The sequence below is a fragment of the Cibotium barometz genome, chromosome 62 (genome assembly GCF_041138505.1).
Source record: "Cibotium barometz isolate CiBa-2024 chromosome 62, ASM4113850v1, whole genome shotgun sequence".
Taxonomy (NCBI): Eukaryota; Viridiplantae; Streptophyta; class Polypodiopsida; order Cyatheales; family Cibotiaceae; genus Cibotium; species Cibotium barometz.
In genome coordinates this window covers 16,229,352-16,353,145 of record NC_141107.1, presented here as the reverse complement: position 1 = coordinate 16,353,145, position 123,794 = coordinate 16,229,352, and the positions used below count along the sequence as shown (strand labels likewise).

The window sequence follows — 123,794 nt, the reverse complement described above, 5'->3', positions numbered from 1 at the left end:
CATCGGCCAGGTTAGAGGACAGCCCACGACTTGTACGGCACTGGTTGTCCAATGGATGACTACCACATGGCACATGCACCTGTCAGAAATACGCTCGGCTGTCCTGTGCACTTGATCTGATCCTCGGGAGTCGGCTCCTACGCACCTGATTTGATGCATGGTTGTTGTCCACGTGTACCTACAGGTGAGATGTCTCACATGACATCTATTTTACTCATGGATCATATATAACATCTCTTCGGTTTCATAGACCTTTCAGGTCTTTTGCATACTCGAGAGTATCTGTTTAACATAAGTTTACAGGCACGATAGATCCCTTGCACATTGTAGAAGTTAGCCACAAAGGTGACTTCTGTAATCGGGCATCATATATTTTTGAGCCGATTACATACATTTTTGAGATATTATACCGATTTGTTAGATATTTGGTAGTAGTACACTGTGAGGTCTTTTGTCGACTTGGGAGTATCTGTTTAACGTAAGTCTACAAGCACGATAGAGCCCTTGCACATTGTAGAAGTTGGTCAGTGCTAACCACAAAGGCGACTTCTGTAATCGGGCATCATATATTATACCGGTTTGTTAGATATTTGGTACTGTGAGGTCATACACTTATGCCATAAGCATTTTTGGGCAATTATTTTCTATGGCAAGTACTTCACTAAATTTTGGCATTGCCCCTGGGCTGATATTGTGAAGAGTACTTTCTGGTCCCTTCTGCTATTTTGCTTCTTTTTGGCAGAACCTTGGTTTTCAGATGAAGAACTGTGTATGGTAGGCAGATCACAGGTAATGTGAGTCTTGTTGTTGTGAAAGCAGATGCCAAAACTAATCGTGGCAGTAAGCCCATTGCACTGCTGCGACCAGAATCTCCAATTGGTGGAAATACTGCAGTCACCCCCACCTTTTTTTTGCTGCTGCTAAACAACTGGAGAAGTTAGCAGAAGATAGGAACGCTTGACTAACGTGGGCAGAAAGCTGGTTTTGTTCAAGTAAGTACTTCAACCATTCTTGTTGTTTATGATACTTTTTCTTGAATGTTTCGTTTTTACAAACTCCCGTTTTGTACCAAAAGGATAGCAAAATTGAGAGCTCAAGAAATCATGTATCCACTGATACTTAAAGCGCTTTTGTTATTGAGAAACACATTAAAGCCCTTGTTATTAATATTTGGTCCTGCACTAAGTCTTACAAATCAAAATGTTCCATGCATAGCTCCTAAAATTGTAACAAATTCAGTTTGCTACAAATGCTCTTTCCTCAATTTTCATGCTACAAGCTAATTGAATCACATTTCAAACACATGGGTGATGATTGAGTGCGTAATTATGAGGATGATCACGTCTTTCATGTCATTCGTTATCATAAGAGAGGACTTTGGATTTTCAATATGGGGAGCACTTTGATGTCAGTTATTTCACAACGAATTTGATGATGTGAAATCAGTGATTTTCCACAAAATATTTAATAATTAAATTAATAACACACTTAATTCACAAAAAACTAGTCCCAAGTGTAGTGTCATGCTCATTACTTGCAACTGCTTTGTTATTTCACGTGACACTAAATAACCCATTTAAAATGTAGACGACGCCACTCATGCAGATTGCAAATTTCATATGTAAATACATTAATACTCAACCTCACTAACCTCAATGTCCTAGGTAAGCCATTGGGTGTATCCCATCCAATGCTATTTTTGGAGAAATTGCAAAAATCACTCCAGCTAAATGTGCTCATACCAGGACCTGCAAACAGGGTGCCAGATGCAAATCATGCTGAGAAGCATGCACCACCCCATACAGAAGCAGCAGTTCCGATGTGAGGTCTTCTGCTACATTGACATAGTTGACCTCCACAACACGCGCAATGGAAACAACCTCAATTTGATGTCACATCTGTTTAATGGTGTCTTCTGCCCCATTGTCAAAGGAAACCTTCATCCACTACATGGCACAACGCAACTAACCTCAATTTAATCACACCTGTTTTATGGTGCAATCTACTCATCTTTAGCAAGATGGCCAAAATTGAGTTGTTGGCAAACGGCTCAAGAGGGTGGTTGACCTCCCTTGCATGACACTCCAAGCATACGTTAAAGGATTGGGTGGGGCCTGTGGGCTAATTATATGGGGTTGTATAAGCTGTGTTATAGCACCTGGTCAGCACTGTAAGTGTACGAGTCACGACGGGTTGCAGGCTGGAAGGAAACTGTTGGCATGTTTGGATGGCAGTGTGCTGGTACCCAAGAGCCCCATCAGCACTGAGTTTGTGGGCTGTGCTTGGTTGTTGGCCTGTCTGGGGCCTCACACTCACGAACAGCTGAGAGCTCTCTGAGCTGCACCAGGGAGTGTCTAAACTCTTTCTACCACATGAACTAAACCCTCCTCACTCTCAACTTGCTCCCATGGCATGAAAAAAATAAAAGCCAGAAGCATCACTGAATCCTCAGACCTACAATAGACAGCGGGTTGACCTAAACAGATCTCTGAAATCTTCAAATACGTTATGGTCAACATGTATTGGAATTTTTTTTAAAAGATCAATGCAACATCACTGGAGAAATCTTTTCATGTACGAGAATGGCATCTCAAATCAGACCAATCAGAAGTTGGGACGATACCCCTCCTTTAATGATAAGAAAATACCCAAAACAAACCACCAAACATCTAAGGTGTTTCCACCTAATATTGACCAGTCTTCCATAACAAAAATCATGGATGCTTAATTGGTGAGTAAATTGGGTATCCATTCTGTCCAAGAGTAAATGGAGGGCAGTCTGCAATTGGTAGATGAGGGCTTTGCATGGGATAGCCAATGAAGACATCCATCTCACTTTGCAATCCATTGCTGCCCGTGGTCACTGGCATATCACCATGAGGACCTCTCCAGTGTTGACCAGGCATGGCCTCCATTAATCCACAATGGTGACTTAATGCACGCCGCAGAGGAGAGTGTGCATAAGGGTGTAGCTGGATGCTCTCGCCAAGGCCATTAAGCATGCCATCTGGAGGATTGGGAAATTGTGGGAGTCCACCATTATCACAAGGTACACATCTGTCACTTCTGTCAGCCCCATTGCCATGAACATGATTCATTTCCAAATGCATTTGACCAGTATACATTCTTTGAAGGTCATGCATGGTAACATGGGACTGGAAACCCTGATTGCCAGGCTGTTGTAGGAACGCATTAAGGGCTTTTGCACCTAACATCTTGTCATCATCTAACAGTTCATTGATGATATCAAGATGAGGGAACTCCTCTGACATCACTGCACCAGATGATGTTATTTCTGCCCCAGCCTGTCTAGCCTGCCGACTTCCCACATATTGCCCTACAACTCGCTGAGATGAGCCTTTTTGTAGTAATAGATTAGTTATCTGAGGTTCTTTAGAATGGCCAGTAGCATGAATTTGTTGCTGGACAAAATTTTGCAGTTCTTTTTCATTATGCCTGTCTTCAAAATGCTGTTCTACCAGTTTGCCTTGGAAATGATCTTGTTTCTGTGACGAGAAATCTGCTTCTGGTAGACTATCATCTACGCTCTCACCTTGCTGCTGCTGCTGCTGTAAATGTAGCATTTCAGGAGTGACTGTACCGAAAGTTAATGCCATGCTGCTTCGTCTTTGCTCAGACTGCTGACTGGAACGACTCTCCAGCACATCTAGTCTGTTAATTCCACCCACTTTATCACCTTCGCCTCCTGATAATTTTATGCCAAATCTCTGCAATATTACCTCATCTTTTGCACTGGTGGTTACTCCAGTTGCACCTCGCCCACAGATAGCAGGCACTTTTCTTTGATAGATGGAACCATCTGGTGCTGATTGATCTCCTATGCCTGGAGGGCTGGCTGACATGTCATAAGACACACCATGGGAGTCAACATTTGCGTATGGGAAACATACCTGACTTTTGATGCCAGCATCAGAGAGTGAGGCAAATGGACTAGAACTTGCTGTTGAGTTGCTGCTTCGAATTACACCAGCAGCAGCATTTCTGTAAGAAGGAATAACCGACGAACCAGGTTGTATGGCAGGATTGGATGATGATGTGGGCTCTGTGGTTGTCACTCCTATCCTGCTTGTGGCGCTGGCAGAACGGGCCAGTGGTGGAGGTGGATGCAACTGTTGCATCAAGGGAGGGCCTGCCCTTGAAACTGCTGGAAGGCCTGGAGCACTAGAAGGCCTAGACAATCGAACATCTGTGGTGAGACTAGCAGATAGAACAGATTGACTCATCAAGCAGGGGACCAAAGTCTCCGACAAGCCATCAACTGAAATACATGTAGTTGTTACACTTGATACAGAAGGTAGACCTGCAGGACTACATGAGCCAAGACTTAAAGAGAGGGATGTAGCAGAAAGCTTTTGTGAGCCTGATACTGGTAGGTTCTGCCCACAAGAATGTGTAGCCAAATGGGTTTCAGAGTAAAGAACCCCATTGGCCAGATTATTACTGTGTAGAGGAGCTGCAGATTCACTAGAAACCGTGGCATCCTTCCCAGCACCTATTCTATCATGCTGCAAATCCTCTTGAGGTCTTCCTTCATGCTTAGAAATTTTGCTATTTTCCCTGCCAGGGCTTGATGGCGCTAAATCAGGACCTGCCTGGCTTTTGTCACAATCAACAAACTCAACACTTTTTTGGTCATCGCTACAAGGTAAATCACTGCCAAATCGGTGCTGATACAGACTGAGCTGCTCATGCAACAAAACCACCTCCTCTTCCTGTCAATCCAAAATTCAGGTTAGTAAATACAAATAAGACATAGAACCCCATAATATTGACTCAGAACCAAGCTGCTACATGAGTGCAAAGATCATTTCCATTTACTTGCTACTCCAGTAAACAATTCGCACTTATTAAACATCATTCTACCTTTTCCACAAGGCGCTGCTGAAGCCATTGAACGCGCTGCTTCAAGGATGCAATGATTGTCTCTGCATCTACTGAACTGCAGCTGTTACTGGCTTCGGTACTGCCAAAAGTACCTGATCTGCCTCGTAGTGTCCCATCTGTTTCACCTAGCCTCAATTCCTTACCATTACCAACCCTTCCTCGTACTCTGCCATAGATAAGGAGTTAAATATTGAATTGAATTAGTGCAAATTAGTAAAAAATAATAATGATCAACCACACTCATTTCAACAGAGTAAACTCAACAGCCAGATCCAGTTTGCAAAGTGTTGGGCTACATCTACACTAGAGTCACACATACATTGATCAAGCTAGCCTCATCACAACAGCAACTCCAAGAGTGTTTTGCAGGCTTTACAAACATGTAAGCACAAACCTGTTCACCATGGTCTCATTTTGATCTGCAATGTTTGACCTCCTACCAGGCCCATTCAAAGCGGCATTGATTGATGGAATAGAATCCGACGAACAGGTAGACGAGCTGTCATCCAGGAGAGCCTGGTGTTTCCGGTTGGACCGTCCATTTTGAACAGAATCCATGCATGAACCTCCACTGAAGCTTGCCTCCATCACTTGATGTGTCTCTGATCCTTCCCGTTCCCAAAGTGTTTGGTCTGCATCTCCATCTTCTATGGCAGGCCTCAATGTACCTACTATACCATCAGTGTTGTCCAAAACACTTGAATCATCATCGTCATCTCCCATATCTATCGTTGTAATTGAGGTTCCTTTTGACAAGCAGCCTATAGTAGCTTTACTGCTAGTTGGGTCCTCCCGTTGCCGAGAACTTTGTTCGGCTACTAGGTGCTTTTCTTCCACATCTTTCTCTTTCTCTTTGCGACTGTTTCGCCTTTGTTTTGCCTAAACATTGAAGTAATGATCAACAATGAACATTCAGTATTGCTTGCAGAATGCTTCAAGAACTAACATATTGCTAAAAAACATAATTGATGGATTGTGTACTCTTGTTCCAAACCAAACCAAAAAAAAATTTTAAAAAAAGCCTTCAAATATTTAAATACAGATTGACGCCTTACAGAAATCATTCTGTTAGGTGTATTATACACAAGGCACGAGAGTCTTGGACCTTGCCCATCATCAGAAAGCAACCCGTCATCCTGTTACTCCTGAAAATGGCACACTTGTACCATCACTCACCCTCAAATACTTGGAGGCTTATAAAATACCTACAGAGGCTGTTCAGACTCAAGCAAGTAGAACAACTATGGGCAGAAGAGAACTGCTACAAAAACATGATATGATCAAGAAACCTGAAGGCCACCCTCTTGCATACCAGAACTAGTCTTTAGCTCCTCACTGTTGAGGACTTTGTGCATTCAGCTGTCACCAAAACATACAGAAAGACAGGTGATGTTTGCTTTTCTTACTGCCAAAGAATAGAGTCTCTTTATGCTAGTTCTGCAAAGAACAGTGGTCAGGGTTCTCCAATACCCATTAAACCTTTGTACAGCCGCCAGCAAGCTTTGCAAATCTTGGAATCAGGAAAAGGCTGTGTGGTTATCACCTATGGTGATAGTATGAAAAATTAAAAGGTCACTCATAGAGCAGAAGGATTTATTGACGTATATGGAGACCACCAACATCCTATGAGATCATAATGGTACAATATGTGGGAGATGCCAAGCAACATCGTAAAAAGAAAACCAAATGAAATCCATTACACACTATAAGAGTCTGTGTTGGGGTACTGCAGTGCAATGACTGAAGGCAAATACATTACAAAAGCATCATGTTCTAGATGGACAATCCCTGCATCTATTCACGCCAAGCAGATCTTTAACCCTTGTCTGCACTGATTGGCTTCTGCCTTCTGTAATCTGAAGATAATTCTCCAATCCATCTACACATTCTCTAGTAGACTTCACTAAACATAACAAATAGTGACACCTACTTATACTAGTCTAAAATTTACCACCTACCTTAGAATCTGGGCAACAGGCTACATCTGGAGTTAAACTTGTTAACCCTTGCTCAAAATGCATGCCCACCTAGTCATTTCATGGTGTATATGAGAAAGTTATATTTTAGCCTTGACTCTATACCTCATCCAAGATCACTAAGGTTATGCAACTGTGCAAGGCCACTAAAGTCACATTCATGATACAGCCTATTGCCCACTTTGTCTAACATAGTAGGCACACTTTCATAGAATATTGGATGTAGTAAATCACCAAAGTTGAATAGGATTTTGTGATCTCCAAGTCTTTAGACAAACTGATGATATACCCTCAGAATCCAAGATAGCAGGCACACAGTAAGGGTTTTGAGCGAGGGCTAAGGAACCCATTGCAGGATTCCCATAAGATTTTGCGATCTTGCAGTGTGATTCTTCTAGGGCCAAAATACCTTTGGGTGGACATAATTTGAGCTACATCAGGGCAATATACTTGGAAAGTAAACAAACCTGTTTTTTCTTATTGCGTTTCTCCTTTTCGGCAGCTTCACGCCTTGCTTTCAGTTCAATTTCTGCTTGCCCTGCAGCCTCTTCTTCACGGATCAGTTCTTCCTGTCGTTTCAAGGCAATTGCTTCAAGATAGGCCACCTCTACACGGTTGCTGCAGCATTTGAAGAGATACAGCATTATTATTTTAGCACATGAATGGATCTGAGCTGAAGAAATTGAAGACAAGTGAGAGGAGAACTAAGATATACAAATGGAAGTTCAGGTTATTTCCCAAACTTAACGAAAGCTAAGTGTGTTATTGAGATGAATGTTGTAAGTCAGCCATCAGGGCATATATGTAAAAAAAATACACACAACAAAGATTATCATGGGCAGTTGCAATTTGGAGCACATACGCCCTTTTTCCCCAGCCATTACACTGCTGCAACTCTAAGCCTCTCACAACTCAGAGCACCTTGGCTAGCAACATACTAAGTGTAGAATTCAGGGACCCCATATAAATATAAAGCCAGAGAGTTTGCAACCCTAAAAAGTTCTATTTGAAAAGGCCAATATCAATAACCAGCTGCTGCCGCTTTGTAAGTAACCCTACTACAAACGATACCTTTTCCTAACAAACTTCCCTTGGTTTGCTCCTCACCAACAAAGTGGGCCTTGTAATATGGAATTATACATTTCTTGGACCAAAGCCAAAATACTGCCCATGCCCTCTGGTCTTCCACTTTATATACGTGCCCTTCAAGATTTCCATCTCTGCAAGAGCTGTAAAGCTAAGTCTCAATATACACCCCCCCCCCCCCCCCTCTTTTCCAAGAAAAAAAAAAAACCACAAAACACAAACAAAAGCTTCTCAAAGCATTACAGCAGGTAAATGTATTATCAAGTACACCTTTTATCAGTACACTATCCAGTATAAGATCATCCTTAGATGTAGCATAAATTTTTTAAAGCAAACAACTTGACCTGTCCAGAAAAGAACCGTGAGGACAAAAAATGGTAAAACCAGGAAATTTTCTCAAACAAGTAGAAGCATGCTTACATATATAGTAAATGATTCAAAGCATAAACCAGCCACCACAAACTTCTCATGTATAATACAGTTACAAGGACTATTTCAGTTTGTGGAAAGCCACACCATGGATTTGTGTGGACCTCACACATTGTATTCAATGCCATACTCTAAGCTGGTTGTAGGGACTTCCGACATCCCTAAACCATGAAAGTTCAAAGCATCAAAGTGACCCATGCGCTTAAACAGTACAGAAGTGAATTACAATCCTGGATTTCTACAGGCAATTCAAGGAGCCTATGCCTGAATCAGAACTCAATCAAACTGTTCGCTCAGTCTGCATACCAGCACATACGCATGCTTGCATGTACATACAAGCATTTGTGACCAGGACTGCACATAGGCTTCTGTGAACATATAGTTTAATACACTAGGAGACCTGAAGAGAAAAAGAAAAGAAGGAAAAGCCAATATGGTATTCTGGTTGGATTCAAAGTTCATCAAGGTAGTCTGGTTGGACTTAGAGTTCATCTGAAGTTCAAATACATGATGTGGATACTCCACCAACAGTTTGAAGTAGGTGTAGCCAGAGCTAATGTATAAAAAAAAATTTAAAGGAAAAAGAGGAGGACAAGGGGGGCTAGGCTGTATGAAACGTGTTGTACTTCTCCTCAGAACATATCACATTTTATTGCTGTTATGCATACGTACCAGTAACTCTAATGGTGCTGCAGCCATTAGATTTTTGCATACATACCAGTAACTCTACTAGTGCTAGAGCCAGCACTTGTTGGCATGTACAGCTACAACTGCATGTGTTACAACCATGCACTCTCATGTAAAATCTTTGCCATCTTCCAACTAGATGAGTTGTAAATATACAAAATATGTGCTGTTAAAAAAAAATTGTCTTAACTAAGTTTGAGTGCACGCCCTTGGGCTTAGGGTATCCTTTTGTAAAAGAAGTCCTCAGTTTCTCAAGCACACCATTAAAGTGCTATAAGCTTGTATGCACATGCCACATCAGCAGCCGGCAGCCACACAACTGTCTACACAGTCTTATGCTATGAGTGCTCAACAACGCTTATGCTATGAGCAGCCTTTTACATTGTAAGAATTCAGCTTCCTATACAAAGCATTTATAAAACATGTAGACCACCAAATATTCTTCGCCATGAAATCTAATGATCACTGTATCATGCATGCACTGACTAATGTAAAATTCACAAAATATCTGCTATGTATGTCTTTTTGTTTTCTTGTTAAGTGTTCAAAGTTCTTGGAGTGTTCCAGCAGAAAGATATAGCTTCTCAATTGAAAAAACATACCTGAATAAGTGGGCTAGTACAAACATCTCCACTGTGCGCCTCCCAAGCTCAGTAAGTCGCCTCTCATCCCGTTCCACAGTATCTTTTCCAAGATCATCCCCCGAACCTCCATCCTGCAGCATAAAACAGCTTACCAGAAAGAAAACCAGTCACAACAGATTGCAACAGCTAGCAGAATACAGTGCAGGACAGAACTCTAACCATCACCAATCATGACAAGTAGTAACACATTTAGAGCAACCAAAAAAAAAGTTCCAAAGAAGCATTCAAGAGCATGGTGAGGGCAGAGAGGAGGCAAGAAGGTGGAGCTGGAGGTGAACATAAAGAAGAGAACCTGCGCAATGTACGGTAGAACAGAAATAAAGAAAGAAAGGTAAATTAACGTCTACAAAAGACCAAGGGCCTAAGAAACCAAAAAGCGTTACAATACATCCATGAGGTGACAGGTGACTGTATCAATGTATTCATTTGATAGCTGAAACGTGTAGTGAGGAAAACTGCTGGAACATGTAGCAAGGAACCTGCCCAGATTAAAAAAGAAAGGATGCAATATCTCAGGTACAAGCCCTAACTATGGCCAATAGGGATCCATGTGTCTCCTCCACACCTGTGACTTCATACAGACTCTTTACATCATCCACTGCTTGTGTTGGAGCACTCCTGTATCTCTAGAAGATCACTTGGATCTGAAACTATCCTGCACCTGGGGGTTGGAGAGAGAGAGAGAGAGAGAGAGAAAGAAAGTTATATTAACGTCTACGGAAGACCCCAAGGGCCTATGAGACCAAAAGTAATACAATGGTGAGAGAGAGAGAGAGAGAGAGTTTGCAGAAAAATCAACTAGGGGGTGCCAAAATTTGTGCAGTGCAGCAAAACATGACAAGGAAAAAATCTTGTGCCACCTTAACATGACAGAAGAAAAAGCCTACCTTTGTTCTGTTCTGAGGCCCCTTCTCGTCCTTATAAGGGGGCAGAGATTCAGTTACAGCACGTTCCAACAGCAATAGCACATCACCAGCGAGAACAAAGAACTCCTTATCCACCCAAATGACAGGGTTAAGAGCCTCCTCAATTTCAACTCCATTTATCTTCCCTTTCTTATTTTTGCTGCGATAATCCAGGGCCTTGCAGCCACTGTACAGTGCATCCATCACCAAGGTGGATGTAACCTCTTTTTCATTGAAGAAGCATTTCACAATTGCTTTCAAGATAGTTTCTATCTTTTCTCGAGACAAGCGCCGCCGCACATTCTCCTCCACTGCTATCCAAAATGCTCGAAAGCTGCCCAGTTCAACATTTAGAGATCCATTTAAACACTTCAAAGAAACTTTTTTAAAAAGCCAAAGATCTCCATGGAGAAAGACAGAAAAACACTGAAAATTGTGATGATCGCATGCAATAAGAACTTGGAGCTACAGAGGATATGGCTACTATTTTAAATGGCGCTTGAGGAAACCTACCAAAAAGGCTGCAAATTCCCAAACCAAAGTTGCTTCACATACAATGACCGTGCTTTCCCTTATACATGGCACCAAGCCACACTCAGTTAACTGTGTGCCTGATACCATACATAACCCTAACTCAGCACCAAAGGCAAAGTTAAAATAATAAAAATATACTACCACCCAGTATCTAAATACCCCATTTCCTTCAAATCCATGGATCCCAGGGCAAGGATAAATTCTCGTCAAGTCTTATAAGAGAGTACATGTCCTTTTATATTAATGGTTAACCACTTCTTCTGTGACAAACATCCTTGGAAATAAAAGGGACGTGTCGTACTAAAGGTACAAGGATTATCTTTGAAGATAATTCTTGCAAAAGAGTACTTGATCTTGGATACCAACCACCTGTTCTAAACCCAATGCACCCTATGGAAGGTCGAAGGATTAGGAATGAAAACAACTAGGCTACCTGGTATGTACTGTATAATCTCCTTAAGTCTGCCTTTCTGTAATCATGAGACTCTTGAAGAGTAGATGCCTTATGTTTGGGGATTGGAATTGTTGCCAAGATCAAAGCCCGTGTGGAACTAGAAACATGAATTTACATTCCTTATTGAAACAGATGAGACAGGCTCACCATGCATTGCTTGTTTAGAATTTAGTGAAAGCGAAAAACGATACAGAGAAAATCCAGAAAGAGAAGAAAAACTGGTTTCTAAGCCAGCTTTCATCGTTATACAAAGCCCCTTCTCATGTGGAAAAGAATCATCCTTGACCTAGTTTGGTTAGAGGCTAAACGGGAGTCAAAAGGCTAGCTATAGCCTGAGGAAGCTTGGTTAAGAGTCATAATTAACCTGAATTAAACATACTTCAGGGGTTGCATTAGTATTGTGCGCCTAGAAGTCCTAGGCATCAGCAAGCTAGAAAAGCTTGGACAAAAAGGTTTTAAGATTAGCAACTCTAGATGCCCTGTCTGGATGCCCACCTGGATGTAAAAATGCAGGGCTAAAGGCTTGAGGTGTCTAGCTCAAGTAGCAATTATGATTGGCTTGAAACCACAAAATGATTGGCTTGTGTTACCTACTGCAAGTGCATGAAGAATGCTAGGCATCAACCTAGGCTGAGAGCTCATCACACCCTTGTCAATTCAGCTCTACACATGGCATTGTAGCATTTTCTTGCTTATTTGGACATGAGAGAGTTATCTCTTCCCTCCCCAAAATGATTGATTTCTTACTTCCAAGGTGGTAGAGTGAGGTGAACCCATAGTTGGATGGTGTACTCTTATCTCACATGTTAAATAAAGCCCAACAGAGCATCAATTTTCTTTGGTGCAAAAAACAATATAGGGAAGATATCCTTAACATCAAGTTAACTCGTGCAAATACTATGAGCATTGTTTTTTTTCCCTCTAAGCTCTCTCTCTCTCTCTCTCGTGTTGTTATCTCTCTACACACTACCATGGAGTTCTACCCTCAATAGCCATGCTGCAACAAATCCTAACCTAGCGTGCAGCCTTCAATTGGTATCAGATCGCTAGCCTCGTCCTCGCGCCCACGCCGCCGGTGTGGAGTTCGCCTATTGGTCACTTGCCCCACTGCTCCGCGCTCAGGCCGAGCCGTCTCAGCCGGTTTCCATCATTTCGCCACCGTCTCAGCCAGTCTCCACTGCCCAGGTGGCGGACCCCATGATAGGGTGCCTGCCGGGCTGAGGTGAGCGTCACCGCTCAACCGGCTAGGCGGACTGAGGCGGCAAGCACCCCAGCTAAGCCGCCCACCCTGCCACAGGCAACGCTGGGGGACCCAACCCCTTGTCGGGCCATCCTCGTTTTCAACCTCCAAGCAGCAACCTTTTTCCCTCAGCAACTTCTCTACATCCCCCCCCCCCCCCCCCTTTCTTTACCTCATGTGCCTCTTCTCTCTGTTTTTTGTTTCCTTCTTCGCCTCGCATACCTCAAGGTTCCGTTTGCTCGCCAACCACAGCTTCACCCTTTGCCGCCTTCTCCTCGTCATCTGTTGTACTACATCTTCTGAATCAACTAATTGCTCTCCAATGCTGCTCTACTACACACATGCCTCGCATCTACTATCTCGTTGGTCGGCTCATGGGTAGGGTTAGGAGTTGTTGAAGTGAGGTGTGGGGCTTGTTGCTGGTGAAGTTGGCAAAATCCCTTCATATAATAACAATCTTTATCTTCATGTCCCCCCTTCTCACAAAAGGAGCAATACCTTGTAGCATGCGCCGAGCTAGGACAGTGTGAAACAACGAAGCCTTTCTTTAAACCTGAGTTTAGTGATTCTTTAGCAACCCTTTAAAACAACATACATGAATCTGAAATAGATGTAGTAGAGACGACACCAGATGGGGTCCCAAATTACCCATTGAAGGGCCCCCCCTACAAGGAGTATTTGCTTTATTTCTTCTTCTGGAGAACTGTATACAAGCTGAACTGTGTCCACAAAGACTGAGCGGACAAACTGATTGACTGACCGCCAAACGCAAGGACAAAGCGACCAAATGCTGGGCAGAACTGTGCATAAGCTTTAGGCGACTTTGAAGCTATCTTCGAGAGACATACACCGGCCCGAGACTGAGGGAAGGTGTGCTGAATACTCCTGAAGAGACTGAGCTTCTTTGCCTTGGGCTGAGAGCACAAGTAGGGCTGTAAGTATGCAGAGGCAAGAGCCTAGGCACGGATGCTTGACTTCTGATGATAATCTCTAGTTTATATCTAATGATTTATGGACTGATCTGGAACTGTCCTTTTATATGCTTCAGGATGCCCAGTCGGCTGCCCTTAAAGCCTGTCGGCTAGCAGAAAATGTCCACGCCTGACATTAAATGTCAGTCGGCTGTAGCGACTGTTTCATGACTAGCATTTTATGCTAGTCAGCTGCCTGTATCTGGTCCGATGGTTGCCAGTCCTGGCCGATTGGGCCCAAGACCCCAAGGGGTCTGGCCGACTGCTCCATAGTCTCCCAAAGGCTGGTCGGCGGAGCATAATGTATGGCTACGGGGTTGGCTACCCCCCTTGCAAGGCAAACCCACCTTGGGGGCTGGCCTTAGGGCTGGCCCCCTCTACATGAATTGCATCTACATGCTTTAATGCATCTACTGCTATGGCTGACATCTACATGCTCCTGAATGATGAACACTTGCTGAATTCTCCACACTGGGTTAAGAGGATTGATCTGAAACTCTAAGACTGGGAGACTAACCTACATAGCTCCTGCCTGACATGTCCCAGACTGGGCTCACAAAGGGGTCACGGCATACGACAAATAAATCCTAAAAGGTACTACTTATGTACATGATTCTTGCACTGTTGATGAGCCAGTTTGTCACCGTGTACCACAGTGCATGGGTGCATGTGACATACCTCCTCTTGAGCCTTCCTGGACAGTGTGTCCAGGAGACTGACATATGGCACACAACAACCCCTTCTTGGCTTCTTGTTGGGTCTTCAGTTCTTCAATCTCTTTCCTTAGTTGGAGCAGAGTGCTTTCCTCATTTTGACACTTCTGGCTCACTTTGAGTGCCTTCAACTCCCGCTTCAGCAGGGCCACTGGGTCATGCAGTGGTGTTGTTGTAGGAGGTGCAGAGCCCACATCACGCTCAATCATGAGACATGCGTTTTCTAGTTGGGAGGCTAGCTCCTGGAACTCCAACAAGCTGGTTGGTGCCAGCTGACTCTCCCGAATCTATTGGGTGGTCCTCACTAGGGACCAAAGATGGGCCACACCTCCCCCCCTTTTCAGGTTCCTTCAATACCAAAACAAGAATTCTCAAGTACAAAGCCTTGTAGGTACTCGGAGATAGCACCACCCACAGCATCATATTTTCACGATGCTGAAAAAAAAAATTTAACTCAGTCAATGAGACGAATCCTGTACCACGCAGCCGGCCTGCCAAGTTCTCCAAAGCTTCTTCTACCAAAGCAAATCTGTACTCTTAGCCGGGTCAGCAACCCACCGAGCTTGCAGAAGTTAGAACTAACCCAATCAGCCAGCAACCTATGGGGCTGACTGATTAGTGGATTAATATTTCCCAATATTTGGCACAAGCCAAAATGCCCAACAATAATCTCAAGCACCAATAAACTGGTTCAACCCCTTCTTCAGCAACCACAGTCACCCAGGTGCAAATACCAGGCTTGGGCAGCACCATACAGCATTTAGGCAGCAGGTACAGGGCCAGGAAAGCGTCATATAGGGCTCAGGCAGCGCCATATAGTGCTTGGGCAGAAAGTATAGAGCTTGGTCAGCACCACACAAGCCTCGGGAGCCACAGGCAGCAGGGAGCAGCACCAGGCAGCAATGAACAGGGCTGTACAGGCCTTGAGCAGGGCCGTACAGTAGTCGGGCAGCAGGTACAGCTGATGCACATGGGTCATATGGCAGAGGTACATGGAAAAATATGCAGCATTGGGGGAGAGTAAAAACAATGATGGGAGCTCCGGCTGTAGGGGGTTGACTTCCCCTGCATAGGGGTTGACCAACCAGGCCCCCTCATGCATCTATCCACCTCGGGGTCCATGGCTGGTGTCTACCTTTGGTGGGCCACCCCTATGATTATTGTCCTGGCCACAACGGTGCATGCACACTTGTAAAGTGAACACACATTAAAACAATAATAATGAAAGGTTCGGGTTCATACTCACCACCTGTAAAACCCATAGAAAATAAGGACGTGCATAGTGAACCATAGTTGTAAAATCGTGCCCGTCCTGGGTATTCACGTGCATCCCCCCGAGGCCCATGAACATTTTCACAAGCATTAAATCCAAGCAATGTCCAGGCATGAATACAGTTCAAGTGTACAAGCTCATTTCCCAAGCAGTAGGCAAACACGAAATAAATCATCTAAGACAACATATTGAGAAACTCCACCCACTTGTGAAGTTTTGCACCGAATTTCCAAGCGGGAAAATTCACATCTGGTGACAATAACCATGTAATCCCCTTCCTCCAGTGCGCAACCAGAATAGGTGCTTACAGTAAGTGTGCTCATATTCATGCAAACTCAAGAGCTATCTTCGGCATTTCCCTTAAATTGAATTCATAAAGCATTGCTTGTGAAAGTGACATATCAACTTGATAGAAGGTGCATTCTTTGGGTCCGGCATGGCAATCATGTTTCTGTACTAAGACGCTGCATCTTCGTGTGAACAAACACAAGCACCTTCATGATAGGTTATGGACAGCCACTTGTGTGGTCAAGCTGTATGAGGCGTACACCCAAAAGGTCAATTTGAATGGTCACAGTGCATTACTTTCTCAAATCGAACCTCCAATCCATTAATATTGAGAGTTGCAGAAAAAGTAGTATATGGAGCTTCATACTGGTGCAAAGAGCCAACAAGTAATGGTGATCAGAATCATCATTTGGATGTTGCACATGAATTTCCACTCCTCCAAAATCTACAAAACTCATGTTAACAACACCCAATCATCAACCTGATTGAAAAGATGTATTACTTATATCATGAGACATGAGTGGTGTATCCTGCTTTGACATGGGTAGTTAGCCACAAACCAAGTACCAAGCAGAAATCCATCTGCCTAAGAGATATACAAAAGGTTCATTGATGAGCTGAATTTATTCATAAACCATTACTTGTTGTTATTTACCTGACAATAAGAGCTAATATTTAAGCCAATGACCAGAAAAAACGCAAGTAAAATATACTATAAACTGTCAGGTATCACAATATTTACAACTTATACATATAGCACTCTAAAACAACAGAAGCTGAAGGGTGAGCTAGAAATGACCATCTCTATAAAGATAAGATGAGCAACATACCTGGACCATCTGACAGAATCTTCCATAAGCTTTCCAATCTTTTCACGCTTCTCCTCCACAAAACGGCGGCATATGCCTTCAACATTGGTCAAGTATACACGAACTAATTCCCTCCTATACTGGCAGTCCAAACACCTGAATGGACGATGAGGATTCTCTCTGCACAGAAACAGCCATTTTGACCACCTTGAGTCTTGACTAATGATAAATCTAAACATGCATTTCAGCATTATTATTGAAGAAGATAGAGACTCTCACAAAAGATAACAAGATAACTTCTTCAACTCTAAGGGGGTTAACAAAGGAGGCTAAGACGTTATGAGCTTTCCAATGCTAGCCCGGTCTTATCTTGAATGCAAGTCTTTCAAGAAGCACTGAGAACCTCCAAAAGCTTCAAACTAAAGTCTTTTTCATGATACCTTGGGAATTGGCTACATTGCTTTCTCAGCTTCATCTTGTTCTAATTACACATTTACATGAAAAAGAGTCCAAAATAAAAAATGCAGATCATTGTGTGGAAGTAAACTAGCTTCAATAATTAAACACTCCCTGATGCAACTGGAGCAATGAAGAGACGAGAAGAAGACGGGAAGGAGAGAAGGGAAGAGAAGCAGGAGCTCACGGGCTGCAAACAAGGGAGGAGAAACAGGTCGCCACGCGCAAGTAAAACATGAAGCAAATAGGCAACCAAAAAAAAAACGCTCAAAATTTGGTCAAAACAGGTTCTTTTAGAGGTTTCGAAGGTTTTCTGAAACGTTTCAGAGGTTTCATGTTTCGCAGGCTTACGCATTTTTTTGCTTCTATGGTCCTAGCTGAGGTCCAAAATGATCTTCAGTGAGTGCAAACTAGAGAATAAGAAGCATAGCACCATGGTTTGGCATCGCAAAATGCAGCATCCACCAAAAGATCAGATGTTCAACCTCCTTTAAAGAACCCTATAGGATAAGTCATCCCAAGCTCATCAAGCCCAAGAAGCACATGAAAGAACAGTAATGATCAAGGTGAGCGCATTGGCCCTCTGCTTTTGATTGAAAAGAAGGAAAAGGGCATGCTGCTTTAATAACAATACACGGCTCTGATAAATGTCACTTTTCGATCTCTACTCTATGAACATGCACCCATGCGAGCTTGCATCACTTCCATGCCAAGAAACACATCCAAGTGACCCTGTACTTGCAGCCGGAAACCCATGCAGCCCATAAACGGTCTCAAAACAATCCCGGCTGAACGCCTCCTTCAGCCCACCTCCTTCCGAGAGAGAGAGAGAGAGAGAGAGAGAGAGAGAGAGAGAGAGACATGTTCATGAGTTGTCCAGCGGCCCGTCAGATTTGGTCTTTTGTCTCTCGCGTTTGGGAGGCAGTAGAGAGGTCTACTCTTTCGGCTCATCAGTGGATATTTGGGATTTGTCCTCAAGTCATTACTTCAGACAGTCACCTTGTGATATTCCATTTCCTTAGATGGACAGGACTTTGGCATATTTGGACTACACGGAATGGGTTCATCTTTGATTCCTTGTCTGGAATACATGGGCACATTCTACGTATCCGCGGTTTGCTGCTTTGGCAGTTTTCTCTTCTTCTCTCAGCTCAGCTACTGGATGCAGATGTTATTTCGTTATGGTCTACGGTGGCTCGGCTGGCTCATCTTTGATGCTTTTATCTGGGATGCTTATTTGGCTAGGAGGCTTTCTTATTAGTGTACAGGTTTGCATGGTCATGATCCTTTAGAGGATCTTTTGTGGGGGTTTTTTTGGGGCCATAGGTTCTATGTGAGCCATGTGGCTGATGTACATTTTTACATATAATATAAAACACCATTTCACGGAAAATTTTTTAAAAAAAAAGAGAGACCTGTTCAGCCATGCACCTCCCCTCCTGCAATGGCCTGCAGACCTGCACCACCTTCCATGGGAGAGGGAGTAAGAAAGAAAAAAAGTTGTATTAACGTCTTCAAAAGGCCAAAATGAACTATGAGACCAAAAGGTTACATCATATCCATGAGGTACATCAACCTAGGAGAGAGAGAGAGAGAGAGAGAGAGAGAGAGAGAGAGAACAGTCTTGCCTTGCGCTTCCTACAGCCCACCTCCTTTCAAGAGAGGGAGGGCATGAGAATACCTGTCGGGTGTGCGCCTCCTACAGCCAACCCGACAGTAGCCAATAAGGGGAGCAAACATGCGGCAGCTCTCCTCCTGCAGTTCTACTATAGCCGACCTCTCTCAAAGAGCATGGACAGCCCCTGTGCGCCTGCAGTCCAACCCGCCCATGTGCCAAGCGAGGAGGAGAAAGAAAGAAAGATATATTAAGCGTCTACTGGGCCTATGAGACCAAAGTGGTACAATAATGTCCATGGCATATCTCATCATGGAATGGAAAATAAAACAGAATGAAAACATAAATATAGCTCTCTCACTAGGGTGATACAAAACTGTCCATGGAAACTCGTCATGGAAAACTATGAGCATAAAAACATGGGAGCAACATCAGCTCCGAGTAGATGGTATACCACTCTCCAAAATGTCAAGCATGGGGTTGACGAGTATGGCCGAGAGGTCTCCCTCAACTACATCACGAGGAAAGGTAGCTCGATGGCGGTGGAGCATGTCCTGGATCTGGAGCTGATGAGGTGATCGTGGCCGACAGAGAAGAGAGGGGGGGGGGGGGATGGGGGGGGGGTCGAGGGCATCGGGCACGCTGGAGTGCAGAGGCTCGGTCCGAGGTAACTCCTCTCAGGCGAGGTAGGTCCAGAGCAGCTCGTGGAGGGTCCACAAGATCCACTATGTTGGTTTCCTCCACCTCTTGTGTCCGGAAGAAACTGGTGATGGTTCACTGCCGAGTACATCTCGCATACCCATGATACCCTAGCGCCCCTACTAGCCTACATGTTCAATAGAGCCCTTAATGAAGGATTTCCACCCTCTTGGTCCACCAACACCATCACCCCCATCCTCAAAGCCGGAGATCCACTTGATCCTAATAACTACAGGACGATCATGATTGGCCACACATTGGCCAAGCTCTATGGATCAGTGCTAGAGGCGGAGCTCAATTCATTTGCAAAGAGCCAGGGATGCAGAGCCTCAGGACAGACTCGCATTCGGAGGAGCTACTCTACCCTTGACCACATCTTCACCCTCCGTGCCATCATCGAGGAGGGTAGAGCACGGCACCAGAGGATTTACTGCTACTTTGTGGATTTCTGCAAAGCTTTTGATACTGTACCCCAAGCCCGCCTCTAACACCGTCTATAGGAGATCGGAGTCCCATCTGACATGGTTTGGAGCATCATCGCCCTCTATGAGTCCGTCATCGGACGAGTGAGAGCCCCAGAAGGTACATCACAAGAGATTTCCAGCACCATTGGGGTAAAACAGGGCTGCCCTCTATCACCCACTCTTTTCGGCCTCTACATTGACGAGATCTCGGAATTCATTGCTTGATCGGGGGGGCTGGTCCCACACTAGCAGGCATATTGATCCCCATACTACTTTATGCAGATGACATCGTCCTCCTCTCAAACTCAGCCGAAGAGCTTCAAAGACAGTTGGATGCCTTACATGACTTTTGCACTCAGCGGGACCTCTGTTAACCTTGGTAAAACCAAGGTAATGGTCTTCAATACCTCCCGCCCCGTCACATCCAGATTGAGCTTCACATATAGAGGGGATCCTATGGAGATTGTCTCATCCTATGTCTACCTTGGTGTCACTTTCAGTGGCCCACTCTTTACCATGCTTCCCGCACCACATGCCAGAGTGACGCGGGGATATGCAGCCTTGAGCTTACTTGAGCGGCAGTGCTTCCAGGCACATTTCCAAGAGCCCAAGACAAAGGGTTGGCTTTTTGACACCCTTGTCACACCAACCTTGATGTATGGAGCAGCTTTCTGGGGGCCAGATTTATCCGATGAGGATTGGCAGCGAGTTGAGAGGCCCCAGGTCATGATGTTCTCCCGTATGATCCGCAGCAAACCATCAGTCCCACACCAGATTATCCAAGCAGAGTTTGTTGCAGCCCCGATGGTAGTGGAGGCACTCTTCCCCAGACAGTTCATCGCATCAGTCACATGGATCCCCACAGGTACCCGGGGCTTGCCCTAGAGTCCTCCAGACAGCTAGCACTTGAGGGGCACTCTGGAGTATGGTATACACTAGTTTCCACTTGGTTCTCAGTATACGGGCTCAGCATGGACCGCCTACCCCCCCTTCAGTACAATTTGGACTCCCCTTTTTTTCCGGCTGTCTCAAGAGGATACCAACCGGGTTATCCGGTCAGATCTTCTTAGCCTCTACACACATTGCACATGGATCACACCCCCCAGAGCTCCCCACGAGGATGCACTTTTACAGAGACCACTTCCTCACACTCACTGAGGATGGATTCATCCAGCAACCGGGCTACTTGAGTGTTCACATGTCCCATGCCATGCGGATTGCGATTGGCCAGATACCGGTTTCTTCCCACCACCTCTCAGAGTGGAGACAAGTAGAGCTGGGTGCATCTTCAGAGCCGTGAAGCTCGTACGGACACCCAGAGAGGAGAGGATCTGCCGACTATGCCACACAGAGGTTGAGACGGAGGAGCATTACATATGCCGCTGCCCAGTATACTATGAGATCCTCGAGAGGTTTCACTGTCTATTTCGTGAGGGATTCGGTCCACTCTCCAGGATCATTGACTTCCAGGACCAACGTTGCCTGGGCCTCTTCCTGCTTGAGCTCCACATACACAGGGGGGAAGAAATGAAATGAAATGAAATGTTATATTAACGTCTTCAAAAGGCCATAATGACCTATGAGAGAGAGAGAGAGAGAGAGAGAGAGAGAGAGAGAGCTGGGCCTCTTCCTGCTTGAGCTCCACATACACAGGGGGGGGGGAGAGAGAGAGAGAGAGAGCAAAACCCTGCCTGCAGCTCTGTGCGCCACCTGCTTTTTGCAAAGAGAGCCCAAGCGTGAGCAGCCCGCTTCCTACAGTCCAGCCCACGTGTTCTTTGCAAGGAGAAAGAGAGGTTGTGTGTGCTGCAGCCTGACCCCCGACCAGCCCCATCTTTGCCAAAAGAAGCCCCCCCACATGCAATTGCAGCAAAACTTGCTTTTCACCCATCCAAAAGCGTATCTCTGCCACCTGCCTTTTTTTTGGGGAAAAAGCACATGTGCCAGTAGATGCAACCGACTTCCCCCAAAAAGAGCATGGGGCCCCCATAATAGCATATGGCCACGATTCCTTTCCAAAAGGGGGTCCTTTTATTTTTAGAGGTTTTTAAACCTTTGTACCCTCCCCCCACATGGGGTTGTGAAAAAGGTCCTTATAAAAGATTGCCCCAAACTGATGCCATTCACACTGTCTGCCTTGTTCCCATGCACACTTGCATAAGGTCAAGAGAAAAACACAGGGTCGTAACAACCTCATTCAAGACTCTACGATATGCCAGGAGATTTCGAAGAGGTTGGATTTCCACGCAGTAGGCACCTTGAATGCAGGCCTTGGAGAGATTAGCATTTTATTACAAGAGGCAACACAGAGCAGATTAGCTGGCTTCTGAGAGCAGGAAAGGAGCATCCACCGGAGCCTAGCTTCCTTACAACGGCTTCAGGAGAGTGCACTAGATAGCCTGTGGAATGAGGGTCAGTCGGTATCCGCCCGTACAGATCTCAAATCCACCGAGGAGCAGAGGGTGGAGTACACGCCAAAGCCTCCTTTTGGACACAGGCGAGAGATAAGGTCACTGTGGATTTCTTTGAGATTGCATGCCTGCACAAACAAAGGGATGGTATGCGCAAGTTGTGAGGCCAGGACGCACCCACTGTTACACACCCCCCAACCCCCACGTGAGAGCCTTTCCCACATATTTCTTCAGTTCTCTCCTTACAAGTGCCCCCCTATCTTCACAACTCCTATATGCACGTGGGCCTCCTCCTGCTCTCCAGACTTTCCGGTTGACTCCCTTCACTGCAAAGGAGCTAGCAGAGGCTATGACAGTACTCGAAGGCAGCCTCAAATCTCCCTTCAATGAGATAATGATTACGGGAGCCATGCTGGTGCTGCAACCTGCTGTGACTTCTGTAACCTACCATACTTCTGGTCGTACCGTCGTTCTGCCCTTGGTATTGCCATACAGTTGTACTATCAGTACTTGCTGTGCATGTTGTACCTATGGGCCATGAGTACCTACTGTACCTGCTGTGCGATATATTTGTACTGGTTGTATGCCCCCTTTCTCTTGGCCCCGCCTGTACCTCAACAATACCCTTTGACAGTCTCAAAGTTTGAAGACAGGATTGTTTGCAGGCCAAGCATCTTTTGCTTGATGGAATCCATGGACCTACAGGAATTTGGATATCTTTTAAACATTGTCTTTTGTAATCTGGATATATGAAGCACCCCCAAAGCTTTTAACAGAATAACTTCTCCTTGATATCACATCATTTCGGGGATTTGGGAAATTTGTTGTTTGGGGTTTTTTTTTGGGGGGGGGGGGGAGAGAGAGAGAGAGAGAGAGAGATAGGGGCACGCGCATTTCGGTCCTCTATGGTGTCAAGTTCTCAAGTAGTGCCTGCGGTTTATGTATATATATATACCTAGATGAATCCAAGAACATGCCCAAATTCACCTTTTAGAAACGTGCATGTCATATACTCATGGTAGTCAACCCACAAGACTATATAACTATCAACTCCATTATGCATAGTATGGATTAAATACTACGACACCCCCACTAATGTCATCAGTGCCCAATAGTGGGTGTAGAACTCTGTATCAAGATATGCTCTCACACACGCACTCCACACACACACACACACATAAGAGCATATATTCACACAAAGCCCTTCGTACTGAGTTTCTGTCAAACCTCCGGAGATGCAGGGCAAACTCAGCCATAATGAAGCCTAGCACTAAGGGAAGTAGCGAATAGAAAGAATTAGTTCAGCAAATAAGTAGTTGATAGGGCAAATGCACCGCTAAAGATAGAAAGAATAAGCACAATATCAAGTAGTTTATGTGCATGATTTAAGTGCCTTTAACTTAAGTGTTAAATCACATTAACAGTCATGTGTGAAAACCCCGCCCGGTTACATAGACAGCAATTTCTACCTTGGACTAACATGATTGCATTGCAAGATAAACCTAACCTGATCACTTGCACTTGCGCTTTGATAACTAGCGTATCAGCCACTGTGAAGCCATCTAGCACTTTTGAGAGCTCCATAAACTTCTTCCATCCCCAATCATGTTCTTTTTTACAAAACCGGTGCAAGGTGTCTGCAAAATGCAATTTAAAAAATATACAAGAATATCACAAAAATGGCTACACTACAAAGACGTGAGTGGGTGTGCAGATGTACATAATAGCAAAGCAACGAGACAAGAATCAACTAGAAATACTACATTGCCAAGGAATAAAATACATGGCCCCTTGAAAAAGGTGCACTACCTATCACCACATCAAAAAAGCCGTCTTCAAAAACGAAACAAATAGGAAAGTTATTCAAACACGAGGAAATGTAAATATTGTAAAAACTACTGACAAAAGCACAAAATATAGATTTTGACCAATTGGAGTCCTCCATTGCCATTAAATGTATATAGGCATCGTCTTGATGAAAACATACATTGTGCACACATATACAAACACACCCGTACCACGTGCACATGTACACACACACACACTTTTTTTTGGGTAAGAACACTCCTCTATATTAATGTACAGAGTGAAGCCCTGAAAGAGGGATCTTCACTGTGATATACATCTAGAAGTAGTGAAGAAACAATTCAAGCTGAGCTTGATCAATCGGTTGTAGCTGATAGCTTTCATGCCAAGATTGTCGTAAAGATAGACAGAAGTAAAAGTACTTATCAATCTAACAAATGGAAAACCATCCGATTGCGAGCAACCCATATAGACCATAGAGCCCAAAATTGCAACCAAGCAATAAAGAGAGCATATTTATCCATTCGTTGTGCATATTTTCCAAACATCCAAAAGTTCCTAGAAAAAGTGATCCCAAGAAATCTTACCACAAGTAATCCAGAAAGTCTTCGTAAAAGATCTGCTATCTGAACACTACCAAAATAAATGCCACGTTGTTTCTTTCTGATGCCAACAAGAAGGGCATTTAGCAGATGCAATATGCCCATTTTCCAAAAATTCTCTAACAAGGAATACTCCAGCAATACATTTCAACATGAAAACTTTTTGCTTCACATGTAAATTGCTGTCCCAGATCTTGTGCAAATTTTGCTTCCACCATTTTGCGGTTTGATGGATTCCCCAAAAATGATTAGCATAATCAAAAAACCATGTTTCTAGGAGAATCAACTGATATAATCTTGAAGCAGTGAGCTGTGATAAAGGGACTTTAGGGAATGGTCCATCTTCCATTCTTTGCAAAGTCCAGTCTTCAAGCTGCCCTTCAATAGGGTCATCCAATAACTCACCAAAAGGCTGTAGCTACTCTCTAATTAGTGTCCAAATTGGTCTGCAATGCATGCCCAAATGCCAACGTTGTTCTGCAAAGACATTCTCTTCCTTCATTGGTGATGACATCTTGACACAAGTAGATCCCCTTTGTGGACACAAAGTATGCCTTTCTTGGAGAGCACAAAGTAGACAATCAAATGCTCGACTACAATGTAGACTTTCTTGTCGTAGAGAATTTCCTATCTCTGGGGTCTGCCCGACCAATAAAGATATTGTAGAAACATTTGCCCATCTTTAATCAGTCGAGTAGAATAAGGGCATCCGACAATGTTGCCAGTCACATGACCTACCAAAATCTCCCATGGAGTAAGCTCCCATTTACCAAAAGAGTCAACGTCAGAGATCATCAAAGTCCATGGTTGACTCTATGCAAAGTATGTGGAAAGTATAGTGCCTTTTCTAGCCAAGACATGATAATCAATATTGATAATATTCAACCCACCATTCATTTTTGGGAGATCAGATACAATCAGATTTCAACAAAAGCATGCCTTTTTTCTAGTTAGAAGTCTTCCAAAATACTTCCATCCCTTGAGACACAAAAGAATTAAGCTGTTTTTTTGTCCACACCAAGAGTGGACGGAAAAAATGTATGTATGCCATTAGAATTGATTACACAATTCTGAGGCAAACATGCAAAGGCCATGTAGAAAAATGCCAGTAATCTAGCTTCACATGAAGTTTGAAATTGCATCATCTTGTAGTAAGAGCACTTCTTGGTCAAAGTATTTGGTATATTCAAAACCCACATAAGAATTACAAATATTGTCTGTGATTTGTCATGGAGAAACAAATCCATATTGTGTCGGATGCAAGCCTTTATGCATAGTTTTTGATAATCTATTAGCAAGCATTTTGGTGATGATCTTGTAGATTACTAGCATTAATGTGATAGGCCACCAATCTGATAGGTTAGACAGAGATTTCTTTTAGGCACGAGTTTTACAAGTCCCTCTTGCCACAATGAGGGCATAATGCCTTCTATCCAAGATTGATTCATCCCGAGTAAAAGAGTGTCTGCAAGTTGATCCCAGAATTGCAAAAAAAAAATCTACTGTCAAACCATCCCGACAAGGGGATTACCATCTTCCCAAAGATTTAACCGCTTTATTCAATTCACATTCAGTAAAAGGCATTTCCAATTGATCAGCTTACTCATGATCCATAATCGCATGAACATGCGACAACAATTCTACTTGAGCTTGCATCACAGTATCAGACATTTGATCTAGAGCAGCAAAAACATGGTGAAAATGAGAGACACATTCAGATTCCAATTGATACAAGTTTTGAGTCCATTCACCATTGGATTTTTGTGTTTTGGTAATACATTGCTTAACTCTAGGTGCATGTAAGCTTTAAAAAAAGCTTTTGAAGAACATCCCTTATCCAGAAAAGGTTTTCGACCCAATTTGCCATTTATGCAGCTTCCTTTTGGTCATTGTTTGCCATCATGTGTTAGCATGCTGTAAATGATGTTCTTCTTCGTGAGAAAGAGTACATGTATGGCTGAATTCTTCCAAGTGCTAGATGTCTTGCTTGGCCATAAGAAGTTGTTGTATTTCTATGCCCATATACCATTTTGTATATTCTTTGATGATAGTTTGCATGCGATGTGCAAAATGATACTACGCAATATCTATGTCTTCATAGATCTCAGCTTGAAGAGCATCAAGAACATCTACAACCACTCAACATCATCAAGTGTGAGATCAAATCCCACACCCAACTATACAAGTGCATGATCAGAAAGCTATAAGGTGTGATCCACCCACATTTGGCAAGGAAGGGGACCAACATGCTCAGTATGTAATAGATACCATCTATCTATTCTCGCTCTGTAACCTATAAACAAATTACGATGAATGGTGAAGCCCTTTTTGTGAGGACAAACAGCCTTCCATATATCCATAATGTCCATGCTTCTAATTACATTCTACCAGCTACCCTTTCCATAGCTATCATGTGAGTGGTTCCACAAGTACTATCATCCCAGGAAGGAGAGTTGTTGAAGTCTCCGCATAGAAAAGCATTCGTTAACCAAGGACAACTAGCAATTTTATCCGGAGCATGTAATGCACCGATCTCATAAATCTAACCATTTAGCGAACATTGAACACTGAGCAATCTGCCATCACTATCATTGTAAGCTACAATAGGATTCAGCTCATGTCTCATCAAAAGGCGAACACGGGTAATTCTGCACTCCGCTATAATATATACAATAGCCTTGGAAGAAACCTATCTTTCCTTCCAAGGCATGCTGATTATGTTCCTATAAACAAAACACATTTGGTTTTGTAGTATATACATAATCCCATAACAGTTGCCATTTTCTAGAATCACTAAGACCTTGTATATTATATGTTTAAAAACTGATAGGACCATGAGTATATACATAAAGTTGGGTGCGTATATGTACATCCTCTTGTAAATTATGCAAAATCTGAACACTAGGTGGACATATCTGCATCCTCCTATAGATCATGCAAATTCTGAACACCTCCTTTTACTATCTGACTCCATGAAAAACCAGAATCAACATTTGTCGAGGATGAGGCTTTATTAAGAGCAAGCTATGGATCAACCCAATTTCTTATCTAAAGCTATCTCGGCCTCTGGATTTAACTTTTAGCATCAGATTTCAGGGCAAACATTGGAAGAGGTGGAATCGAATCCGTCGAGGGTTGCAAATCCAGATTTGGACAATCAGTAGCGTAGTGTCCAAACTTACCACAGCGGAAACAAGCTCCAACAAAAGCTCCCCATTTTAAAGCATAGAATCTTTCTCCCATCTACACTTCTCCTACATCAAATCCAATGGATTCAGAAGTTGGCTTATCTATATCACAAAGTACACACAAGCGATTCCTGTTGCTTGTCAGACAGAGGGAAAAATGGTTGTTCCCAATTGATTTGCTATGTAAGGCAAAGCATTTCTGTAAACTGCCAGAAAGTCAACTACCTCCGCCCAGACAGGACAATGATGATGCAGCTGTGACTGATAATCAGTAGTGGGAGACCACATGAGCACATGCACCATCTGTGTTCCATAAAACAAAGGGGATTTTTCAAAAAATCTCTTTCCGGTGTCTGCAAGTGTAACTCGTGGCGGCACTGACCGGGGGACTAGGACCTTTGACACACTTGTTGATACCATCAATGCATATTAAAACATTTAAACATAAAAGCTGGACAAAACATCCACAAATGCTGAAAATGGATCTTGCACGTGTGACACCACATAGAGCCAGAATGGACCGACCCCCCCTTGGAGTATTTTATTACCCAAGCAGAATAATATCATGTACAAGCTTTGAGGGCCTTACTCTCCCCACGGGAGATGCCGGATTATCCATATACAAATGCCATAACACAGCCCAACACGAGGCAAGCAAGCCAGAACATAGGCTATAGAAATGCCGAGCCAACAATATAATCCATATGCTTCCGTGTGGGTACTAATTCTTTCCCAAAAAAACCACGGGTCTTCATGCAATAGAGCTGGTACAACAAGTACAACTCTCCATTCAGCCGATACAACAGGTACAATGGCTGGTACAGCCGGTACAGTGGATGGTATAGCCGGTATAGTGGTTGGTACAACAAGTACAACAAGTGCAAACGCTGGTACAGCATGTACAATGACTAGTACAGCAAGTACAGTGGTTTGTACAACAAGTATAGAAGCTGGTACGGCTGGTACAAGGACTGGTACGGCTGGTACAAGGGCTAGAAATCATAATAAATGATTAAATACCCTTGCCTTCCGGATTTCTTCGCAATGGAAGCCTCCAAAACAGTCCCCAACAGCCGGTATTCTTCATGGGCAACCTTCAAGAGAGAGAGAAAGAGAGTAGCCATCATTAGGGTAGCCTGTAACGGTGATAGAGGCTAGTGTGCAGCAAGAGAGCCTCTTATTAATGAAGAGAGAGGACTCCAATTTATAGATTTGGGCCTCCCATGAGTTAAAATGGCAAGAGAAGGCTACAATGACAAGTGGAGAGCCACACAATAGCTGAAGTGACAAGTGTGAGGCCACTTGTCTCACTTTGATCCACTTTATAACAAGTGTCAGGCCACTTGTCTCACTTTGGTCCACTTTCTTGCCACATGTCCCAATCTGAGAGATGGGTCCTTCCATAAACTTTATCTCTAAAAATATCCCAACTGGTAGACATTCTGTCATAGGCACTTTGCCAACTCTTGGTATCTGCTCAATTCCAGATGTAATAACAGAATTTCCATCAGAGGCAGGCCAAAAATAGCAACTCTCCTAAATTTTAGGAGTGTGGTCCTTTGTATTCTAGGATAATCCCCCATCCCCAAAGCTTGTACTTTCCAAATATTAAGACATCTTGGAGCCCACCAGACCCCTTTCATACTGGAAAATGTCCAGGTTGGTGTCAACAAGTTTTAAAATAACTTCATAGAAACCTCAGGTAGGCTGCAGCATAATAGATGCTTTCAGAAGCCAATCCTTCCAATTGGTTGTTCAACCATTTGCCTACATCTTCAGCAGTTGGCACCTTTTCTGGGGAAAAAAGTATCACTGCACGTTCTAAGAATTTCCCAACTAGGATCACGTCCTTAGAACAGTGCATCTAATTGAGGGCTTAGGCTTATCCCAATTGATCCTGCTTGATTTAAAGTCCTTGTGCAACACATCATACAAAAACTGAGCATCAGGATCGGAAGCATGCAAAGCAGACTCGTTGAGCTTCTTAGGGTTGGAGCCGTCCTGAGGCTTGTCTATTTTTCGAGTATAATGAAGGACCAAATCCAAGTCCACCATGACAGCAAGAAAAGAACACACACACACTCTCACAGGCACACACACACACACACACACACAAGCCAAAAGGCTGAGAAGAAACAGAGACAGATATGAACAAAAGCACATTACAAGCAGGCAAGAAGGGAAAGAGGGGAGGGCGACATGCAGCAGGGGAAGAAGCGAAAAAGGTACTGCAAGGAGAGACTACAACAGATAGGATGAACAAACAACTGATATCACTTCAACGGTCAGTGCCCAGATGAAAGGAGAAAGCTAACAGCAGCAAGAACAAAGCAATGACCCACTGAAATGGCAAGTACACGAGCAGAGGTCAGACACCGCCAACAAGCGAGCAGCAAACTAACACACACACCCACTGAAATGGCGAGCAAACAAGTAAAGGTCAGACACCACCAATAAGCGAACAAACAAGCAAAGGTCACACACACACACACACACACACACACACATAGAGCTACCAGATTAGAGAGCTAACAATGCATTTGAGAGTAAAACCAACAAACAAACGGGGATAGTAAACAACCGGAACCACCAAATTGGAATGGGCTGGTATGTTCCTGAAAGCATGTATAAATGCGCAACAGGGGAGTTAACACTTACCTGAGTATTTAGACTTTTTTGGATCTTTATTGACAACAGCAATAGTAAACTGTGCAAAGTGACTCCAACCTAGAAGCACCACAAGCCTCTCAGTCAGCCTAACACAAGTTTCCAAACCCCTAAACTGCTTGCTTATGATTCAAGTCACTCAAGACACATACCAGGTAGCAGCTTGTCGTAATCCGCAACACAAAGAAAGAGAGACAAGTGGTTGCACACATCACAACCTTGAGGATATACAAGAATGTACCTGCACAAAGGATAAGCAAAATGAATGATACAGTAAAGTAGTGAGACAGCTTGCATACATGGTTCGAAGAATTTCCATGAATAGTATCATATCTACAAAAACATACGGGTCACCTTGCCGTGGGCACAATAATGTCTGTGCCACCTTCAAAGACCTCCAAATGCCCGCCCCCCCCCCCAACACACACAAAAAAAAGGGGAAAAAAAAAGAGAGGCAGGCTACCCCATCCACACCTCTCGCAAGAAAGAGGAGGGATGGCATTTGAGCCCAAGAAACAATACAATACCATCCTACACATTGTGGGGCAAGGCAACCCATTTTAAGTGAAGGCCCAGACCTAGTTCAACTGCCACCCTTCACCTGTTATACTACCTCTTTTAAGAACCTCCCAAAACCGGGTACCTGAAAGAAAGTTGCAACTTGCCCTACATCCTTCATTCAGACTTTTGATGCTATTTCTTAATGAATATTGTCATTTGGTGCACAAAACCTCCGGTGTGCAACACAGTGATGCATATTCCTTTTACAATGAACATAAAAAAGTTGCAAAGAACAAAAATAAGTCTATCTTCGCTTACCATTTGTAACCCCCAACTTCAAAAACATTGCTCCGAAGCTCCCGCTTGCTAATTTGTGAGAAATTCTCTATCTTCCATGTAAATTTTCCATACAAATCAGATGGCCTTGGTCCTAATATACAATAAACACCAGGATCAATGTAACTTCCATAAAGAATGTCAGATGCTAGGGACCTAAAAGAATCCTGCTCATGTCAGGACATATTTTACATTTACCAAAGAAAACAGAAAGTGGTCATGGGCAGACCACAGTGCCAACAGAACACATTACTTCAAAAAATCATCATGAAATGTCTAAAAACCAACCACATGTCAAAATTACAACGTGGCTTTGCAATAAATGTACTAAACATATGTGATATACGTTACTGGAAATGTGTATTAGGCATTAGTATTAATGTCCCCTAGCAATCAGGATCACATATAGACTATGGTTTGCAGTTATTACATGATCGTTGGATCAAATGCCACGTGTCATGATATCTTTAATCTTGGTGCTATTAGGGCTGTAGACATATAGGCCCTTTCTTTTATGTAAGTTGTACTTTTATCATATCAAGATATACTCGTGGGTTTGTGTGTGCTTCTTTCCAAGTGTACTGCACATTCTACGTCTCACAAGTAACCTAATCAAACATTTGGTATCAAAGCAGGTTCCTATAGGCTTCTGCAGTCACTTCTGACATTTTAGGGTTTGCAACTGAAATTAGGGTTTTATAGTGCTGGGATCATGTCGTTTAAGGGTTCTTGTGTTTTAGCGCTTTGGCTCCATTTTAGGGTTTTTTGCATTTTAGGGTTTTTTGCATTTTAGGATTTCTGTGTCTTTAGGGTTTCTGACCTGTTAGCTACTACAGCAAAAAACTAGCCATATCTTTTTGACGTTCACTTGCACTAGTTAGGGTTAGATTTAGGGTTTGTACCCTATATCCACTTCAGTTCGCAACTTCGCACCAAAAGCAATTCTCAACCATTACTCTGTGGAGTTTTGTTCGTGGCCAAGATTCTGTCATGTTTCCATTGATGGACGAGTTCCTGTTCCTACTCATGTGATTGCATCAACTATCAACAACTATCAACAGGAACTCGTCCATTGATGGACGAGTTCCTATTCCTACTCATGTGATTGCATCAACTATCAACAATTAAGGGAAAGCATCTTCTGGAGATATTTCCAGCCCTGTTCCTTTGCTTTTATACATCTATTTGTAGGTTCTCAATTGTTGATAACGATGGAGAGCAAAGAGAAAACTAAGGTAGGTGGAGCTACTTCATGTTGACTGTGCGTAGAGTAATGCACACTTATCCACCTATAAAAGGTGGTTCATACACACATATAAACTAACAATAATAGGGAGTTCACACGTACATAGACTCCAAATCCCAACAAACCCCCCTTCGAAGTCAAGGTGGTGTTTTAAGGATTGACCTTCATATCCATGGCAATTTGGGCCCACAACTGCACACGTGATTCAAAAGATCATTGTGGCCAACACCAGGACTCTCATGCCAGACCTAATATGGGGCTTGACCACACATTAGATATGTCAACCATCTTGAACCACCCCCAACTCAAAAAAGGGATTTTGTTGAGAAACAAAGCCTACAAATAGAACAAAGCCTTTTATGGCATCAAGGCAAGATACAAACACAAAAATAGATATAAGTTTTGGGAAGACATCCCGAGCAAAGAACCTTATTGACTCATACATACATTTAGAATGCACAATCAATATCTATCTCTGAAACAGACAGATCGAAGAATGTAGCAATGAAAGATTTTCAAATACTGTAGAGGTTTTTGGCTTCTCTGGGGTATCTTCAAACTCTTCATCTTCATCTGCATTTGCAGCCACCAAGTTGGCATGATTCTTCTCTTGTTCCTTTGCCATTCCTCTGAAGCAATGATCTTATGTGTGACCTACCTTCTTGCAGAAGGTGCACTTGACAACTTTCCCTTTGCTCTAGTGGGAAGAAGAGAGAGAGATGATGATCAACAAGATAATCAGCACAAGCTTGAAGGGATTGATGAAGTACAAGATGTAGTGGAAAGCATAAATTGATTATAGAAGTAGGTCCTTTTTATAAGAGACACCTCATTACATATTCTAAAGCATATGTATTATGCTAGATATGATGCCACCACATATGCTGTTGGAGGTGGCAATTCTCGTAGCTACTCTCGGGTTATCGCATGACTGGAAGTTGTGGTGGATTATCCCATATGCAAAAGCATGGGAAGTCAAAGAGCCATATATAGGGTGTGGCGGCACCTTGTCATAGATATCTCCTCCGACGAGCAACGGTTGGGAGATGGGAGCCCAACCACCGACGTTGCTCAATGCCCTAGGGTGGTGTGCGTGTTGCTGTTGCATGACTCTGACATGGTATCACAGCTCGGCCTGTGTGGTCCTGGGCGGTCCTAACCTCTGTTTGATCGAGGTGCTCGAATTGAAGGAGGGTGTTGGAGGTGGCAATTCTCATAGCTACTCTCGGGTTATCACATGACTGGAAGTTGTGGTGGATTATCCCATATGCAAGAGCATGGGAAGTCGAAGAGCCATATATAGGGTGTGGTGGCACCTTGTCATAGATATCTCCTCTGGCCGGGTTTTTAGGGGGAGCAACGATTGGGAGATGGGAGCACAACCACTGACGTTACTCAGTACCCTAGGGTGGTGTGCGTGCTGCTGCTGCGTGACTTTGACATATGCTAAATATGATGCCACCACATATGTCTTTTAAGAGGTTCCCACACAGGAGACATATACATACTAGCGGTTTTTCACACAAGAGACATATACATGCTAGTGGTTGTTCACACACATTGGAACCGCTTTATTAAAGGCCTACATTTAGTGCTAGTGTACTCAACATGGTTGCATTCCGTACTCGTACTCATCTGTTTGGTACTTTCAATACGTACCATGCTTTCTGTACCCATACTTTTAGAAATTTTAAAAGTTGAAAGTGAGTAGTCACTACTAACTACTAGTGAATACATGGTTTTTACGCAATTTTGTGCACTAGTGTTGTTAAATTATGAATGGTTTATACTATATATTTTTTATTATATACCTAGATGAATCTAGGAACATGCCCAAATTCACCTTTTAGGAATGTGCATGTTATATACTCATGGTAGTCAACCCACAAGACTATATAACTATCAACTCCATTATGCATAGTATGGACTAGATACTACGACATCCCCACTAACGTCATCAATGCCCAATAGTGGGTGTAGAACTCTGTATCAAGATATACTCTCACACACGCACTCCACACACACACATAAGAGCATATATTCACACAAAGCCCTTCGTGCTGAGTTTCTGTCAAACCTCCGGAGATGCAGGGCAAACTCAGCCATAATGAAGCCTAGCACTAAGGGAAGTAGCAAATAGAAAGAATTAGTATAGCAAATAAGTAGTTGATAGGACAAATGCACCGCTAAAGATAGAAAGAATTAGCACAATATCAACTGGCCGCAACTCGGACGAAACGTTCACAATGTGAAATCTGCATGTCCGCTAATACGACTGAATAATATACCTAGATGAATCCAGGAACATGCCCAAATTCATCTTTTAGGAATGTGCATGTTATATACTCATGGTAGTCAACCCACAAGACTATATAACTATCAACTCCATCATGCATAGTATGGACTAGATACTACGACATCCCCACTAACGTCATCAATGCCCAATAGTGGGTGTAGAACTCTGTATCAAGATATGCTCTCACACACGCACTCCACACACACACACACACGAGCATATATTCACACACACTCCACACACACACACACACACGAGCATATATTCACACAAAGCCCTTCGTACTAAGTTTCTGTCAAACCTTCGGAGATGCAGGGCAGACTCAGCCATAATAAAGCCTAGCACTAAGGGAAGTAGCAAATAGAAAGAATTAGTATAGCAAATAAGTGAACGTACTTACCCCAATGCGTACTTTACGTACTAGCACGCATACCGCACTGTACCAAAAGTATGCAACCACTATGGTACTCAACCATCTAGCACTTATTTATTCCCACATTAATCACCATTAATATTTAACATTCCCCCCATAGTGATGTGGCTAGAAAGCCCAGTCATCTTGGACTAGGTTTATTTTTTCTTATGGCTACTGCTACTTGTCATCGGAGGTAGAAGAAGCGGAGTTTGCAGAGTCTTTATCAGCTCGACACTCTTCGTGTAGTGCCCTGGCTTGTGGCAGTAATGACACTTTCCTTTCTTCTTGCTGTCACCCTATGTGAGTCCACTTTGCCTTTGTCCCTAAAGAAGTAGGCTTGGTCTCCTCTGCTTGCATCACCCCTAGATCTATTCTTCCTTGTCTGCTCCTCATGGAGAAGTAATCCAACCAGCTCCTCAAAGGATATAGAGTTGTCTCCTCCTCTCATAGAGAGATTCAGAGAAGTATGGAAACTCTGATAGGACTCAAGTAAGGAGTTAAGAATGGTGGTGACTAACTTTCTATTATCAACTACCTCATCTATATTCAGCAACTATTCTTTTAGGTTTGTTACCTTGGTAAGATGATTTGCAATGGAATCACCTTCGTTCATGGTCAAGTTGTCCATCCCGCATCAAGTACATGACTCGTGCTTCATTACGAGACTAGAACATGGTCTCGAGAACCACCCAGGCAACTCTTGCAGAGCTACAGGATCGGATGTGAGATACAATTGAGCGCTTGACTGAAAGAGCAATCATAGCCATTGCTTGAGCATCATGGGCATCCCACTTTTTTTTATCTTCAGTGGGTCCAAGTGAAATCGGCCTTCAGAAATCTGACGGGCGGTGCAACAAACACTCGCACACAAAACACTTCATCACCCATGGGGACCTGGAAAAGGAAACAAACAGAGGGAGCTAGAGTGCTCCTGCAAATAGTACAAGGACACCGATTGGCCCCAAAACGCAGTGACGTCCCTTGCGGTATTTCTTTACTTGATAAAAATTTGAGTACAAAGCACAACTTGTAGAATCCTCTACCAATAGGATTCCTTATAGTTTCACCCAAGACTTCCAAATAAGAACTCTCGTTATTGCAGCACAGCATTCCATAGAGAAGGCACATCTGTACAACACCTCCCATCTTGAAAAGGTCTTCTCCATCGCTACCTTGGATCCCTCAAACCCTTTCCCAAACAGCAGTAGGGTGTACCAAACCATATGTCCTCCCCTATAGTCACAACTTGCATGTAACCTCAAGAAAGCTACAACCTGTTCACATGAATCCAAAGACATGTTTTCCACATGAAACCGAAGACCTGTATCCAATAAACCAAAGACTTGTATCCCATAAACCATAGGCCTGTTTCCTCGATACCAAAGTCCTGTTTCTTCTCGAAAACCAATGTCTTATTTCCATGACAGATATACCATCAAATCACGGTTGCCAAAACCTAGAGAGAGAAAGATAGAGGACGTGTCAAGCAATCCCTGAATACACATAAGTCCAAGACGAGGAGCAATAACACATCTCTTCCAAGAACATCATCCCGTGCATCTTAACTTGATCCTCTGTAGCCCAATCTCGTAAAACTAGGCCTACAATCCACGATGAGAGAGAGAGAGAGAGAGAGAGAGAGAGGTCTCTTGGCTGTGTATTTCCTGCAACCCCACCTGCTCGCGAAGAGAGAGAGAAATGAAATGAAATGAAATGATATATTAACGTCTTCAGAAGGCCAAAATGACCTATGAGACCAAAAAGGTTACAACAATTGGTGGATCTAATACAATGTCTGTGTGAGAAAAGGTAAAAACAACTAACACTAACTGAAACTGAAACAACTATGAGGAAAAGTACGGTACTAGGAGCTCCTAATGGATAACATCTGGGAGGAAAACTCCAACAACAAAGGTAAGCATCATACACATCACTATCCAAAGATGTCTCTCATCGGTCGATGGCGGATATCCTCAATGTCCTCCATGGTGAGTACTCTGACTGGACATCTCCCATGCCGTGCTAGTATGGTCCTGATCCTCTGTTGTAGTCTCCGCCGGTGTCGAGATGGGCCTCTCATCTTGGGGCGCCTGGACCGCCCCATCTCTATAGCCCGATCAATCAGTGTACCGCTGGTGCGGCTATACTAAGATGCAATGCCTGCTGGCCTGCAATCTCTGGTCGAAAGAAGTCTGTAATCTGCCTCTGTAGGTGTCTCTCCCTCTCTGATCCCCTCCCTCTCAGGAGACCCTCTCTATGTCTACGCAGCTCCAAGTACAATCCGAGGCATCTCTGATCCTGGTATCTCATGACTCTAGAAAGTGGTCCGAAACCCTCTCTAAACAGGCAGTGAAAACGGCCTCGTATCTTATAATATACTGGACAGTGACATATGTAAAGTAACTCTGTCTCTGGCTCCATCTGGCACAGCTGACAAATCCTGGCCTCAGCTGGTACTCCTCTGAATCTCCTAGTCTCAATCTCTAGCTGGTGTGAGGATGTGCGCATCTGACCAATAGCACACCGTACCCCATGAGAAAGATGAGTATCCATGTAGCTGGGTCTAATCACAAACCCATCCTCCGTGAGCTGGAGAAGATGATCTCTATAGAAAGCCATCTTCGTACCAAGCTCGTGTGTCGGCTGTATCCATGTCCTCCTAGTGTCCAGCTGAGTCAAGTCCTGCCTGATAAGTCTGGTAATCTCTGCCCGTGTGAGAGAGAGGGAGGGTGCATCCAGGGAGTACTGAAATGGAGGTAGCCTGTCCATACTAAACCCATGCAGTTGGAACCAAGCTGTCATCTGTGCATACCAACATGATCCGTCTCCCTGTGATGCCAACTGTCGTAAAGACTCCAGGGCTAAGCGAGCATATCTGTCTCTAGGGAGAGCCCAAGTGCTATGTATAAAGGAGACTAATCGAGTGAGTGCCTCTACTACCAATGGGGGGGCAGCCATCTCTGCACGGATAATATCATGTGGTACGGAGGCCTTGGCCCTAATCGTCCGGGAAATCATAGAAACCAAGGGCCTCTCCATACGTCTCCATCCATCAGTGCTACCAGCTCGACTGTGGTGATCCACTGAGGGTCCCCATATCTCCACTCCATATAGCATGGCTGAAGTGACCAAGTGTCAAAGAGCCAGAGCTTTGTTCGAGGTTCCTGAAACTGAACCTGTTGTTAGCCCCTAGGCGCCTCCTTCAGCTCGCCTCCTTCCAAGAGAGAGATAGAGTCACGCTGTTCAACCCTTGCCCCTCTGTGGCCGCCTACAGTCCTCCTCGCTGCCCGTTGCTGCCCGCCTGGTCGCAGCCCGTCTAGAGCCCTCTGCTGGCTGCAACCCGCCTGGTTGTAGCCCATGCACAGCCTGCCTAGCGCTCCTTGCTGGCTACAGCCCACCTGGCGCCAAGGTGAGGCGCACGTGACCTGCTCTCAAAGTGATGCGCCCGCGTAAACCATCTGACGACCACACCACCATTGCCCACCATAGTCACGACCTCAAACCGAGAGAAGCGCCTAAAGCCAGTCAACAACTCAACGATGACCACCCGGCGACTTGCTGTCGAATCCGTCACCCTTCGCCCTTTATAAAGAGGCGATTCTCTTTTCTCAAAAACGCCAAAAGCAAAAGCAGATACCAAGAACGCATGCTTCCAATAAAATAATATTTTTAAGTCATCAAAGGTTTTAAAAACCTTATAAACTTAAAAATCCTTTTGTCCCTTTCTTTACCTTTTGTCCCCTTCACACTTGGGCTAGCCACCTTTTCATATCCAAACTAATGCCTTTCACACTGTCCATCCCGTGCCCGTGCCCGTGCCCGTGCCCACCTGCTTGTTGTCCAGAGGGAAAAACACAGGGTCGTAACACCAAGAGGCGGTTCTGTCGCCCCTAATGCCGAAGAGGTACCAGGAGTTGTGGTGCTACACGACAGGGCTCTTGCCCCATGACAATCTCCCATAGCCCCTGGCCCCCTTGGCAATTAACAAACTCTTCACCATGAAGCTCCATAACGAGTAGTTGGGACCATCAATTTGCGACATCCTCACAATAGTACAAAATTTCCCAAAGTTGGCGAGAGAGTTAAAGCCCCCCCTTGATGTGAGCGCTTGGAAAAATAAGAGAAAAAGAGAGTTACGGGACTATGCACACAAGGCACCGAGATATGTCGGGATTGAAGGTGCGATCTGCACAAGGACAGGATTGCCTATGGATGCTGTACCTCGCGACGGCGGTGCCCGGGGGACTAGGGCCTTTGACACACTTGTTGATACCATAAATGCATATTAAAACATTTAAACATAAAGCTAGACAAAACATCCACAAATGCTGAAAATGGAGCTTGCACGTGTGACACCGCATAGAGGCCGGAATGGGCCGACCCCCCCCCTCCCCCTTGGAGTATTTTATTACCCAAGGAGAATTAATCATGTACCAGCTTTGAGGGCATTACTCTCCCCACGGGAGATGCCGGATTATCCATATACAAATGCCATAACACAGCCCAACACGAGCCGGAACATAGGCTGTACAAACGTCGAGCCAACAATATAATCCATATACCTCCGTGTAGGTACTGATTCTTCCCCAAAAACCACGGGTCTTCATGCAATAGAAATGATACAGCAAGTACAACTCTCCATTCAGCCGGTACAGCAAGTTCAATGGCTGGTACAGCCGGTACAGTGGCTGGTACAGCCAGTACGGTGGCTGGTACAGCTGGTACAGCAAGTACAGAAGCTGGTATAGCCAGTACAATGGGTGGTACAGCAAGTACAGAAGCCTTGCCTTCAGTATTTCTTCGGGATGGAAGCCTCCAAAACAGTCCCAACAGCCGATATTCTTCATGGGCAGCCTTCAAGTGAGAGAGAAAGAGAGTAGCCATCATTAGGACAGCCTGTAACGGTGATAGAGGCTAGTGTGCAGCAAGAGAGCCTCTATTAATGAAGAGAGAGGGCTCCAATTTATAGATTTAGGCCTCCCATGAGCTAAAATGGCAAGAGAAGGTTACGATGACAAGTGGAGAGCCACACAATAGCTGAAGTGACAAGTGTGAGGCCACTTGTCTCACTTTGATCCTTTTTCTAACAAGTGTCAGGCCACTTGTCTCACTTTGGTCCACTTTCTTGCCACATGTCCCAATCTAAGAGATGGGTCCTTCCATAATCTTGACCTCTAAAAATATCCCAACTGGTAGACGTTGTGTCATAGGCAACTCTTGGTATATGCTCAATTCTAGATGTAATGACGCGAACAGAATTTCCATCGGAGTTGGGCCAAAAATAGCAACTCTCCTAAATTTTAGGAGTGTGGTCCTTTGTATTCTAGGATAATCCCCCATTCCCAAAGCTTGTACTTTCCAAATATTTAGACATCTTGGAGTCCACCAGACCCCTTTCATACAGGGAAATGTCCAGGCAGGTGACATCCTCCCCAACTTCTTAAAAGTTGTCCGCAACTTTAAGCTTCAAGCCATATATTCAAGATATAATCATGTCCCATCGATTGGGCGAGACGAGACAGTCTCAAAAATCCAATATAACTGAAGAATCCATGTCCCAAAGAAATGGGTGAGACTAAATAAGTCTCCATCATACCAATATCAAAATCATGTCCCAAGATAAATGGGTGAGACAAAAACAGTCCCATAAGTCCCGATATCATAATCATGTCCCAAGTAAATGGGCGAGACAAATCAGTCCCATAAGTCCAGATATCATAATCCATGTCTCAAGTAAATGGGCGAGACAAAATAAGTCTCCTGCCAACAAGACATCGGTCCACATGACCCTTGGCATAGACATAAGTCCCGTCATGTCCACTTTACCACTTGCACTCCATGTTGGTACTCTGACCACACACCTTGGATGAGAGGTGGCCTCATGTAACAAGATAAAACAATCACTCGCAGGCATAGATAACCTCGTGTTCCATAAGCATTTCTGCTACACATAGTTTATAGGCATTTCGGCCACCAATAGTTTGTAGGCATTTCGGCCACCAACTCACACTACCCTCTCAAGTGCCCATGTTCCCTTCCATCTGCTCTCTATTGTTCCACCCACACATGGTAGAAACAATCTTCAAGAGAGCACGTAGTACAAGAGAACACTACACATGGTATGTTGTGCTTGTCACTACCCTTTGAAGTGCCCATGTTCCCTTCCATCTGCTCTCTATTGTTCCACCCTCACATGGTAGAAACAATCTTCAAGAGAGCACGTAGGACAAGAGAACACTACACAGGGTATGTGAATCATGAGTTTCATAAGTCCAATGCATCCCAAATAAAGGGAGCCAAAAGGAATAATCCATCCCAGTAAAAGGGAGTCATAAATATAATCCATAAACCTGAGGATGGATCCAAATCCCTAGAAAAGAAGTCCAAGAATCCATAGACCTGTATACCATAATCCTTGTATACCATAAGATATCCAAAGATTTCTTCTCTATAAACTCGGACAGATTCGTCCATAGAAATTGCTTGTGAAGCCCAATATCTATATAAATCTCGTCCGAGAGAGAAATCTCCATGGATATAATCCATCCCAATAAAGGGAGCCATGAAAAGAATTCATCCCATTAAAGGGAGCCATAAACAATGTTTCCCTGAAACCATCTCAAGGCAAACAACAACACCTTTCTCCTTGCATAGCTATACAAGGGTTAGTGAACATCAAAAACACTTCATAGTAAATAGCAAATGCACCAACTTTGCAAACTCAAAGTATACTTAGCTGTTCTTTGCCAGGTTGGTCATGAAGCCAAAAGAAATATCTCCTCACCATATCCTTAAGATATCCTGAGATATATCTCCATATAGCTTGCCTGTAAGCTTGATAATATAATCCACAATAGCCATATGGAAAGAGTGCTAACCGTGTGCACATAAAGCCAACTCCATACTTCCAAGATAAATTTTGTGAATTCATAAATCCTTAGATCAACAAGCTGTCTACTACTCGTACTCTTGCTTCATAAGCTATGAAGCGGTTGGCCATACTTAACAGCAATGATGGTAAGTGTGGTCCCCACTTGAGATCTTTTCTCTTCCTTATTGATAGAAGGAAGCCTTGTTAGAAGTCATCTCTTGTCTATATTTATACACCAGGGCCTCTTTTGTGGGTGTGCCCACCCTGTATAAGGTGTTTTATCATTTTTCCGCACTCCCCGTATTTTTCCCTATTTTTTCCCATTTTTTTCTAGTGGTGGGGAGGGTTGCCAGAGGGTGGCAGGAGCACTCCAGGGCTGGCCGACTGTACCAACAGCAGTCCTGTTGGCTGGCCGACTGCACACACGTGATGCGTGGGCTTCAGGGCTGCTGGCCGACTGCACACAGATGAGTCGTGGGCATTTTCCTGCTGGCTGACTACATTTATGCAGTCGTGGGCACCTTTTGTGCTGGCCGACTGCTCTCCCAGGGGCAGGGGCATATATATAGGCCCCTTGCCCCCACCACTTATTCATTCAGTTTTCTCGGGATCTTGTGTATAGAGAAGAGTTTACACACCTATCTCTCTGTGTTTCTTGTGCTGTTTATTTTCTGCAGTCTACTTGCTCTTGTCTACCCAAGTTTGGTTATCATTTCCGCTGCATATTCTGACATGGTATCCGAGCCCTAGGCTCGAGATAGATCTTGGGAGTTTTTCTGAGCAAGAGGGGGAGCGTTAGGCTGCTGATTGGTGGACTGTTTTGGGCTGAACGGTTACTCTCCGCGATGGCAGATTTACTAGAGATGGCTGACGTGAAGATTCCGACTCTCAACACATTCCCAGTGGCTCGTCAGTTGGACGGGTCCAATTACGGCATCTGGAAGGTCATGATGGAGTCGGTGCTGGAGTCATATGACCTTGCTGATTTTATCATCATCGGGGTTCCACGGCCGGAAGCCGAGGAAGGGGAGTTACTGTCGACGAGGAAGGACCGAGAGGCACAAGCACACATGTGGGATCGTGTCAACGCCAGGGTCCGGTCGTTTATTTTCCTCAACTGCACACCACAAGTGATCAATCATGTAAAGCACATGACGCTGGCGAGAGGCATATGGGAGCACTTGGCTTCTTTGTATAACAGGGTATCACCCATGAAACGGATCTCCTTGGAAGTGCAGATGCGGGTTATGAACCTTGCAAAGTCCTCGACGATGCGGGAACATATTAACAAGCTACAGGCCCTTCAGCAGGAAGTCCTACAGGCTGGGAAAGAGATATCATCTGAAGACATGGCCATCACTTTGCTTTCCCACTTGCCTGCTCAGTATTCTGCTTTCTATTCCTCGTTGATTACGAGTGGCAAGCTCAGCACCATAACTTGGGAGAAGCTTGTGCCAATGGTCTTCGACCAGGAGGAACATTTCACGAACCCTCCTCACAACGGAGGTTCGGAGGCCTTAACTCGCCAACGGTCGAAAGGCCGGAACAACAACAAGGGCAAAGGGAAGGCTTCACAGGAGAAGTCTTCTGAGAAGAAGCCTGATTCAGAACGAGAGAAGCTCAAGGCCGAACGATCTTGTAATGATTGTGGCGAGAAAGGCCACTACTGGAGAAAGTGCCCTAAGCGGACAGGGAAGAGTGCTGAGTCCTCAGCCTCAGCTGCAAAGACTCCGGCATTTGTGCACTTAGAGATGGTGGCCTCCGATGCTTCATCATCTTCGAGCGAGGAGGCAGTTGGCTTCACCGCGAAGGATACCCGGGAATGGATTCTCCACAGTGGTGCTTCCAGGCACATGACTCCATCCCGTGACTTCTTTCTGGATATGAAACAGTAGTCAGGTCGTATCTTTATTGGCGACAACTCCACTATTCCGATACATAGTGAGGGCCGGATGGAGAATATTCCCGACGGCAAGGGGGGCAAGCATGCTTTCCGTGTTCTTTATGTCCCTGCTCTGGGTTTTCATCTTCTGTCAGTGCATGAGGTATACAAGACTGGCTTTCGGGTGGAATTTGAGGAGCATTCAGTTGCTCTAAGGGACCGTGAGACTGGCCAGGTTGTTTGGGAAGGCGGTGTGGAGAATGGTATCTACAAGCTCTCTGCACTCTCCTCATTGGCAGGTTCTCAGGTCGGAGATTTGTGGCACTTTCGTTTTGGCCACTTAAATGTGGATGCTTTGATGCGAGCTTTCCGGGACCAGATGGTGGTTGGCTTGCCAGATGTTGGTAGTAGGCAAGGGCGTTGCAGTTCTTGTATACGTGGTAAGCAGCACAGGGAATCCTTTCCGAAGCAAGCTTCCAGGCGGGCTTCGAAACCATTGGAGTTGATTCACACTGACTGTGTGGACCTCAGCAGATACCATCTTTGGGAGGATCTCTCTACTTCATGCTGCTTGTTGATGATTGTACCAGATTCACGTGGGTCTACTTTCTTTCCCAGAAGGACCAAGCTTTTGCTCAGTTCAAGAATTGGCACGTGATGGTGGAGAAAGAGTCTGGATTTCAGGTTAAGACTCTCAGGGCTAATAAAGGAGGTGAATTCTCCTCGACTGTATTTTTCAGATTTTGTGCAGATCATGGCATCAAAAGGGAACTGGCCAATACTGGATCGCCTTCGGAGAATGGAGTTGTTGAACGCAAGAACAGGACTGTGGTGGAGATGGCGAGGACCATGCTGGAGCATCGTGATCTTCCTCGTCCACTTTGGGGTGAGGCTGTGGCAACAGCTGTCCATACCATCAACCGATCTCCGACGACTTCAGTACCCTATATGACTCCATTTGAGGCATACTTTGGCAGGAAACCTGATGTCTCGCACTTCCGTGTCTTTGGGAGTGACGTGTATGTACATATTCCGAAGAAGCAGAGGGGGAAGCTTGACTCCAAGTCCCGCAAGCTGGTATTTGTGGGGTATAACTCTCTTTCCAAGGGATCCAGGTTGTATGATCCAGATAGGAACGAGATTGTTGTTAGCCGGGATGTGGTCTTTGACGAGCATGTTCCAGTATCCACTGTCAAGGAGCCGCCACTTCTTGGAGATCTAGAGGAGTCTGATGATGATTCCCAGACCATCATTCCAGTTGATCAACCTCAGTCATCACAGGAGGTTGAGCCCGCAGCTGGAGTTGAGCCCCCGCGACCACAGGAGGCTCCACGATCTGTTCGAGTACCTAGGTGGTTGTTAGACACCCTTCGGGAGTCAGGTGTCACGGAGCTACCCTCCGAGTGGACCACAGAGGACGGCCCTCGAAGATCACATCGAGTCCGAGATAAAAGCAACTCAGCGGAGCTTCCTCAGGTGAACTATGCTTTGATGTCTCGTATCATGCGGGACAAAGAGCCCACTTCCGTAAAGGAAGCCCTTTCACAGGATACTTGGAGGAAAGCCATGCAGGTGGAACTTGATACCATCGAGAAGAACCACACTTGGGAGTTGGTGCCGAGGCCGTCGAAGCGGTCAGTCATTGGTGTCAAATGGGTCTTTAAGACCAAATATGCGTCTGATGGGTCGGTGGACAAACACAAAGCCAGACTTGTGGCCAAAGGTTATGCTCAGCGGCCAGGCATCGACTACGAGGATACCTTTGCACCGACAACACGGATGACCACGATTCGGACCGTTCTTGCCCTTGCTTCTTCTCAGAGGTGGCCCGTGTATCAAATGGATGTAAAATCTGCGTTCCTTAATGGTGACCTGCAGGAGGAGGTGTACATTGAGCAGCCTCCAGGCTTTATTGTTCCAGGATCTGAAGGGATGGTTTACAGGTTACGTAAGGCCTTGTCTTAAGCAGGCTCCAAGGGCGTGGAATCAGAAGATTGATTCCTTCTTTATTCGGACTGGATTTCAGAGATCGGTTGTAGATCCGAACCTGTATCTCTTTCGGGAACGCGGCATGGTCACGCTTATCATCCTTTATGTGGATGATCTCATTCTCATCGGCGGTCATGTGGAGCACATTGGAGTGACGAAGGCTGCCTTGTCAAAGGAGTTTGAGATGACCGATTTAGGCTTACTCCACTTCTTTTTGGGTTTTTCGTCTCTCAGCAGCGGTATGTTCATGAGTTGCTTGAGGCCGTTGGGATGGAGAACTGCAAGCCTATTGCCTCGCCGATGGACCCGAACACAAAGTTAACCGTTACTGATCCTTGTGAGCCAGTTGATGCCTCGCAGTACCGGAAGTTGGTTGGTTCATTGATCTGGTTGCTGAACACCAGATTGGACTTGAGCTTCTCCGTGGGGCTGTTGAGCTCTTTTATGCAGATGCCATTGAAGTCTCATTGGGACGCAGGATTGCGGATCTTGCGGTATCTGCAGAGTACGAAGGATCTGGGACTCTTTTACACAGGAGGGAATGGAGTCAGGCTCCAAGGTTGGAGTGACTCAAATTGGGGAGGAGATCCAAACACGAGGAGATCTACTTCAGGATACAGTTTTACCCTCGGCTCAGGAGCAGTTTCTTGGAGTAGCAAGAGGCAGCCAACTATTGCCCTTTCTTCAACAGAGGCAGAGTACCGGGCTGCTTGTGGTGCTGCTTGTGAGGTTGTGTGACTGCGGAGGCTGCTTGGCGAGATTGGGTTTCCACAGAGGGAGCCCACGGTCATCCAGTGCGATAACCAGAGTTGTATAGCTACTGCTCGGCCATGCCCGGACCAAGCATATAGAGATACAGTATCACTTTGTACGTGAGAAGATCTTGGCTGGTGACATCTTGCTACTTTATTGTTCAACGGAGGACAATGCGGCGGACCTCTTCACGAAGTCTCTACCTCAGGCTACGCTCAGCTCCCTTGGGTTGGTTTCACAGCCAGGAGCTAAGAGGGGGTGTTAGAAGTCATCTCCTGTCTATATTTATACACCAGGGCCTCAGTTGTGGGTGTGCCCGCCCTGTATAAGGTGTTTTATCATTTTTCCACACTCCCCGTATTCTTCCCTATTTTTTCCCATTTTTTTCTAGTGGTGGGGAGGGTTGCCAAAGGGTGGCAGGAGCACTCCAGGGCTGGCCGACTGTACCAACAGCAGTCCTGTGGCTGGCCGACTACACACAGGTGATGCGTGGGCTTCAGGGCTACTGGCCGACTGCACACAGATGAGTCGTGGGAATTTTCTTGCTGGCCCACTACATTTATGCAGTCGTGGGCACCTTTTGTGCTGGCCGACTGCTCTCCCAGGGGCATATATATAGGCCCCTTGCCCCCACCACTTATTCATTCAGTTTTCTCGGGATCTTGTGTATAGAGAAGAGTTTACACACCTATCTCTCTGTGTTTCTTGTGCTGTTTATTTTCTGCAATCTACTTACTCTTGTCTACCCAAGTTTGGTTATCATTTCCGCTGCATATTCTGACAAGCCTCCGCTTCCAAGAAAACCTATGCTCTGATACCAATGTAACTCGCGGCGGCGGTGCCCAGGGGACTAGGGCCTTTGACACACTTGTTGATACCATAAATGCATATTAAAACATTTAAACATAAAGCTGGACAAAACATCCACAAATACTGAAAATGGAGCTTGCACGTGTGACACTGCATAGAGGCCGGAATGGGCCGACTCCCCCTTGGAGTATTTTATTACCCAAGGAGAATAATATCATGTACAAGCTTTGAGGGCCTTACTCTCCCCACAGGAGATGCCGGATTATCCATATACAAATGCCATAACACAGCCCAACACGAGGCAACCAAGCCGGAACATAGGCTGTAGAAACGCCGAGCCAACAATATAATCCATATACCTCCGTGTGGGTACTGATTCTTTCCCAAAAACCACGAGTCTTCATGCAATAGAAATGGTACAGCAAGTACAACTCTCCATTCAGCCGGTACAGCAAGCACAACAGTCGGTACAGCCGGTACAGTGGCTGGTACAGCAAGCACAGTGGTTGGTACAGCCGGTGCGGTGGCTGGTACAACATGTACAGCAAGTACAAAAGCTGGTACAGCTGGTACAATGGGTGGTACAAAAGCCTTGCCTTCAGTATTTCTTCGCAATGGAAGCCTCCAAAACAATCCCCAACAGCCGATATTCTTCATGGGCAGCCTTCAAGTGAGAGAGAAAGAGAGTAGCCATCATTAGGGCAGCCTATAACGGTGATAGAGGCTAGTGTGCAGCAAGAGAGCCTCTATTAATGAAGAGAGAGGGCTCCAATTTATAGATTTGGGCCTCCCATGAGCTAAAATGGCAAGAGAAAGTTACGATGACAAGTGGAGAGCCACACAATAGCTGAAGTGACAAGTGTGAGGTCACTTGTCTCACTTTGATCCTTTTTCTAACAAGTGTCAGGCCACTTGTCTCACTTTGGTCCACTTTCTTGCCACATGTCCCAATCTAAGAGATGGGTCCTTCCATAATCTTTACCTCTAAAAATATCCCACCTGGTAGACATTTTGTCATAGGCACTTTAACAACTCTTGGTATCTGCTCAATTCCAGATGTAATGACGCGAACAGAATTTCCTTCGGAGTTGGGCCACAAATAGCAACTCTCCTAAATTTTAGGAGTGTGGTCCTTTGTATTCTAGGATAATCCCCCATTCGAGAGAGATGATGATCAACAAGATAATCAACACAAGCTTAAAGGGATTGGGGAAGTACAAAATGTGGTGGAAAGCAAAAATTCATTATAGAAGTAGGTCCTTTTTATAGGAGAGACCTCATTACATATTGCAAGAGTGCCCAATCTTGAGAGAAGGGGGAACTAGAGGTGCAGATATTACAGAAGATATGGAAATCATGAATCGTCTAACTACTTCCATGCACAACAATCGCAAGGATGACAAGAGTGCCAACCCTACCTACAGTTGGACCTGACACTACTCGTGTAGCTATGAAACCTAGCGATAACCTATTCCAATCTCTTCTTCCCCCATTCCTACTCTCCCCCGCTCCCAAGTCGTCCTCCTACTAACTCCGATGAGGGGTTAACGCAGCATGCCCGTTCCCGTTCTCCACTTGAGTTGCAGATGGTGGGAGATGGAGCTTCGAAGAAGGCACACCGTTATCCCCACCCCCCCTCCTCCTCCCCCCATCCTCCATCCTCGTCTCCGACTCTTCCCGCAACAGTCCCCCCTACCCCATCCTCTTCCTGTGAGCCTGCACTCCCCCCTCCCTCCGCCTCTCCTGAACACTCCCGCCGCCCTCCCGCACTGCCCAACCCGGAGCAAAAGGCAACCGGCAACATCCGTCTACCATTAAATTCATCGATTCTCGAAGCCAGTAGAGATGACCATCGCTGCTTCACCGGTTAGGGCTCTCTCGCCAGAGTTCCCAAGTGGCCCCCCCAAGATCTTTGGGCTGCCCATGGATTACAGTTTCTTCTGATGTGGTCCGGTGAAAGGAACTGATGTTTTTAAGGAGACAGTGGCTCCCATTTGGATCTGTGTGGTGTTTCATCATTCCAGGCCATCTACGCTAGAGAGTGGCGCAACAATCTTCTCCTTTCCATTGACTGCAATCCCGAGGACGGAGTGGGATTTGGAGTCGGTGACTGCCGCTATCCAAGGGCAAGCAGTAGAGTTTTATCATTTTTCCTCACTCCCCGCATTTTTCCCCTATTTTTCCCATTTTTTCTGCGGCTTGGGAGGCAGCCCTGAGTTGGCAGGAGGATCCATTTGCTGGCCGACTACATCAGATGTGTGTACTAGAGCTGGCCGACTGTACTTGATGCAATCGTGGACCCTTAGAGCTGGCCAACTGGCTGCATGCTACTGGCCGACTGTAGATGCAGTCGTGGACCCTTTTTTTCAGCAGGCCGACTGCTCATGTGGGGGCATATAAATAGGCCCCCACCCCCATACCACTCATTGTATCATATTCGGGATCTTCTTGTGTATATCAGAGCAGAGTTACACGCCTACATCTATCTCTCTCTTGTGCTGTTTTTCTGCATGCGTTTTTTTTGCTCGTGTTCCCAGATCTGGTCATCGTCTCCGCTGCGTATTCTGACATGGTATCAGAGCCCTAGGCTCTAGATAGTTCTTGGGATTTGTGTGAGCAAGAGGGGGACTGTTGTGTGGCTGATTGGTGGACCGTACGGGACTGTTCGGGAAGAGGAGAAGCAAGAGGACGGCAGGCTGATTTGCTGGACAGCCACTTGCAGGTTTTAGTTCTTCTTTGTTCCCACCCACCCACCCTTTTTAGAGTACATCCCCACAATGGCAGATCTGTTTGAGATGGCCGAGAGGCATGTGAAGATCCCGACACTCCCCACGTTCCCGGTGGACCGTCAGTTGGACGGGAACAACTTCGGCATATGGAAGGTTATGATGGAATCTGTTTTGGAGTCTTACGACCTCGCTGATTTCGTCGTTGTTGGGGTTCCACGGCCGGAAGTTGAGGAAGGGGAGTTACCGTCGATCCGAAAGGACCGGGAGGCTCAGACACACATGTGGGATCGTGTCAACGCCAAGGTCCGTTCATTTATCTTTCTCAACTGCACACCACAGGTAATCAATCATGCAAAGCATATGACGCTAGCCAGAGGTATATGGCAGCATTTGGCTTCTCTTTACAACAGGGTATCGCCCATGAAGAGGATTTCCTTGGAAGTACAGATGCGGGTTATGAGCCCTGCAAAGTCGTCGACGATGCAAGAGCATATTAACAAGCTGCAGGCTCTTCAGCAGGAAGTTCTTCAGGCTGCGAAGGAGATATCGTCCGAGGACATGGCCATAACGTTGCTGTCGCACTTGCCCTCTTCGTACTCAACATTTTACTCGTCTTTGATTACCAGTGGCAAGCTGAGCACCATCACGTGGGAGGAGCTTGTGCCCATGGTCCTGGACCAGGAGGAACAATTCACGAATCCTCCTCAGGGTGGAGGTTCGGAGGCCTTAACTGGCCAACGGTCGAAAGGCCGTAACACAGGCAAAGAGAAGGCTTCGTTGAAGAAGTCTTATGAAAAGAAGTCCGTTTCTGACCGCGAGAAACTAAAGGCAGAGAGGATCTGTAATGATTGTGGCGAGAAAGGACACTACTGGAGGCAGTGTCCCAAGCGGAAGACCGAGAAGGGTGAAGATTCCTCAGCAGCAATCATGAAGACTCCGGCTTTTGTGCACCTGGAGGTGGTGGACACCGATGTTTCATTTTCTTCAGGCAGGGAGGAGATTGGAGGACTCTCCGCAACGGATACTCGGGAGTGGATTCTCGATAGTGGTGCTTCCAGGCACATGACTCCTTCCCGTTCCGGTTTACGGGATCTCTGCAAGCTTTCTGGTCATATTCTCACTGGTGATACATCCACTATCCCAGTTCACAGTGAGGGCAGGATGGAGATAGTTCCCGATGGCAGAGAGGGGAAGCATTCCTCCCAGGTGTTGTATGTTCCGACACTTGGTTTTCATCTGTTGTCAGTGCATCAGGTTTGCAAGACTGGCGTACGGGTGGAGTTTGATGAGCATTTTGTTGCTCTCCGGGACAAAGCAACAGGCCAGGTAGTTTGGGAAGGCGGAGTGGAGAATGGAGTTTACAGGCTTTCAGCACTCTCTCTCACAGGTCCTCAGGTTTGTGATAAGTGGCAGTCTGGTAATGGCCACTTAAGTGTGGTTAGCTGCAGGTGCGGGCTTTCCGAGACCAGATGGTGGATAGCTTGCCATTAGATGGCAGCACTTGGCAGGAACTTTCCAGTACTAATGTTGGTAGTTCTTGTGTTCGTCAGTCAGAGGAAGCTGAACAAGTCACTTATGCTCTGATGTCTCGTAGTATTCGGGACAAAGAACCTCCAGTAGATGAGGATGTTCTTTCCACGGGGACCTCTCGGAAAGCCCAGCAAATAGCAGGTGATTACTTGCAGAAGGAGGTGGTTTCTCCAGGCTTTGTGGTTCCGGATTCAGAGGGGGTGGTTGACAGGTTTCAGAAGGCCTTGCGTGGTCTTCAACAGGTTTCCAGGACTTGTTTGTGCACCGTAACAGGTGTTGATCCTTGTGAGCTGTGTGATGCCTCTTTGACTCAGAAGCAGTATGGTTCATTGATCTGGTTGATGGTGGACACCAGTTTGGACGGGAGCTTCCTGATGAGGCAGTTGAGCTCGTGGTTGCGGATGACTCTTTGGGAGGCAGGATTGCGTTTCCTGTGGTTTCTGCGGCATGGAAAGGATCATGGACTCTTGTACACAGGAGGGGGATTGATCGATGGAGTCCGACTCCACGGTTGGAGTGACTCAGTTTGGGGAGGAGATCAGGACACGAGGAGATCTACTTCAGGCCCAAGAGCAGTTTTACGGAGCAGTTGGAGACAGTCATCTTTTGCCTTGTCGAGAACAGAGGCAGAGTACCGGGCTGTTTGTGATGCTATTTGTGAGGTGGTGAGTATGCAGAGGTTGCATAGCAGGTTTGGGCTTCCACTGGAGGAACCCATGGTCATCCAGAGGCACTTTGTTCGTGAACAGATCGTTGCTGATGACATCTTGCTAGAGTTCTGTTCGACGGAGGACAGTACGATGGACCTATTCACGAAGTCGCTCTCTCAGGATTTGCTCAGGCGGCACCCCAGCTCCATGTGGTTGGTTTCACAGCCAGGAGCTGAGAGGGGGTGTTAGAAGTCATCTCCTGTCTAGATTTATACACCAGGGCCTTTGTTGCGGGTGTGCCCGCCCTTGTGAGGTGTTTTATCATTTTTCCTCACTCCCCGCATTTTTCCCCTATTTTTCCCATTTTTTTGTGGCTTGGGAGGCAGCCCTGAGTTGGCAGGAGGATCCATTTGCTGGTCGACTACATCAGATGTGTGTACTGGAGCTGGCCGACTGTACTTGATGCAATCGTGGACCCTCAGAGCTGGCCGACTGGCTGCATGCTGCTGGCCGACTATAGATGCAGTCGTGGAGTCTTTTTTTCAGCAAGCCGACTGCACATGTGAGGGCATATAAATAGGCCCCTACCCCCATACCACTCATTGTATCATATTCGGGATCTTCTTGTGTATATCAGAGCAGAGTTACACGCCTAGATCTATCTCTCTCTTATGCTGTTTTTTTGCATGCGTTTTTTTTGCTCGTGTTCCCAGATCTGGTCATCATCTCCGCTGCATATTCTGACAGTGTCCTCCAGCCTGGAGTGATGCTCTTTGTGTTTCTTCATATCTCAGTTGCAATACCCCTCCCCCCCTCTTACAGATACCTTCACTGTGATCAATGGAGTTCAAAGTATGTCTACTCTCGTGCTTAGACAGAGTGGCGACACATGGAGGAGAAGACCCACGCCCACTTGGCACGCCTTCGCCCTAGGACCGATTGTGATTACTCCCCATCGAAACCCACGCCCAAGAATCTTCGAGTGGAGGGTAGATGTCACGTGCATCCCGCACTTGGATGCCACGTAGACATTACTGTACATAAGGTGCAGGACCTGGGATGGTGAACTGGTCCCATGTGAGCCCAGTCCGGGACGAGTCAGCCAGGGATCAATCTCAGATGTCTAAGGTCATGTGTGCACTGTCCTACACATAAAACAGTGCCAGTCCGCGCTGTGAGTCTCCCTCTAGAATGATGTCAGTGACTCTGTGTATTGGGTATGGTACCGGATGCCAGATCACTGAGTAGTTAGTGTTTAGGACTAGGGGACAGCCCATAGGGCTACCCCGGACCTTAGTGTGGGCATGGGAATGGTGTGGAACCACCCCCATGAGGGCCAGGAAGGCCCAGGCTGAACCCACCAGCCATGGAGGGGCTGTAGGACAGCCCTAGGGAAAGAATTAAGGCAAATTCCAGGAGTTTACAGCCTTTACATGGCTGTAGGGCAAGTAGGCAGCCCATACAGGCTGCCCAGCCCTTGGGATGTGTGCAAAGGCCTTGCCCAGCCATTGGAATTCACGCGCATCACCTTCTCAGCCTGTAGGGAAAAACGCAGCATTTTATGGGATTTAATTCAGCATTTATTGCTGAATTTTCATAGTCGTGGGACATTAAAAGCTAGCCGCCTGGTTCCTCACAAGCAGCACCACAAGCAGCCCGGTACTCTGCCTCTGTCGAAGAAAGGGCAATAGTTGGCTGCCTCTTGCTGCTCCAAGAAACTGCTCCTGAGCTGAGGATAAAACTGTATCCTGAAGTAGATCTCCTTGTGTTTGGATCTCCTCCCCAATCTGAGTCACTCCAACCTTGGAGCCTGACTCCATTCCCTCCTGTGTAAAAGAGTCCCAGATCCTTCGTACTCTGCAGATACCGCAAGATCCGCAATCCTGCGTCCCAATGAAACTTCAATGGCGTCTGCATAAAAGAGCTCAACAGCCCCACGGAGAAGCTCAAGTCCAATCTGGTGTTCAGCAACCAGATCAATGAACCAACCAACTTCCGATACTATGGCATCAACTGGCTCACAAGGATCAGTAACGGTTAACTTTGTGTTCGGGTCCATCGGCGAGGTAATAGGCTTGCAGTTCTCCATCCCAAAGGCCTCAAGCAACTCATGAACATACCGCTGCTGAGAGACGAAAAACCCCCTCTAGGTCTGCCAGATCTCCAATCCCAAAAAGAAGTGGAGTAAGCCTAAATCGGTCATCTCAAACTCCTGTGAGACAAGGTAGCCTTCGTCACTCCAATGTGCTCCACATGACCGCCGGTGAGAATGGTGACAATGAGATCATCCACATAAAGGATGATAAGCGTGACCATGCCGCGTTCCCGAAAGAGATACAGGTTCGGATCTGCAACCGATCTCTGAAATCCAGTCCGAATAAAGAAGGAATCAACCTTCTGATTCCAAGCCCTAGGAGCCTGCTTAAGACCATACAAGGCCTTGCGTAACCTGTAAACCATCCCTTCAGATCCTGGAACAATAAAGCCTGGAGGCTGCTCAACATACACCTCCTCCTGCATGTCACCATTAAGGAACGCAGATTTTACATCCATTTGATACACGGGCCACCTCTGAGAAGAAGCAAGGGCAAGAACGGTCCGAATCGTGGACATCCGTGCTATCGGTGCAAAGGTTGTAGGCCATCTCTTGGTGGTTCTAGTGATGCCCTATGTACCATGGTATGTGTTTTGTAGGGCTAGATATAGTCATTTAGGACTATAGTACTTTCAGTGTTTGTTCCACTTGGGACACGTAGCACTACTAGTACACTATGTACTAGGGTTCCTATATCTTGTATTTTGGTTCATTCTTTTCTCACTTCAGTACATTGACATTTTCAGCTCACTAGTGTTCTCACACTCTCTTCTTCCGGTTCTCCGATCCTACAGTGGTATCAGAGCAGGCTTTGCCTACCTCTCCCCGCCAGTTTCAGCCTTCCCGAGCCTCACCATTGCTCATTGGAGCTGATTTCAGCTAGTTTTCTTGCTTGCTGCTGCTCGAAATTCAGATTTCTCGACTCCTTCGACCATTTTGAGCTCTTTTGTCGCGGGAAATCTCATTTTTCAGTCAGTTTCCAGCTGGGCGACTACTCTTGGAGCTGTTTCCAGCAGTTTCGACCACTATTCTTGGCATTTCTCGGCATTCGGTGGCTGTTCCAACCCGGCATAACTCTCTAGAAAAGGCACCTACAAATCGCGAGTACTCTAGAGGCATTTCCCGGCAATTTTGAGCTTGTTTTCAGCAGTTCTTGGCATTTGAAGCTTGCTCCAGCCAGCCGCCAGCCATTTCCAGCCTTGTGACAGCTCGAAACTGCTCTTTCAGTCCTTCAAAACAGTCGCCTACCTCCTCCTCAGCTGGGCGACTCATTTTGGCACCTGAATCGGGAAGAAATCAGCTGAAATTGCAATTTCTCGGTGATTTTCTGTAATTTTAACAGTTTCTGCCTGTCAAACCCTAATTTTCAGACAGGAAATTTGGGGCTTTTACAGTTTTGACAGTTTCTGACTGCCAAACCCTAATTTTCAGACAGAAAACTTGGGGCTTTTGCCACGTTTGCTGTTTTTTGCAGTGAACATTGCCTTTCACAGTCATATTTGGGTCAGATCTGCATTTGCCCTTTGATTTGGGTCAGAAATTTGCAGATATTTGCTGTCTTTTTGGGACAGCCAGCTTTTTGCAGTGATAGCCTTGAAGTTTTTTGGGTTTTTCAAGTCTTTTATAGGTTATTACATTTGCAATGGCTGGGAACACTCAAGAATTATTTGGAGTTCTTCGTGAAGAAGATAAGTTGGATGGCACCAACTATCCGATGTGGTCTTATCTCATGAAACATATTCTTGTTGCAAAGCATTTGTGGAATATTGTTTCTGGGGCTGATCTGAGGCCAGCCAATGCTTCAGTTGTTTCTAATTCTGGTCCTTCTGCAGGTGGTACTCCTCCTGATGCCTCTTCCTCTAGCACTCCTGTTGCTCCACTTCCAACTCAAGAACAGTCTAGATGGGATGCCAGAGATGCAAATGCACATTCATGCATTGCTTTATCATGCAAGAGACTCATTATTCCACATATCCGGTCCTGCAGGACAGCCAAGGATGCTGGGATAAATTGGCTTCTCTCTATCAGATACGCAATGAAGCTCATGTTGCATATTTGAGAAGGCAATTGCAGGAGGTAAATATGAATGAAGGTGAGTCAATGGATGCATATTTGACTAAGGTTCAGGACCTCATGGAACAGCTTGTCAACATTGATGAGGTGGTGCCAAATTCACAGCTTGTCAGTACTACATTGAATGGGCTGCCAGATACTTATCAAGGGTTTGCTACAACCCTTCGATTAGTGGCCATGGGTAATCCAGACCACTACTCTTTTGATCAGCTAGTTACTTTGCTTTTGCAGGAAGAGCAAAGTAGAGCTAACAGACAAGCCATTATTCCTGATCATGCATTTGCTTCACAGCAGACAGGAAGAGGCAAGGCTTCCAAGCCCATGGGCAAGCCAAAATCTACACCAAGCAGCTGTAATTCCTCTCATGCATCTACAAATACAGCAGATAAGGAAAAGAAGAAAAGATGCAACTATTGTCGCAAGCCTGGACATGATATTTCAGAATGCAGGAAGCGCATTGCTTCGGAGAAAAAGAAAGCAGGATTGACAGTTAAATCCCATGAGCCAGCAGATGCTTCACATGCACATGCTCTTCAGGATGATTGGGCATGGGCTGTCCATTGCTCTTTTGATCCATCCAAAGCTGATGCACTTTTTACTACCAATGATGCTCAGTCCTGGTATTTTGATAGTGGTGCTTCCAAGCATGTCACATCTTGCAGACAGTTGTTTCATTCTCTTGCTGATGCACCTCGAGGGGGGACTGTTACATGTGCCAATAATGCTTCATATGCTGTAAAAGGAGTTGGAAATGTCCAGCTTACATCTATTTCCAGCCATCCTGTCACTCTGACAAATGTTCTTTTTGTGCCTGGCATTGAAGTCAACTTGATTTCAATTTCAGCAATTGCTACTTCAGGTTTCAGAGTAATTTTTGATGGCTACAGATGCTTAGTATATGATCTTCGAGATGACAATGCCATAGTTCTCACTGGCGCTTTGCAAAAGGGGCTTTATCACCTTGATCATCATTCAGCTGCACTTTCAATTGAAGCATTGGCTATTTCAGATTCACAACTTGCTGAAACTCATCTTTGGCATGAGAGAATGGGCCATCTCAATTATAGGGCTCTTGCAAAGCTCCATTCACAACAGATGGCAAATGATGTACCTCAGACTCATACAGTTTCCAAACATGTGTGTGAGGGCTGTCTTTTGGGTAAGATGCATAGATTTCCTTTTCAAAAGAATTGTCCAAAACTCTCACAAAGGACATTGCAGCTAGTGCACAGTGATGTCTGTGGCCCAATGAGGACAAATGCCATTGGAGGATACAAGTACTTCATGACTCTCATTGATGATTTCACAAGGTATTGCTGGGTATATCCTTTAAAGGTCAAATCTGAAGTTTTCTCATGCTTTCAGAGATGGCTGCATATGGTTGAGAATGAATCAAGATGCAAGCTTGTCACCCTCAACACAGATAGGAGGGGTGAGTATATGTCAAAGGAGTTTGATGCATTTCTATCCTCACGGGGTATTATTCATTCATGCACTACTCCTTACACTCCTCAGCATAATCCTGTTTCTGAAAGGAAAAACAGGTCCACAATGGAGATGGCCAGATGCATGCTTAAGGCCAAGTCTTTGCCCAATAAGTTTTGGCTTGATGCAGTAATGTGTGCCAACTATGTGCTAAATAGATCACCTACACGGTCATTGCAGACAGTTACACCTTATGAAGCATGGAAAGGCAGGAAGCCTTCACTTTCACACATGAGAGTTTTTGGGTCTCTTGCATATGTTCATGTACCATCTCAGCTTAGACATAAGCTTGATGACAAGGCAATCAAATGCATATTCATTGGCTACAGCCAGGAGAGCAGAGGCTATCGGTTATATCAACCAACTACTGGGAAGATTCTTGTCAGTAGAGATGTGATCTTTAATGAACATTCAGCCTCTCCTCTTGTGGACTGCAAAGCAAAACCAGAAATTGACATGTTTGATGCCTTTGACACTTGGTTTCCTCTACCATTATCAGATCAGGATTTTGACCAGCAACATGAGCCTCCTGTAGGCCTCCCACTCAGCAATAATCAGCCACCATCTCATGCTGATTTGCAGGTTACTCTTCCACCCCAAAATGATCCTATTACTCATGATGCAGTCCTTGAAGAAAGAGCTGTAGACAGCAAAAACAAGTTCCCAGATGGCTTCTGGACACAATCAGGGACAGCAAACAAGATCAGCCCCTTGCTGCCCGGACCAGATCAGGGAATAGACAGCTTGGTCACTTTCTTGAGTATGCACTCCTTGCTACAGCTTGCAATGAAGAGCCTTTGTGCCATAAAGATGCTTTTGACAGCAAAGAGTGGATGGATGCAATGAAAGCTGAGTTAAAATCTATTGCCAAAAATGACACATGGGAATTAGTAGATCTCCCACCTGGCAAGCATGCCATTGGAACACGGTGGGTCTACAAATTAAAAAGGAAATCTGATGGCAGCATAGATCGATACAAAGCCCGTCTTGTTGCAAAAGGGTATGCCCAACAACAAGGCATTGACTTTGAGGAGACATTTGCCCCCACCTCCAGGATTACTACCATTCAGTGTGTCGTTGCCATTGCAGCCCATCGTCATTGGCAAGTGCATCAACTTGACATCAAGACCGCTTTTCTTCATGGGGATTTGCAGGAAGAAGTCTATGTCACACAACCTCCTGGCTTTGAGGTTGTCAATTCTGAAAATAAGGTATGCCAGCTTAGAAAAGCTCTTTATGGTTTGAAGCAGGCACCCAGGGCATGGTATGCCAAAATTCATGCACACTTAGTATCCCTTGGTTTTCAGAATAGTCCCACAGAGCCCACTCTTTATTTCCGTGGGAGTGGATCTAATTTTTTAGTGCTGATTTTATATGTGGATGATATGCTTATCACGGGCCCAGATACTCAGCAAATTTCAGCTTTCAAGGCTGATTTACAACAGATTTTTGACATGTCAAACATGGGACTGCTCCATTATTATTTGGGCATTCAGTTTGCTCATGTTGAGGGGGGTATCATGATGTCTCAGTCCAAATATATTGGACAGCTCCTTGATCGTTTCCAGTTTGAGGATTGCAAGCCAATCTCTACTCCAGTGGACCCTGGCTTCAAATTCTCAGCTCATGATGGGAGCCCACCATGTGATATCACTCTTTATCAGCAGGCTGTTGGATGCCTCATTTATTTATGTCACACCAGACCTGACTTGCAGTATGCAGTATCTCAGCTCAGCAGATTCATGCACATGCCCAGTTCACAGCATTGGCAGGCACTGAAGAGAGTCTTCAGATATCTCAGAGGCACTCAGGATTTAGCCCTTTTCTATGGTGATCAGGGTTCACTTACCATGCATGCTTACACGGATAGTGACTGGGCAGGATGTTCGGACACCAGAGTGTCACATACTGGCAATTGTTTTTTGCTTGGCAATTCATGCATTTCTTGGCTCAGCAAGAAGCAACCGACAGTTGCCACATCTAGCTGTGAAGCTGAGTACAGGGCAGCTTTCACTGCTACAGTAGAGTGTGTTTGGTTCTAGTGATGCCCTATGTACCATGGTATGTGTTTTGTAGGGCTAGATATAGTCATTTAGGACTATAGTACTTTCAGTGTTTGTTCCACTTGGGACACGTGGCACTACTAGTACACTATGTACTAGGGTTCCTATATCTTGTATTTTGGTTCATTCTTTTCTCACTTCAGTACATTGACATTTTCAGCTCACTAGTGTTCTCACACTCTCTTCTTCCGGTTCTCCGATCCTACAAAGGTATCCTCGTAGTCGATGCCTGGCCGCTGAGCATAACCTTTAGCCACAATTTTGGCTTTGTGTTTGTCCACCGACCCATCAGACGCATATTTGGTCTTAAAAACCCATTTGACACCAATGACAGACCGCTTTGACGGCCTCGGTACCAACTCCCAAGTGTGGTTCTTCTCGATGGCATCAAGTTCCACCTGCATGGCTTTCCTCCAAGTATCCTGTGAAAGGGCTTCCTTTACGGAAGTGGGCTCTTTGTCCCGCATGATACGGGACATCAAAGAATACTTCACCTGAAGAAGCTCCGCTGTGTTGCTTTTATCTCGGACTCTGTGTGATCTTTGAGGGCCGTCCTCTGTGGTCCACTCGAAGGGTAGCTCCGTGACACCCGACTCCCGAAGGGTGTCTAACAACCACCTAGGTACTCGAATAGATCGTGGAGCCTCCTGTGTTCGCGGGGGCTCTACTCCAGCTGCGGGCTCAACCTCCTGTAGTGACTGAGGTGGATCAACTGGAATGATAGTCTGGGAATCATCATCAGACTCCTCTGGATCTCCAAGAAGTGGCGGCTCCTCGACAGTGGATACTGGAACATGCTCGTCAAAGACCACATCCCGGCTGACAACAATCTCGTTCCTGTCTGGATCATACAACCTATATCCCTTGGAAAGAGAGTTATACTCCACAAATACAAGCTTGCCGGACTTGGAGTCAAGCTTCGCCCTCTGCTTCTTCGGAATATGTACATACGCGTCACTCCCAAAGACACGGAAGTGCGAGACATCAAGTTTCCTGCCAAAGTATGCCTCAAATGGAGTCATATGAGGTACTGAAGTCGTCGGAGATCGGTTGAGGGTATGGACAGTCGTTGCCACCACCTCTCCCCAAAGTGGACGAGGAAGACCACGATGCTCCAGCATGGTCCTCGCCATCTCCGCCACGGTCCTGTTCTTGCGTTCAACAACTCCATTCTCCAAAGGCGATCCAGTATTGGCCAATTCCCTTTTGATGCCATGATCTGCACAAAATCTGAAAAATACAGTCGAGGAGATTTCACCTCCTTTATCAGCCCTAAAAGTCTTGACCTGAAATCCAGACTCTTTCTCCACCATCACGTGCCAATCCTTGAACCGAGCAAAAGCTTGGTCCTTCAGGGAAAGAAAGTAGACCCATGTGAATCTGGTACAATCATCAAGCAGCAGCATAAAGTAGAGAGATCCTCCCAAAGATGGTGTCTGCTGAGGTCAACACAAGTCAGTGTGAATCAACTCCAATGGTTTCGAAGCCCGCCTGGAAGCCTGCTTCGGAAAGGATTCCCTGTGCTGCTTACCACGTATGCAAGAACTGCAACGCCCTTGCCTACTACCAACATCTGGCAAGCCAACCACCATCTGGTCCCGGAAAGCTCGCCTCAAAGCATCCACATTTAAGTGGCCAAAACGAAAGTGCCACAAATCTCCGACCTGAGAACCTGTCAATGAGGAGAGTGCAGAGAGCTTGTAGATACCATTCTCCACACCGCCTTTCCAAACAACCTGGCCAGTCTCACGGTCCCTTAGAGCAACTGAATGCTCCTCAAATTCCACCCGAAAGCCAGTCTTGCATACCTCATGCACTGACAGAAGATGAAAACCTAGAGCAGGGACATAAAGAACACGGGAAGCATGGTTGCCCCCCTTGCCGTCGGGAATAATCTCCATCTGGCCCTCACTATGTATCGGAATAGTGGAGTTGTCGCCAATAAAGATGCGACCTGACTACCGTTTCAGATCCAGAAAGAAGTCACGGGATGGAGTCATGTGCCTGGAAGCACCACTGTCGAGAATCCATTCCCAGGTATCCTTCGCGGTGAAGCCAACTGCCTCCTCGCTCGAAGATGATGAAGCATCGGAGTCCACCATCTCTAAGTGCACAAATGCCGGAGTCTTTGCAGCTGAGGCTGAGGACTCAGCACTCTTCCCTGTCCGCTTAGGGCACTTTCTCCAGTAGTGGCCTTTCTCGCCACAATCATTACAAGATCGTTCGGCCTTGAGCTTCTCTCGTTCTGAATCAGGCTTCTTCTCAGAAGACTTCTCCTGTGAAGCCTTCCCTTTGCCCTTGTTGTTGTTCCGGCCTTTCGACCGTTGGCGAGTTAAGGCCTCCGAACCTCCGCTGTGAGGAGGGTTCGTGAAACGTTCCTCCTGGTCGAAGACCATTGGCACAAGCTTCTCCCAAGTTATGGTGCTGAGCTTGCCACTCGTAATCAACGAGGAATAGAAAGCAGAATACTGAGCAGGCAAGTGGGAAAGCAAAGTGATGGCCATGTCTTCAGATGATATCTCTTTCCCAGCCTGTAGGACTTCCTGCTGAAGGGCCTGTAGCTTGTTAATATGTTCCCGCATCGTCGAGGACTTTGCAAGGTTCATAACCCGCATCTGCACTTCCAAGGAGATCCGTTTCATGGGTGATACCCTGTTATACAAAGAAGCCAAGTGCTCCCATATGCCTCTCGCCAGCGTCATGTGCTTTACATGATTGATCACTTGTGGTGTGCAGTTGAGGAAAATAAACGACCGGACCCTGGCGTTGACACGGTCCCACATGTGTGCTTGTGCCTCTCGGTCCTTCCTCGTCGACAGTAACTCCCCTTCCTCGGCTTCCGGCCGTGGAACCCCGATGATGATAAAATCAGCAAGGTCATATGACTCCAGCACCGACTCCATCATGACCTTCCAGATGCCGTAATTGGATCCGTCCAACTGACGATCCACTGGGAACGTGGGGAGAGTCGGAATCTTCACGTGCTTCTCAGCCATCTCTAGTAAATCTGCCATCGTGGGGAGAAAACTGAAAGGGTGGGTGGGTGGGAAAAAAAAATCTGTAAAACCTGCAAGTGGTCTCTTGCACCTTCTCTTCCCGTACAGTCCAAAACAGTCCACCAATCAGCAGCCTAACGCTCCCCCTCTTGCTCAGAAAAAACTCCCAAGATCTATCTCGAGCCTAGGGCTCTGATACCATGTCAGAGCAACGGAAATGATAACCAAACTTGGGTAGACAAGAGCAAGTAGAATGCAGAAAATAGACAGCACAAGAACCACAGAGAGATAGGTGTGTAAACTCTTCTCTATACACAAGATCCCGCAGAAAACTGAATGAGGAAGTGGTGGGGGCATGGGGCCTATTTATATGCCCCATGTGAGCAATCGGCCAACACTGATGGGGCTCCACGACTGCATGAGCAATCGGCCAGCAACAGAAAACTCCACGACTGCATACATCCAGTCGGCCAGCAATATAGAAGCCCACGCATGCTGTCTGGGCAATCGGCCAGCCACAGGACTGCAGATGGGACAGTCGGCCAGCCACTAAGTGCTCCTGCCAACATCTGGCATCCCTCCACACCACTGGAAAAAATAGGGAAAAATACGAAAAAATACGGGGAGTGAGGAAAAATGATAAAACACCTTATACATGGCGGGCACACCCACAACAGATGCCCTAGTGTATAAATATAGGCAGGAGATGACTTCTAACAAGAGTCACGGGGAACTTCTTTGAGATTGTAGGCCCCCATAGGCGGAGACATAGTTGTTACGAGGCATGCCTCTAACGGTTAGAGGCGTTTGAAACTGCCTGATCGAGGCGTCAACAAAAACCCCCAAAAAAAAATGCTGGTTTGAGTCTTTAGACGAGGACTTTAAGGGCCCAAGGCAACCCCTCTCACACACTCTCTCTCTTCCTCATTCTCTCCCTCCCTCCCTTAAGCCTTTCTCAAGACCCAAAGTTCAAAGTTCAAACTTCAAACACACTAGGATGATGATGTTTTTTATACCCAATTTTGGAGCTCTCTCTATATTACCGGTTCATATCAGTTCATTTCATTTTACTTTGTACCCTTGAATCTTGATAATGTATCCAGATGATGATGATGGACAATTTTGGTCTCATAGGTCATTTTGGCCTTTTGCAGACGTTTAATACAACTTTCTTTCTTTCACACACACTCTCTCTCCCTCTCATACACACCCTCTCTCTCCTTTACATATGGTCAGGAGACAGTGGAGTATACAGATGCATATACTTACCTTGGTGTGGTTTTTAGTGGCCCACTATTTTCCTTGAGGAGAGCAGCGGAAACCAGATTGACCAGAGCTTATGCAGCATTGGGGAGACTAGAGAGGATGTGTTCGCAGGTTCAGTTTCAGGAACCTCGAACAAAGCTGTGGCTCTTTGACACTTTGGTCACTTCAGCCATGCTGTATGGAGTGGAGATATGGGGACCCTCAGTGGATCACCACAGCCGAGCTGGTAGCACTGATGGATGGAGACGTATGGAGAGGTCCTTGGTTTCTATGATTTCCCGGATGATTAGGGCCAAGGCCTCCGTACCACATGATATTATCCGTGCAGAGATGGCTGCCCCCCCATTGGTAGTAGAGGCACTCACTCGATCAGTCTCCTTTATACATAGCACTTGGGCTCTCCCTAGAGACAGATATGCTCGCTTAGCCCTGGAGTCTTCACGACAGTTGGCATCACAGGGAGACGGATCATGTTGGTATGCACAGATGACAGCTTGGTTCCAACTGCATGGCTTTAGTATGGACAGGCTACCTCCATTTCAGTACTCCCTGGATGCACCCTCCCTCTCTCTCACACGGGCAGAGATTACCAGACTTATCAGGCAAGACTTGACTCAGCTGGACACTAGGAGGACATGGATACAGCCGACACACGAGCTTGGTACGAAGATGGCTTTCTATAGAGATCATCTTCTCCAGCTCACGGAGGATGGGTTTGTGATTAGACCCAGCTACATGGATACTCATCTTTCTCATGGGGTACGGTGTGCTATTGGTCAGATGCGCACATCCTCACACCAGCTAGAGATTGAGACTGGCAGATTCAGAGGAGTACCAGCTGAGGCCAGGATTTGTCAGCTATGCCAGATGGAGCCAGAGACAGAGTTACATTACATATGTCACTGTCCAGTATATTATGAGATACGAGGCCGTTTTCACTGCCTGTTCAGAGAGGGCTTTGGACCACTTTCTAGAGTCATGAGATACCAGGATCAGAGATGCCTCGGATTGTACTTGCTGGAGCTGCGTAGACATAGAGAGGGTCTCCTGAGAGGGAGGGGATCAGAGAGGGAGAGACACCTACAGAGGCAGATTACAGACTTCTTTCGACCAGAGATTGAGCAGTCAGGTCAGCAGGCATTGCAGCTAGCCCCAGAGTACAGCCGCACCAGAGGTACACTGATTGATCGGGCTATAGAGCTGGGGCGGTCCAGGCGCCCCAAGATGAGAGGCCCATCTCGACACCGGCGGAGACTACAACAGAGGATCAGGATCATACTAGCACGGCATGGGAGACGTCCAGTCAGAGTACTCACCATGGAGGACATTGAGGATATCCGCCATCGACCGATGAGAGACATCTTTGGATAGTGATGTGTATGATGCTTACCTTTGTTGCTGGAGTTTTCCTCCTAGATGTTATCCATTAGGCGTTCCTGGTACCGTACTTTTCCTCATAGTTGTTTCAGTTTCAGTTAGTTGTTTAGTTGTTTTTAGCTTTCCTTACACAGACATTGTATCAGATCCACCAATTGTTGTAACCTTTTTGGTCTCATAGGTCATTTTGGCCTTTTGAAGACGTTAATATATCATTTCATTTCATTTCTCCCTCCCTCAAGGCTCATACATACACTCTACTCTCTCTCTCTCTCTCTCTCTCTCTCTCTCTCAACTTTCACACTATATATATATATATATACACACACACACACACACGCCTCTAACGTCTCTAAAAAATATGAGTCTTTCGAGGCGCGTACCATACCCGCCTCGTACCTGACGCCTCTGACGCCTCTAACAACCTTGGCCGGAGAGATGGTATTCCCGGGTTGCGTGGCCAAGATGGAACTATTGTTTCTCATCCCCCCCATGTGAGAGCCATTGCCACTGATTTTTTTCGATCCCTCCTCATGGGTGCCCCATTATCCCCACAGGTGGTGGACGCATGCGAGAGGGTCTGGCGGCACACGAGAGGTGGTTCCCCCGCCCTCTGGTGTTAGAAGTCATCTCCTGTCTTTATCAGACACCAGGGCCTCTGTTGTGGGTGTGCCCGCCCTGTATAGGTGTTTTATCATTTTTCCTCACTCCCCGTATTTTTTCCCCATTTTTTTTCCATTTTTTCCATGATGTGGCCTCTAAAGCTGGCCGACTGCACTCATGTGTACCAGGAGCTGGCCGACTTCATCAGGAGGGGTCGTGGTATTTTTCTCTGCTGGCCAACTGGATGTGCCCAGTCGTGAGGGCCACTAGTGCTGGCCGACTGCATGATGGGGCCATATAAATAGGCCCCATTGCCCCACATTGTACTCATTCAGTTATTTCTCAGGATCTTGTGTATAGAGAAGAGTTATACGCCTATCTCTCTCCTCCTCTTGTGCTGTCTATTTTCTGCACTCTACTTGCTCTTGTGGTCTCAAGTTTGGTTATCATTTCCGCTGCGTATTTTGACATGGTATCAGAGCCCTAGGCTCTTGATAGATCTTGGGAGTTTTCTGAGCAAGAGGGGGATAGTTACGTTGCTGATTGGTGGACTGTTTGGACTGTTCGGGAAGAGAAGTTGCAAGAGGAAGGCGGGCTAAAGTGCTGGACAGCCACTTGCAGGTTTAGAGCTTTTTTTCCCACCCACCCACCCTTTTCAGTTACATCCCCGCGATGGCAGATTTGTTAGAGATGGCTGAGAAGCATGTGAAGAGCCCGACTCTCCCCACGTTCCCAGTGGACCGTCAGTTGGACGACGGGAACAATTACGGCATCTGGAAGGTGATGATGGAGTCTATGTTGGAGTCATATGACCTTGCTGATTTCATCGTTATCGGGGTTCCACGGCCGGAAGCAGAGGAAGGGGACTTACTCTCGATGAAGAAGGACCGAGAGGCACAGGCACAGATGTGGGATCGTGTCAACGCCAGGGTCCGGTCATTTATTTTCCTCAATTGCACACCACAAGTGATCAATCACGTAAAGCACATGACGCTGGCCAGAGGCATATGGCAGCACCTGGCTTCTCTTTATAACAGGGTATCACCCATGAAGAGGATCTCCTTGGAAGTGCGGATGCGGGTTATGAACCTTCCAAAGTCATCGACGATGCGGGAGCACATTAACAAGCTGCAGGCCCTTCAGCAGGAAGTCCTCCAGGTTGGGAAGGAGATATCATCTGAAGACATGGCCATTACTTTGCTGTCCCACTTGCCTGCTCAGTATTCTGCTTTCTACTCCTCTTTGATTACGAGTGGCAGGCTCAGCACCATTACCTGGGTGGAGCTTGTGCCCATGGTCTTGGACCAGGAGGAACGACTCACAAACCCTCCTCAGGGTGGAGGTTCGGAGGCCTTAACTGGCCAACGGTCGAAAGGCTGTAACACGGGCAAATGGAAGGCTTCCTCGAAGAAGTCGTATGAGAAGAAGTCTGACACTGACCGCGAGAAACTAAAGGCAGAGAGGACCTCTAATGATTGTGGCGAGAAAGGCCACTGTTGGAGGTAGTGTCCCAAGCGGAAGACCGAGAAGGGTAAAGATTCCTCAGCAGCAATCATGAAAACTCCGGCTTTTGTGCACCTGGAGGTGATGGACACCGATGTTTCATTTTCTTCAGGCAAGGAGGAGATTGGAGGATTCTCCGCAACGGATACTCGGAAGTGGATTCTAGACAGTGGTGCTTCCAGGCACATGACTCCTTCCCGTTTAGATTTACAGGATCTCTACAGGTATTCTGGTCACATTCTTACTGGGGATACATCCACTATCCCAGTTCACAGTGAGGGCAGGTTGGAGATAGTTCCCGATGGCAGAGGGGGGAAGCATTCCTCCCAGGTGTTGTATGTTCCGTCACTTGGTTTTCATCTGTTGTCAGTGCATCAAGTTTGCAAGACTGGCGTACGGGAGCAGTTTGATGAGCATTTTGTTGCTCTCCGGGACGAAGCAACAGGCCAGGTGGTTTGGGAAGGCGGAGTGGAGAAGAGTTTACAAGCTTTCAGCACTCTCTCTCCCAGGTCCTCAAGTTTGTGAGGAGTGGCAGTCTGGTAATGGCCACTTAAGTGTGGATACGCTGCAGGTACAGGCTTTCCGAGACCAGATGGTGGATAGCTTGCCAGTAGATGGCAGCAGTTGGCAAGAACTCTCCAGTACTGATGTTGATAGTTCTTGTGTTCGTCAGTCAAAGGAAACTGAACAGGTCACTTATGCTCTGATGTCTCATAGTATTCGGGACAAAGAACCTCCAGTAGATGAGGATGTTCTTTCCACGGGGAACTTCGGGAAAGCCAGGCAAGTGGCAGTTGATTACTTGCAGAAGGAGGTGCATACCCTAGGCTTTGTGGTTTCGCATTCAGAGGGGGTGGTTGACAGGTTTCAGAAGGCCTTGCATGGTCTTCATGCAGGTTTCCAGGACTTGGTTTTTCACCATAACAGGTGTTGATCCTTGTGAGCGGTGTGATGTCTCTTTGACTCAGAAGCAGAATGGTTCATTGATCTTGTTGATAGACACCAGATTGGACGTGAGCTTCCTGATGAGGCTGTTGAGCTCATGGTTGCAGATGACTCTTGGGGAGGTAGGATTGCATATCCTATGGTTTCTGCGGCATGCGAAGGATCATGGACTCTAGTACACAGGAGGGGGATTGATTGATGGAGTCCGACTCCACAGTGGGAGTGACTCAGTTTGGGGAGGAGATCCGGACACGAGGAGATCTACTTCAGGCCCAGGAGCAGTTTTATGGAGCAATAAGAGCCAGTCATCTTTTGCCTTGTCGACGACAAAGGCAGAGTACCCGGCTGCTTGTGATGCTGCTTGTGAGGTGGTGAGGTTGCAGAGGTTGCATTGCAGGATTGGGCTTCCACTGGAGGAACCCATGGTCATCCACAGGCACTTTGTTCATGAACAGATCGTTGCTGATGACATCTTGCTAGAGTTCTATTCGACGAAGGACAGTACGATGGACCTCTTCACGAAGTCGCTATCTCACGATTTGCTCAGGCGGCACCCCAGCTCCCTGTGGTTGGTTTCACAGCCAGGAGCTAAGAGGGGGTGTTAGAAGTCATCTCCTGTCTTTATCAGACACCAGGGCCTCTGTTGTGGGTGTGCCCGCCCTATATAGATGTTTTATCATTTTTCCTCACTCCTCGTATTTTTTCCCCATTTTTTCCATGATGTGGGTGGCTGCCACAGGCTGGCAGGAGCCTCTGATGCTGGCCGACTGCACTCATGTGTACCGGCCGACTTCATCAGGAGGGGTCGTGATATTTTTCTCTGCTGGCCGACTGGATGTGCCCAGTCGTGAGGGCCACTAGTGCTGGCCGACTGCATGATGGGGCCATATAAATAGGCCCCATTGCCCCACATTGTACTCATTCAGTTATTTCTCGGGATCTTGTGTATAGAGAAGAGTTATACGCTATCTCTCTCCTTCTCTTGTGCTGTCTATTTTCTGCACTCTACTTGCTCTTGTGGTCTCAAGTTTGGTTATCATTTCCGCTGCATATTTTGACATCTGTACCTTCTTATTGACTCCCTTCACATCAGAGGAGATGGTGGAGGCAATGAGATTATGATCACATGTGCCATGCCAGAGACGCTTTCACAGGGTTTTATTCACTTGATTCCTAAGGAGGGAGGTGATAGATTGGAAATCCGGAAGTGGAGACCCATCACCCTCCTTAGGAGCCTACAAAATTTTGGCCAATGCCTTCAGCTGGAGACTTCAACCTTTCCTCCCTGAATTGATCCATGAAGGTTTTGTTCAGGATCGGAGCATTCTAAACATCATCTTCACTTTTTCAGAGGCAACAGCTTCGCCCAAGATGCGGCAGCAAGACCTCATTGTGCTCCTCCTAGACTTTGAGAAAGCTTATGATAGAGTTGACTAGAGCTTTCTGGAGGGCACGATGTACCGGATGGGGTTCCCAATGGAGTGGATCCGTGGTGTTTCAGGACTTTACTCAGCCTCTCACAGTCAAGTTCTCATTCACAGAGCTCGAGGTGACAAATTCCCCCTTTCTCGCTCGATCCAGCAGGGCTGTCCACTGGCACCTTACCTCTTCCTTTTTGTTGCCGAGGCCATGTGCAGTTTTCTCTCAGCTTAGGAGACAGGGCTCCAAGGATTGCGTCTCCCCATCCGTACTCAAGAGGAGCTGCTAGAATCAGAGTTTGCAGGTGAGACAGCAACATACCTATCCGGAGATGTGGGGAATCTCCAGAGATTTGTAGAGGCGATCGAGATCTTTTGTCACGCATCAGGAGCACAAATCAACTGGCACAAGTCATGTGGTTTTTTGGATAGGCTCTACAGCTGCCCCAACTAGTTGAGGCTTTCTAGTGGATCCCGAGGGGCACTCAGGCCCGCTATCTAGGATGCCAGGTGGCCATCGATATCTCCCCGGAGCAATAGCTCGCCCCTCTTCTTCTGAGCATTCGGAAGAATCTTTTGTACTGGAGTTCTACGAGGCTCTCCTTAGCCGACCAAGTGGTGGTGGCGAACCGGGTCCTTCTTGCCACCATGTGGTACATTACTTCTTATTGCGCCTTCTCAAGAGCATGCATTGGTCAGGTACAACATTGATCTAGAACTTCTTGCAGGCCGGCAGTGATGGGAGGCTTGCCCGGGCCAAGGTGGCCTGGAGAGTGATCATTCAACCACGACGCAGAGGGGGCCTAGGCATCATTGACCCCGCCATTCAGAGCCACGCCCTGCTAGGCAAGTTGATTGTTAGAGGACTCCTTCCAAGTGGTGAGCCTTGGAAGGGCTTCCTCTTGGCCCGGATTTCAACCTGCACTCCAAGCCCAGGGGCCCCTCGCCGCACAGAGCACCTGATGGATCTTCACATATATGCGGGCCCACAGATTTAGCCCAGCATTTGAGGACAGATTTGCAACCAGCCTACTCCGAGCTTGGGATCACCTCAAGCTGGCCCTTCGACAGTTAGCTCCGGAAGCCTCGAAGGAGCGTCTTCGGCAACCCCCTGCTGTTGTTGGGGATCCGACCTCATGTATCATAAGGAGCGATGAGCATAGGACCTGCCAGGTCCCTTGGAGATTGACTTGCATTCAGACAACTTCACCTGGAGGCTCCGGAGAGAGGCTTGGCAGGGATCCGGGGTAGAGACAGACTCAGCCTTGACATCGACTCTGCTATTCCCCAAGAGTGGCTGACCCCTATCCCAGACCCGACCCCCCCCACGGGTAGTGGCTAGGCATGTTTACTAGGTATGATACTCGGTAGTCCATGGCGCGAATAAGAGCTGTGGTTTGCTCACTTTTTCTATTGGTCCCCATGGCAAATTAGAGAGATCAGAGCCCCCTCTGGATGAATTCAGTGGCTACACCTTACAGAGGGTGAGGGTGATCAGATTTCAAGCACACGAGTGGCACATTGACCCCCCACCAGCAAAGGTGGCCAAGGAGAGACTGGCAGTTATGGATTTGGGAAAGCTGGCCCCTCACGCGCCTCTAGTCTCATAGCTATTTCTCTCAGATTTTTAGAAGAGGCTATGGGACAGTTTTCGGCCTCAAAATATCACCCTCTTTCTTTGCTGCTCACACACAGGAATTTGGCAGTCGACCAACAGCTTGTCCGAGGTCCAGCCACCCTTCGAAGTCTTAGCGACATTGTCTTTGGGATTGCCCGAAGGCTCAGAAGGTTTGGCAACGGATTCTCAGCATTTTCACGATGGATACGACCTCAACCCGTACCATTTCGTGGGGCACTGTCGCTTCTGCCACAGAGGCTAAGGCTGTCATGGCTTATGAGGAGGAAGGTGGGGGGCCCTACCCCATCTACTAATCACTGGACTCCGGGCTCGTGCCAGAGATGGGAGATTTGTAGTAGCATTATAGCCTGGCACATATGGAGAGCTCGATGCAGCAAAGCCATCGAGAGTACCCACACTACGCCTACGGAGTCCATCAAGAGCATTTGGCTCGACATCATTCATACCCTCCGCGGTCAGTGGGGGAAGTTGCAAGGTGGCTCTAACCACATGTAGAAGCGGCGGGAAGCTTTCTTGAGGCTCTGCCGGCCTAGCCCTTTCACACATAAAGGTGGTGATCGCACTTGGCATTACAGACCACCTATGTGGTTATCCCCCACCCCCTGTATGAGATAGCCTTCTCTTCATAGAGTGGCCAGCCAGAGGAGAAGTGCATCTTTAACCACCTTTTGATTCTTTGTGGTTGTATTTAGCCCTCCGTGGCCGGTTTTTTTGTTAACTAATAGAAGGATCTTTTTCCCATTTTAAAAAAATAGCAAGGGCTAGAACCAATCGAGGTCTACCCTTGGATAAAGCACGGAAGCCTTTGGCTCCGATCAACACACCTAAACTTACTCTAGACCAGAAAGCTCAGGCAAGAAAGACTAGTGGTAAGCTCGGCCAAGATAAGCAAAACTACTATAAAAAGGAGAGGCAATGCTTCTATTGTCATACAAAAGGGCATACTTCTAGGAAATGCCCTAAGAAAACCCGTGCCCACACCTCCACCCAACCTCAACAGCTTCATTGGTGAGCCAGACTCCCACCCAAACATGTTGCATGCACGAAAGCCTTGATGTACTCATCCACAGCCCTAAGCCTAATTAAGAACAAGATGCTGATTTAACATGATTAAGACAGAGGAGAGAGAAGAAGAGCGATAGTTGGTGTCAAGTTTTCTTTATTATATGGTACAAAAAGGTGACTGTATGTCTGTACATGAACTAGGCCCTTGGTCTACCCCCAAAGGGGTGACCTTTGGCCCCTTCTACATGCTTAATGTTGAATTCTACTTCTTCAAATGCTAAATGTGTTGAATGAATGAATGAAAATGCTAGCCTATGCTTATATATATGTTGGAAGTGCTGGTCGGCCAGCTATTGCTTCTATCGGCCAGCCTTGGACAAATATTTTCATGAAATGCTCTGATAAATGTTGTGCTTACTTCCAATGCCTCCCCACACTATTGCCTGACTTACAGGCGCTTGGCCGCCTGCTGCCTGAGTACCCTGCTCGCTGCCGACTGAGTTCTTATGCCCTCCAATGATGCCGGTGCCGGTGATGATGATGCTTTATGCTATGCCTTAACTTCTGTCCTAATCAAGGATTATGTTGCTCATGTTGAAGATTAGCCATGGCACACGACATCCCCTCCTACTAAACTTGACGACAGGGTGGATACTCTGTCATCCTTCCTCCCAGGACTACTGACTTTGACCTTCTACTTTAACTTTGACTCTGACGTGACACTTTCTCAGAACACCTTCAACTTCTTGTCTCCATTTCCAAGTCTTGCTAAAGAACTGAACATTTGTTCCACTATTGTCCCCATGCATGCTATCCTTTCCCTTAACACAGCGACGGGTCACCTGCCGGAACTGATCAAATGCTGTGATAAATGCTGCGCTTACTTCCAATACCTACCCACACTATTGGCTGACTTACAAGCGCCTGGCCGCCTGCTGCCTGAGTACCCTGTTGGCTGCCGACTGATGAAAGGAGCCGGCGATCGGGTCCTCATGCCCTCCAATGATGATGATGCCCATGATGATGCTGATGATGATGCTAATGTTATGTCCCAAGCCCTAGGGGGCTTGACAGGTCTAACCTTGTGTTACGTTAACCCGAGGGCTGGGATTAGGTATCTATTGGTGAGGTCTAGTGGTTCTTAGAAGCTTTGGCTATTTGAGGCACTAAGTTACTAGTGGCCTATACGAATGAGTTATTGGCTCAGTTAGGGGGAGCTTCTCAAGTCCTGGACTTGTGGCCTAGCAAGGACTACTTCATACGAGGGTGTGTCCTGTGTCAGAATACGCAGCGGAGATGAAGACCAAATCTGGGAACACAAGAGCAAAAACGCATGCAGAAAAAAGAAAAAACAGCACAAGAGAGAGAGAGATGTAGGCGTGTAACTCTACTCTGATATACACAAGAAGATCCCGGGTATGATACACTGAGTGGTATGAGGGCTGGGGGGCCTATTTATATGCCCCCACATGAGCAGTCGGCTTGCTGAAAAAGGCTCCACAACTGCATCAACAGTCGGCCAGCAGCAGTCGACCAGCAGCAAATGAGGCCCACGACTCCATACATCCAGTCGGCCAGCATACAAAAGTCCACGACTGATGTCTGGGCAGTCGGCCAGCTACTGGTCCTCCAGCCGCCTCAGGGCTGCCTCCCAAGCCACAGAAAAAATGGGAAAAATAGGGGGAAAATGCGGGGAGTGAGGAAAAATGATAAAACACCTCATAAGGGCGGGCACACCCACAACAAAGGCCCTCCCCAAACTCAATCACTCCACCCGTGGAGTCAGACTCCATCCAACAATCCCCCTCCTGTGTACAAGAGTCCATGATCCTTCGCATGCCGCAGAAACCACAGGAAACGCAATCCTGCCTCCCAAAGAGTCATCCGCAACCACGAGCTCAACGGCCTCATTAGGAAGCTCCCGTCCAAACTGGTGTCCATCAACCAGATCAATGAACCATACTGCTTCTGAGTCAAAGAGGTATCACACAGCTCATAAGGATCAACACCTGTTACGGTGCACAAACAAGTCCTGGAAACCTGCTGAAGACCACGCAAGGCCTTCTGAAACCTATCAACCACCCCCTCTGAATCCAGAACCACAAAGCCTGGAGAAACCACCTCCTTCTGCAAGCAATCAACTGCTACCTGCCTGGCTTTTCGAAAGGTCCCCGTGCCCGTGGAAAGAACATCCTCATCTACTGGAGGTTCTGTGTCCCGAATACTACGAGACATCAGAGCATAAGTGACCTGTTCAGTTTCCTCTGACTGACGAACACAAGAACTACCAACATCAGTACCGGAAAGTTCTTGCCAACTGCTGCCATCTACTGGTAAGCTATCCACCACCTGGTCTCGGAAAGCCCGCACCTGCAGCGTATCCACACTTAAGTGGCCATTACCAGACTGCCACTCATCACAAACCTGAGGGCCTGGGAGAGCGAGTGCTGAAAGCCTGTAAACTCCATTCTCCACTCCGCCTTCCCAAACCACCTGGCCTGTTGCTTTGTCCCGGAGAGCAACAAAATGCTCATCAAACTCCACCCGTACGCCAGTCTTGCAAACCTGATGCATTGACAACAGATGAAAACCAAGTGCCGGAACATACAACACCTGGGAGGAATGCTTCCTCCCTCTGCCATCGGGAACTATCTCCATCCTGCCCTCACTGTGAACTGGGATAGTGGATGTATCCCCAGTAAGTATGTGACCAGAAAGCCTGCAGAGATCCTGTAAACTGGAACGGGAAGGAGTCATGTGCCTGGAAGCACCACTATCGAGAATCCACTCCCGAGTATCCGTTGCAGAGAGTCCTCCAATCTCCTCCCTGCCTGAAGAAAAGGAAACATCAGTGTCCATCACCTCCAGGTGCACAAAAGCCGGAGTCTTCATGATTGTTGCTCGTGAATCTTCATCCTTCTCGGTCTTCCGCTTGGGACACTGCCTCCAGTAGTGGCCTTTCTCGCCACAATCATTAGGTCCTCTCTGCCTTTAGTTTCTCGCGATCAGTAACGGACTTCTTCTCAGAAGACTTCTCCGATGAAGCCTTCCCTTTGCCCGTGTTACGGCCTTTCGACAGTTGGCCAGTTAAGGCCTCCGAACCTCCACCCTCGGGAGGGTTCGTGAATCGTTCCTCCTGGTCCAAGACCATGGGCACAAGCTCCTCCCATGTGATGGTGCTGAGCCTGCCACTCGTAATCAAAGACGAGTAAAATGCTGAGTACGAAGAGGGCAAATGCGACAGCAACGTGATTGCCATGTCCTCTGACGATATCTCCTTCCCAGCCTGAAGAACTTCCTGCTGAAGAGCCTACAGCTTGTTAATATGCTCACGCATCGTCGACGACTTTGTAGGACTCATAACCCGCATCGTCGACGACTTTGCAGGGCTCATAACCCGCATCTGTACTTCCAAGGAAATCCTCTTCATGGGCGATACCCTGTTGTAAAGAGAAGCCAAATGCTGCCATATACCTCTGGCCAGCGTCATATGCTTTACATGATTGATTACCTGTGGTGTGCAGTTGAGCAAGATAAACGAACGGACCCTGGCGTTGACACAATCCCACATGTGTGTCTGAGCCTCCCAATCCTTTCGGATCAACGGTAACTCCCCTTCCTCAACTTCCCGCCGTGGAACCCCAACAACGACAAAATCAACGAGGTCATAAGACTCCAGAACAGATTCCATCATAACCTTCCATATGCCGTAGTTGTTCCCGTCCAACTGACGGTCCACCGGGAACGTGGGGAGTGTCGGGATCTTCACATGCCTCTCGGCCATCTCAAACAGATCTACCATTGCGGGGATGTACTTTGAAAAGGGTGGGTGGGCGCGAACAAAGAAGAACTAAAACCTGCAAGTGGCTGTCCCCGCCGTCCTCTTGCTTCTCCTCTTCTCGAACAGTCCCGTACGGTCCACCAATCAGCCACACAACAGTCCCCCTCTTGCTCACACAAATCCCAAGAACTATCTAGAGCCTAGGGCTCTGATACCATGTCAGAATACGCAGCGGAGATGAAGACCAGATCTGGGAACACAAGAGCAAAAACGCATGCAGAAAAAACAGCACGAGAAAGAGAGAGAGAGATGTAGGTGTGTAACTCTGCTCTGATATACACAAGAAGATCCCGGGTATGATACACTGAGTGGTATGGGGGCTGGGGGCCTATTTATATGCCCCCACATGAGCAGTCGGCCTGCTGAAAAAGGCTCCACGACTGCATCAACAGTCGGCCAGCAGCAGTCGGCCAGCAGCAAATGAGGCCCACGACTGCATACATCCAGTCAGCCAGCATACAGAAGTCCACAACTGATGTCTGGGCAGTCGGCCAGCTACTGGTCCTCCAACCGCCTCAAGGCTGCCTCCCAAGCCACAGAAAGAATGGGAAAAATAGGGGGAAAATGCGGGGAGTGAGGGAAAATGATAAAACACTTCATAAGGGCAGGCACGCCCACAACAAAGGCCCTGGTGTATAAATCTAGACAGGAGATGACTTCTAACATCCTGATGGTATGAAACACAATGGCTTATCTTCCACGGATCCATACCTCTTGACACCTCTTGACACCTCTAGACCTCCAGCTCAGGAATGAGCCCGAGAGGCTATATGGCTATATGCCTCATTCTTTGTTTTGCCCTTGTTAGATGCTAACCACAGGTAGTTTCTCGTGGAGAAGACGTTACACATGTATAACTAAGAGCTTTCAAAATAGAACCTATTGCTGGTCATGCTTTGGAGTACAAGAATTCCCAGCCATTTGCCAAAAGTATTAAATGATTAGTGACACTACCAATCTTGACCTTCATCAGCCAATGGGTGCTTGATGGCTGGGAGTCGGTTAGAACGCCTAACAAAAGATGAACAGGACAGAGAGCACATAGGTGCACACAAGAGCGCTAGATAGAACTGCTAGTTCATGCGCATGGGGCTGGGGGCAGCCATGCTAGAATCCAATCTGATGGGGCTGCTGTTCGATAAGCTGCACCAACCCATTGGATTCCCTTGTGGCTACCTAAATTTCTCTCTCTCTCTCTCTCTCTCTCTCTCTCTCTCTCTCTCTCTCTCTCTCTCAACCCCCCCCATTTTACAAACTGCTGTTTTAGTCCAAGCACGACATAGAACAATCAAAGCAAACTTTGCAATCTGATGATCATAACAGCTCTTAAGTGCAAAGCTACAGATTCGGATCTTTGATTGTATATGTTGTGATGACCTAAAACTTGTTCCCTCAAAAGCTGGACTAGGAAAATAATTACCAAATCATTTGACAAGATTGCGGACGTTGTTTAGTGTGTGTCCATATTCAACCTAATTGAAGGCACAGTAGTTAAGTATGACCGCTTAACCAAATCGATAACCTGATATACTGTATCCATTTGACATAATTAGTTAAACATGGTTTTCTGTTTCCCAAACATTTCGAACAGTTTGGAGATGATTTTGAACTACTTGCAGAAACGGATTACCGTGTTCATTTGACCTGATACAAAGGTGATACCAACTGTGAAGTGGTAGAAAGCCGTAAAATGGCAGAAAATGCTTGAAACCCCTACATGACTGAAAAATTTCTCGCCATCCAATCGCATACGGGGGGGGCGGGGTGTTCAATCGGTGGCACTTACCAGGCACACAGGATCCAGAGTCTTCACCGTCTTCGCTGTTCCAGGCCGGGGATGTGGAGGGCGGAGAGGCCTCCAGCTGCTCCCAGGACCGCCATTCGGTGGTGGAGTCGGCGAGATCGAACTTGGACGACTTGTACGCGTCTGCAGAGCAACTGGCGCCTTCTTCTTCCCTGGAATTGCAGGCCATGGCTAGGGCGATAAAGATATGGGCCACAGATGTACGATAACTGCTTCTGCTTCTGCTGCTGTTGATTCAGGCTCAAGGCAAGAAATTTTCAACCGCGAAGAAGGCAAGCACCGTAGGAGAAGACTACAGAGAACAGGCGATTGAGTAAACAAACCCTAAAAATGCTTCGCAGTCGCAATAGGTAAGGTCTGACTATGGCGGATTTGATAATAATGATTGTGATGATGATCGCTCAGAAAACAGAGAGAGGCAAGCACACAAGTAAAGGGGGCCACAAATTAATGTCCTATTAAAATTGAAAAATTAAGAGGGGCCATGGTTTCCTCTTTTCACTTCCACCTACATAGATCGAGTTTACAACATAAGTTTGAGGCAATGCCTAACTTGGGTAGGGCAATGCCTATCCCGAAATTTTCTGGGTATACAGAGTTTCCCACAATACTTGGGCTCTTCCGGGAGTACTTGGTCGGCTGTCGTGCCCATCTCATGGGTCTTCCAGGGCAATGCCTTAAAGAAGTAGCGAACCGTCTCTGAGACTGGGGACGACGAAGCTAATGACAAAAGCATTTCTCTGTTCGAGTCTTAGAATGAATCCGCTCGTCTCTGACCTCGGCTCGAAAAACAAAAAATTTACGACATAAGCTCTCCCCACAAACCTACATCGTCATCTATTTACATTTAGGCTAGGCCCACTTCACAACATAGGAGGACACCCGAAGGTGCTAAGAGCATAAGATAAAGGACCAAAGTCAAAAGAGAGTACTCAATTTATTATGAATGCTATCAAAACGCAATCGCATCCCACGCTGATTTAGCGAACCTCAAAGTCAACAAAAAAGGGGTGTCTCATGCTTAAGTTCTAGACTTATTCATCAATCCTAAGCTGGATTTATCCCAAGTTGACCATGACCAACAAGCAGCCCAACAGCTGCAGCTATGGCAATCGAGATATGTCTCTTTTACTGTACCATTAGGGGCAAGTGTTCCTCATAGTACACCCCCAACATGCAAGCACACAATGTGCAAGCAAGAGTCCCGCTCTACATTGGAGCTTATTATATAGAAGTGCCTTTACCACATGGAACCAAACTCCAATGCTTCTCCATTTGGATAAGGAACAAGGAACACAGGGAAGGATAAAGAGTCAATGTCCAAGATTACCTCAAACCAAAGGGATCCACAAGGGAAGGATAAATAGTCAATGTCCGAGACTACCTCAAATCAAAGGGATCCACAAGGGCATTCACATAACATGTCCTTGGCTACAGCAAGCCAAGCCGACAGTGTAGACAAGTTCCATTGGAAACCACATAGCCCAACCCCATGGGGTAAGAAATCCCAGCCCTTCAAACATAGGGTTTTCTGCTACCACTCCCTTTCATTCCACCATCTCGTGAATATGCAGAAGACATGCTTAGGATGACGTTTGAAATGGGAAGGGGAGTTGCCACAAACATAGCACCTAGAGTCTCAAAGTTGGGCAAAACAAAGCTAATCCAGAACTCAAGGATGATGACAAAATTTAATGGAGCTAGGGATCCCAAAGAAGTTCAATCAAAGTTGCAAGGCCATGGGAAGGTTTGATTATCCTCCCACTGAGATCTATTAATTCAAAATTTACCTTGAAGGCAACTCAGGCCGGTGGTTTAGATCTCTAAACCTACTTGAAAAGGCCAGCTCTACTACGAGGTCTTGAGACACACTCTTGGCCAGTGTAGCCTGATGGAGCTACATTGCATAGATCTACAACCTCAAGTAAGAGGAGGGTGAAACAATGCAGGACTAGATTACTAGAACCAAGTAGCTCCACATGATGTGTAGCTAGATGACTTATCGCTCTCATCGATCGAATTATGATCAATGTTAAGAGAAAGAGGCTTGATGACCATCTCTACACATCTAGACACTACATCGATTTATGATCGGTCTCAAGAGAGCAAGAGGCTTGATGGCCACCTCTACAGATCTAGACACTACATCTTTGATGAGTGTTTCCACCATGAGGCCACCCGAACCAAGAGATAGGGGATGCATCATCCAAAGACTCAATAGCTAAGGGTGCCCTGCCAACACACCAACTAGAGCCTAGTGAAGGACATGAGCACGGACGAGTTGGCAAAGAATATGCTAAACCATTTAGGCCAGCACCTCAAGCCCCAAGGGCAACCTAGCCCCAATCAGCACCTTAAGCAAGACACCCACATCTATTCCCACCATGAAGAGATATGGTTTGATGTGCAATAATATGATGCGCTACTGAAACCATACAAGCATAGAGTGTTCACTGTTGAGGCATAGACAACAACAGTATTGTGCTCATTACTAGGACCATGGAAACCATGATATAACCCATTGTTGGTGTATCAGGGAAACCTAGCACCACAACCTATGTTCTCGGTGCCAAAGTAGCCCCCACCACTAGTCCTATCACCCATATCAAATGCTTCTTAGCCCGACATATAATCTAGTGCCCATTTATCAGAACCCTATGCCAAGAGATATGTATAGACCCCACCAATGAGATACCCAAGTTTGGTATTACCACCCCAACCAGTTCCTCCTAGAATCGCACCAATATAATAGTACTCAGCAACCTTGCGAGCAGACTCCAAGAGTCTAGAACATAAGAGCGATGAGTTATATAAACAATATGACTCATATGGATACCCATGGCAATCCCCAACCATAGACTATAAGCCATGGTGAAACAAAGAGCAAGAGACATTAACAATATGGCACGTAGGCCACCTCTTTATCAATGTTTCCATTACAAGGGCCTGCACTATGTTGGTGAGTGTCCTCATAGAATCATCTCAGCTAATGTCCAACTCCATCCCCAAAATGAGTACCAAACCCCAATGTCATTCTATACAGAAGCACATGTTACACGTGGATTTGATCATGCTTTAAATGATTATCCCTATTGAGTGTTAATCACTCCAATGGTCAGAGCATCAGCCATTTTGGTAAGCCTTAATTTGTTAATGTATAAGCTGAACTTATTCATACAATCCCCCTTAATGTTATCATCATAAGGCTCTAGACCAAGTTGAGGGCAATTGCCAAGGAAACAAAGAAGCAAAAATCTCGAGCTTCGATCTCAAAGCCATTCCAAAGAGCTAAAGAGCCTGAGGCACAAATCCCAAAGGTTGCAATAGCCCTTAAAGAGGCTAAAGGACTCGACTAAAGGTCCAAAAGAAGAAAATATCAAAGAGCACACGGAAACACAACACATGATGAGTTGTCAAACGGCAACGACGTCGTTCACCATTGAAAGTGGTTTAATAATAGCTCTCTCATGGAGACAAGCCATCTCTTATTTGAACCAGCTCTTCCTAAAGAGAAGAAACCCATTGACTATGCAGACCTTCTAAAGAAACTGAAAGAGTATCCCAGCCCTGTCTTGGAGAAAAAGCAAAGAAACAAGCCCAAAATCTTGTAAGGAAGGTGTAGGTTGAAACTAGAGCCAATAGTTGAGTATGAACCACTGTACCCACTTGAGAGTATCGTAGACCCTATTTTAGAGTCAATCATTGAACTAGTAAGGGAACCTTAGAGCAAGCCAAATGCCATACCCAAACCTATGACCATTCTTAAGAAGATGAAAGAGCTAATTCCTGAGCCTATGCCTTTGGAGCCAAAGCTAGATTTTGCATTGCTAGATGCAGTGAAGAAGGACTCAGTGGGAGGTAAAAGTTGGCCTTTCATGGATCATCGTAGTCACCATAATATTTTCTTTGGTGTGATAGGTGACAACTTCATTTCAACCCCATATCAGAGGCATCGCCTCCTATAGGGAAGGATCAATACACATCCCCTACACCTTGGTAGGTCCAAGTTCACCTCCGAGTGATTACGAGCTAAGTGAGCACAAATATCACACGAGAGGCATAGTAAACCTCACATCCTTATCCTCATAAGTCTTAATCCTTATAAGCTTCTCTTTACCAAGGAAATTCTCAAGACTTATCATAGTGGATGACTGGGAATCTAAGAGCCGACATGCCTGAACCTGAAGAGGAGGAAGAGAATGAACCATGCCACTGTAAGAGTGCTCTCCTTCCTTATATCCAAGATAAAAGGACAGCTAAAAGTGCCCATGAACAAGCTGGGACACTATTTTGAAAATGATAAAGTTGAAAATAGAGAAGGCTCATCCTATGGGTTGAGGCATTCTTGCCAATGAGTGTGTAACAAGATGTGGGATGGAGCAAGAATATGAACCCCTCCCGAGGTTGCTGACTCTGAGGATTGGAATCATGTTCTAGGCAACCATGGATTTGGGACAAGGTTTGCATAATTACAACTCACATCCTTGTTCGTACTCGATGCATTTGAAACAGAACCAACATGGTGGAACCCACTTACTTTGACCTGGAGTTTCCCTAGAAAGACCACCTAGTTGCATGGCCTACCTTAGTTGACACCAGGGCTAGCCACATTGTGTTGTTTTGGGAGACATGGACCTTTTTAGGCCACCCACCCCTTGCACCATCCTTAACAACCATTACCATGGTAAACAATTGCCTATCTATAATCGTCGATTGTTTTGAAATTGAATCTTATATTAGAGCTAAACTTGCATCTTGTAAGTTTGATTTGCCCCCCACATAAGTATAACGAAAGAGAGTATCATCCTTGGTAGGGGACGATTGCAACCCACTGATTGTATAGTCAATTGGCCAAAAAAAAACCCCAACACTCGAGCTTTCCCATGGAATGGTTACCATACCCTTGGTGGATGAGAGCACCCCACACTTATCAACATCCCAAGCCTCGTCCTCCACTTACAATCTATCACCTCAGGTAACCCTTAACACTCAACACTCCTCTCACCTCACCATGTTGACCACACACCCACATATGCACCCACTCATATATGCACACATACTTGACTTCCCCCCTCCCCTAATAACTACCCCTCCTTAAGCCCTTTTAATTTTTCTCCCCCTTAGACCCTTTAAAAGCATTACCTTAAATTTTTGAAACACCCCCTCCCTTGGAGAATTTCCACACACACACACACACACATCAACTTGAGACCACAAAAAAAGGTTCATCGTCATCACATAGACTCACATCACCATGTCATTATATAGGCTCACATTGCCATGTCATCACTCAAAAAATACGAAAAAGTACCATGTCATTACCCAGGTTCATGTGTGCCTCATCATCATGTAGGCTCACATTGTCACATTGTCACACATAGACTCATGTTGCCACATCATAATTTAAAAAAAAAAACCACTTAGGCTCACGTCACCATGTCATCATGTAGGGTCATGTTACCACATCATCACACAAAAAAACTTAGTAAAAAGAGAAAAAAGTGCCATCTAATCACGTAGGCTAACTATGTCACATCATCACATAGGCTCACGTGTACCATCAGTACGCTCATGTCACCACATCATCACGTTGGCTCACCTTGCCACCCATGCCATCCAAAAAAATAATATTGGGAATAAAAAGTACCACATCATGAGGTAGGCTCAAGTTTGTCACGTCATCACCCAAAATCAATAAAAATTTAAAAATAATTAAAAATATATATTTCAACTATTTATTATTTGTTTTCAATAATCATAATAATATGAGAATGAAAGCAAAGAGAAAAGAAGAGAAAAGAAGAAGAAGAGTGAAAGAGAATGAAAGCAAGAGAAAAGAAGAGAAGAAGAGTGAAAGAGAGCAAGAGAAGAAGAGAGAAAGAGTGTAAGGGAGCAGAAGAGAAGAAGAGAGAAAGAGTGCAAGGGAACATAAGAGAAGAAGAGAGAAAGAGTGCAAGGGAACATAAGAGAAGAAGAGAGAGAGAGAGAGAGAGAGAGGGAACATAAGAGAAGTTGAGAGAAAAAGAGAGAGAGAGAGAGAGAGAGAGAGAGAGAGAGAGAGAGAAAGAGAGCGCATGAAAACCTCCCTAAGGAGAAGAGCTAGCAAAGCAACCAAAGTCGACAAAAGCCCAAGAATCAACCAAGTTCCACATCTTCCTCTCAAGTGCAAAACATGTCCACAACCATGCTTATAAAATGAGGTAGAGATGCCTAGGTCACTGCAAAGCCTCATCACATGATCTCAATATTGTCTAATAAGCCACCCATCATTGCTTATAGTTTACCAACATACATGCCATACTCAATTTCCTAAATTCTTATCAACCATCCTTATTACACATCAATACTCAGTTTCCTATCTCAAACCATGTGTAAGAGTTGAAGAAATAAGACAAATAAGTGTCGAAGAAAGCGGTGTGTTGGAGTTTTCATTGGAAGGAGCTTCTCCATAGGCCCACCTTTTGTCTAATGCCCATGCATGACACCTGCAATATACACACTGGTTTTGCATCTAGTAGACACATCAATAGGCCTTGATATCTCAACCACATTCACCAAGGTATGTTTCTAAATGGAGGACCATGGTGGGCATAAGCTTGGCCTATGGTATAACCCATTGCTTGGACCTTACTCAAATAAGAAGGAACCTTCTATAGCTTCTTCTTCGGTCCCCACCACCCATTGATTCACATTGCCTTTATTCCTAATGCTTGATAACACCAAATCACTCAAGCCACATAGGTCACCCAGTTTCATTGCATCTATGGGTAAAGCTAGCTACCATGCATCAACAATCTAAAGATCTTAACTAGCTAAGAAAAGGGATGTCTAGAAAATGTCAAAGAAAGCAGCAAAGAGAATTTTAAAAAAGTAAATCTTCAAGTTCAAGGAGTACACACACACACACACACAAGGCAAACCTTCCATTCATTGCCTATGCACATCTTCAAGTTTGAGGAGTAGACACACACAAGGTACACCTTTTATCCATTACCTATGCATGTCTTTTGCATATTTCACTATTAACATCACTTTTTTTTTCATATCTCAATCTCACGGCACATATAAACACATGTACCTGCAAATAAACTTGTCAACGAGTGTTAATCCTATGTTGGATTAATAAATATGCTCCTCTATTTGAGGACATTAATAAGTGTCATGCAAAGGCGCTATGAAAGTTGTTAATCCTATGTTGGATTAACAAATACGCTCCACCATTTGAGGACATTAATATGTGTCATGCAAAGGCACAATAGAAGTTGTACATTATGAGATACTGGCCACTCAAGGCCTTAGTTGGTAAGTTTTGGACGCCCAAGTGTGAATAAGGGCTAGTACATTATGAGATACTGGCCACTCAAGGCCTTAGTCGGTAAGTTTTGGACGCCCAAGTGTGAATAAGGGCTAGTTGCATATAAGTTACTTTCTCATAAAATGAATGGACACAATCCCCCTTTGTGCTATGAGAGCTCTTGTCTTGTCTTGTGAGAGAGTATACACTAGTGCATGTGCCTCCTCTATACATGCTTGTGTAGAGGAGCGAGAGAGATTTCCTTGTGTGGTGGTGTGAGCAACTCTACAATGACAACGTGGAGGTGGAGCTTGGAGGATTGGAGCTTTCTGAAGTGAGCTTGGAGACCTCAAGGGACACGAGCTCAAAGCATTGGTAAGTTTCCAACGATGGTTATTGTCTGTTGCTTAATCCAATGGGGAATGTTAGAGTTCTCTCTTTGGAGGTGTGGTAGCTCATAACATTTTTGGCACCGCTGCCGGGGAAACACCATTGTTTCTTCCATTCTCCTTGAGTTTCAGCTCCCACTATACAAGTTTCATCATTGCCTTTGCATTCGGGAAGTGCATGGATAAGGGTTGAGTGGAAGTTAAGATTTGTTAGAAATTGTTTGTTTTTGGTGTGTGGGTGAGTACTTGGGTGATCCTAGAGGAAAGCTACATCGTTTTTTCTTTTAATTTTGATGTTTGTATTGTTGGCTACTTTAATTTATGTTTTTTCAAGAAATCCACAAAAATCACAAAAATAAGGAGCCATTGGTTGTGCTTTGAACTTGCATTACAATCCTTACTACTAGCACAACCACTTTGGAGCATCTGGATAGGTAACTTACACCCAATCTTCACTCTGTCAATGTGGGAGCTTAACACGTGAAAGTGCAGAAAATAGTTCACGACGTGAACCATTCCCTCTGCTATCTTATGGCGTGAACCGCTTCCGCAATCAGCGCCGCAAGTTGTGAGATTACCTTGCTAAAAATAGGGTACCTTATTCTGACACATTTGACACAACGGATCTTACGCAATCTTATCCCGTGAATTAGTAGAGAATACGTCACGACGTGAACTGTCTACCTTTTTATGACGTGAACCATTTTTTATTTCATGACGTGAAACACTTGCCTTTTCACGACGTGAACTATTCTCAACACTTCACGACGTGAACCCTTGCTTACTACTTCACAACATGAACTGACTTCTATGGTTTCATGGTGTGAACTCTCAATAAACGGATCAAATTCACGAACTAAGGATTGTCATAATAAATTTAGGAAAGTGCTTCTGTTACACAAATTGAGACTAACTAACTCAGATCAGGTCAACATGGACTTGAATTTTGAAATGACTTTTGAACACTTGAAAGTGCAAAAAAAAGTTCATAACGTGAACCATTCCTTGCAATCTCATGGCATGAATTGCTACGTGTAGTCTCACGGCCTAAAAATTCAGATCGACAAAACCATTTAAAAATTCATTTAGGGTAGTGATTTAGCCTATCAAATCATATTCTCATACACTTGAGGTCTGGTAAACTCATTGGAGACGACCTTACTACCGACAATAGTGCATCGAACCACCCAGGATCTTCCTATCAAAAGAGTGTTTGTTCAGGCCACTTTGCATGCACTCAATTGAGTGCTTTGGCTCAGAGAAATCTAATCACCATTGATACAAGTACTGAAGAGTCCATGGAAGACGGGCTATGATTCCCTGGGATTGGGAGGAAGATAAACCATCTTCCCCTACAAAATCTAGTGGTATCTTTGACATAGCAATGGATTTTTTGGTCTCCGGCCCAGTAATGACGATGAAGCGCAATCTACGGGTATAGGTCTATCAACCAACGCTAGACAAGCTCCAAGACCGGAAGCACCTACCCAACCTTTGAGTTCTAGGCTCTCTAACACTGTGAGGATCAGTGGAACCCCCATGGTGAGGAGAGACAGAGAAAGTGCAGCCAGCTATATGGTCAAGTCTTCTTCCTAACTTCAGAAGAAGTAGAATTAGACTTGAAGAGAGCTGAAGTAGAGCGACTGCGAGTATTGAGCTTAAGGAAACAAGAGCTCGATACTCGAAGAACAAGGGCTGAACAAAAAGAAATGGAAAATGTAAATCCATTTCAATCACGTGGTAAGGAACCAGAAATGTTTAGGAATGCCACTTATGGTATGGAAATGGGTATGACTAAGGGAGAAATCCAAAATCTAGAGCCCATTAATGAAGAGGCAAGAGCGGAAGAAGGATTTAACACCCAAGATGAAGGGGATAATTGACCCAGTGAAACTATTGAAATTGAGAACCACTTGTACACAAAGGAAGACATAGAGTAAATCATCAATCATCCCACTTCTTGCAGGACATTGAGCTCTTAATTCAACAGAAACAGGTGGAGGCTGCTAATAATGAGCTAGGCCACGATGAGTTAGCGGGACCTACCCACGATCTGAGATGCCTAGAAGAGGCAATGTAGGAAAAGGACAGAGGTCCAGGTAGGGGGGAGTAGCTCCTCAAAGATGAACGGCAGACCTGAATGTAGATCTTAACGTGGCCACAAGGGAAAATTTGCTTAATATGGCTGTGGAAATGGGTCAAGGAATGGTTAGGAAACTAGACACTACTTTAGAATCTAGACCATCCCACATGAAGCCACACATCATTTCCAAGCTTATATAAAAGTTCTCAGGGGATGGGGACCCGATCTAACATATTGAGATTTTTGAATCCACATGCAAAACCTGTGGGCCAATGAGTGACATGACCATGATTCATGCCTTTTCACTGACCTTAGAAGGAAAGGCTCATCAATGGTTTCAAACCCTAAAGCTAGAACATAAGATCAACTTCACTCGGCTCAAGAATGTGTTCGGCTTTGCCTAAAGTAGTGATAGATGGAGTCATGCGGCACAACTGCACAAAAAGAAAACGAGTCTATGTGAGATTATGTATCCCTGCTCAAACACTTGAATTCAAGATGTAAGCTACGAGAGAGGCTAACTAATGATCAGTTATTACCCTGCTTCCGAAGAGGAGTCTGAGATCATAAAATACACGATTATCTAGTCTTAGCCCGCCGCGACGACTGGCCACTCTAGATGCATGCTGTAAGTTGGCAATCGAACATGAAGACAATATGCTTGAATTGCCACAACATGAAGATGTTAAGGGAGCTTCTGCAGGCAACAACATCACGAGTCTGGAGTCACCAAGACACATGAGCCCGGAGCAAACAAAGTTGGGAACATGACTGTGGACGAGGAAACATGACTGTGGACGAACTTAGTAATGCTATACTAGACAAAATAAAAGTCAAGGACGGAAGAGAAGCATCAAGGCATGGGTATGCTCATCTCTACCATCGGAGAGATATGGTATGGTGTTCTATGTGCAGAATGAATCACACCACTACCAAATGCCCTCAATTAAGAGTAAGGATGTTACTCTATTGTGCTCATTGTGTGAAATTATGAAGAGACTAAGGTAGAAGGGGAAGAGAAGGGTGTGAGTGTGAATGGACTTAAGGTCCACTTGCTCACCTATTTAAAGGTGGAGCTATGAGGCATTTTGCAATTGAGCAAGGCCTAGTTGTATTCATAAACAACTTAATAAGCAAGATATTTTTCTTGTATTTTGTGAGCTCTTTTCCTTCACACACTTGATCTAGCATGAGCACCACGTTTTCTCAACATGGTATCTAGAGCTTGGTTGATTAGAACCACTTGTGGTGTAGAATAGGTCAAAAATCTTCACTTTTTCTTATCTTCCCTTGTGTGGAGCTCAACCCTATGCTGGTGGAGGCCTTCTAGCAACTTGTGGAGGCCATATCTCGCGGAGATTCCTTCAAGGAAGATGTAGAGGACACGTGGGCGTCTCATTTCGTACGATCAATTTGCTGATTCGTCGCTCACCCGCCGTGGCATTACCTCTGCAGCAAGTCAGCGTCGTTTTTCTGTGCAGCGCTGGCCGTACAGCCATACGCCGACTGTAGGCCATCATTAGTCAAGGTGCTTGAGGGCTTTGGTAGTCCACTCAATGAGGACTCCACAGCTCAAATCTGAGCTCATTTGATGCACTGAATCGTCTGCTACAGTCCAAAAATCAGTCGCCTCTCTCTTTCTCCATGGAAGCTTTCCATTAAAGCTTCAATCTTGATTTTTTCTTGCTCATATCATCTCCTTCCTTGCTCTAATCACTCAAGTGATGTTGTAAATGAGTGTTGCTGATTCTCATTTTGATTTTGAAGAGTGGCCAACCACATGAGGTATCCATAAACCTCATTCCCATCAAGCTTCATCATCAACATCAACTTTCAAGCTTTCAAAGCCTTCAAAATCTGCTTATGAGCACTAATAGTGTTGTTTAATACTATTAAGTTGTTAATCCAGCAAAAGGAGGTTATTATAAAGTGTTCTTAAATACTAATAGTGTTATTAAACACTAATGGTGAACTAATTACCAAAATAAGTATCATTAGACACTAAAAATGTGTTTTTAAGCACTAATTATGTTTTTAAACACTAATAATGATTTTAATCACCAAACAAAGTGTTGCTTAACACTAATGTGGTCTTAACCATCAACGGAGGAGGTCTTTAACAGATGAACTGACAAAAAAAGCATGCCGCATAATGTCCTTAATTATACATGTCAAGCCAGTCTTGACAGGTACAACAGAGTGCCTCTAAACAGAATAGCTAAAGTGCATGAGCAGAAAGAAGACGACTCGGCTTGGTACATTCACAAAGAAATGGAGAACTACCTGAAGGCGCACCAATCCAAAAAGTATGCAACCCATACTTGCTTACTAAGGTGTTGAGTCATGCAGCAAATCTTTTGATTCCAGAAAACATGCCAAAAGCACAAGAACAACAAGCAGAACAGGTAAAGCCACCCATACTTACCTTTGGAGAGCTGCAAGAAGGACATGCATTATTAAAAGACATAAAGGAGATTATGAAGGAACTGAAGAAGAGTAGAAGAAAAAAAACACATAAGAAGATGAGGGGATTATCCCAGGAGTCGCTAAGGAGTCCGAATGTCTGGAAGCGGAGCTTGCTTAAGGCATCGCCTCTTCCTAGAAAGTGGTGGAGCACCAAGAAGCATGGGGGATTTGCTTGAAATACTAGTACGCACAGCTACCAAAGTGCCTCAAAAAACAGGTCCTCCTAGCCCACAACTCATATCATTTTCAAGAACCTATCACCGCTTCGTAATTCTATTATATCATACATACCTTTGGAGAGCTGCAAGAAGGACATGCATTATTAAACGACATAAAGGAGATTATGAAGGGACTGAAGAAGAGTAGAAGAAAAAAAACACATAAGAAGATGAGGGGATCATCCCAGGAGTCGCTAAGGAGTCCGAACATCTGGAAGCGGAGCTTGCTTAAGGCATCACCTCTTCCTAGAAAGTGGTGGAGCACCAAGAAGCATGGGGGATTTGCCTGAAATACTAGTATGCACAGCTACCAAAGTGCCTCAAAAAACAGCTCCTCCTAGGCCACAACTCATATCATTTTCAAGAACCTATCACCGCTTCGTAATTCTATTATATCAGATCAGAATGCATCAGCAGAGATTGGTGCAGAGAAAGCCCCAATAAAAGAGGTGCTGGGAAGCGGACAAAAGAAAGAGAACCAAATAAGCAACAAGCCCAAGTAAGCGACAAAGGCTGGATGATGCAAACAAAATCCCATTAAATTATTTTTTACATAATCTAGATTACAAACACTTCCTAAAGGAGACTGTTGAGGGCCTGGATAGTTTGCTATAATTACCACTCTGTGAATTAGAAGGCGCAGTTGTAACAAGTGCTTCCATCTGGGAACAAGAACAGAGGGTATGGTATTTCCACTTATTAACTACTCACATGCTTAGTGATCGAAATGCTACATTGTGGAGACAAGTCCAAGAAGCAAGTGACCAGGTGCAAATGCTCCAAGAAGAAATGGTGGTAGCTGTAGCTACACATAAAGAAGTCATCCTCAAAGACTTAAAGGCTGTAGAAGATAAGGAAGCAAGATACCAGGTCTTAGAGGGTAACAACCAAGTCCTCAGCCAAACCATTGTGCAGAGGATAAATGAGAATACAGAGCTGAAAGCACAAGTAGAACAAGCAAAGGATTAACTCCAAAAAGAAATCGAACATACTCAAGAACAAGCAAGGCAACATACTAGGCAATTTCAAGATGCTCAGGACAAGTTCCATGCCAAACAAGAAGAATTCACCATTGGGTAACAACCAAGTCCTCAGCCAGACCATTATGCAGAGGATAAAGAGAATACAGAGTTGAAAGCACAAGTAGAACAAGCGAAGGATCAACTCCAAAAAGAAGTCGAACATACTCAAGAACAAGCAAGGCAACATGCTAGTAGGCAGTTTCAAGATGCTCAGGACAAGTTCCATGCCAAAGAAGAAGAATTGACAAGGACCATTGCTACCACCAAGGAAGCCCTCACAGCTGTGAAATAGAAAGTACTTCATCTTCAAACCGAGAGAGAGCAAACAAACAAAGCACATGTAGAGAAAATTAAAGCCTTGAATGAAATGATAACTGCCAAGTCCTTAGAGATGGAATAGATGTCCACTAGTCACAATCAGGAAATGGAATAGCTCACTTACCAACTCAAGGCCAACCAAGTATTGGCAGCAAAGAGGCTCAAGCAAATAGAAGAAGCTCAAGCTTTAGAGGCATCAACAAGAAGGGCACAGGAAGCCGCCACGCATATATGAGGAATTAGATGCAACTCGAATGGTTCATGAAACGACCATATTAGCTCTTCTGTCAGACAAAGACTCAAGAATACACAAATTGGAGCACCAACTTACTGTAAGAGAAAGAAGTGCAAGACAGGAGCCACCGGACAAATTGTGAGACTATACCGATTGAACATGCCTTGGTTCGTTGCTAGCACCAGTGACTCCTTGGGACCCTCCTCAAACTCTAACTCTGTTTTTATCTACACCAACCCTCTCACTCCTTCAATACAAAATTAACTTATCTGAAGACCTCAACTTAGGGGATTTAACACTAATTAAGCAAAATACAAAACGAGATGTAGACCTAGCTATAATAATGGGTATTCTTTGGGGGGATTTAGTATTAACAGACCCTAGTGATATATTATTTTATCCCTTGCATCCCACGAGTTAAACCTACGTAGTTGGTGTCGGGTGTTGAAAAACTTAAATATCTTGGAAAACAATGTCGACAAACTTGACTTGTTTGTCCCAGATGATATCCCAAATACACCAGCCAACTACAAGGTTGTGGCATGGAGCTATCCCAATGGATAGTTAGTCATGGGTGGGTAGAGGTCTATAACACACATCAACACTTAAATCTAACTGAATCAACACTTTATCACCCATATGGCATTCTTAAGCTTTATTAATATATACATAAACGTTTGGAAGCCATGATGACTACAGTCATATATAATTTTGATAAAGTACATATCAAATATCCTGATACAACTCTTGAAGAAATCATAGAACTCTAGGAGTTTATGAAAATAAACAAGCCCACCTGCTCACCCCCTAGTTCCGGAGAGGGTCAAGAGGAAACATAAAGTTCTTCCACTCCTACCACTTATCCTGTGTTTTTCTCTATAGCAAGTAAACTACTACAACCTTATCCTAGTGTTACTCCTACTAACAAATTTAAGGCGGATTGCATTTTCTCTCGTCTCCCTTCTATCCCTCTAGACTTTCCCACTCTCACCCTTGAGGAGTTGCCGACATCCCACCCATCTCCACCAAGGCCAATTCAAGAGGTACGTCGAATTCAACTACGGGATGACATACAGCCTTATAATAACAACCCTATTCTTGAGTCTTTATCATGTGTAGAGTATGAAGGTTTAATTAGAGTTGGTAATCCATTATTGAAGCCGAAGCTGATGTTCAAGGTGTTGATGCAAATCACACCATTTGAACCCACTAGATGCATATTGCAGAAGCTTACTCTGTAGTCATATCTACATGGCAACCTTATGTACAATATCCTCTCCGAGCACCAATGCCAGAATTGGAGGAGTTATTGCCAATGGCAAGAGAAGGAACTTTATGGGCTAATGTTGCAAAAATCACAAAGCTGGCTAACCCTCATTTAGCAGATTTATTGGAAATCATGATTGTAACATTCATGATCAGCTACTACTGCTACCGCCGATGGAGAAAAGCACATCCTGTACATACAAGAGGGGGCTATACCAGCATTATCACAAATGATGCAAATCCCAGAATTGAAGATTTTGATCTGCAACCACCATGGCGAAAGGAGTACTTGAACATACCAGAATATAGTCGACAGTATCTGTGTGCACCGCCCACATAAAGAGTGGATCCGCTATATATGCCAGTTAAGTAAAGGATGATGCCACTCGAGTTCCATGAGGCAAAACAATGGGATTCACATGTGTGTTACAACTTTCCATTATTTGTCCCCGTAATTTTTCAGATATAGCCCAATAAAGACAGCAAATGTTGACCTAGATATGTGCGTGGCAGCGTATTCCAGATCTAGCTATCGTGGGCCAGTGTGTCAGATTCTTGAAGTTGATTGTGGTGCTCATTGACCAACCAAAAGAACGCTATGATGGCTTTGAGGCACATCAACTCCTCTTTGACATGAACCAAGGCCCAAGTGAGCGAGGCATGATGATGTACTACCATCGCCTTAGGTGTCTACCAGCTTATATGCATGTTACATTTGAAGACATGGTAGACACTGGGTTCTGGACTTCCCACTCTACATTCTGAAGAACCCCAAAAAAAGCTTCAGTCCCATCGAAACTTTTATCGACATGAGTTCGGCGACCAGGTCTTTTGACCTCGATAACAAGTTGTTCTGAGAACAGAACCTACATCAAGTAGGGGGGATGTTAATCCCATGTTGGATTAACAAATATGCTCCTCCATTTGAGGACATTTATAAGTGTCATGCAAAGGCACTATAAAAGTTATTAATACCATGTTATATTAACAAATATGCTCCTCCATTTGAGGACATTAATAAGTGTCATGCAAAGGCACTATAAATGTTGTACATTTTGAGATATTGGCCACCCAAGACCTTAGTTAGTAAGTTTTGGATGCCCAAGTGTGAACAAGGGCTAGTTGTATATAAGGTATTTTCTCACAATGAATGGACACAATCCCCCTTTGTGCTATGAGATCTCTTGTCTTATCTTATGAGAGAGTATACACTAGTGCATGTGCCTTCTCTATGCATTCTTGTGTAGAGGAGTGAGAGAGGGATGGCCTTGTGTAGTGGTGTGAGCAACTCTACGGTGACAGCGTGGAGGTGGAGCTTGGAGGATTGGAGCTTTCTGAAGTGAGCTTGGAGACCTCAAGGGACACAAGCTCGAAGCATTGGTTCCCGACGATGGTTATTGTCTATTGCTTAATCCAATGGGGAATGTTAGAGTTCTCTCTTTGGAGGTGTGGTAGCCCATAACAATGAGAAGACCCTCTAGATACATCTCTGGATGGGGGGACCAAGCCCATGGTATAACCCATTGCATAGAGAACCCTTGACCTTTGTAGGTACCTTAACAAACTTCTATGCATGCTGACTCAACACCAATGAAACCTTACCATGGTCGACTTATTTGCCATGAAGAAGCCCAATTTGTAAGCATCACACAATGAGTTTGGGGTATAATATCATGTCGAGCTAAGAAGTTTGGATCACCATCTTCCCATGCAAATCATTCCATGGTGGTCTTGGTGCTCATTCCGCTAATTACACAAGGTGCGGACTGCTTCTACCAATAACTACCTAATTTTGAAGGCTCCCAGCCATTTTGCTAATCATTTGGTGATGCAGATTGATTTTACCAAAACTGCCTAATTTTGAAGATATAGCCATTTATATGGTAGTGATGTGTGAATGTAGACTAATATTGGGTTGGACACTTTTTCCCTCTTTAGAAAATTTTTTCCCTTGAGCATGTGTACACACTCTAATGAGTGTGCGTGTAAGTGATCTTATCATGTTACTTCACGTGCACTTCACTCATTCTCATCAATCTACATATCTTACCTTATTTGCTACATCTGTGTGTACACACTCTTATGAGTGTGTGTTTTGCTTCTCTCTATCTCACCTTGTTTGCTACATCTATGTGTACACACTCTTATGAGTGTGTGTTTTGCTTCTCTCTATCTCGCCTTGTTTGCTACATCTGTGTGTGTGTTTTGCTACCTTCGTCTCCACTCCAACAATTGGTATTAGAGCATGTTCTCTTGGCCCTCATGCCCTTGTTATCTTCTCCTTGAGCTGCTCTTTTGATTGACTCAGATTAAGCTATCCTCTTAGGTGGAGAAGGTATACCCTATAGTGTGACGTTAACTGCAATAACATCATTGTTTAATGCATTTTAAGGCATTTCGGGGGTGCGTGCTGTAAGGTTTTCGTAGACATCCTAGGAGAGTGTCAGTATGACAGTCTTTATTTAATTTTTTGGTTCTTTGCATTGTAGAAACATTCGGTGTGTAGACATGGCTGTTATCATCTTCAATATCGTAGTTTGGAGCTCATCATCATAAACAGCTAAAGTAGCATCGTCATCATTGTCATTGATTTTTGCATTCCTACTAATAATATTTTTGCAGTCTACTCTCTACGATTTTTCATACACTTTGTAGGTTCCCTTCAACATCAATGCTGTAATGGCATCCATCTTAGTTGCATTTAGTGGCCATTGATAAGTCTTCTCAACCTGGTCCTAATAAGTAGGCATCTTCCATTATCATGGGGAACCTCATGTGGATTAACACACCACCTTATTACTACACATTTACCCATCTTGTAAAGTTGTCTTGCTATCAATAAAGTATACTCTTTAGCATTATAGACCTGGCATCTATACAAAGGCAGAGGATTTGGCAGTACCAAGTAGCATGATAATATACTCGTACCAGGTGGTTGTAGCATTGATTGCAAATAGCATGCTATTAGGGAGGTCATCACAAATTCCCTCTTTTGAGGATGGCTCTTCTCCATTTGGAATCCTTGATAGGTGATCTACCACAAGATATGTTCTTTGTTCCATCTTAGTTGGCCAATATGAAGATTAGGGATATTAAAGGCAAGGCTAGGCTTGTTAGGTAGCTCAAATGAGAGGAAACTCTTGATAGGGGATGGGTTTTGTTCTTGTGGATGGGGACTATCTTTAGAAATTTAGGGACTTTTAAAGGACCACTAGGTTGTTTGTTAATTAGCGATGTCATTGAAACCCCCAACTTCACAATTTCTAGAAAATTATACTTTAGTAACACATTTGCATGTTGAGCATATTCTTGTAATCACCTTCTATGAGAAAGACACTGCATCAAGAGCTATGTTTATTTCATTAGGGTTCAAAAGAAGGCAAATCTAGGGATGAGGAAATTAATCCTTTTAGTGAAGACATAGAGAGATTAAGGCTTTATTGATGACTACTCTCAAAGCAACATAGTACATGAAAAGAATTAGTAACTTATTAAAGGAAGGGAACCCTAGGTTATACATGCTCCCTTAAGAAAGCTCATCCTTAAGTGGCAACAAATGTAGATGGGTTTAATTATCAATCTAGCCATGTTATAGTCTCTACCTTCGAGGAGATGGTAGATGATATGTGGAAATCATATAAGGCCATCAATGTATTAATTAAAGTTAGTGCTACAATGACTAGGTAGAGGGTCAACCGTATGCATCAATTGTTACTAAAGTTTCAAGCATGTGCCATTTGGTTTGTTAGAATTAGTCAATCTTCATGACTAAATTTGGGGAAGGCTTCGTCAATGCATCATGAGAAGAAGTGGAGAAGAAAATCAATGTGTTTTGTTGCTTTATGTGTTAGGATGTGTGGACTAGAGCTTGTGCTTACAATTGGGGTTATTTGATGGATTTTGCATGAGCTATACGAGGATAAAAATTTTGCTACATTTTTTATTCACTATATAAAGTACAACAACTATGGGTTGCCATCCTTAATGTAATCTCTTTTCTCCACCCCAAACAACTTCACTATAGAAGGAGGTGATTTTTCAGAAGCTCTATTACATCCATAAAAATTTAGACACTTTTTAGACGTAGCTTATTGCAATCCTTGATTATGCAATCAAATATGTATTGAGTTAAACAGTAACTCTTATTTTCTCTAGTGAGCTAATTAACTTTGTTATTTCATAATAGTAGACCTTGTTTTTGTTTTAGCAAAAAGCCTTCTACTTTTGCATAGAATATTATAATGATAATTTTAAATATATGGATCCAATATAGAAGTGTTTTGTGCTCTTGGATTCTAGTCTCCAAGTAGGGTGGTTGAGGGGGTGTAAAAATTGCCTTCACACAACCACCTGTGACCCAAAAGTTGAGGTTATGGTTAGCTTCCATTTCTTGCTATCTTCATACCTAAAGGCATGTTACACCTTTCTACATAGCATCCACCTTCAAACTTTGATGACCCCTGCTTATGTTCAAATAATTGTTTTCCTTGATTGTGTATCTTGTATAGCTCGGTCTTCATTCTCAATTTAGAGATGAACCGCTATACTAGTGTGGTGCCTCTATCAAAACAATATGGTGATACATTAATGATAATGGGTTATATATGAAGTAAACTTATGGATGTCACACTAAAATGGAAGGTGGTGAAGATGTAAGCTTATACAAAACATTAATAGAGATGAATATTGTTGCATGACGAGTGGTGATCAAGGCAAGGATGCAACACAAAGATGGAAGCAGGAAAACAAGAGACTTGACATTCTTATTTAGGGCTCTTGTAGAGAGTTCCAAGTTGTAGGTGACAAGAGCTCCAAGTTGTAGGTGAGTGTGGGAGTGGGGTTGAGAATAATCCCACATGGGAAGTTTTGGGAGTTTTAGGATTTTTAGTATAAATAGTGACTCATTTGAGAGCTCACACACACTTTGGGCTAAACTCATGCTTGAGCTCTCTTGAGACTAGCTCTCCCTCTTGTTCATAGAGGTGCAAGCTCTTCTCTCTCCCCATCTACACTATTGTATGAGCAATGCTCTTCTAATTCAATGCAATGAGATGATGTTTTTCTCTCTTCTCATCTCTATTCTCTAGTGTGCATGCTTCTTTGTTGATGCTTGTGGATACTCTATTAGGCTTTGTGTGGTAGTGGATTCAGGCTTAAGCTTCTCCATAGCTTGTAGTTTATCCATGGACAAGGCATTGCTTGAGTAGTGAATGAGAATGCATGTTTATTTCAAGTTCCATTAAGCTTTAAGGTTTGTGTGCATGCTAGGGAAGTAAATGCTTGAGAATGAAGTGTGCTTTGAGCTTGTGTGCTTATGAGTGAGCTTGTGTGTGCATTAGCTTAGCTTTCTTCTTGTATTGGATGCATGAATGAGTGGGATGATGAGTGAATGAGCTATGGCAAGATTGAGCTTGTGTGTATAAAGTCTATGTCAAGGTAGTGGTGTTCATAGCATCCTCTCTCGAAAGGGATAAGCTTCCATGCACCTAATCGAGTTGAATCCCCTAGCGATGAAAGGAGTGTTTATCATTCCATTGGTGAGCTAGGAGTGTAGTCTACTTGCCTATATTGCATACGTAGGGAGACGACTGTCTTTCCATTGGCGCCGCTGCCGGGGAGACGACCTACGGCTTGGTTGAGGACCCTCGGCAGCCATTACAATCTAAACAATACTAGGAGTAGGGATAATTAAGCTTCAGCAAACGCCTCGGTGAGCCTCAGCAGCTGTTGGCCACTGAAAACGGCGAAGGACAGGCTGACGGTGGCGGCAGCCAATCCAAAACTCAGAGACGTTGTAGACTCGCTGGTGAGAGAGAGCGAGGAGGAGAGGCCGGTGGCGTTAGCTCACCCGCAGCAGAGAGGGCGGCGAAGGCGAGGCAGAGGAGGCGAAGGCGAAGCCAAGGAAGTGAAGGCGGCTGCAGCAAACGAGGCGAAGGCAAGGAGGCTTCAGCTGCTGGCTGCGGAAGGGAAGAGGAGGAGAAGGGCCAAGGTGGCCGCAGCAGCCTTTGGCGAAGGGTACCCACAGACAGCAGAGGAGCGGAGGCGCCGAGGCCGGTGGCATCAGCAGAGGAGAGCGAGGGCAGACGTACCCGCAGAGTAGAGAGGAGGAGAGGCCGGTGGCCGCAGAGCAGAGAGAGCGAGAGGCCGGATAAGGTGGCCGGCGCAAAAAGCGGAAGCGATAAGGTGCCAGGTTAGTATTTTATTTTGTTTATTTTGTTTTTTTGTTAATCTTTAATTTTTCAAAATCTGCAATTTTTGCATATACCAATTTTCATGTTTTTTGCATTTTTTTTAAAAAATAAAAAATAAATAAAATAAATAAAAAATAATTTAAAAAAAATTCTATAAATTATGTGTTTTCTTTGGAGTCCACATTTTTTGCATATTCTATATTTTTTTTTAAATTTTTGTAATTTTTTGCATAATTAGTGTAATCTGCATAATTAGTATTTTTAGCATAGTTTGTATTTTTGTGTAATTATTTTAAAAAATAAAAATAAAAAAATAAAATATGTATTTGCACACATATTCATGTTAGTTGCATTTAGTGGTTAGGTAGGGTTTATAAAAAATAAAAAATAATATATATATATATATATATAAATTAAAAAAAATCAAAACTGGACACTGCAACGTGCTAAAAATAGCGTATGCATCTACGCTCGGGAACAATACTAGGGGGACGTAACACTAGTGCACCATCTAGGGTAACCACTCAAGGGAGCGGCACTCAATCGGTTGTTGGCAACTTGGAGAGCATTCTCGAGACATCTTCGGAGTCTCAAACAGAGAGCCTCTCAAGAACCGAGAGTGATATTTCAATGGATGTAAACGAGTCATTTGGCATGAATAGACCATCCACACCCAGTGGTATGGCAGATTCTGCTAATCCATTTGAAATCCCAGATGGGGAGTTGATTGACAACATGAGACTCCATTTCTTATATACAAACGTGCATGGCGGTGAGATCTACAAAGATCCAATGAGCCGATTTATTGTTAAAATTGCAGACATTCATTCTGCGTTTGAACCAACACCATGGGTAAACTACCAAGACGATATGTACATGGGTAGAAATGGAGTACGCTACGAGGTTACCAAAAATCCTGAACAAGTGGATGCTTTGGGTGTACTTCAACCTAGCGCACAAGCAAAGCAGAAGAAGGAGCTTCCATCGGACCCAAATGTACCAGGAACATTGCGCAGACCTGGTACGCCCATTTCTTTACTTGAAGAATTGTTTTCTGACTCGAATTGGGAGGATAGAGAAATAACGGGAAAAGAAAAAGAGACCAAGAAAAACCCATGGGACATAGTAAAAGAAATTCCAGTAGTTAAAATCTATCAAGATGACCCAATTAAAGAGGTGTATAGGGATGTGGTAGAAACCTACTATGCAACCACTAAGCACCCGGGCTTAGAGCTTCCAGTCACGCATACAATAACTGTAGAGCATCTAGAAGGTTTCACTAAGCGTGTTCATGATAGATGGGGGAACGACTTTAGAACCCTTGAATGGCCAGAGATTAGGGAAATGACATGGAAAGGAAGGCCCCTTTTCACTGAGATGTCTACCTTAGACACGGCACGTCCAGATGAATCTGCCTTCGAGGAGAAAAACTAGCACCACCATGGGCTAGAACCCCAAGTGTGGCTCGACCAGCACCTTCCATGCGAACAACTACTAAAGGACCAATCTTTCCAACGATTGATCCTACGAGGAGACCCGGGGCTATTAGAGAATCTAGGGGGGAAGAAAGACCACGAGCAAGTGGATATGTACCTCCAAGAGAACCCCATAGACCAAGAGAACTGACATTTGAAGAGCCTAGAGTTAGAGGCCAAGACTCATATAGGAGACATGACGATGAATATTCTAGAAAAGTGAGACCATCTGCACTGCAAAAGCTTGTCAAGACGTATGATGGATCCGATGACCCATATGACCATATAGCAGCTTTTAAGCAAGCTATACATGCAGAGCAAGTCACGGATATGCATACACAAATCGAAGGATTTGGCTTGACACTAGAGAGTAAGTCTTTATCATGGTTTTAGACTTTAGAGCTTGAGGCAAAGCGATCTTTCGATGGGCTGGAAAAGAGCTTTATAGCTGCGTTTTCAAAAATGGGAATTAAGCACAATGCAGTAGCTTAAATTTACGCTTTTAAGCAAAAAGATCAAGAATCTGTGTGAGATTGCGTAAATAGACTAAAGCAGTACATCAATCGATGCCCTGACGATGAGAAACCAAGCCAAGGAAGATTAATTTCTATCTTCCTGGAAGGCTTACGAAACAAGACGCTTCACGCTCACTTGTATGCAAAGAAGCATGTTATCTTCAATGAGTGTTGCATGGATGCCATGGATTACGATGACAACTTTGACATGACTGGCATGGGAAACCAAGATAGTCATCCGGACGATAAATGTAGCTCTGGGAAGGGCTCTGACTCTAGTGTGCCATTAGTTAATCCAGATCAGATTGCCGAGATAGTATTGAAAAAGATGGGGCAATACTACAAACCTTCCTACCGACCCCAACCATCATACATGCATACTGTACCTATAGGCCCCTACGTCTGTGGTGGAGGATGTGGAGGTAGCCATAAAATCGAGCAGTGCCCAACCTTCTCACCATTGGTTGGCAATCAACCAACAAAGAAGTGGTGCCAACTTTGTAAATGAAACTACACACATGTGACTTTGAACTGCAATCACATTGCAAGGATACAAAGGGAACAAGCAGCCAACTCTGCACCTAGGTAGCAGGTTGTGAACCATGAGAGAACCTTAGTTGCTCAAGAGCAAGCACGGCCGGTGCTAGGAGCTCAACCTCCTCCACCTGGCACAGCTTCCTTTAGATATGTGGAATATGAGAATCCTGAATTAGGTATGGAGATAGTTAGCCCTCAACCATACTACATCGAAGTGGAGCATCCTCTTGTCGAACCCTACTTTGAGAACCCAACCGGCGGACCAAGCCTAGTTCATGACTTTAATGGAGACCCAAGCTCTTTGATGCTTATAGGATCTCAGCCAACCAAGACTCAAGGTTATCCAGGATCATATCCTACAAAGAGACTATACCCCACGCAATAAACAGGACCATGCTACGAATGTGGTAGACCACATTGGGCGAGAGAATGTCCAAATAAGAAACGACCCCTCTTAGCTAACATAGGCACAACATCTACGTTTCCACCTATAGAGAGGTTTTGCCAAGGGTGTAGCATTGACCATCTACCAAAGGATTGCTTGTTGAAGCCTGCGGATTCGGCAACACAAAAAGCTAAAGCGCCCCTCAACTATGTTGAAGTGATTCCATCACCCATGACATCTGAGGAGGAGAACGAACTAGTGTCACTAAGAGTAGTGACTAGAGCCCAAGTGCAAAAGAATGTCAAAGAGGTTGTTGAGAAACCCTCTGAGATTAAGGTTCTATCCAAAGATGGAAAAGAGAGAAAGAAATCAACTCAACGTAAACCACGCAGCAAGGGGAGTAAGAAGTCGAAGGAGCAGAAGAGCTCTGATGGAGGAAACTCTATCCCAAAAGAGCTAGAAGGAATGTTGAAAACGAAACAAATCGGAGAGAAAACTCAAAATGAGCAAAAGGGAAAAGCATCCGAGTCTGAGGAAAGCTCAGGAGGATCAGTCCTTGTGGACAAGGTGTACGAGCCTTTAGATGTAGCGCTTCAAGCGTATAATAGTAGGATCACAGCTCTGACCGAGCTACCTAAGAAGCTGCAAGAATATCCCAACGCTCGTGAAGAGATAATCAACTTGGCTATCCATAAGCAGTTGATTAGGGATACTCAGACTCTAATAGACGACCCACCACCTATGTACGCAAGAGGACCTGCTTCTCTAAAGCCTAACTTAGAGACGATACCAGAAGCCACGCCAAGCATGGAAAAGGGAAGTGAAGTTGTATCTCTACATTTTCCAGAAATGCCTAAAGGAGATGATTTACCTCATACCAATGCAGACGAGTCAAAACCATTGACTACCACGGATTTTGGAGATGAAATTCCTGAAATAGAAGAAGCAGTAGCAAGGGAGATGTGGGAAGCGATGCAAAAACAAGTTGAGGATCTAGCATCTTCTGACAAGTCACCACTGTTTTCTATAGTAGAATTCTCGAATCAAAGGGTTCAAGAATTAGATGCTTTATCTCTACCAGATGATGCCCAGACTGTTGTCTTAGCTCGGAGCAACAAGCTCACATGCAAGACACTGCCCTTATATTTAGGACTGTACGAAGCACATAGCCAAATCATGCGAGTACCATCAATGACACGACAACCTCATCAGGAACGAGACATAGGGAGTTTACAAGCTTTAATGTCAGCACCAGTTACGTGTACCATTCCACTCACAGAGTTCTTAAAGCTTAGGCCAAGATTGTGGGGAGAAGTGGCTACACAATTAACTGAGCAAGGATTGTGGAACCAGAACATCCAGGTTAAGGAGTTGTTGAAGGCAAAGGCTTCTGAGCTAATGCTTAAGCAAACAATTCCGGTTCCTGTGAACAAAGTTGGCAAGCATTGTGAAGACGACGAAGGAAATACTACGCTTCCTGTGGAGATCAACAAGATTGAATCTATAGCTATTCTAGATAGCGGAGCAGGGGTGAGTATAGCAACAAAAACTGTATGGGAAATGTGGGAAAACCCTGCAATTAAAAGTACAAGGATGAGTTTGCAATTGGTAGACAGAAATCTAGAGAGTCCCATAGGATTGCTTGAGAACGTTATCGTCAAGTCATGTGGCATTGAGTACGGACATACCTTTGCTATTGTAGACTTTGGCAAGAACACAAATTACGAAGTGATCCTAGGACGGCCATTCATGCGCCAATTCAAAATGATTCAAGACTGGGGTTACAATTACTTGTACCTCAGACATGAGAATGTAACCACAAGGTTGAATCTGAAAAACCATGCTTATCGAGATGTGACGCACTCTCCTGTGGATGAGTTTGATTCCGCTTCTTCAGAAGCATCGGGAGCAACTATGTCTGAAGGAAGAGCTGATCTATGGATCTGTGGAGCATCTTGTCGAGACTTGCAACCTGGAAATGTTACCATAGACAGAAGTGTGACGGATGAGGCGTATATCCCTATACCTTTTCCTGAGAACTTGATAGATCCCTTAGAATGGAACCATGTTTTAGCTACCATAGACACTTGTGCATTGCCAAGGCAAACATAGTTCTGTGATCCAGATGGGTATGACATTATTCCCGTAAGAATGCTAAGACCGATCTATGCAGAGAAACCTCAAGAAGCCCCTAGGAATGAAGCAAACAAATCATTTTTGCTAGGAGATATGGTATCTGTAGAGGAAGTATCCCCTCTTAAGTACAGCTCAACTGACGAAGGAGAAGAGGATAGATGCTTAGAATCCTCTGATGGGAAGGATTCTGATGACGATGCCATAGTCCTTGAATCAGAGTTAGAGAAGATAAGATTGTTGTTAAAGGGCAGAGAGGTCTTGCTGAGTATTCCTAGTAGTGACAAACCGAAACGTAAGTTTTGCAAGAGTCACTGGAAGCTTCGCAAACAGAAAGTCAAGGAAAAGAGACAACAACAACAAAAAGAAAGAGAAGATGTGGATAAAGAAGACTTTATTCCACCTCCAACCTTTGTAGGGAAGAACGAGTACTTGTACTACTTGGGAGCTGATGATTGCATCAAGGACGAGATGAAATGGAGATACGGCTTTCAATTAGTGCAAAAGCTAAACGAGAAGGAGAGTGACAACCCAAAGAAGAAGAGGAAACGGAAACCGAAGCTAAAATCTAAGGCTTCAGTGCATTCAGTCAAGATTGAACAAAGCACCATGATGAGAGTGGAGCGTAAAGCTCTAGTGCAAGAACGGAAGAGAATGTTAAAAGCAGCATGGTCTTCCATGAGTGATGACTCAAAGGAAGAAGAGGATACCACAAATATCCCCTCAAACTTCAAGAAATTCACCATACAAGATCGAAAATAGTTTTGCAACAACCTATTCGACGGAAACCAGAGGAACCAGGAGTTTCCTATGATGGCCCTGAGGATGCCAAGAAAATAGACCTGGCAGAACCAAGTGAAGAGCCACGTAACGTGTGGATTGCCACCACAGACTTAACCTAAGCGGAGGAAGAATTGCTAATCTCTACTCTGAGAGAGTATCGAGATATATTTGCTTGGAGTTACAAAGACCTTAAGGGGGTAGATCCAAAGATCTGCCAACCAACATACAATTCGCATGCGAGAGGATGCCAAGCCGTCCAAGCAGCGTCCTTACACATATAACGATAATTTTGCCAAAAAGATCAAAGAAGAGATTGACAAGCTGTGGCTGAATTTATTTATGAGATTGAACATACAGAATGGGTTTCACTGATTGTGGTAGTACCTAAGAAGAATGGAAAACTACAAGTATGTGTCAATCTAAAGAAAGTAAATGTTGCTACCTGTCCGAGACCACTATCCGCTTCCACTCACTGATCATGTATTGGAGAGGGTAGCTGGTAAGAAGGCATACAGTTTTCTTGATGGATTTTTGGGCTACAACCAGGTATCTATTGATCCCAAGGATCAACACAAAACCACATTTGCTACAGAATGGGGAGTGTTTGCATATAGAGTCATGCCTTTTGGTTTGACTAACGCTCCAGCCACCTTTCAGAGGTTGATGAGCCATGCGTTCAAAGAATACCTGCGATTATTTCTTGAAATATTCATGGATGACTTGTGTGTGCATTCCATAAACAGAGAAGAACACATAGAGCATCTCAAAAAAATCTTTGAGAAATGCAGAGTGTATCGCATATGCCTTAACCCTGATAAATGCAAGTTTATGGTTAGGCAAGGGAAGATTCTAGGCCACATTGTGTCTAGGAATGGTATATCCACGGATGTGGAAAAGATAGCTGTTATTGTTGAGCTACCTAGACCTTACAATGCAAAAGGGGTACAAGTTTTCATGGGTCATTGCGGCTACTATCATAGATTTATCTACATGTACGTTGAAATAGCACAGCCATTGTACGCACTCCTTGTCGTATTTGAATGGACAGAGGATTGTGAAGAAGCCTTTAAAAAGCTAAAGAAAGCATTAGTGACGGCACCTATTCTCAGGTCACCGGATTGGGATAATTTATTCCACGTACATATAGATGCTTTGGCTTTTGCAATTGGCTGTATTTTAGCTCAACCAGGCGAGAACAAAATGGACTTTCCAGTCTCATGTGCTAGCATAGTGCTGAAAAGAATTACACCACCACGGAAAGAGAAGGCTTACCTATGATCTATGCTGTGAAGAAGTTTCGGCATTACCTTTTGGCCAACAAATTTACATTCTTCGTATCTTCGTAGATCATCAAGCTTTGCTTTACCTTGTGAACAAGCCATGTGCAACCGGAAGGATTGTACGCTGGTTTGTTATTCTACTTGAATTTGAATTTGAAGTAGTGGTAAAGAAGGGAAAAATGCATCAGCGAGCTGATCATCTTTCCAGGATAACTTCAGGAGGATAACTTCAGGAGAAGCACCCATTGGTATAGATGATGATATTCCTGATGCTACTCTATTCTTGGTTGAGACAGCACCAAGATGGGCAGAACCCATCATTCAAGTTTTAACGATAGGATTTGTTAACTCCATTAGTCCCACCAATGAAAAGATAATTACCTTAGAGCATTGTGCTCCTTATAAGCTTCTTTCTGGACGATTGTATAAATTAGGAAAAGATGGAATACTTCATCTATGCCCTGACCCTGATCAATATGATGAGATTATCTCATATGTCCATGTGAGCTTAGGAGGCAGACATGTCTCTAGAAAGGATACGGTTAAAAGAGTTTTTGGGAAGGATATTGGTGGCCAACACTTCATGCTGATACAGAAGAGTACGTACGGAATTGTAAAATTTATCAACAAAGGAAACCCATTCCTCTTGTGACTCTATTTTATATTTCAACAACACCCAATTGGAGTTTGTACATTGTGAAGTATTTGACGCAGGGTCATACGAATGATAAGATGCCTAGGCATAGAAAGAGAGCCATAGAGGTAGAAGCAGCGAGTTTTCTGATTATTGAAGGCTAGCTGTACAAAAGGGGCAAAGATGGAAACCTACGGACTTGTGTTTGTGAGAGTGACTACCTTAGCGTATTGACTCATGCACATTCAGGAGTTGGGGGTGGACATTTCTGTGGAGAAACAACTGCCAAACTTATACTATGGTCAGGACTATGGTGGCCTACACTTTTTCATGATGCAATAGAGTACGTCAAATGATGTGATCAATGTCAAAGAGCCAAACCTCCTACCAAGTATGAGGACATGCCATTGAGACCAATTATGGGGGTTAGAGCTTTTGCCAAATGGGGAATTGATTTTGTGGGACCGATTAAACCACCAGCACGCCATACACATGCTGAGTATATCATTGTAGCCACAGATTATCTTACGAAGTGGATAGAAGCAAAAGCCATAGTAAAAAACGATGCTAGGGCCACTGTAAAGTTTTTATACGAACATATGTTTACACGCTACGGTTTACCTATTGAGATTGTGAGTGACCAAGGTGTGCATTTTATCAATGAAGTCATCACCTTTCTTTTGGAAGACTTTATGGTCATACATAAGAGGTCAGCGCCTTATCACCTGCAAGCAAATGGTCAAGCTGAGAGCACAAACAAGACTCTTTGCACTGCGCTTACAAAGATTGTTGAGGGATATAGAATAGATTGGGAACAGAAACTTCACTCAGTTCTATGGGCTTACCGAATTGCTTATAAAACGTCCATAGGCACGACACCTTTCAATCTAGTTTTTGGATTGGACGCTATCCTTCCGATAGAATTTATTGTACCTACACTTCGAGTTGCAAAACAACTTGAGTGGATGCATCATGAATTCTCTACATGGATCAATGAATTGGAGAGGCTAGATGAAGATAGGCTATTGGCAGTCATGTATGCTGAAAAACAACGCCAAAAGCATTGGCATGATACGCATGTGAAGAAAGGTCGCTTCAGGAGAGGTGATCTAGTGTTGCTTTACACATTGAAGAAACAAAAACGCAAGCTGAAATTGCAAGGACTTGGCCCATTTGTGATCAACGAGCTTAGTGCGAGTGGTGCAGTAAGGTTGGAAACCTTAGATGGAGAGCCAATGACTAACTTCATCAAATGGTCCGCTTGAAGCGCTATGAAGAACCTCTAACAGATGATATGCTGATACGCATACATGCTAGTCAGACACGTAAAAAAGCTCAAGCTTTGTTACAAAGTCAAGCAAAAGAAGAAGCTAAGGCTAGAGTAGCACTAGCACGAGAGCACCGCAAGGCAGCTATCATGGCCATCCACTTGAATGATGATGAAGACTTTGTAGATCCCTTTCATATTGATGTAAGGATCCCTACTCAAAGAGCAATCTTTGCAGCGTCTGCACTTATAGATTTGGGAGCCGATTGCAATGTTTTGTCTTATGAAGCGGGGACATCATTAGGCCAACCTTTGCTCACCAATGCATCATTGAACTTCCAGAGTTTCTCTGGTGATGAAACCCCAGCCCTAGGCAAGTGCTGTATTAATATGTCCATTCAGGAACAATCTATGCACGTGACTTTTTATGTTGCTAACAAGAGCCAAGCAGTGGTGGATGTTGTTTTAGGCAGATCATGGATTAGAACCACCAGATGCAGTATGGACTGGAACTCACGACAATACACCTTGTTGGTAAATTCTACTCACCTTATAGGATCAAGTGCTTCGGCACTCCCATCTTTTCAAAAGGTGGAGACCTTCACTACTGTGATAGAGACAACCTTAAAAGATCCAATGATTTGGGTGAATAATGACAATGACAATACTCAAGGATGGCATGTGCCAACATCTCTCTTATATGCACAAGGCTAAGGAAGGGGGGAAGCACTTAGAATTCAAATCTGGTTACCTAAAGCAGCTTGCAAGCCAAGACCCGATGCTGCCAAGGAACATCCAAGGAATACAAAGCTAAAGAGGAGGTTCACCAGAGCCAACAGTTTCACCTCCAACAAGACCACTCAACAACGGTGGATCCCAAAGAAGGTTCTGCAAGCACAAGGCTACTACGAGGGTGCTACTACCTTGTGGCTACCAAAGAAGAATGCAGGGACTACTGCAGCAAAACATAATTATGTTCCTGAATCTACTCAAGAACAAAAGCAGTCAATACCACCTCACTTACAGAAACCAAATCAATACTGGAAACCATGCCTTACCAAGCCTGAAAGAGTCCAGGTGGAAACACAAGCTGACGCGTCAATCGGACATCATCAGAAGGTCTCGAACAGGAAGGGATACTCCAAACTAACATGGGAAGAAAAAGGCAAGTGGGTACTTTTACTCACTTCTATCTCAGAGGCAACACATCAGAAGGAGGATATTGCAACCGAATCAAGTTCAGAGTCTATTCCTCAAAACACAAGCAATGTCAAAGTTTGTCTTACAAAGCCGACAACTTTCAATCAGGCTCCTACACAAGTAGACTCCCTGACTATCAAGGAAAGAGCGTTCTTCCTACAGCTCCAACTATTTGGAATGTCGTCAGTATTCTACTCTTTCCCTAATCAAATTACATTACCAGCCATAAGTCTACAGGCATAGGTGTTAGAGTTGGGCACTCTGAAGACCCAAGAAAATTTTGAAAGCCCAATGGGATGGCAAGAACACAGCTGCCACATGGTTGCCAAAGCTCAGAAGTGTTCAAACATCTCCATTCACACCTCCTCCTATTTGTCCCAATGCATTTCCTATGCCTATCGCTAAAATCTCACCTCTGACTAAACTTCAATCTCTTGCACGTACTCTGAAAGGGGTACCAAAAAGAGTCCAACAAAAAGGAACCTGTGCCATACATTAACACCCCACAAACAATGTGCATAATGTTACATCCAAAAGCAAACTCATTCTTGAAAGAGCTATCATGCTACAAAAGCTACTTTTTGGCAATTCATCTATAGAATCTATTAGCTCTATTTCCGTCATGCCTGTACATACTAGCATTCTTCGTTCAACTTGCATTAAATTTTAAAAAAAATCTGAACACTTCCTTGTGTGTTGTGTAGAATAACCAAATGGAGACTTGGCTGGACACATGCAGTCCATCTTTGGACCTAGATAGCACTCACCCTGACCATCAAGGGGGCTACAACATTGCACCTTTTTAGATGCACTCCCGATATTTTTATGCCCCAGTGGGTGTGAGGATTGCTGTGGAAGACAATTTGTGGAGTTATACTACCAGCAACATCATCCGTTTCCACACTCTCGCGACTGTGCTCGTATGGTATTGGGGAATGCTTCCCATATATGTTGGCAGTGTCGCACATACTTCCGTCGCTATGGCACTGGTATGATGCAGCAGGTCATGGGGGTCACACCTCAACGACATAATCTCTGGGCAATTATGATGCCGCAACGTGGACCCAACCAACAAAGACTCTCGGAAGAGGAAAGAGCTCAAACATGGCGTGAAGACACCCTTCGTTTGCTAACCCCTCCCATTTTGCAGGTTCTTCTTCCCTATGAATCTACATGTCAGTTTTGGCTCAATGTGAGTGAGTCTTTAGAACGGTTTCAAAACCATAGGTGCCTCCTTAGCCTTCCTACTGTGCCCATACTATATGTTAGTGAGGATGCACTTCTTCCCTTACCATCTTCTCCATGGGTAGGATTACGTTTTGGGTTATCGTTACATCCTGAAGCTATTGATGTCCACCCACCTGAGAATGCAGACATACATCCACCCCCAGAGTGCAAGACTAGCACTTGTACTCTCTTAATAAGAACTAGAAGCCAGGGCACTTTTTCCCATTGGGTTTTGCCCCTCGGCCAAATCCGGTGTTTAGCACCAATGTTTCTTATTTTTTGTCTTTTTAATTTTCTTTCTCTTTAGTTTGTTTTGTCGGAATAAAACAGATACAAGCACCAAACTACATCTTCCGCTTCAGTACCGCAACTGACAGTCATACAATCAAGTGCAAACAATTCTTCACCAACCAGCGCTTTAACAGAAACAGGTGAACTCATGCCAATCTTTAATGTTTTCTGTATTTTTCTTGTTACTTGATTGTTTATAAATTTCACCTAGGGATAGCATTTTAGTGGCTTTAGACTTGATAGTGTAAGTTTGATCGTAATTGTTTTTACCCATTTAGCAATACAAAGTAATTAGTGTTTTGTGCTAAAGGTAGAGTTCCAGACCTAGGACAAAGAGACTAAATTAATCATAGTACCGTCAGTGGATATCTTGCCCTTACTAGGACATTCTTAGGGACAATCTAATAAACCTTCCATAACAAAAATTGGCATGACAAAAATAAAAGAAAAGTGTATATGTTTGTGGCCTATTGCCTTGTTATTCATGGTAGGCGAGGGAGGTCTATACCTTTCCCAAACCAATGCCTTGTGTAGCAAGGAATAGCCATACCGCGGGTGCGCAAACATACTCTTGAAGAAAGCCCTGTCCAAAAAAAAAAGGGACAGAAAGGCACCAAGAGAAATGCTTGTCTAATCCAGGATGGTCGCCATTGTGCTTAAAATATTAAACCTTAACACTAAGCAATATCAAGAGTCTGCCACTACATAATTATGTTAGATTTATTAGTGTTGAACCGACATTTTTGACTTAGCATAGGCTAGGTATACTACTTGATAGTCCCTCCATTAATTGTTGTCTTTTTCCTTCTAAGAAAAGAACAATAAATTTGGCATAAAACATTCTTTACTTTAGTTAGCTGGCAGGTAGTAATTATTAAGGCTTGAACTAACCTATTCAATCTCTACACTGCTTCAATGTTTCCTTCCTCTAGCTAATTGGACATTTATTGCCATGTCTTATTCAGAAAAATTACTTGTTTTGTTATTGTCTGTCAGTACTTTTGCTTTCCAAAAAAAAAAAGAACACACAAACCACCTATCATTTTACTTGCAGCTCTTCCTTGGCATCTACGCACTCGAGGACGTGCGCAAAATAGGAAGGGGGGAATGTTGCGTGATGAGTGGTGATCAAGGCAAGGATGCAACACAAAGATGAAAGCAGGAAAACACGAGACTTGACATTCTTATTTAGGGCTCTTGTAGAGAGTTCCAAGTTGTAGGTGAGTGTGGGAGTGGGCTTGAGAATAATCCCACATGGGAAGTTTTGGGAGTTTTAGGAGTTTTAGTATAAATAGTGGCTCATTTGAGAGCTCACACACACTTTGGGCTAAACTCATGCTTGAGCTCTCTTGAGACTAGCTCTCCCTCTTGTTCATAGAGGTGCAAGCTCTTCTCTCTCCCCATCTACACTCACTATTGTATGAGCAACGCTCTTCTAATTCAATGCAATGAGATGATGTTTTTCTCTCTTCTCATCTCTATTCTCTAGTGTGCATGCTTCTTTGTTGATGCTTGTGGATTCTCTATTAGGCTTTGTGTGGTAGTGGATTCAAGGTTAAGCTTCTCCATAGCTTGTAGCTTCTCCATGGGCAAGGCATTGCTTGAGTAGTGAATGAGAATGCATGTTTATTTCAAGTTCCATTAAGCTTCAAGGTTTGTGTGCATGCTAGGGAAGTAAATGCTTGAGAATGAAGTGTGCTTTGAGCTTGTGTGTTTATGAGTGAGCTTGTGTGTGCATTAGCTTAGCTTTCTTCTTGTATTGGATGCATGAATGAGTGGGATGATGAGTGAATGAGCTATGGCAAGATTGAGCTTGTGTGTATAAAGTCTATGTCAAGGTAGTGGTGTTCATAGCATCCTCTCCCGAAAGGGATAAGCTTCCATGCATCTAACCGGGTTGAATCCCCTAGCAATGAAAGGAGTGTTTATCATTCCATTGGTGAGCTAGGAGTGTAGTCTACTTGCCTATATTGCATACGTAGGGAGACGACTGTCTTTCCAAATATATGGGTTAGATTAGTAACATTCTAGGAGCGTTTTACCCTCAACAAATGAGTGAGCTTGGTGCTAATTCTCTTAGCATCCAACACCCCTCATAATGTTATGCTCTATTTAACATGGGTAATTTACTATATATATATATTAGTCATCTTAAGGTTATTTTAAATGGCATCACTCAACCTAAACATTGCCTAATTTAAAATGGAAGGGGTATCATAATCATTTAAAGAGATTCAAAGAGATGATGTTCAAGTCAAGAGCTTACCTTGGCCTTACTGAAGCATGTGTCACTGGGTCTTGCCTTAGAGCAATAAATGCAACTTCTCAATGTGGTTATGCTAGTTCGTTCATCACGTCCTCACTCCTTTTTCATAGTAAAATACTCCTTTACCAAAGGGGTGAAGGGAGAACTCTCTATGCCTAGATGAACGCAAGAGGAGATAGTCCTTCGTGATGGTTCTCTTTCATAAATAGTGGGGAAAAGAAAAAGAAGCTAATGTACGAAGAAAACCTACAATCAAACCTATCTAGTATGCATCCATTAAGCAAGCAAGACTCAATGGGATATAAGCAAGTAAGAAGAGAGAAAAGGAGAGCTCACAAGTAAACTATTGCATTGTGTATTGCTTATTATAAAAAATAACAGCTAAAATCTTCTCCTCATTAGGGCCTATGAGTAGCATGCCATCAACGTATAAAACAATGACCAACAAAAAATAATTTTACTCCTCTTTACATAGGGGGTACCCTCAATTGGGCTATTTCAAAAACCATTTGCAACCAAATATTTGTTTGTCTTCTCATACCACACTCTAGGAGCATGCATAAGGCCATATAAAGCTTTTCTTAGCTTGCATACTTTAGACTAATGTCCCTTATCAATAAAACCATAACGCTGAGATATATAAACCTCCTCATATAAATCACCATTTGAGAAGACAGTCTTGATATCTAACTAATTTTCATTTCAACCCTAATGTGCTCCCAATGCAATAATACACCTCATATGAGATGTGTGTGCAAAGGTCTCATCATAATCTATTTTTGTACTTGCATGTATACTAACTCTTTATCCTATGCTCTCTCAAATAGACATTGAATTCATTGGAGAAATTTTCTCCCCCACCATCTAACCTTAGGTATTTTATGTGCATGCCTTTGTCTTTATCTACCATGGATTTGAAGCTCTCAAGTATATTTCTCTTTCATGAAATATACCCACACGTTTCTAGTGTGGTCATCAATGAAAGACACATAATAATGGTATCCTCCTCTGATTGGTGACATCTTTGTTGATCCCCAAACATCAGAATGTGCCACATCTAAAGGTCTTTGACTTACATGCTTATCTATTGGAAATGCATGCTTAGCATGCTTGCCCAGTTGGCATGCGCTTCAGATACTTGTGCTTTCCATCCACTTTAGACTTTGGCAAACCTATAACAATACTTTGGGCCTGACATTCTTAAGCCATTGAATACTGACATGTACAATGAATTTATGCTAAATATGAATATCTTTAATCACACATGTACATGTGCAAACATTGCAAACTACACTTCAAATGTAAACATTGTGCTAACTATGTTTCCCTTTATAACCAGTAGTTATTAAAATCTTCCACATAGCATCCATAAGGATTAAACCTCACTGGAAGACCCTCCTTAATAGAAACTCGATTCTTTGTTATGTTTGGCACATGAAGCACGTCATCAAGTTAAATCAAGGTACTTCATTTTTCCATCTTGCATAGACAAAGGAACTTTACCAACATGCATAATATAGGGTGCATTACATTATCACCAATTTCTACATGACCTCGATTTTCTAAATCCCTCAATTCTCTAAACCACTCACCATGTCTTGTTATGTGGCTAGATGCACTAGAATCAACATACCATACATCACATAAATTTGATGCATCTATAGTCATGGAATTAATCATATGCTATACTATAAATAGTTGCTCACTTCTATCTTCAGTCTACTTTGATGATGTATAGTTTCCTCCACAACTTTCCATGTTTCATATCATTTTGCTTTTTATAGCAATCATTTACTATGTGCCTTGGTTTTCCACAATAATATCACTCTATAATATTTCCATTTTGATATCTTTACCATCCACCTTGGCCTCTTTAGCTCCCGTGCTGCCTCTAAATTTAGCCTCTTCCACCTATTTGGGAATGAGAATCATGTTGTTTTTTTCAATGATAATTCATGTTTCCATATTGACTTGCACCTTACTACTAGATGAAGATCTACCTCTACGTCTACCTCAATCTTAACCCCCACCTCTACCTCTACCTCTACCTATGTTTGAGTAAATAGCATACTCATGTGGATAATTTACTCCCGACATTTATCTCCTATATATTATCAAAGGATGCTCCTGACATTTATCTCCTCACTAATCAAAGGGCTATAAGATCTTGAAAGTTTAGATAGGGATACTCCTATATATTATCAGAGGATGATTTACTCATGACATTTATCTCTTGTATATTATTAAAGGACGCTCTTGATATTTATCTCCTCACTAATCAAAAGGGCTATAAGATCCTGAAAGTTTGGATAGATATCTCAAACTGATCACTATCTTTTCAAAGTCCATTCAGTGTAACTGATACCAAGTCATGATCATCAATTGGTGCTCCAATAGAGGTGAGGGCATCTGTATGCCCTTTAATCTTCAATGAGTAATCATTGACATCATATAGCTTATTTCTTTGCACATTATGCAACTCTTTCTTCAATTGTATATTCTTAGGCTTTCTACTTATGTTATATATAACTTTCCAAGGTATCCCATGCATTTTTGGGTGTCACTACTGTTGGAAGAGTCATCATCACCAACTGCCACATGGAAATGGTTTATCCCATATGCCTAAGCTAAGGGTCCTTGACCATAGAATAAAGGGGCAATTAGCCCTTGGCCCCTTCCATCCCTCCGCAAACCTTTGTGGTGCGCATAGGATTGGAGGGGGGGCGACAATGGCCATCTATCTGTTCTACGCCTAGGATCTCATACCAACATGGTATCAGTGCTGGTGCTTTGCCTTGCCTTGCTCTCGCCTGTGTGTACACGCTGTTGGGCTGAGCCAAGCCAAGCTCATAGTAAAAGCCTCTGTGCCTAAGCTCGCCATGGCCTCTTAGCCAAGCATCTACAGCCATGACCAAGCCTCCGTGCGCCTCTGAGCCTAAGCTGTTGTCGTGCCTCTGAGCCAAGCCATCAATCTGCTGTAGCCCCTGTTCATGATTGTTGTGGAGCCGAGTTTGATGCCACCAGGGGGTGTTGGAAGAGTCGTCATCACTAGCTCTACGTGGAAATGGTTTATCCCATATGCCTAAGCTAAGGGTCCTTGACCATAGAATAAAGGGGCAATTAGCCCTTGGCCCTTCCATCCCTCCACAAACCTTTGTGGTGCGCATGGGATTGGTGGAGGAAGGGGGGGCCGGCCGACAGTGGCCATCTATATGTTCTACGCATGGGATCTCATACCAACAAATACATCCTAATCATAGAATCCTATGCTGCCAATCCAACACATAACCTTGATGGTCTCTCATGTCATACCTTAAAGGACATGCACCAAATATGGTATTTTGTAGGGTAAATAGAACTTATAGTAGTAACTTTTGCACTCAACGATAATCCTGCAATCTCCAATAATCTATCTAGATTATTAGAGATTGCATACACAATTAATAATGGTACAATACACCTATTGTACATTCACTTTATCTTAACCAATCACATCAAAATACATCTTCCATACACATGCACATCCCAAATTCTTTAAGGGCACTTCAAATCAATGTTTGTGCACACAATAGATTGTGCAAAACATGCATAGTCTATTATACTTAAGCACTGTGGTCATCATTTGTTAATAAACTATCACTGTCTTGACTCTTTTGTAGAAAACATTGCAAGGCCAAAAAACGGGGCTCGAAATGATTCCAGATGGTTAAAATAATGCTAGAAAGGATATTCATGCCTTACACATATTACAATGCACTTTTGCTTCACCAAAGAGTTCTCCCCAAGATATGACAGTACCTCGTCTTGTTGTGTCTACTATTGTTGTCCTTGACTAGCAGCTATCTACAAAGATTTTCTTCTAAATGAAAGGGAGAGAGATGGATTCATCCTTACCTATGTACCGCTTACTTTTCTTCCCTCTTGATCTCTCATTATAAAAACTAACATTCTTATACGATGAGAAAAATATGGGGGAGAGGTATTGAGAATAGCAAGTGATGTTGGATAAATGTTAGGAGTAAGGGAGGAGTGTTTGACTCTCAAATGAAGTAACAAATGTACTGGTCATAGGACTAAGATTCAAAGGCCCAAAAGAGGTTCAAATGTGAACAAGAATGTGAAATGTCTAGCCCAAAGGGTGACTAAAAGAAGGCACCTATAATTAGGTGAGAAGAGGCCCTAAGTGGGTGGTGCTCACCTCAAGGGAGGTGGTTCTCAAATCTAGGAAAGATTAGGGGATGGCTTAATCAACTTTATTAGGTTTGAAGAGGCCCCAAGTGGGTACTCACCTTAAGGGAGGTGGTCCTCAAATCTAGGCAAGATTAGGGGATGCCTTAATCAAGTTTATGAGTCACAATTATCAGCTAATGGAGATGTACTCAAGCCTATACAAAGGTCCCTATCTAATTGAAATAAACTTCTTACTAAATCTCTTATCTTGTCATTATGCCACAACTTTACCATATTTCTAATCACATTGTTGTATTCTTATAATGTCAAAATGTTGAGATGTTAATCTATTTCTACACACCATAGTCCTCTCTAGGCATAAAATTCAAGTTGATATCATAGTCAACCATTATCCCTTAATCATTTACGCATCCTAGGATAACTCTAGTTGGTAAAATTATTAGCATCCTAATTAGCCATTAATCCAAAAAATTCCCTCTTTTCCTAAGCTCACAAACCATCAGAGTTTAAGGTTCTTGGGCACATATACAACAAAGATTCTTTAGTTGTGCATCTATAACTTCTTCAAAGGCTTCAAAGCATCAAAGGAGGGGAGAAATCTTTAAAAATCACCCTACAAGCATAAGGGTAAAATTATTATTTCTCATTATATTTTGCAAGGTGTTAATGGAAGAGGACGCCTCTCCCACCTTTTGTTTTAACCTACTCATTGTATACCGATATTGTTATGTAAAACTTCAATCCCTAAGCTAACATTATAGCTTAGGAGGCACCTATGATAGTCTACTCTAGAGAAAATGACTAAGAGTGTAGATCCAGTGTATGCATGGGGGGGTTCATCACTTGAGGAGGAGTGTTAAGAATAGCAAGTGATGTTGGGTAAATGTTAGGAGCAAGGGGGAGTGCTGTGTGACCCCCCTCAAATGAAGCAACAAATGTACTAGTCATAGGGCTAAGGTTCAAAGGCCCAAAATAGGTTCAAATATATGAAGGAGAATGTGGAATGTCCAACCCCCCAAAGGGTGCCCAAAAAAAGAAGGGGCCTAGAATTAGGTGAGAAGAGGCCCTAAGTGGGTGCTCGCTTCAAGGTCCTTAAATCTAGAAAAGATTAGGTGAGAAGAGGCCCCAAGTGGGTGCTCGCTTCAAGGTCCTTAAATCTAGAAAAGATTAGGGGATATCTTAATCAAGTTTACGAGATAATTAGTGGCTTATAAAAATGTACTTAAGCCTGTATAAAGGCCCCTATCTAATGGAATGATATATAAGCGTTTTTTGCTAAATCTCTTATCTTTTCATTATGCCATAGCTGTCATTTTACCCTAATCATATTATTGCATTCTTATTATATCAAAATGTTGGTGCTAATCCATTTCTACACACCTTAATCCTCTCTAGGCATGAAATTCAAGTAGAGGGTGAGCTTGAGGCCCTTGCAAGCAAGCTTCTTCACACACACACACACACACACACACACACACACACACACACACACAAACACACGTAGATAAGCACATAAGAGAGAGATGGATAGCTAAATTTTCTTCTTTATTCTTTAGTTCTCTATGACCATAACATACATACTATATGGGAAATTACTCCACTTGAAACATATATGGTCCATATTGTGAACTATGTCCATATCTTTAGTAAACCAAAATGGCTATCATATAACCTGTCAAAACCACTAGCATATTAACCATCATAATCTCACCAACAACCATGTCAGTGGCATAAGTGCAGAGGTGTCATCTTGTCATGTCATCCATATCTACACTAGTTGAGTAATAGCTTCTTCTCTTTCACTATAATAGCTACAACAAAAGAGAGGTTCCAAACCCCTCGGCTAGAAATTTAGTATTATTCCCAACAAACTAATGGGTTCTTGTAGAGGCTTCTAGGGACTATACTAACCCTTTTTATTGGTCATGTGTCAGGATGCTCCACTATCCAAAATCTATGAATCATCAACAACTAGAGCATGAGAAGATGAGTATATCTCTTCAAACAATGACCCAAAAATCAAGCGTAGTCTCGACATTGTTAATTGAATCCTTTCTCTTCCATGAAGACTTCAAGGTGCCATTCTTCTCACTAGCTTGCTTCTTTCTACAGTCTTTGACAACATGACTCTTCTGTTCAATAGCTCCCTTGAAACTTATTCTTCTTTGGCTTCTTCTTTTTATCATCAAAAGATGCCACACCTTTACCTCTTACATTGGTCGAAAATGCAGCATCAACGCCATTGCGGGTCTCCATCTACATCTCCCCCTCAAGCAACATAGTACTAAATTCTTTAAATGATAAAAGTGGTACTATAACTTGAGTGCCATAACCAAGCCATCGTACATTTGTGGAAGAATTTGGATGCACCTTTGACCTAGTACCTCACTAGTCTTTGAGTCCCCATAGCAACCATTTGATCTTGTAGATTTTTGATCCGTGTGATAAATGCTTCAATAGTTTCTCCTTCAGCTCTCCAATGCCTTAGTTGTGTGTTGAATTAGAGTAAGAACATAATCACTTATGTTGGTGACGATGATAACACAAAGTGCATCAACATTGTATCTCTTCCATTCCCAAATAAGTGTAACATCTCGCGGAAGTGTATTCACACTGTTGTTGGGGTAGGGTTCCCACACTGGCTCTACATCTATTTGTAGAACATTTTCTAGAAGCTCATAAGAGTCTAGAATAGCATTATTTTTGAATTTCTAGGGAGTGTAGTTTTTCCCATTAAACTTATCGTCTCTGTGAAGACAGGTGGTGGGGATAAATGCATAGGATTGGTGCAAGAGCCCGCCAAGGTAGAAGCCATCACTCGTAGTATTCTATGCAAAGAAATACTGGACTTAATGCACTAATTTTGCTAAAAGAACCTAAGCTCTAATACCATATAAGAATATAGCATAGTGGAAAGATAGATAGCATAACTATGTCCATATATAGTGCTGCAAGTGGTGTGGTAGGCACGTATACAACACGGGTGGTTACATGGCATAGACACAGTCATCATTGCCCTCAAAACAAGGCAAACTAACCACCGCCCACTAATAATGAACCTCGGGCCCTAGCTAATGTTTAAACCCCTAACCATCAATGGTTACAATAATGACCCCATTGGCATCCAAGCCAGGGTTCCCACTAAAGACATGTGTACCAATGGCTTCTCCTCATAATAACAAATGTGCACCAAACATAGATGTGAGATACATACTGAGAGGCAGGCATTGAGTGTATACTAAAATAATGCGAACACAAGGTGAAGCCTTATGTCTCCCAAGTTCTTTGAGGCACAAGACAACCGGGTAGTAATCCACATAATACGTACCCAACCATGTAAAGATATATTGATCCTCGCTTTTGTGGTTATGCCATGAGTAAGATAGAGTTAGGCATCCATTGGAAGTCACCTCTGTCCAACAATCCTTGCCATAGAAGAAGAGTATGAATCTCTCCCACAAGGCTCTCTCCAAAGGGTGTGTTCTACCCTCATAGCCACCCTTTTTGTCAGAGGGCTGCTCAACCACCATCAATGAAGTTTCCTCCAATAATCCAATGATCAAACTTGGGGAAGCAATTTTGTGATGGTGTCCCAAAGCACCAACCTCTCTCCCCTCATATTAGGTGCCAATGGAGCTGGAGCTTCTTGAGCTACTTTTTGAAGTGTTGGTGGCTATTCGGGTTGCTTGTTGCTTGCTCATGAAGGGTTACACTTCACTCTCATGCACTCAAGGGGTGAACCAAACTCTCTCACTCATCCACAACCACACTTATTTTCATTGGGGGGGTTGTTGTGCATGACAGGACATGTGTGACGTATGTGTATGTGTGCATGTATTAGGGTGCTTGCATGTGTGAATATGCACGCACAAAAGGGAATGTGGGGGGTGCCCACATGTGTGAATGTGCACATATAGGCAAGTCTGCATGGACAAAAGAGAATGTGAGGGGTGCTCGCGTGTGTGCGAGTGAATGATGAGTGCATGCATGTGTACACATGATGGTGTTTGTATGGATGTAACTATTGGTTGGGTGCACGCATGGGTGTATATGTGTGTGGGATGAACAAGTCAAGGACATGAAAATATGTCAAGGTGTGTGCACGCATGTGTAGGTGAGAGTGTGTGCATGTGTAGAAATGAGCATGCATGTATGTGTGCATGTGCGTGCATGAAGTGCAAAGGTGTGTGCACACACATGTGCAATACATGTGGGCACAAGTGTTGGTGTATGCCCACGTGCATGGTGCAGGAATGTGTGGGATATAAATGTGTAAGCAAATGTGCATGCACAAGGTGCACGTGGGTGCATGTGTGGGTGTGGGTGTGGGTGTGGGTGTGGGTGTGCGTATGCAGTGTGCAAATGGATGTGAATGGGCAATTATGTTAGGGTGCGTTCATATGCAAATGGGACTATGGGGACTTGTTGGCATCCTATATATGCCCAATCATGGTGTCTTGTATACTAATCATGGCAATTATGTTAGGATGCCAACAAGTCCCCAACAAGGAGGCGTGGGACACCTTGGTAAAACTCTATGAAACGAATACCAAGGCACGAAAGATACAGTTGTCAAAAATACTGGGGAAGCATTTTGATCGTCTTGTGAATGAGGTCGTGGAGACCTAACTGATAAAGTTGCAACAGCTGCTGATGACGAAGAGTCAACGGAGGACGTCTCGTGTAGCAAGGTCAGCCGAGGTCTTAACTAGCCTCGGTTTGATTTAAATGGTGAGCTTCTGGTACGGTGGATGAGGGACCAAGGAAGCGGCCTATGAGTGAAGCGCTAGATGACCTACGAAGGATCCTAGAGGGTGCTGACCATACGGTGCTCGGGCTCTGGGTCGCTGAAGATACCCACACATGCATCGTGGAAGATATTGGAACAAGGAGTAAGAGTTGTTTTCTGAATTCGGACATGGATCTGGTTGATTGACCTTGGTTGTCCTCAAACAGATGAGTCCATGGCTCTTTTATATAGATCTGTTGGTTGATCTTGCTGATCTTCAATGGAGATTCCATTTTGATTTTTATAAGCGAATATATTACCAGGTACTATGAGCTAGGAACTATCGAAAAGGCCCCTGAGTGGACAGGTAGTGAGCGTTCTGGTTGCCAATGATGCCATAGGTACACCGATGAAGGAAAAATTGGAAATGAGGATTCAATCGGATAATTTTGGAGGATT

At 44.5% G+C, this 123,794-nt stretch overlaps 1 protein-coding gene across 1 annotated transcript; it reads right to left on the bottom strand.

The window, feature by feature from the left end:
• Positions 1–2,471: 2,471 nt before the first annotated feature.
• On the bottom strand, positions 2,472–79,423 carry LOC147604186 (uncharacterized). The gene is made up of 12 exons (XM_086795360.1): positions 78,923–79,423; positions 31,639–31,750; positions 30,972–31,060; positions 30,811–30,879; positions 24,064–24,193; positions 16,936–17,094; positions 10,615–10,966; positions 9,686–9,798; positions 7,349–7,499; positions 5,300–5,784; positions 4,885–5,071; positions 2,472–4,733 (listed from the first exon to the last, which is right to left on the bottom strand). Exons 1-12 carry the CDS (start codon positions 79,107–79,109, stop codon positions 2,715–2,717), a joined length of 4,053 nt encoding a protein of 1,350 aa, XP_086651486.1. The 5' UTR covers positions 79,110–79,423; the 3' UTR covers positions 2,472–2,714.
• Positions 79,424–123,794: the final 44,371 nt, after the last annotated feature.

Coding starts and splice junctions, on each gene's coding strand:
- LOC147604186 (XM_086795360.1), bottom strand. CDS start 79,109: ATGGCCTGCAATTCCAGGGAAGAAGAAGGCGCCAGTTGCTCTGCAGAC. Junction 31,061..31,638: donor GAAGTTGGGGGTTACAAATG/GTAAGCGAAGAT, acceptor TCCTTTGTGCAG/GTACATTCTTGTATATCCTC. Junction 5,785..7,348: donor AACGCAATAAGAAAAAACAG/GTTTGTTTACTT, acceptor TTCAATGTTTAG/GCAAAACAAAGGCGAAACAG.